Source organism: Dipodomys spectabilis, unplaced genomic scaffold, assembly GCF_019054845.1.
Source record: "Dipodomys spectabilis isolate Male_0828 unplaced genomic scaffold, ASM1905484v1 ptg000019l, whole genome shotgun sequence".
Taxonomy (NCBI): Eukaryota; Metazoa; Chordata; class Mammalia; order Rodentia; family Heteromyidae; genus Dipodomys; species Dipodomys spectabilis.
Window position 1 is genome coordinate 15,132,918 of NW_024870696.1, and position 112,050 is coordinate 15,244,967.

At 40.4% G+C, this 112,050-nt stretch overlaps 1 protein-coding gene and 1 pseudogene across 4 annotated transcripts; one reads left to right on the forward strand and one right to left on the reverse strand.

The window, feature by feature from the left end:
- Window positions 1-12,753: 12,753 nt before the first annotated feature.
- Window positions 12,754-13,340, reverse strand: LOC122103975 (annotated as a pseudogene).
- Window positions 13,341-22,979: 9,639 nt separating this feature from the next.
- Abl2 (ABL proto-oncogene 2, non-receptor tyrosine kinase) lies at window positions 22,980-99,705 on the forward strand. Of its 4 annotated transcripts, XM_042674371.1 has the most exons (13): window positions 22,980-23,394; window positions 78,218-78,280; window positions 80,254-80,424; window positions 84,354-84,649; window positions 85,857-86,129; window positions 87,488-87,572; window positions 89,187-89,364; window positions 89,861-90,045; window positions 92,339-92,491; window positions 93,330-93,419; window positions 96,686-96,859; window positions 97,344-97,577; window positions 97,863-99,705. In XM_042674371.1, exons 1-13 carry the CDS (start codon window positions 23,238-23,240, stop codon window positions 99,041-99,043), a joined length of 3,240 nt encoding a protein of 1,079 aa, XP_042530305.1. In that variant the 5' UTR covers window positions 22,980-23,237; the 3' UTR covers window positions 99,044-99,705. The 4 variants fall into 4 exon arrangements, with proteins under 4 accessions (XP_042530305.1, XP_042530303.1, XP_042530306.1 ...); XM_042674369.1 differs by having other exon boundaries at window positions 97,344-99,705; XM_042674372.1 differs by lacking the exon at window positions 78,218-78,280.
- The last annotated feature ends 12,345 nt before the right edge of the window (window positions 99,706-112,050 follow it).

A 112,050-nucleotide genomic window follows, 5' to 3' on the forward strand; every position in this document is an offset into this window, starting at 1 on the left:
CTTGCTCTGGAGCCCTTGGGCTCAGAAGGGCGGTGTCATCTAGAGGAATTGGCACCATCTTCTGCTCAACCCTCTCTGCTGTCAGTGTGTAAGGGCTTCCTTGGATGTGAATGTGTATCCAAAATCAAATTGTTACTGCAGAGATCTGGCAAGAAGCCTACTGACCTGAAGGAGCTGTGATTCCCGCTCCCTTTCCCCCTCTCCCCACCCCTCCTGCCACCCCTGAGATGCAATCTTGTCTCCAGGGGTGACTTGGAGGAGCTGCTATTGAAGGATTTATCATTGTGAAATCATTGGCATCTTCTCTTTTCTTAAATACCTTGCATAAGGGGAGACCATTTTGAAAAAGAGCCAAGAACCAGATTGCCCAGAGACTACAAATCTGCCCCTTTGACCATCTCTGCTCATGAACCTTCTCTCTAGACAAAGTGAGACAAGGGCTCCGGCCAAGGTGTAGGTGTCTTGACCTGCAGTCCACACATTTGGTTCACTCTTTTTCCTTTATTTTTGTGGTTAGAACAAGAGATTCTTATCGTTTTGTTTTTACCCAATAGGTCAGGCTTTCTAGAGTCCAGGGTCTTGGGTGATGTTGCTTAGAAAGGTCCTTCATTTTCTTTCTTTTTTTTTTTTTCCAGTCCTGGGGACTGAACTCAGGGCCTCTGCGCTGTCCCTCAGTTTCTTTTTGCTCAAGGCCAGCCACTCTACCACTTTGAGCCACAGCACCACTTCCGGCTTTTTCTGTTTATGTGGTACTGAAGAATTGAACCCAGGGCCTCATGCATGCTAGGCAAGCACTCTACCACTAAGCCCAGGCCTTTCATTTTCTCACAGAGCCTTTGGCCTTTCCTTGGTGGAACTTGAGGATGTTTCTCTGGAAAATGTGGGCAGAAGGTCTAGATCCACTTCCTGTTTAGGCCAAAGAGGAACTAGTACAAACCTTCAGACAGACAGGAGTGGCAGCTGGGCCTATGTCCTGTTCTCTGAGGGTTCCCTGGAATAATCGGAGGAAGTAGAAGCAAGAAGAGGAGGGCTTCTTTGTTTTAGTGATGACATGGCTGATTTTCTGGGCAGAATTGGAATTTTTAAGTCATCACAGATTGCTAAATGCTGCTTTGGTTTTTGTTTCTTTGTTTTGTGGTCCTGAGGATCCAACCCAGGGCTACCTAAGCACTCTACCTCTGAGCTCTATCTTTAGTCCCAAATGGACTGAAATCACTTGGGGATATTTTATCCGCAATACTAAAGAGTTTAAGTGTATTATGAAATATTTACACAGATGTATGTATTTTTGTCAGTTCCTTTTTTTAAAAAAAACTGGCCCTGAGGCTTAAATTCAGAGCCTGGGTGTTGTCCCTGAGTTTTCAGGCTCAAAGCTAGCATTCTACCACTTTGAGCCATAGCTCCACTTGGCAGTTAATTGGAGGGAAGAGTCTCATAGACTTTCCTGCCCAGGTTCGGTTCAAACTGCAATCTTCAGATCTCAGCCTCCTGAGTAGTTAGAATTATAGGTGTGAGTCACTGGCACCTGGATCAATACTATTTTGTTTTATTTTTTGTTGGTTGTAGGACTTTGAACTGAGACCCTAGGCACTGTCCCTGGGCATTTTTTGCTTAAGTCTAGTGCTCTACCAGTTTGAGCTACAGCTCCACTTCTGATTTCTGGTGGCTAATTAGAGGTTAAGAGTCTCAATGACTTTTCTACTCAGGCTGGCTTTTAACTGAAAGATCCTAGCCTCCTAAATAGTTAGGATTACAGGTATGAGATACCAAATGCCCAGCTTCAAGAGACCATCTTTACTAGGTTGACATCTCCATCCTGGATCTTGATAGAGATACTCTTTTGGCTGTTAATCTTACACAACTCAAAAATAAAAGATTATTAAAATTAGATAAATAATCAGAATATAATAGGAGATGTAACTCAAGTAATAGATCACCTGCCTAGTAACTGTGAAGCTCCAAGCACAAGTACCACCTAAAAATTAGAAAAATAAAATGCCAGTGATTGCGTGTGTGTGTGTGTGTGTGTGTGTGTGTGTGTGTGTGTGTGTGTGTGTGTGTTGGTATTGAAGCTTGAACTCAGAACTTGGGCACTTTCCCTTAGCTTTTTTGCTATGTGAGCCAGAGATCCATTTCCAGTTTTTTTTGGTGGATAATTAGAGATAAGAGTTTCCCAAAGTTTTCTGCACAGGTTGGCTTTGAACTTTGATCCTTAGATGTCAGCCTCCTGCGTAACTAGGATTTCAGGAGTTAGCCACCAGGGGCCAGCTCAGAAGGTAGAATTTTAAAGTACAAAATCTCCACTGATATGCTCAGAGTTGGAGGACCTTTGGTCCATATTTTTTGTTGTTCATCCTGGAATCAGAGCAGGGAATTGAAATCCCAGCTTGACTGACTTCTTAGATCTGATAATGCTTCGTTGTAGGTCTTCCCTGTGTATCATAGGGCATTTAGCAACATCCTTGTCCCTTATCCACTAGACATCAATAACAACCACCTCCGGTTATGACAGCCACATATGTTTCCAGACATTGTAAAGCTTGGTGGTAGGGTTGCTAAATATACAGGATATATGTAATATGTGGGAATAATTATACTAAAAATTCATCTGAAATCAATTTAATTAAACAGCTGCATTTGCTAAATCTGGCAACCCCAACTGGAAGGCAAATTTTGCCTTCAGTTTTGCTACATTAGAGCTAGGCTAGATATGAATTACTAAAACCATAGGTAAAAATAAAACCAAAGCTGAGAGAGAAGGAAGGGATGATTTGTCCAAAAAGAAATGTACTCTTTACTTGACTTATATAATGGTAATCCCTCTAAATATCACCTTTATAATAACAATTTAAAAATAATTAATTAAATAAAACCAAGCGCAATTTAATACCATCTCACTAAAGACATACCTTAGACATAGGCATTAAGGAATAACATTTGTCATATATATGCTAAAGAAACAATGAGAGGAAGTTGAACAGGTAGGATCAGAAATATGACCAGCATTTATGAAACAAAGTATAGATTCTGTCAAGGCAGGGTTTGTTTACTGATATATCCCAGCTGCCTTAAATAGAACCTGACATAGTAATTATAAAATAAATATTTGTTGAGTGAATGGGTGAAAACGTTGATGATGTTAAGTGTGGGATGAGAATGTTGATATGATTGTATACTTCTTGTAAATATTGGATAATTGGGCATGGTAGCACATACCTGCCGTCCCAGAACTTGTAAGGATGACAGAGAGAGGGATGTTGCTTAGGTTCAGGAGTTGAAGGTCAGTCTGGGCACCAGAAGGAAACCTTATCTCAGATATAAAAATAAAGAGCTTATCTCCTACCATTATATTTCAAGCAGGAGGTGTGTTTTCCTCCCCTTCTGTCCATTTCTTCTTTCTTTATCTGGTACCACTAAAGTACATCTTTTCTAAAACTTCCCCTTTGGGAGACTCTCCTTGTCATGAGTCCTCTTGAAATTTCACTGTGGATCTCAAGTTCCTGTGATTTTACGTGGAAACTGAGAAGTTAAAGGAACCCTCCTACTTTTGTTTGGTAAAAGAGGATTGCAAGTCAGATACAGACATTAAATCTCCAAAGTGTAGATTCTTCACTAAGGCATTAAACAATCAAACTCATGGACAACATCTCTAGCAAAAGTATTACTTCTAGCTGAGTACCAGTGGTTCATGCCTGAGATTATGGTTCAAAGCGAGCCCTGGGCAGGAAAGCCTGTGAGACTCTTATCTCCAATTAACTACTAAAAAAACTAGAAGTGGAGTTGTGGCTTCAATGGTACCATGCTAGCCTTGAGTACAAAAGCTCAAGGACAGTGCCCAGGCCCTGAGTTCAAGCCTCTGGTTGGGCACACACACATACACAAAGAAAGTATAACTTCTAAGTATAACAACAGAGTAGACTTTTTTTTTAAGATACCAGGACACTACATACAAAGCAGACAGAATTAAACTTTAAAAACCAAGCCCCAGGAAGTGGTGCTGTGGCTCAAGCGGTACAGCGCTTGCCTTGAATTGACGCCCAAGCCCAGAGTTCAAGCTCCATGACCGACAAAAAAATAAAGAAAGAAAAAAGAAAAAAAAACCTAGACCCCAATGGCTCAGGCTTGTAATCCTAACTATGTACGAGGCTGAAACCTAGAATTACACTTGAGGCCACCTTTGGCAGAAAAGTCCTCAAAATTCCATCTCTAGCTAACTAGCAAAAAAGCTAGCCTGGGCTGGGTGCCAGTGGCTCATGTCTATAATCATAGCTGCTCAGGAGGCTGAGATCTGAGAACTGATCAAAGTCAGCCCAAGCAAGAAAAGTCTGTGAGACTCATTACCAATTAATCACCAAAGATAGTTGTAGAACACTAGCCTTAAGAAAAAAGCTCAGGGACAGAGGCCAGGCCCTGAGTTTAAGCCTCCAGGACTGGCACATGCATAAAAAGCTGGCCTAGAGGCTCAAGTAGTAGCTATGAGCAAGAAAGCCAGCAAAAATGTGAGGCCCTGAGTTCACAATCTGGTTTAAAAAAAAAAGCCAGAATTTTATGGCCTCTGGATTCAGTGACCCAAATCTGGTAACTTATTTTAGTGAGCCAAGCCAGGATACCCTTACACAGGAGCAAGTGACTTTATAATCCACTGTTGCAGGTAAGCCTGACTGGTGGTGAAGACAGGGCCTTTTCATTTTGTTCTCTCATTCTGGGCTATTATCTTGCCAAACTCCACAACAGTGGAGATTTTTTCCCTTTCTTTTTTTAAAATTGATATTATAAAGGTGACGTACAGAGGGCGTACAGTTATGTAAGTCAAGTAATGAGTATATTTCTTTTGGGACAATGTCACTCATTCCCTCACTTTCTCCCAGTTTTCCCATCCATTTCTTTCTTTCTTTCTTTCTTTCTTTTTTGTCGCTTGTAGGGCTTGAACTCTGGGCCTGGGCGCTGTCCCTCAGCTCTTCAGCTCAAGGCAAGCACTCTACCACTTGAGCCACAGCACCACTTCCGGTTTTCTGGTGGTTTATTGGAGATCAGAGTCTCACGGACTTTTCTACCTGGGCTGGCTTTGAACCGTGATCCTCAGATCCTCAGCCTCCTCAGTAGCTAGGATTACAGGCATGAGCCACCGGTGCCCGGCTTTCCCATCCATTTCTATGCTCCCACTTGCTCTCCTAAAGACAGATAAATGAGCAAAGAAGGCAAAAAAGGAAAGAAAACAAATATAGGGACAAAGAACAGTCCTAATTTTTAGAGGAAAATTTCACAAATCCTTACCTGGACCATATACGAAGCATCATGGCCCCAGACTAGCAAAAACAGGTGACTGTCTGAAAAAAATAACTAAAGAAAAAAAAATTAAGGGTTGGTGGTGTGACTCAAGTCATTGTGATGAAACACAAGGTCCTGGGCACAAACTCCAGTGCCACCAACAAAAATAAAAGAAGGAGAGAAGGAGGAAGGGAGTAAAGGGAGGAAAGAAGAGATACTAGTCTCTTCACAAAAGACATTGATATGAAGAAGAAAAACAAAGGTGAACTATTTGGGATACATTGTCACTCTAGGGGAACTAACTTTAGCCACAGAAAAAAGAAAGGTTTTATTAAAATTAGGACCTTCCTTTCCCAAATAGTTCAAAACTTGCCTGGAAATAGCTTTGGATTCCTGACTTTGGGATGATATGTAAGTTCCCTCTTAGAGGCAAAAGATGACCTGATTGTAAACACTTGGAGGAAACTAGTAAATCACAAAAAGCCTCTCAAAACTTAAAGGTTTAGTGGTGTCTGCCTATCCCTGAGAATTCTAAATTTAGATAAGCCTTTCATGCTATATATAACTACAAGGCAGGACATGATATTAAAGGTTCTGTTCAAAGAAAATTCCTTGGCCTATGGCTTCTTTTCTTTTTTTTTTGTTTTTGGGTCTGGTCATGAGGCCTGAACTCTGGGCCTGGGCGCTGTCCCTCAGCTCTTCAGCTCAAGGCTAGCGCTCTACCACTGGAGCCACAGTGCCACTTCCGGCTTTTTTTCTGTTTATGTGGTGCTGAGGAATCGAACCCAGGGCCTCATCCTTGCAAGTCATGCAACTCTACCGCTGAGCTACCTTCCCAGCCCCTATGGCTTATTTTCAAAACTCTTAGATGCTGTCATATCCAAGAGTATGCTTCTTTGATTTACATTTCAAGAACAAAACCAATTTTTCTTTGGCTCTTTAAAGTAAAACAGAAACAGCCAAAATATTAAAGATTGAAAAATCTTGTTCTTTGATAAAAAATAAGCTGATATCTCCTTGCCTTGATCCTGAGATCAATTTAATTTCCTGCCAACTCAATTTCTCAATATCACCTCTTAATTAAGACAGGAAAATGACACTCAGGTTCCATTTCTAAAGCAGGGCTATAAACCTGTTCTTAAAACAAAGCAACCAAGGAAAACAGAACACTGGCCCTTCTATACTCAAAGAGACTAAGGTTGGGGGGGGGGGGAGAGATGAAGCAAGACAGATAAATAAGGTGACAAGGAAATTCAAAATAAAAAATATTTTTTAAAAGGAGTCAGATTGAGAAATTAAAACCAAGGAAGTAAACAAACAAACATCCCAGATCAACAAACCCCTCTCCCAATACTTCCTTTCAGCTGTTAACTTACATGAAAAAAGATGTTAAATTCAACAAAAAGGGTTGTGGGCCAACTATCTTCTCCTACATTTTAAGAAGCTCAAAGTCCTGGAATGGGGAAGGTAGAAAGCTGGACTAGGGGCATGTCTGGCATATGAATGTTGTGAAATTTCCTATTGTTCACATTGGAATTTGGTGGTGCCATACCTTCCCTTACCTGGCCGCACCTTCTCCCCACCCCTTCCCTACTTACACCCAGGCTGGACCTCAGCCCCTCCCTTTGGCCATGCATTTCTCCACCGTGCCTGGCAGGTGAGCAGTTCTCTTCCTGCCTGAAAACCAGATGGCGGTCTCTTTATCGGATACCTAATTAAAACTACCTACTTTAATTTTCTTAACAGACAACCTAAAAGAGAGAGACATAGACAGACAAACAAGTACACAGTCTCTTTTACATGAAGAATTGCTACTAGGTTGGCACTGTGGCTCAAGTGGTAGAGTGCTCACCTTGAGTTGTAAAGCTCAGGGACACCGCCCAGGCTCAGAGTTCAAGCCCCCAAACCAGCACCAAACAAACAACAAAAACCTCAAATGCTTTCTGAGAATATATAAGGACTATTCAAAATTCTGCAGTGTTGGGGTTGAGGAACAGGGGGTTGGGGGTGGGGGGTGTTCGAGCCTCAACACAAGAAAGCTGCAATGGTAAGAGCTCAATGACTTCAAGGTCATGGTAGCAACTCTTAAGACAAATATAATTTTGACAAGCAAGTCAGAACCTGAAAGAGGGCTACATGGCTACTTCATGCTTTTTATATGCTGCCAGAGCATGCATAACTGTGACACATGACTGAATTATAGCAGGACACATAAGAACAAAGGCTCTGGAAGTAGGGAAGGCCAGAATCCTTGCTCTGTTATTTACTGATTGGGTGACCTTGAATGACTTGCTTAACTGCTCCAAGGGTAAGTTTTCCTGTGTGTAAAAGGGAGATAATAACAGCTTACAGGTTGGTTATTAGGATTACATGAGACGTGTGTGAAGTACTCAGTAGTGTGTGATACACAATAATTAATATTCCATAAATAATAATTATTCTAACTTGTGGAAATATGAGGAAAGACATTAAAGTAGAATTATAACATAGCAAACTATCTTATAATGATATAAAAATCATTCCTCAAAGTCTTGTCATAACATACACACACACACACACACACACACATTGTGTCTTTGGTAACTGATCCTTTCTGGGTCTCTTCTTATTTCCTCTTATACTTCTATCTGACATTTCTCATTTGCATTCTTGTTAGATGTGGCCCATTTCGCTTTTCTATTTAACTAAGTATAATAAAGGCACAGTAATGAGCAATAAAAAGGTTGCTTTTCAAGGGACCGTAGGTGGCAGAAACAAGTCTGTGAATTCTCACACTGCTCTATTTTTTGCTCTCTCGCTTCATTTGTTGTGCTCACCTTTGCCCAGCTTGCCAAACTTGTTTATGTGTATCAAATGCTTGGAGAAGCATCTAAGTCAAGCTTATGTTCAGTTTAGAATTGTGAGACATTTATTAGACTCTTGATCTATGTTGTCTAGAGGAAAGAGTATTTTCTCTGTAGTGACTCTCAGTAGGCAGCTTTGGTAGTTACTAACTCCCTTGGACAAGATCCCTCTGTCCAAGGGAGACATCTAGAGGCTGCTGGTGAGGAGTTTTTATCCTGAAAGGCTTTTCCAAATTGTCTCCACAGATCTAATTATGAATCACAAATCACAAATCTCAATCAGAGTAAATGCTAGTGTAAATTTTTTAATATTTTATATATATATATATTTTTTTTGTTGTTGTTGTTGTTGTTGGGGCTTGAACTCTAGGCTTGGGAGCTCTCCCTGAGCTCTTTGTGTTCAAGGCTAGCACTCTACATCTTGAACCACAGTGCCACTTCTCATGAACTTTCCTGCTCGGGCTGGCTTCAAACTGCAACCCTCAGATCTCAGCCTCCTGAATAGCTAGGATTACAGACATGAGCCACCAGCACCAGAGCACCCGGCAACAGCTAATATTTAATGGAAGAAACATACCTGGAGAGATTACATTTATCTCTAAGCACAGTAGAAGTAGTTTACAAGAGAACTTTAAAATGTGATGGGTGGGGACAACAATTAGAAAGGGCATTTTGGAAGTTTAATGTTGGTCCTCCCCTTCTTCCTCCTCCTTCTCCTTGTCATAGCGTCTAACTATGTTGTTGAAAAAACCCTCTGCCTCAGCCTCCCAAGTAGCTAGGACTGCAAGTGCTCACCACCACACAAGGCCCAATGTTGCTTTTCCTTTTTAGGTGTGGTTAGGGGATTGTTCTGATCTGGAGATGCATTCTGTAGTTGTCTGCCACTTACTTTCAGCAAAAGAGACAGGATGTATGTATACCCATATGTAGAGAAATAAAGCTTGTATGGTATATTTGGCAGTTGGTAAACCTAGGTGGAGTACAATATGGTTATTCATATGTTGTTCTTACCATTTTTATATACAGATTTGGTGTGTTCTGAAGTAAAAAAAAAATTGCTAGGACTTGATGACTCACACCTGTAATTCTACCTACTCAAATCTCAGACTGAGACCTGCAGAACATGGTTTGAAGCTAGACTGGGCAGAAAAGTGTGAGATGCTTATCTCCAATTCACAAGCAAAAAGCCAGATGTGGAAGTATGGCTCAAGTGGCAGAGCATTAGCCATGAATGAAAAAGCCAAGGAAAAGCCAAGCACTGGTGACTCATGCCTATAATTCTAGCTGCTCAGGAGGCTGAGATCTGGGGATTACAGTTCAAAGCCAGCCTGGTGCTTGCCTAACAAGTGCAATATCCGGGTTCAATCCTCAGTACTAAAAAAGACAAAACAAAAAACCACACATACACAAAACAAAAACAAAGCCAGCCTGGGCAGGTATCTCCAATTAACCACCAGAAAACCAGAAGTGGTGCTGTAGCTAAAAATGATAGAGTACTAGACTTGAGCAAAATGCTCAGGGACAGCATCCAGGACTTGAGTTCAAGCCCAATGACCATAACAAACAACAACAACAAAAGCCATGAGAGGGGCTGGGAAGGTGGCTCAGTGGTAGAGCACTTGCCTTGCATGCATGAGGCCCTGGGTTCGATTCCTCAGCACCACATAAGCAGAAAAAGCTGGAAGTGGTGCTGTGGCTCAAGTGGTAGAGCACTAGCCTTGAGCTGAAGAGCTGAGGGCCAGTGCCCAGCCCAAAGTTCAGGCCCCATGACTGGCAAAAAAAAAAGCCATGGGAGAGTTATGGATTTCAAGTTCAAGCCCCAATGTGAACACACACAAAAAAATTAGAAAGTAAAAGCATGAATAAAATCACTTAAAATGTTATCTGAAGCTGGGTGCTGGTGGCTCACGCTTGTAATCCTAGCTACTCAGGAGGCTGAGATCTGAGGATTGCAGTTCAAAGCCAGCCTGGGCAGGAAAGTCCATGAGACTGTTTTCACCAAATAACTACCAAATGGTAGAGTGCTTGCCTTGAGCTGAAGAGCTGAGGGATACAGCACCCAGGCCCAGAGTTCAAACCTCACAACTGATTTTTTTTAAAAGAAGATTGTTTTGGACTGTTTTATGTCTTTAAGCCTATGATGTTATTGTTGATATAAAGGGACTGTATTGTTTGAATAGGTTTTATTTTGTTTTGCTTTGGTTTTTGCCAGTCCTGTGGCTTGAACTCAGGACCTGGGCACTGTCCCTGAACATTCTACCACTTGAGCCGCAGCACCACTTCTGATTTTTTCTGTTTATGTGGTACTGAGGAATGGAATCCAGGGCTTCATGCATGCTAGGCAAGCACTCTACCACTAAGTCACATTCCCAGCCTATTGAATAGGTTTTATGATGGTACATTTTTACCTTATCTAATTGGTATAGATACCATTAGGTAGTGTTAACATTCTTCAAAACAATGGCAAAATTCTTGCCAGGTCCTCCAGTGTTTCTGGCTTTTACCTTGTTAATGGCTGTGGAATTGAGATGCCCCTATATATAAACTCTTTTTCAGGAGGAGTGGATATTCACTTTATTCTGAGACAGTGAGGTCAATAATAGATGCTGGTAGCCAATGTTGATATTTTTGGCTTAGTCTCTAGGCAGCCATTGTAAACTCTTTCAATGAGATTAGTTATAGTTTTCTTGTTCTATAGTTATCATTTTCAGGTTTTTGTGACATTATACATACTTGGTGTGATATGGGAGTTGGAACTCAGGGCCCTATGCCCTCAATGACTTGTCCCAGCCCTAGCCTTTGTGCCCCAGCCCCTACCCCCTTCCCCCACCCCCCCAGCCGCCCCCCTGGTCCCGCTTTACCCTCCAATCCTTGTTCACTCTGACCGGAGTCATCCTGTACTGGCTTATTATTTTTGGCTGACCCCTTCCTGCTGATGACTTTGGTGTTATTCTTCACCTGGCTCCTGGAATGGGTCTTGTCCCTAATGCCCCTGAGTCCACCTTGGATAAGAAGAGATCCATGTCCTGTCTGATCAAGGTGATGCCCACCTTCTTGGTGGGCCTCTGGTCCTGCCCTTCCTCTGCCCTCCTATGGTCTGCATAGCCAATCTCTCTCTCTCTCTGTCTCTCTGTCTCTGTCTCTGTCTCTCTGTCTCTCTCTCTCTCTCTCTCTTGATGTGTTCTTTTCTGGCCCTTGTCCTGGCTTCCCTGTCCTGATCTCGTCCACTGGCTTGCTTTTTCTCATTGCAGCCCTTGCACAGTCCCTGTGGTGCCCTCCTGTGTCTTGTCCACTTAACAATAGCTTGGGCTTCTTGTCCAGGCTCACACCTGTGTCATCACTTGCCACAGGGATGTCCTGGCTCACTGTCCTGGACCCATCTGGGTCCCTCCCATAAGCTCATGAAGTATGGCCCTCTGGGCACAGCTTCCTGGCATGGCTCAGACCTATGATTCTGTGGCCCCAGTCCTGCTCTGGACTTGGCTCTTGGCCTGACCTGGGTTCCCAATGGCCCAAGTGTCCTCTCTACAGGCTTGTAGCAACCCAGCACAGTCTCCAGGAACTTTCCCAGAGGCTGTCCACTTCCCCTGATGGATGCCTTTGGTGCTATGCCCACCATAGATGGCCAGTACCCCATCCCAAAGGGTGCCCTCGGCCAGACCTCTCCAGCAGATCTTAATGGCTTGCTCGGCTCTTTTGCCTGGTCCCTTTCATCTAATCATCCTTTGCTCCATCTCCCCTCTCTCTCTATTCTCCTTGCCGTCCCCTCGTTTTGTGGCTTCTCTCCCTCTCTGTGGATGGTGTCCTTTTCGTTTCCATTTATGCCCTTTCTCTTCCCCTGCATCCTTGTCCCTTCACCCTCTCCTCTGTGCATTCTCTCCCCAACTCCTTTCCAGGGACTTTACCCTTCCTTTGTGCTTGTCCATTCCTCTCATATTTTTCTCTTTTCAATGTCCATCATTAATTTGAAGGGACATTGTAGGGGCTGGTGGCTTGAGACCCTCCCCTGTTCCCCTCTGTGGGCTGGTCATCTACAGGGCTTGAGTTAGATATTTTCTAGGTCCCTTTTTTTGTCCCTCTTCTGAGCACTCTCCCACCCACCTTCCTGGCAAGGAAAGCCATTGGAAACCTTCCTCAGTGGACTGTGTTTTATAGCCTCAAGGCTTTGAGTTGCCATAGTCCAAACGTATGCCTTGAACCTTCCGTCCTGCCTTTGGAGCTACCCCATATGATGCTACACCTCCTGTCCCATCTCTTGCTGACATTTTCCCTTCTTCTCAATACCTGGTTCCAGTCCATATTCTTGGTGACTATCCTATATTGTGCATTTTCCTCTGTTTTTTTTTCCTTGCTTTTTTTGTGGTATTTTTTCACCCTTCCCTTCAGAGTTGATGGTTTTTCAGAGTTTATGGTTTCATTTTCCCTAAAATACACCTTTGGGGACATCAAGTTCTTTCCCAGAGTCACAGCCAGACATAAGAACTTGAGCATGCCCCACCCTTCTACCACACATCTGCTCCTCCTTGGGCTTCAAAATAAAAATGGCTGCCCCACTCCGAATCTTCTAGAACATCTCTTCTCTGGGAACAGCAGATCTGATGTGAGTAACAGTAATGATCAGTGCTGGCCTCTCTGGGCTGTGTCACATGATTGCCCAGCACGAGTTTTTGTTTCCGGGCTATTTTATAGATGGCTTTAGACTGCATTCCCAGTATTTCCAATTTGAACACCGAGTCATTGAGTTTCTTTTCTTTCTCTAGTGAAGAGAGAACACAACTCCATGGTGTTGTGCAAAATGATTTTGGTCTTACCTAGTTCAGTTTGCACTTTACTCATGGAGTCAGCTTCTCGAGGGTTCTGGTAGATGATCATCCAGGGCTGTGTACTGGATTATAATAGGAGATCTTACTATCCTGTTGACCTGCTTGGACAAGTCATCTAATACTTTCTCCAGTAATGTAAAGGCCACTCTAGAGGAGTGTTCACTGTTAGCCACGACTACACCTGCAAGACTGTCATTCTCAATGTAGACACGGCACAGATACTCTTGTTCTTTGACAGCTCTGCTGTCTTTCGCTGAGCTCTCCACAATCAGTTGACTTGAGAAGGTTTTGAATTCTTGAACACTGGACCTCTGGGAGCAGCTAAAGGAGGACAACTGTAGATGGCTTTGAGCAGAGTCACCTTGGGCTGGCCTTTGTAGAAGAAGCTGAGGCTGTACAGCTTCATGGTGCCATACTCCCAGGCTGCTGGCCCCCTGGCAGAGAACAGAGGGCCATGACCCACAAAACCACAGCCACCACCAGGTGCCGGTGGCTCAGGCCTGTAATCCTAGCTACTCAAGAGGCTGAGATCTGAGCATCGTGGTTCAAAGCCAGCCCGTGCAGGAAAGTCGGTGAGATTCTTATCTCTAATAAACCACTAGAAAACCAGAAGTGGTGTTGTGGTTCAAGCAATAGAGCCCTGGCCTTGAGCTGAAGAGCACAGGGACAGCACCCAAGCCCAGAATTCAAGCCCCATAATGGACAAAAAAATAAAACAAAACAAAACAAAAACCATAGCCACCTACCGGCTGCCCACAGCTGACCCTTTTCTTTTTTTGTTTTTCCTCTATGCTGGCTTTTTTAATCCATCTCCATTGTGGTTTTTGATGCTCTAGCATGTTTTGACTTACTATATTTTGCTCTTTGTATCAGCTCTGTCCTCTTTTACATTATCCTGGGTTGGGTTTGGCTATCCTCACCAACCTCCATTTCCAGACTCTTCATGATTATTGTGTTTTGTTTCTTGGCTTTTTTTTTTTCTTTGCCAGTCATTGGGTTTGAACTCAGGACCTGGGCACTGTCCCTGAGCTTCTTCAAAGCTAGAACTCTACTACTTGAGCCACAGTGCCACTTCTGGCTTTTTCTGTGTATGTGGTACTAAGGAATTGAACTCAGGGCTCCATGCATGCTAGACAAGCACTCTACTACTGAGCCACATTCCTAGTCCTCTTGGCCTTGCTTAAGTCTTATTTTAGTTATTTTGTTTTTGTTTTTGTTGTCAATTGAGCTGATCATTGTACTTCAAGATTTCTTTTTCATACCTAGAGTGTATCATAAGTGCTTGAATGGGTATAGGATGTCCTGTACAAAAAGACTTAGGTTATAAGGGTGAAGAAAGTACATATGTAGAAATGAAGAAATATTTGTTCCTGTTTACTCCAAATATACTTTTTTTGAGAAAAAACCCATATCCATATTCATTTCCCTCTCCCATCAAGTGTGAATTATATTCATAATAAAAACTTTTGCAGCTGGGCACTGATGGCTCATGCCTGTAATCCTAGCTACTCAGGAGGCTAAGATCTGAGGATCACCGTTCAAAGCCAGCCGGGGCAGGAAAGACCGTGAGACTCTTATTTCCAATAAACCACTAGAAAACCGAAAGTGGCGCTGTGGCTCAAGCGGTAGAGTGCTCGCCTTAAGCTGAAGAGCTCAAGGACAGTGTCCAGGCCCAGAGTTTAGGCCCCACGACCGGACCCAAAAAAAAAACCAAAAAACTTTTGTAGCCTGAGAACTTATTATTTTAAATCTATTCATGGGTTGGGTCCTGATCTGAGGCTCTAAACGCTTGGCATCTTCATAGTGTGTCTTGGCTTTGGAGCAAATGGAAAGTATCAGATGGGTATTTTGAGATTGGGTGATGTTTAAGTATGTCCACCCCTCCAGAAGCGTCCAGGTTATGATGTGGACTACCATCTATGATCCAATTAACAGACAGCTGGACTAATTTTGATGTAGTTATTAGTTATTCCATTATCACTCTATTCCTTGAACAGATGGTTCAGGGTTTTTTGTTTGTTTGTTTTGTTTTTTTGCCAGTACTGGAGCTTGAATGCAGGGCCTAGCCACTGTACATGAGCTGCTTTTTTGCTCAAGGCTACCACTCTATCACTTGAGCCACAGCACCACTTCTGGCTTTTTCTGTTTATGTGGTATTGAGGAATGGAACCCAGGGCTTCATGCATGCTAGGCAAGCACTCTATCACTAGGCCACATTCCCAGCCTTGATGGCTCCGTTTTGATTAGGAATTGATAACCTTCCTATGTACAATGAGGTTCTCTTTGTTCCTGATTTTTCATTAGGAGATTATTCTTTGGGTAGATGAATGTAAGGTGGAACTGAAGGAGGAGTTTGATTTAAAAGCCTAGCAACCTTATAGAAACAAAAATAGATTAAAAAAAAAAAAACCTCAGTACCAATTGTTATCTGTTGTAGAGCTTAAACTCTGGGCCTGGGCACTGTCCCTGAGTTCTTCAGCTCAAGGCTAATGCTCTACCACTTTGAGCCACAGTGCCACTTCTGGTTTTCTGGTGGTTAGTTGGAGATAAGAGTCTCATGGAGGGGCTGGGAAGGTGGCTCAGTGGTAGAGTGCTTGCCTTGCATGCCTTTGGCCCTGGGTTCGATTCCTCAGCACCACATAAGCAAAAAGAAAAAAGTCAGAAGTGGCGCTGTGGCTCAAGTGGTAGAGCGCTAGCCTTGAGCTGAAGAGCTGAGGGACAGCACCCAGGCCCAGCGTGCAGGCCCCACTACCGGACCCCCCCCCCCAAAAAAAAAAAAGAGTCTCATGGACTTTCTTGCTTTGAACTACAATTCTCAGATCTCAGCCTTCTGAGTCAGTACCTAGTCTTTAAGACAAACTGTTAGTAATTAAGTGGACAGCCCATATTGGAAAATATCTTTCCCTTTGCTGATGATCAAAACTCAGTAGTTAATAGTTGGCAGGTTTAGCTGACCAATTAAGAAGAAATCTGGGTAGCCATAGTTTCTTTTTGGCCTGACAAAAATTGCCAGATGGTTCCTGTCTATTAATATCTATTGTGTTTTTCTTTAGTATCTGAACAAAAAACCCATCCACAAAATATTTTATCATGGGGCTGGGAAGGTGGCTCAGTGGTAGAGCACTTGCCTTTCATGCTCGAGGCCCTGGGTTCCATTCCTCAGCACCACATAAGCAAAAAGAAAAAAGCCGGAAGTAGCGCTGTGGCTCAAGTGGTAGAGCACTAGCCTTGAGCTGAAGAGTTGAGGGACAGCGCCTAGGCCCAGAATTCAGGCCCCATGACCGGACCCCCAAAAAAAAAAAAAATTTTATCATATGGCTCAAAATAGATTTTCTCAGCAAGGTCTAGTCCGACCTAATCAGTTCAGGCAGACATACTTCTGACAGTCGACTCCCCATTTATAATTGTGTTGGGTTAGACAGATTTTCTAGATATTAGATTATTCCTTTTTTTTCCCCCAGTCCTGGGGCTTGAACTCAGGGTCTGGGCACTGTCCCTGAGCTTATTTGGCTCAAGGCTAACACTCTACTACTTAATCCTCAGCACTACTTCTGGCTTTTTCTGTGTATGTGGTACTGAGGAATGGAACCTAGGGCATCATGCATGCTAGGCAAGCGCTCTATCACTAAGCCACATTAAGCCCAGATTATTCTTTTATTTAGTCCTTGCCTTCACCCAGCAGTCTTTCAGGAATGATATTGACTAGCATCTTTCTTAACTTACTGCAAAGATGCTTCTTTAAATCTTCTATTTTCCTACCTACTTGTTTATTTTTCCTTTCTTTTTCTTTTTTATTTTTTTTTGGGGGGGGTCCGGTTGTGGGGCCTGAACTCTGGGCCTGGGCACTGTCCCTCAGCTCTTCAGCTCAAGGCTAACACTCTACCACCTGAGCCACAGCGCCACTTCCAGCTTTTTTTTTTTTTTTTCTGCTCATGTGGTGCTGAGGAATCAAACCCAGGGCCTCATGCATGCAAGGCAAGCACTCTACCACTGAGCCACTTTCCCAGCCCCATTATTTTTCCTTTTCTTTTTTTTTTTGTTTTTGTTTTTTTTGTTTTGTTTTACTTTTTGTCGGTTGTGCGGCTTGAACTCTGGGCCTGAGCACTGTCCCTCAGCTCTTCAGCTCAAAGCGAGCACTCTACCACTTGAGCTACAGCGCCACTTCCTATTTTTCCTTTTCTTAAAATTTGTGTTAAGTGTCAAATTTTATAAAACTTTTGAATTTTAGATAACAAAATATTATACCCAGAAACAAAATGCATCTTAAAGTTTTTCTATGTAAGAACAATTAAACACAGTTGTTCAGGTCCATACATTGTAAATAACCAAATTTGAAGGCCTCACTGCCATTCGAGTTTAAAACAGCTCTTTTTTTTCTTCAGCTGGAGTGAGAGTTAATTCCTAAATGCCTGAACTTCTATAGACAGGATTGAGATAAGAACCACCCTTTAAAGTGATAAAAAAAACTTACTTAAACAATAGATCATTTACAAATGCAATATATACAATGAGTTGAGTTTAGATACTTAAAGCACACATAAAAAGTGAGGTCAGGGGCTGGGAAGGTGGCTCAGTGGTAGAGCGCTTGCCTTGCATGCATGAGGCCCTGGGTTCGATTCCTCAGCACCACATAAGCAAGAAGAAAAAAGCCAGAAGTGGCGCTGTGGCTCAAGTGATAGAGCGCTAGCCTTGAGCTGAAGAGCTGAGGGACAGTGCCCAGGCCCAGAGTTCAGGCCCCACGACTGGACCCCCCTCCAAAAAAAAAAGTGAGGTCAGGTGCTAGGAAGGTGGTTCAGTGGTAGAGCGCTTGCCTTGCATGCATGAGGCCTTATGTTCGATTCCTCACCACCACATAAGCAGAAAAAAAAAAAAAAGCCAGAAGTGGTGCTGTGGCTCAAGTGGTAGAGCGCTAGCCTTGAGCTGAAGAGCTGAGGGACAGCACCCAGGCCCAGAGTTCAGGCCCCACGACTGGACCCCCCCCTCCCCAAAAAAAAAGAAAAAAGAAAAAAAAAAGTGAGGTCAGGAAGTAGTGTGGTGATTCAAGTGGTAGAGCACTCACCTTGAGCTGAAGAGCTCAGGGACAGTACCCAGGCCCAGAGTTCAAGCCCCTAGCCCCACCAAAAAAAAAAAAAAAAAAAAGTGAGATCAGCCTGGTGCTGGTGACTCTTGCTTGTAATCCTAGCTTTTCAGGAGGCTGAGATCTGAGCATTGTGGTTCAAAGCCAACCCTGGTAGGAGTTTTGAGACTCTTATCTCCAAGAAACTACCAATTAAAAAAAAAAAGCTGGAAGTGGAGCTGTGGCTCAAGTGGTTAGAGTGCTAGCTAGCACTGTGCCAAAGAAGTTCAGGCCCTGAGTTCAAATCCCAGGACTAGCACACACACACAAAATAGTGAGCTCAAAGTGAAAAGAGACTTTATTGATTTAGATCACTCTCAGGTAGACCTTTTGTCAACATTCTCCCCAATAGACTATTTGAAAAATGTCGAAGAGATCCTCCTTAGCTCCACTTTAATTTTCTTCTCTGGGCTAGAATTTTTATTCCCTATTTTCAGCAGGTCCCTGTGTGTGTTTTCCTTTGCATTCATCTCCCACATTGTAGATTTCTTGTTTACCCCTTTTGTATGCAACCTTCTCTACTGGAGGTTTCTCATATAACTAGAATTCCTCCCTGTTTATAGAATCTCTGCTGTCCTTCCACAGTTGGGACACATCTCTGTCAAATACACACTTAACCCCTGAAAATATCCTATCACTAAGGCAGTATTTATAGCCCAGCTTTTCCTTACTTGACCCTTACAAGAGGTTACCTTTTGATTTCAGATCCATTGCCAGACTTGAGGGATCCTGTGTTTACACTGACTGCTGCAAAGACCCCTCTCTGGTTACTTGAAAGATTGTAGACAAGTCAACAAATTGTTAGAAATACCTTGAAATATAGTCATTACTTTATTTGTTTTAGGGTTTTGTTTGTTTGCTAGTCCTGGGGCTTGAACTCAGGGCCTGAACATATTCCCTGAGTTTCTTCTTGCTCAAGGCTAGCATGCTATCTTGAGCTACAGCACCACTTCCAGCTTTTTCTGTTTATGTGGTACTGAGGAATCAAACCCAGGGATTTGTGCACGCTAGGCAAGCACTCTACCACTTAGCCACATTCCCAGCCCTTGTCATTACTTTAACGACGATGAATTTGAAGCTGGGAAGAATGAGGAATGGTCAGTTTACAGAAAATATAGGAGATATTCCTTCAAATACTTCCCTTAAGATTAAGGGAACAAAAGTCATTTTAGGGAATGAAGCAGGATAACTTAAGGAAATGGGTCTGGTGAAGACAGCTCAGAAATATGGTATTTAGAAACATAGAAGTGTCATCCTTGTTACAAAGAGAGACAAAAGTATGTATTCCTTCCTGAGGGATATATTCTTCACCTCAAAAATGAACACTTGTCTGAGAAAAACCCCTTTCCCAAACTTAAGCCACCTCATGCGCCAAAAGAAAGATAGAAGACACCTCCCTGTCTCAAGGATAAAGATGTTTTATGGCAGGATTTATTCTTGCTTGGAAACTCAGAAAGTAACACCAGGTGTGATTAGAGTAAAGACAAAACACCTATTTCTGCATAACTATGAAGCCAGACCTCCTGTCTTTACCCTATAAATATCCCAACAGCCCAAGGAGCAGTGTTTCTCTGGGTGTCTTCCTGTGTGTGCTTGTGTCTTTGTCTCTGTCTCTTCCCATGAGAGCACCCACACTCTGCTAGAGTGAGCCCCTATCCTTTTGTGCATTTGTCTAGGTTTTTTTTTTGGCCTGTTGCTTGCCTGCTTGTTTACTTACTCAATAAAGCTCTGCCAAGTTTTCTTACCATTGTGACTTGTCCAGAAATTCTTATTCTGTAATAGAAGACAAAGACCCTAAGAGTTCCTACATTTAAAGGGAATTTTTCACTAAACCTCACCTACGTCTGGTGACATAAATGGCCAACACAAAGGGACCATAGGAGGTAGAAATTCTCTAATTGCCTTTGCGAACATACACAGGTAAGAAAATTGGCTTGAGTTATTATTTTCTTTTTTCTTCTTTTCTTTTTTTTTGGTGCGACTACTTGCCAATATTAACCCATGCAAACTCTTAAATTTGCCTTCAATTTTTGTTTCAGGATTGGTTTGGTAAAGTAATTGTAAATTTTTCTATTTTCCATATAGATACAGTTCAGATTAATATAGATTGCTTTCAATTGTGGTTTTATTTAAGTTGTAAGAAAACTGCACCTATGGCCTGGGAATGTGGCTTAGTGATAGAGTGCTTACCTAGCATGCATGAAGCCCTGGGTGTGATTCCTCAGAACCACATACACAGAAAAAGCCAGGAATGTTGCTGTGGCTCAAAGTGGTTAGAGCTCTAACCTTGAGCAAAAGAAGCTCAGGGACAGTGCCAAGGCTCTGAGTTTAAGCTCCAGGACTGACAAAACAAACAAACAAAAACACAAAAAACCCTATACCTATGTTAAAATTTTCCTTGCCTTTTTTGGGGTGGTAGGGGGGTCCGGTTGTGGGGTCTGAACTCTGGGCCTGGGCGCTGTCCCTCAGCTCTTCAGCTCAAGGCTAGCACTCTACCATTTGAGCCACAGTGCCACTTCCGGCTTTTTTCTTTTTGCTTATGTGGTGCTGAGGAATCGAACCCAGGGTCTCATGCATGCAAGGCAAGCATTCTACCACTGAGCCACCTTCCCAGCCCCTATACTGTCCAATTTTTTATGCGCTAAAGGCTTGATATATGACTGCTTTTACATAGAAGTTGTTTTCTCTTGAACTTAACTTGGTGAAAGTTAAAAAGTGATATGTAAAGTGCTGTGGTTTCAAAATTGATGAAAAACAAATTAAGGCCACATGCCCGCAAGGCCACACGCCCGCATGAAAAAGGAAGGGGAAAGGAGTTTGGAATTTGGTAGAGACCGTAAGATTGATCGTTAGCAAATTTGGAGTCCTGTATAAATAATCCTGTTAAACAATCCTCTTGATGTAAAATGGGGTTGCTAGATCCTTTGTTAAAATAAACATACTGGGTCTAACTGTCGCCATCTTGGGCACTAGATAATAGGGAATTGTCTAACAGGTGCCTTCCTTACAATGTGACACATCATAGGGAATTTCCAAAAACTCTTGGAGGTGGATTCCCACCCGTCAGGTAGTGGACATGCCTAAATTCCTAGAGGCAGGGGTGGGGACTTGGACAGTAGGTTACAGGACTTGCCAGGCCTATACCCTGAGATCAGGCGACTCTTTAGACTTGAGTTCCCTGTGACTCTGCCCCTGACCATGACCTTTTTTAGACCCAAAGTAGCTCAGCTGCCCCTTTGCACATCGCCTCAAGTTTCCTGACTGTCCTCAGGTCCCCATGGCATCCCACTTCAGCTTCCCATTAGAGTTGATCTGACTTGTTAAGATAGTTTTTCTATTCTCATAGCTTAGTTGCCTAATAGTATCAAGTGTATTTGAGAAAAGTATTCAAATTAAGTAAAGTGTCTTGCTCACAAAGATGCCTGGTTAAACATATTCTGTTCCTGGCTATACTTGGTTACGTGTGAGAGATTCTGTTTGTTGGCAAAAGTGATGGTTTAAATTTTTTTTTTTTCAAACTGACCATGTGGTTCCATCATGTTGGGCAAAAGAATGTCATTTTGCTGTTGAAATTTTAAAAAACTTTGATGTCCAATCTTCACATTTTTCAAAAATCTAAGTGCACCTTACAACTTTTGTGTATAAGTGTGTATGTGTTTGTGTGATCGTGTGTGTCTGTGTAAACTTAAGGCAATCTGGTATTTTAATGCATGCAGCTGTTAGTAAAGTGAGGAAACTGAGTCTAAATAATGTCACAGCCTTTCCAGTGCCTGAACAGGTGTTGGGCTGTCCATCCAGCTCCAACACCTAGAGGGGAGACAAGTCATCTTCGAATTGCAGATATCAGGTTCAATGGGTACAGCCAGGCAGGCCTTGCTTTGGGGAACACGCAGGTACATTGTGTTGTTTAGCCCAGGGGAACCTTGCTCCTTAAGCTGTGTTTATTTATACTTAGCTGAGGCTTGATCCACACCCAGACACGTGGCTGTTGTCCTTAAAAACTTGGTGTTAGTTCCCTTGCAAGTCTTTGTAAAAATTGTCTGCATGCAATACTGCTAGGGACTCCAAAATTTGACCTCTCAAAATGTGAGTTTTCTATTTTCTTGTGACTGGATTTATATGTGATTTAAGATACAACATCAATATTAATACTGTAACTAAGAGTCATCTGGCTTAGCAAAAGTGTAAACCTTTTGAGGACTTAGGATCTATTTCCCTCCACTGTTAAATCTGGGCTAAGTGTCATAAATTTAAATATAAAAGTTGTTTTTTTCCTATCACCATCAACGACATTGTCCGTCTAAACCTGCTTTTGTTTCTCTCTTATTCGGGAATCAAAAACTGTTCCTGGAGATGCCCCGAAAAGGCTTGATTCATCTTAGGAGGAAACCAAGGAGAAAGCTTGGTTTGCTTCAGTTCCTGGGGACGCCTAAGGAAAAATATTGCCCTGTCTGGGAGCTGGGGACGCCGTCTGGCTGGGTTGTGGCAGTGCTGTGTGTGGGAGCAAGGGGCCTCCCACGCGTGGGAGAAGGGGGCACCCTCTCGCCAGGACGGGTGCCTATGCCCAACCCAAGGTGTTTCTATTTCTTTCTTGCTTTTTTCTCTTAAAAAGGATGGGCCACTGTTGCCTAGCTATCTTCGCCGGGGAACTGGCAGAGAAGGCACAGTTCATCAATCCCTAGGACCAGCATGAAGGCGTGGTCCATTCAGTCGATGGGTGGCTTTGCCCATTCCAAAGCCGTTTGTCTTCTTTCTTTCTTTCTTTTTTTCTCTTCTAGACACAGAAAACCTGCCGGTGTGCGTTCTCGGGTGGGCGGGGCGACGGGGCGTGTCCACACACAGGCCACGCCCCCCGCGTCGCGACTGGGCGGGCGGGGAGCGGGGGACGCTCTGCCCCACGGTGTCTCGTTGCTCGGCGGTTTAAAGATGGCGGCGGCGGTGGAGGCAGCGGCGGCGGCGGTGAGGGCGCGGAGCGGCCGGAGGCGAAGGGAAAAGGAAAGTGTGTGAATCGCCGAGAGGTAGCGCGGTGGTTGCTGTGAGGATTCCGGGTGCTGAGCCGCCAGAAACCCTGTCCTAGGGGCTTGGGCAGGGAAGGAGAGGCCGAAGCCGGGCGGGGAGCCTGAGGCCGGAGCCCAGGAGGAATGTGACCGGGGGTCGGCGGTGGCGCGGCGGAACGCGAGCGCCAGGATGGGGCAGCAGGTGGGCCGCGTCGGGGAGGCTCCCGGGCTCCTCCAGCCTCAGGCGCGTGGGATCCGCGGCAGCAGTGCGGCTAGGCCCTCGGGCCGCCGGCGGGACCCTGCGGGGCGGACCGCGGAGACCGGCTTCAATATCTTCACCCAGCACGGTAAGTGTGTCCCGGAGCCCGCGGGACGGCGCGTGGGATACCAGGGGTGGAGTTGGGGCGGGGTTCGAAGCCCGGGGCGGACGGGCAGCCTCGGGGGGCCGAGGCGTGGAGGGTTGTCGGCGCGTGGGGGCGGAATCTGCTGCCATCTGGGCCAGTCACGGGAGGCGGAGTGCCACCCCTCCCCCGCCCGGCTCCCGGCTGCGGCTCGGCTGGCAGCGACGGGGGCGGAGGCGGGAGCGGTGGTCTTCTTGACGTGGTGAGCTTGGGTGGGAGGCTGGCCTCCACGCTGGGACGCGACTCTGCGCATCTGTAAGACCTGGGATGGTCTCCGCTGAGAGGGAACGATGAAGGGAAGCGTGGGGCCGGATCCACGAGGTGGGAGCATTAACTGGTTGTTAGCGAAGAGAATTTGAGTTTTGCCCCCCCCCCCCCCCCTCAAGGAATAGGAAAATCAGAACTGAATCTAGGGAGCGTGTGGCGTATATGTAAGTCAGGCGATGCCATGCAGTGCCAGAATGCCCGCACCTAGCCTTCTATTGGAAAGGTAAGGGCAGAATCTCATCATTTTGGATACTTTGCCCCTGAACTAGAAATAGGGGCTTTGCCCCTCCAGCGTATTTGGGCTTTGGATTAGGGCATAGGATTCTCGTATGGTTGTCAGGGGTTAGAGGTTGGTTGGTATAGGTAGGTTGTTGGTGTGGATATAGAGAGGAGTTTTTCCTTTGTATCACTTTCGTGTGTGTGTAAGCACACACACATATGCGTACATCCTTGGATATATATCTATATAGTTTGGCCTCCATTTGGCCTCATATTTTAGAGTTGTCATACACTTATGAAAAATTTCAGCATATACTCTAATAATTTATATATTTATTTTGTGTTATACTGAGGTACTATGTAATTTATAAATACAAACCATAGGGACTGGGTGAGTACATCATCGTTATGGGTTGACCTCATGTTTATAGTTTGGTAGCACTAGAAATTTAAATACCCAGCACCCATCTTACTTCACACACACACACAAAAAAAAGAAAAAATACAATAAGGGTGGTCTGATTTTCCTTTACCACAGCCCTGTGGATTCTTTTGCATTTCTTCAGCAAGGAATTGTATTACTTTTTTTTTTTAGACCAGTATTTTCAAAGAATGAAAAGTAGAAAGGGAGAAAAAAAGAAAATAAAACTTCATGGGATTGATAATTTTAAGACTTAGAAAATACTGAAGAGCTAAATGCTAGTTTTAAACCTGTAAATTTAGGAGGTTGAAATATGTAGAATCTCAGTTCAAAGCCAACATTGCAGAAAATTTATTTACATTCCATCTCTAAAATAACCAGGAGCAAAAAGCTAGGTTACAGGCCTGGTTCTAGTGGTAGAACAGTAACTAAGGAAGTAAACAAGTCTAGCACAGGTAAGATCCTGAGTTCAAGTTTTGGTATCAGAAAAAAAGACTGACACATTCCACCTCTAAAATAACCAGGAGCAAAAAAACTAGGTTTACAGGCCTGGCTCCAGTGGTAGAACAGTAACTAAGGAAGTAAACATAGTCTAGCACAGGTAAGATCCTGAGTTCAAGTTTTGGTATCAGAAAAAAATACTGAAATTGGATAAGAAATATTGGACTTTTCATTTCATTGAAAATTGGTATAGAAAAGAATGAAGTGTAAAGGCTGGTGGGTTTTCTATACAATTTGGTTAAAGAGAAAAAGCAAAAGATATGGAAACTATTAATGAGAAATGGAATTTTGGAGGACATAATGGTAGATGTAAGTGAAATGAATTAAGGATGTGACTGTGAGGTGCGTTCTGTGCTTGGACTTGTGAGTAAAATGATCTTTTCCCCCAGTTTTTCTTGTTTGCTGTCCCTAGGATTTGAACTCGGTGTTTCATGCTTGCTAGGCAGGCATTCTACTGCTTGAGGTGTGTCACCAACCTTTTTGCTTTAGGGTATGTATGTGTGTGTGTTTGTGAGTGTGCTGGTCCTGAACTCAGACTTTACACTCTGCTTCTTGAGCCACAGCTGCACTTCTGGCTTTAGGGTGTTTAATTGGAAAACCTTTCCTGCACCATCTGCCTTCAAGTGGTAATCCTTGAGCATCTTGTGTAGCAAGGACTATAGGCATGAGCCACCCTTTCACATCACTCTGTGGTTAATTTTGATATATTGCCTCATCTATTTGTCAGGTCTGGCCAGGCCTGTGGTCTTCCCATCATAGGTGAGATGACAATATGTATGCTTCATTTTTTTTTTGAGATGAGGCCTTGAAAGCTTTTTGTTTTTTTTTTTTAGGAGATGTTATGGAATTATCTTCCTGATCTTAGTTGTCCACGTAGCTGGGATGACAGCTGAACACTGCTTCTAGCTATTGAGATGGGATCTCTTGAACTTTTTGCCTAGGCTGTCCTCAAACAGCAGTCATTCTGTAGTAGCTTTAGATTAGATTACAGGTATGAACCAGGTGCTGGTGGCTCACATTGTATTCCTAGCTACTCAGGAGGCTGAGATCTGAGGATCTTGGTTCAAAGCCAGTGAGGTTCAAAGCTAGCCCAGGCAGGAAATTCCGAGATTCTTATCTCTAGTTAACCACCAGAAAACCAGAGTGTCACTGTGGCTCAAGGGGTAGAGCGCTAGCCTTGAGCTGAAGAGCTCAGAGATAATGCGTATTCCCAGAGTTCAAGCCCCATGACTGACCCAAAAAAGAAAAAAAAAAGATTACAGGTATGAAACACCTACAATGGTAATTGTTTCTTAATGGAGAAGACCCAGGTGATTTGGGCCATCCTGGCTTTCCATTTCTGCTATTAGAAATGTGTTTGGGAATGTCTTCCAGGTATATGACTATTTTCTGCAAATGAGACATGAGTTCATTTTTTATTGAAATCACTTCCTAAAACAGGAAAGAATGGATGAATGGTTTTTAGGAAAGAAATAATCTAAATAGCTTTACTTTATGTGAAATGTTAATATACATTAAGCTTAGTCCATGTATCAATAATGACTGTCTTCCTCTGGTATTTTATTCAAGACATAAGATTTTATAGACAAGAAGAAAGTTATTAAAGTGGGATAGGAAGAGATTTTGGTGGACGGACAATATTTGGATCTGTGGGATAGAAAAAGAAAAAGCTTGTTAGGAGAAAGTTTGAGCAGGTAGAATGGGAATAAATGTGGTTGTTGATGGCATAGTGAGGAAGTATCTATTAGTGAAGTAGCATTATGATTTGGGAAAATAAATTTACAGTAAAAATTGTTGGGAGAGTCAAGTTCTGATCTAGACTCGTGTTCATCTTTGAGTTGCCTGCTGTCTTTTTTCCCTTGCATCTCTTTTCATTCGATTTTTCTCCTTATGTAGTCTAGGTTTGTGCAAAGTAGAAACCCTCCTACTTTAGACTCCCACAAGGTGGAATTATGGACATACATACCTGGCTACCGTGTTTTGGTTTCTTTATCTTTAAATGACAGATACCTTATTACAATTTTGTAGTCGCTGAGAAGTTTTGGGAAGAAAAATGAAAAGATTGGATCAAACTGGGATTTAAGAAACTTGTGGCAGAGTTTTTTAATCAGTTTAGTTGATTAGCTAGTTTGCAGGACCTGTATGAGATACTGAAAGATTGCCCTTGCCCTCAAAGGCAGTGGATTTGGAGACAGTAAGAATTTGAGGGATAAGTTTAGGGGCATTTTGTTTATTCAGCAAACTTTTCTTTTTGAATACTATTGTCCTGGGTTCTGATAATGCATACAGTTAGCAAATAATAAAGAAACAAACATGACAAAAATCTTAAAAAAATACAGATTGATATTGAATAGTTCTGTACTTCAAAGTGTCTTAGCCTAGGCAGGATTGACATTTTAGGTTGTATAATTCTTGATGTGGGGACCTGTATGTGGAGGATGTTTAGTAGCATCTCTGGCCTTTACCCATTAGATGCCAGTAGAATTCACATTTGTCTCCTCAGGTACAATGAAAGCTTTTTTTCCAGATTTGTAAACACCTTGAAGGGGAAGGGTGGGCAAAATTACTCTTAGTTAATAATTACAGTTTAAAAAAAAAAAAAAATAATTACAGTTTAGAAATATAAGATAGATTCTGAATTAAAAGATGAGTAAATTAAATTTGAGTGCTTTTTCTTGGACATCTCATTAGACATATGTGAAAAATAATCATGATTCTAGAAGCATTGTAAATCAGTGCCTTCAGTTAATAATATTGAGGTTTTTAGTATGGAATTGCATATATGCAATTTAGGTCTGACAGGTTCTTGAGTTTACATGTAGGTTTAAATGGTATATTATTAGAGTCAATGATTTGTTTTCTCTTTAATCAAAATGATATTTTTTCTTTGTTAATACTATGTGAGTAGTTTTCCCTGCCAAAGTATTTTAGTGAATGTAATGGAGGAAGGCTAAGTTGGTTTTTGTTGTAAAAGGAGTTCTGTCTGACTTCAGTGAACTTTGTAATAGATGGTTTTTGTGAGTTGATGTTTTGTCACTATTAATCTAGGATTGAATACATGCTTTTTCTTTTTTAAGTATCTGGCATACTTTTCACAGCTAAATGATTTTAATTTTATTATTCATTTCCTGAAAATTCTATTAAAAATTAACCATATGAGTTAGAAATCAGTGGCTCATGCCTATAATCCTGTCTACTACTCAGGAGGTTGAGACCTGAGGATCACATTTTGAAGTCAACCTGGACAAGAAATTCCTTGACTGTACAACTCTTGTATAGTAACAAAAAATTAAAAAAAATTCCTTGAGACGCTTACCTCCATTTACCCACCAGAAAGCTAGCAGTGGAGGGTGTGGCTCAGTCTTGGAGTGCTAGCCTACCGGTAGAGTGCTAGCAAAAATGCTAAGGAACATCTACCCATACACCCTCAAATACACAAATATACAATAGGATGATTTAACTAATATAAAATTTCCCTTTAGCTCATTTATTTTATTTTAATTTTTGCAAGTTCTGGGCTTGAACTCAGGGGCTGGGCTCTGCCCCTGAGCTTCTTTACAATGCCACCTCTGGCTTTTTTTGTGTGTGTGGTACTGAGGAATTGAATCCAGGACTTCATGCATGCTAGGCAAGCACTCTACCATTATGCCACATTCCCATCCCAAGCTCATTTATTGTTTTCTTTTTAATGATGTCTTTATACATACACACCCGCCTCCCCACCACCGCCTGTCCCACCCTACATGTGTGTGTGCGTATGTCTCAGTTCTGGAGCTTAAACTTGGGGCCTCACACTCTTGTATGCCTATTTTGTTCAAGGCTGCTGCTCTACTTCTTGAGCTACATCTCCACTTCCAAACTCAACATTTTAAATCATCTGACTTTTTTTCCCCTAACCTTTGGATCTTTAGCTCATGTTATGAACATAGTGAAGGATAAGGTCTTTTATAAGTTGAAAATAATACTCTAAAAAGATACAGGGACCTAATACAATGTCAGATACTTATTACTGAGTATCTTTTGTTTCTGTTTTAATGGGATTGAAGTTTGTAGGGCCTCACATTTGTTAGGCAGGCTGCCTCCTACTTAGCTTGTGTTTTGTTTCTGTTTTTGTTTTTTGGTCGGTCATGTGGCTTGAACTCCGGGCATGGGGTGCTGTGCCTGAGCTCTTCAGCTCAAGGCAAGTGCTCTGCCACTTAAGCCACAACACCACTTATTGTGGTTAATTGGCCATAAAAGTCTCATGGACTTTCCTGCCTGGGCTGGCTTTGAACAGCGATCCTCAGATCTCAGCCTCCTGAGTAGCTAGGATTTTAGGCATGAGCCACTGGCACCCATCTAGCTTGCATTATTTTTGCGTGAGGGTCTCTCTTTATGCTGATACTTGCTTGGTTGTTACCTTACTTGTGCTTATCCACCTTACTTGTGCTTACTCACATATCTTAGGATGATGGATACATCAAGCTATTGATGTGTGAAGGCCAAGCCATTGATTGATAAAGTGGTCTTTAGGAACTTTCATGTCCAGGCTGGTCTGGACTCATGATACTTCTCAATCTCTGCCTCCCAAGTTGCTAGGACTAGAAGCCTGAGCTACTGCACCAAGCTGGGTTTTTTTGTTGCTGTTCCTGGGGCTTGAACTCAGGTCTAGGGCACAGTCCCTAAGCTTTTCTGCACCAGGATAGCGCCATACCACTTGAAGCACAGTTCTGCTTTTGGCCTTTTTTTTTTTTTTTGGCTCTTGTCGTGGTGCCTGAACTCTGGGCCTGGGCGCTGTCCCTTAGCTCTTCAGCTCAAGGCTAGCGCTCTACCACTTGAGCCACAGCGCCACTTCTGGCTTTTTTCTTTTTGCTTATGTGGTGCTGAGGAATTGAACCCAGGGCCTCATGCATGCAAGGTGAGTGCTCTACCACTGAGCCACCTTCCCAGCCCCTCTGGCCTTTTTTTTTGTAGTAAGAAATAACTGTCTCAGACTTTATTGGCTAGGTCTTGCTTTGAATGTTGATCCTCAGATTATCATTCTCCTACATAACTAGTATTACAAGCATAAGCCATTGATTGGTACATGCTCAAAATCATCCTTTATATAGTATCTGCTACATAGTAGTAGGTATTCTTGCATAATTATGGAACAGTTGTCTTTCTTAATCTACATAATACTTTTATATATTTAATAGTTGATGTCACTTAATATTTTATTTGATAGTATACCTGATTAGTAACAGTTTTACTCAGTAAGACTTTGTGAGTAACCTTTTCTTTTTGTTCTGTCAGTCGTGGGGCTTGAACTCTGGGCCCTGGGCACTGTCCCTCTGCTGGGCAGCTCAAGGCTAGCACTCTACCACTTGAGCCAAAGTACCACTTCCAGCTTTTTCTGCTTATGTAGTGGTGAGGAATCGAACTTAGGGCCTCATGCGTGCAAGGCAAGTACTCTACCACTGAGCCACCTTCCCAGCTCAGTATTAGGGCCTTTTTCTGTTTGTGTGTTTGTTTTTGTTTTTGGGTCTGGTCATGGGGCCTGAACTCTGGGCCTGGGCGCTGTCCCTCAGCTCTTCAGCTCAAGGCTAGCACTCTACCACTTGAGCCACAGCACCACTTTTTTCTTTTTGCTTATGTGGTGCTGAGGAATTGAACCTAGGGCCTCATGCATGCAAGGCAAGCGCTCTACCACTCAGCCACCTTCCCAGCCCTAAGATTACTTTTTAAAAACTCTGTTTTTCTTACAGATTTTTTCTTTTCTTTGGCAATGCTGGGGAATTACCCAGGCTTCATATAATATTATACACGTTTTATCACTGGGCTACGTATACCCTTTCCATGGTCTTTTCTTTGTGTTTCTCATTTGAATTGATACAAAATTTATATTTTTGAGGCTGGAATTACTTTAATGTGTTTTGCCTTATACTATGACTAGAATAGGCCATTAATTCCTTACTTATTGTGCATATCCTGGAGCTTGATGTTAGGGCCTAGTTGCTGTCCATGAGTTTTTTTGCTCAATGCTAGCACTTTACCACATGAGAGTTCCAGCTCCGCTTTAGGCTTTTTATTGGTTAATTTTAGATAAGGATCGCACAAACTTTTCTACCTGGGCTAGTTTTGAATTAGAATCCTTGGATTTTAGCCTCCTGAGTAGGTAGGATTATAGGAGTGAGCCACCAGTATTTAGCTCTTACTGTGTTATCACTAAGAAAATGACGACCCTTTATTAGTCCAGGCAAATTTCAGTAAAAGACTTCGCTTTTCTTAGTAATTGTTTTTGCACTTATTTGGTCTACTTATTTTTGCCATGTCTTCTAGTCCTTGTAGTTATTTTAAGTATTTTTTTTGCATTGACTTTCCTAATTGGTTACTGCTAGTATATGGCAGACTTCTTCCTCCCTTTTGCCCATAGCCCTTCCGCGCCCCCCACCCCACTCCAATTTAAACACAGGGCCTTCAGTTATCTTGGCTTGTTTGGTCAGCTGGTGCTTTACCACTTGAGTCCAGTTTGTAGTTTTGGGCTGGTAATTTTGGAGATGTAATTTCAAGGATTTTTTTTTTTTGCCTGTGTTGGCCTTGAAACATCTTGCAGATGTTTCTGTGTGTTTGGCTTAGACTGGTGATTTTTCTGTCTTGATCTTGGGTCTTGTTGCCTTACTGTACTTACTATATTAATTTTTCACTTAATTCTCTTTCTAGGTAGGCAGTATATTGTCTGTCATAGTAACTTTTTGCCAGTATTTTTATTTTTTTAAAACTTTTTCTTTGACGATTATTCTATAAAAGTTTTTAAGCTGTTACTATTATATCTTATTCACTTTACTATGAAACAGTATAGGTCATCTGGCTGAGAGGAGACATGGTGGGTTACAGAGAGAGATCATCTGTATTTTCTCATGAATACATGCTTTGTCCCCTAGCTTTCCATAAAATAAAGTACATGTAATAAATGTAATTGTAGGTATACATATATGTATATGTTATATATAAAATTGTCCTTATATGTATGTAATAAATCTTTTTAGAGAACTTCTAATATTTTAATGGGAAATGAGAAATTATGGGTATTTATATTAATTTGCATACATTAATGTCATTACTGGTGGTTGGCATCTACAAGAAAGTAAGTGATTACTGATTAGTTTGTGCTTTAAGGGAATGTTTTGTTTGGCAAATATATTCCTCATGTTGGTGAGTTGCTATATCAGTAGCTGCATCATTGCTCTATAAACGACATCATTAAGATAGATTTTTATGGTTATCAGTCTCTCACATCTGTAATCTTAGTTACTCAGGGCATTAAGAGCTAAGGACTGCCATTCAAAGTCAGCCTGGGCAGAAAAGTCTTGGATCTAAACATAGAAGAACAACAATGAAAAATATATCCAAGTGTGCACATTTGACCAAGATCTCCAGAAGACAGGGATGAGGTAAAAATTAACCTTTAAGGAAGTTCAGGAAAGATAGCTTCCATGGGGCTGGGAAGGTGGTTCAGTGGTAGAGCGCTTGCCTTGCATGCCTGAGGCCCTGGGTTCAATTCCTCAGCACCACATAAGCAAAAAGAAAAAAGCCGGAAGTGGTGCTGTGGCTCAAGTGGTAGAGCGCTAGCCTTGAGCTGAAGAGCTGAGGGACAGTGCCCAGGCCCAGAGTTCAGGCCCCACGACCGGACCCCCCCCCCCCCAAAAAAAAAAAAAAAAAAAAGAAAGATAGCTTCTAATCAGAAAGCTTTTTTTTTTTTGGTCAGTTGTGGTGCTTGAATTCAGGGCCCTGGGCACTGTCCCTGAGCCTCTTTGTACTCAAGACTAGTGCTCTACCACTTGAACCATAGCACCACTTCTGGCTTTTGAGTGGTTAATTGGAGATAAGAGATTCAAGGGAATTTTCACATGTATTAACTGGACTATGTTATTCAAGGGAGACTTCAAGTAGTGTAATCCTTTATAAAGGCAGAGTCAAAATTTAACAAAATAAATACCAGGAAGGTGGGTACTTATAAGGGAGGGAATGAAGTCAGGGGAAAAGGAGGTAGATAAAGGAAGTCAGGAAGATGAGGAGAATGCAGTAAAGCATTCAATGTATATCCTAAAAAATTTATGAAGAGTGTGGGGAAGAGGTTGAGTTGGAGAGGGATGTGGTAAGAATGTTGAAAAGAGTGGCTTTTAGCAATACACATTGTATTCATAAACTGAATTGTTAAATGGAAACTCCTTTGTACTTAGAGATTATTATTTAAAGATAATTTTTTTTTTTTGGGTCTGGTCTTGGAGCCTGAACTCTGGGCCTGGGTGCTGTCCCTCAGCTCTTCAGCTCAAGGCTAGCGCTCTACCACTTGAGCCACAGCGCCACTTATGGCTTTTTTTCTTTTTGCTTATGTGGTGCTAGGGAATCGAACCCAGGGCCTCATGCATGCAAGGCAAGCGCTCTACCACTGAGCCACCTTCCCAGCCCTTTAAAGATAAATTTTAAAGGAAAAAAAATGCTCATATAAACAACCCCCTAAGTCTATGCTTTATGTGGAGAATCATTTAAAGTGTTTTTGTTTTTTGTTGGTTGTGGGGCTTGAACTCTGAGATAGCTCTTCAGCTTAAGGCTAGCACTCTACCACTTGAGCCACAGCCCCACTTCTGGCTTTTTCCGAGTAGTTTATTGGAGATAGTAGTCTCACAGACTTAACTGCCTGGGTTGGCTTTGAACCACTATCCTTAGATCTCAGCCTCCTGAGTAGCTAGGATTACAAGTGTGAGCCACTGGTGCCAGCCATCATTTAAAAGTTTTTTTTTAGGGGCTAGGAAGTTGGCTCAGTGGTAGAGCGCTTGCCTTGCATGCCTGAGGCCCTGGGTTCGATTCCTCAGCACCACATAAGCAAAAAGAAAAAAGCTGGAAGCGGCGCTGTGGCTCAAGTGGTAGAGTGCTAGCCTTGAGCTGAAGAGCTGAGGACCAGCGCCCAGGCCCAGAGTTCAGGCCCCATGACTGGACCCTCCCCCGGCCCCCCCCCCCCCCAAAAAAAAGAGTTTTTTTTAGGCTGGGCGCTGGTGGCTCACGCCTGTAATCCTAGCTACTCAGGAGGCTGAGATCTGAGGATTGCAGTTCAAAGCCAGCCTGGGTAGGAAAGACCGTGAGACTTTTTTTTTTTTTGGATCCGGTCGTGGGGCCTTGAACTCTGGGCCTGGGCGCTCTCCCTCAGCTCTTCAGCTCAAGGCTAGCGCTCTACCACTTGAGTCACAGCACCACTTCTGGCTTTTTTCTTTTTGCTTGTGTGGTGCTGAGGAATCGAACCCAGGGCCTCATGCATGCAAGGCAAGCGCTCTACCACTGAGCTGAAGAGCTCAAGGACAGCTCCCAGGCCCAGAGTTCAAGCCCCACAACCAACAACAACTAGGTACTGAGTTTTACAATTTTCAGGTGGTTAACTGGAGATAAGAGGAGTATCATGGACTTTACTGCCCATGCTGGCTTCAAACTGCAATCCTCAACACTCTGCCACTTGAACCACAGCACCACTTCTGGCCTTTTCTGTTTATGTGGTACTGAGGAATCAAACCCAGGGTTTCATGCATACTAGGCAAGCACGCTACCCTACCAGCACACTCAAAAATCTTGCCACCAGGTGCTGGTGGCTCACACCTGTAATCCTAGCTACTTAGGAGGCTGAGATCTGATGATTGCCTTGAGCTGAACAGCTCAGGGACGGCATACAAGCCCAGAGTTCAGTCCCCATGACTGACAAAAAAAAACTCCAAACCAAAAAAAACCTCTTTTTCAAATAAAAGTAACCATGCCAGTGCACATGAGATGGTGTTTTAGTCTGGTTTCCATGTACATGATTTCCAAGCATTGATTAGTGATATTGAGCATTGTTTTTTTTTTTTTTTTTTTAATTTTGTTTTGTTTTGTTTTTGGTTGTGGGGCTTGAACTCTGGTCCTGGGTGCTGCCCCTCAGTTCTTCAGCTCAAGGCAAGCGCTCTACCACTTGAACCACAGTTCCACTTCTGGTTTTCTGGTGGTTAATTGGAGATAAGGATCTCACAGGCTTTCCTGCTGGCTTTGCACTGTGATTCTTAGATCTCAGCCTTGTGAGTAGCTAGAATTATAGGCGTAAGCATCTTTTAATGTTCTTGTTGACCATTTGCAATCTTTCTAGGGAGAATTTCTGTTTTTGAATCATGTAGTTTGCATTTGTTACTGAATTACTGATCTTATTTGATTGTGTCATTTTGTTTTTTTCATTTATTTTTATTATCTTTCTTGTAGCATATTGAACACAATGAGATAAATTTGTTGTTGGGAAGCCAGTTACTCCCATTTTTTTTTTTTTTTTTCCAATTCTGGGGCAAACCCTGAGCTCAACCCTGAGCTTCTTTTGCCCAAGGCTGTAGTACTCTACCACTTGAGCCACAGCACCACTTTTGGCTTTTTCTGTGTATGTGGTACCGAGGGATTGAACCCTGGGCTCTGGGCACTGTCCCTGAGCTTTTTGCTCAAGGCTAGCACTATACCACAGCACGACTTCTGGCTTTTTCTGTGTATGTGGTGCTGAGGAATTGAATCCAGGGCTAGGCAAGTACTCAACCATTAAACCACATTCCCAGCTCTATTGTTCAGTTCCATTCCTTTCCTTTTCCTTCCTTCCTTCCTTCCTTCCTTCCTTCCTTCCTTCCTTCCTTCCTTCCTTCCTTCCTTCCTTCCTTCCTTCCTTCCTTCCTTCCTTCCTTCCTTCCCTCCCTCCCTCCTTCCCTTCCCTTCCCTTCCCTTCCCTTCCCTTCCCTTCCCTTCCCTTCCCTTCCCTTCCCTCCCCTCCCCTCCCCTCCCCTCCCCTCCCCTCCCCTCCCCTCCCCTCCCCTCCCCTCCCTTCCCTTCCCTCCCTTCCCTTTCCTCCCTCCCTCCCTCCCTTCCTTCCTTCCTTCCTTCCTTTTTCATCGCACATGATCTTTGGGTCTAAAAATTTGAGAATAACTTAGCCTTATAATTTAGTGTCTCAGATGTTCCAGGTAAGCTGTTAGTTGAACCCTATTCACTGAAGTGTTGTCTGGGACTGGAAGATCTAATCCAAGATGATTGGCTCACTGTGTGGAGTCCCATCTCCTCTTTCATGGGCCTCTTTTTAGGGTTTCCTGAGCATCTTCACAACATGGTTGCTATTTTCCCCCGAAGTAAATGATCTTAGAGAGGCAGAATAAAATTTCATGTCTTTTATAACCTTTTCCACAGAGGTGTACAACTTTCCTGCCATTTAGTTATTGTTAAGGGTGACTTAATAATTCTGCTCAAGAGAGTGGAGAATTAGGGCTGGGAATGTGTCTTAGTGGTAGAGTGCTTGCCTCACATGCATGAAGCCCTGGATTCGATTCCTCAGCACCACATAGAAAAAGCCAGAATTGGTGCTGTGGTAGAGTACTAACCTTGAGTAAAAAGAAGCTCAGGGACAGTGCCAAGGCCCAGAGTTCAAGCCCCTAGACTGGCAAAGAAAAAAAAAAGAAAGAAAGCGAGAGTAGAGAATTAAACTCACTCTCTTGAATAGAGAATTATCAAAAAAATTGACAGGAATGCCTAAGAACAACTCTTGAACTTTATTAATACTGATTTTTGTTTGTTTGCTTAAAAACCTGGCAGAAGGCACGAAGCTTAGAGGGAGAATTTTGCCTTGCTTACATGAGTCTCTGGGTTTGATTGCTACACTATCACAATACAAAACAATGTAGAGGTTGATAGTCAAATTGTTCTTTTACAAAATGAAACCAAATTTGAAGAGTAATTTAAGTGAAGGAAGCATGCTTTATCATCTGACATGTTTTGGTTGGTCTGATATAAATAATAATAATAACATGGTATATGGCTTTTTTGTAGATGACTTATACATATTTCACTTATTCCTCCTAACAGCTATGTAAAATAATAGAACTCCTTATATAGCCTGATCATAACATTATTAGCAATTATGTAAGTAAATCAAGCCAAGGTAGGATACATAACACTTTGTGAGGTATTAATAGTGGAGTTCTGTTTTACTTGTTTTACTAAGTGAGGTTTATTTAGTTCAGTTTATAGTGGAAAAATAGATAAAAATTAGGTCAAAGGATAGGGATAGAGAGAATGTTTTAGTAGAAGGAATAGATTGTGTAAGACCCTGTAGCTGAGGACTCATGGTTGTATTATTTTCAGTGAATACTACCATGAATGTAAATCCCTTGTATTCTTGGTATTCTAAAGTAGATTTTCCTTATATCCAAAAGTATGAAGTATTTATTGTTTTGTGTATAGTGTCAATGTCTTAAGAATGTTTTATAGCCAGGCACAGGTGGCTCATGCCTATAATACTAGCTCTTCAGAAGGCTGTGATATCTGGATTGCAGTTCTAAGCCAGGTCTGGCAGGAAAGACCATGAGACTCTTTAACACCAATTATCCACCAAAAAGCCAGAAATTCAGCTTTGGCTTAAATGATGGAGTACTAGTTTTGAAGAAAGAAGCTCAAGGACATCTCTCAGACCCTGAGTTCAAACCCCAGTACTGGCATCATAAATTAATTAATTAAATAAGTATGTTTTTAGTTAAATCTTAATTCACATATTAGTAGAAGTTATACAACATGTAAAATTAAAAGAATGAGTTTCTTTCTCAAAGTATTCTGCTTAATACTCATCTCTTGATTGTTGTCATTCAGATCAGTGAAGTAGTTTAATTTCTTTTAAGTATTTTGCTTCACATTGTTACTATGAAAAAAAGTAGATTGATTTAAAATTTCTAAATTCATGCTTTCAGGTAATTCCTGGAAGAGTTTATTAGAAGCATTGAAAACATTATCTTTGGAAAAACAAGTGTACTTATACTGCATAGGCACTACAGTAAATTAAAAATAACATTTAGAAAAACCAGTTAATACTTCTGAATTCCACCCCCTCCATCCCCAACCCAACCCTCTCCACTCCTTCCCCCCCACCCTCCCAACTGGTCTAGGGGCTAGAACTCAGGGCCTGGGCACTATTCCTGTTACTCTAGCATTTGAGCTACAGATACACTTTTGGCTTTTTTAGTAGTTTATTGGAAATAGACTTTCATTTATTTTCCTGCCTGCATTTGGCCTTCAAACCTTGATTCTTATATGTCAGCCTTCTGAGTAACTAGGTTTGAACTCAGGGCCTAGGAGATGTCCTTGAGCTTTTTTCTTCAAGACTAGTACTCTATCATTTGAGCCAAAGCTGCACTAATGGCTTTTTGGTAGATAATTGGAGATTATCTTGGTCTTTCCTGCCTGACCTCGCTCAGAACCGCAATCTGCTTATCACAGCACCCAGCTGAACACTTCTTCATCCTGAGATAAAGATGCTTTTGAGTTGGGATTGTGAGTAAATTTATGATGATGAAAATAACTGTTCCTTGCCAGTCCACTAGGGGATACTGCAGTACTTAGAAAACTTGTTTATTGCAATAGCCTAAGATTTATCTCCCATTCAATATAAGAATCACTTTCCCTCTTACCTTTGTTTATGTGAAGAAATATTGTTTGGAGCATGATTAGAAAATTTATTTGAGAAGTATCAACCTTTATGGAGGTTTTGCTTTGATTTAAAAATTTTGGAATTCCTAGTATGATTTGTTTGCTTTGTTTTCTTTTGTTTCTGGTGGTGTTACTTCTAAATGAATTCCCTGAGCATGTAGAAAAACTGATAATTATGCTATTTACAAAATAATATAATTTTGTTTTTTAAGTTATGTTTTTTGTCTTGAAAGGTCAACAAGTCCGATACTCAGTTTATGTCTGTTAATTCCTGTGATACATGTATTTTTACAATACTCCTCTTTGATCAAAATGAACTAAGCAACTCAATGGCACTGATGGGAGGGAAGAACAAGTGGGAAAGAGGGAACAGCTGATGCTATGCAAAACAAAAGAAATGTACGTATCATCCCATGTGGAAGAAATAACTGTATTGCAAAGCTTATAGAACTCATAAATGTTATAGACCATGATAGACAATTTGCCCCATGAAAGTTAGAATGTTTGTGACTTTAATTAAGCATCACTATCCCACAATACTGTGAAATTTGGGAAATTATGTAATCACTTAATCACAATAAAGAATTTGAAAAAAAATTCCTCCTAATGAAGTATGAAATACATAACCTTAGAAACATACAACACAGAAGATAATTTATGTATGCTGGGTGCATTTCCAGCACTTGGGACAATGAAACAGGAAGATCGTATGTTCAAGTCCAGCCTGGGCTGGAAAACTCCATTAAATAATGGTTTCCAGCAGTTTATTTTATTTTTATTTTTTTGGTGCCATTGCTAGGGTTTGATCTCAGAGTGTGGGTGCTGTCCCTTAGCCTTTTTGCTCAAAGCTCTACCACTTGAGCTCTGTTTTCAACCATTTTGATAACTGAGCTCTATTTTCAACCATTTTGATAACTAATTGTAGATAAAGAGTATCATGAACTTTTTGTCCTGGGCTGGCTTCAAACTGCAATCCTTAGATCTCCATTTCTGAGTTACTAGGATTATAGTTATGGGCTACTGCTGCCCAGCTCCAACAGTTTAATTTTGATTTCTTCCTAGTAATGTAAGTAAATATAATGCAACATGATTAATCCTTTAAATAAAAATGTGTAGAATATTGAGTTGTATATTTAAAACACTGAAATATTTTGTGGGAACTCTTAATTTTTCTGAATGTGTTATGTTAAAAATCATATAGTATCCTTTCAGGGATTTAAAACATCATTTAAAAAAATAGAGTTCAGGGCTGGGAAGGTGGCTCAGTGGTAGAGTGCTTGCCTTGCATCATGAGGCCCTGGGTTCAATTCCTCAGCACCACATAAGCAGAAAAAAAAAGCCAGAAGTGGTGCTGTGGCTCAAGTGGTAGAGTGCTAGCCTTGAGCTGAAGAGCTGAGGGACAGTGCCCAGGCCCAGAGTTCAGGCCCAGCGGACCGGACCCCCCCCCCCCCCCCCAAATAGAGTTCATCGGGACAACAAAAAACAAACAAAAATATACTGAACATTTAAATCTATAAAAGTAAAACACATCTCACCAAAGAAGCCCTAGTTTATAGATGATAATTAGGAGAACAGGTAAGGAAGAACAGGCAAAGCTTGTGCTTGTAGCTGTCATCTTAAATGTGGAGTAGTTCTCTGAGATTAGGTCTGTGGGATTTCTAGGTAGTGTTAGAATGGAGTTGAACTCTAGGAAGGACTAGTTCTTCAGTGCTATTCCTCCAGTGTGGACTTGGTTGGTTGGTAGGAAAATACCCATCATAACTATGACCAAAGGATTGTGTTGACTATGTGTGTGCAAAGATTCTTTGGGGTATTATTGTCTTTTTCCCCCTTCTACTTGCAGTTTGATGACTGTCTTACCCCAGGTAATTGAACTAACAGGTGTAGCTAAAGATTTCCTAGTGACAAGATGGGTGGTGATTAAGATAGAATACGATACAAGTGTAAGGAGCATTTGAGAAGGAAAGCATTTAATTTAACCTCTTAGGCTTTGGAAAATTCAAGAATCTCATTAAATGAGCTAAATACAACATAAAAAAAGTGTTTTATTTTTGACAGTAATTTTCTACATCTCAAGAATGCAGAATTTAACTGGAAAGATAATACAATTTAAGCATATTGCTATTAAGTTAAAATCATACATTTTATTAATTTGAAAAGTTAACACATATAGTTCAAGATTTAAGAAGTATATATTTAATCTGTCATTCTTTTTAGCTATTAAGTATTTTTCTCTAGGAGGCAATCTATATCCCTGATTAAATTTTGTTGTTGTTGTTGGTCATGCAGCTTGAACTCTGGGCCTGGGTGCTGTCCCTGAGCTCTTCAGCTCAAGGTGAGTGCTCTACCACTTGAGCCACTTCTGGTTTTCTGGTGGTTAATTGGAGATAAGAGTTTCACGGACTTTCCTGCCTGGACTGGCTTTGAACCATGATTCTCAGATCTCAGCCTCCTGAGTAGCTAGCTAGGATTACAGGCGTGAGTGGTGGGTGCCCAGCTAAATTTTTATATTTGATTTCTTATTGTCATTATAAAGGTGATGTGCAAACAGGTTACAATTACATAAGTAAGGTAAAGAATACATTTCTTTTTGGAAAATGTTACTACTTCCCTCACTCCTAGTTTTTTCACTCCCACCCCCACCCATAAGTTGGATAGTTCATTTTCAGCATAGAATCTAGACACAGAAAACGTTCCCAGTGCCAGGTCCCCAACCAGCACAGATATCAGCGTAGATTGGCAACATGAGACCGCAGTATCCAGAGGCAGAAAACTTTCACAAAGCTGCTGGTCAGCTCCGAACCAACCTCAGGAGCTCAATAGACACCCGAGACCATTACTAGTTGGGTACTAAGGACCCTACATCCTCTTCAGCCTTGGCTGCTGGCAGAAAAACCTGATCTGCCAGGGTGGATGTCCGAGGGACGATGTCCTGGCACCTGGTGGGAGCTTGCCTCTTCTGAAGCTAATGCCTACCCTGGAGGCCTGGATCTAGCCCATCCAGTCCCCATCCCAGATCAGACTGAGTGTCACTAGTGTCACTAGTCTGCCAAGAGTACACCAGCCTGAGGCCAAGCACATATAAGCACACCAGGCACTGCCCTTCACACTGTGAGAAGTAGACACTAGTCTGGGACCAAGAAAGTGCCAGCCTGCGATTTGCGTGGGGACAATTTCCTGCACAGCCCTGTGAGAGTTTGCACCCTCCAGGGCCCATGCCTGTCCCAATTCAGGACACTGTCAGGATCAACCTTCTATAAAAGCAGTGGGAACCTGCTCCCTTTCTCCTGTTTCCCCCCCTCCCCGCCCTTAGGGCTCAAATGAGAATCTAGTGTTGGAATGCTGCTCCCAGCCCCTCTGGAAATAGGTGCCAGTCCAGGACTTCTACCAGAACTTCTGTGACTAGTGGGAATCCGTCTACCCTAGACATAGAATGGGGCCAAGACACAAGACTGCTGTGAACCATATAATGGGAACACGCCACAAGTCCTAAACCTAGGCCAGAACACCGGACACACCACAGAGCCCCAATAACTGACCAGGACACATTACACTATCTGCACCACCCAGAGTTGAAGGTTGCCAGACACCAAATCTGACAGATCTATCTGGCAAATCACACTCCACCACCACACTGTTCACCACAACCTGAACCCAAATGCACAAACCACAACGAAATATTACAAAATTCATGAACAGTCATAACAAAAAAAAAATTGAAAAGTCAACAACAGTCTAGGGAAGGACCCTTGTGAGAGTGAAGGAGAAGAGATGGAAGACAAAAGAAACCATTAAAGAATTGATGAGAGAATTGGCTGATGAAATGGAAGGGTCCAAAAATAAATTGAAGAATGCAAGGAACAAATGACAAAGAACAAAAGTCGCCCAAAAACATGGAGAGAAAAATAGAAAGTCTACACACCTTGTTAAAAGGTGAAACTCACCTCAATAAAGAGCTTGGAAGCATTCTAGGTTCAGCTTCCCTATCGCAAACCACAATTGAATGCCAACAGAATAAGTGAAATGGAAAACAAGAGTATCGGGATTTGAAGATAAAACAGAGGAATTAGAACAAAAAATGAAAGGCATGGGAAAAACACTTAGAACATAGCAAAGGGAAATCCAAGAATTGGCAGATGCAGTCAAAAGATCAAATTCACACATAGGATTGATGTGGGAGATGAATTCAAAACTAAAGGCGTTGAAAACCTATTCAATAAAATAATAGAAAACTTCCCTAATCCTGAGAGAAAAATCTCACCTACCAGACAGAGGCATAAAGAACTCAGAGTAGACAGGATCTAAGAAGAAACACTGGACATTAGCCAGGCGTCGGTAGCTCATGCCTGTAATCCTAGCTACTCAGGAGGATGAGATCTCAGGATCGTGGTTCAAAGACAGCCTGGGCAGGAAAGTCTGTGAGACTCTTTTTTTTTTTTTTTTTGGGTCCGGTCCGTGGGGCCTGAACTCTGGGCCTGGGCGCTGTCCCTCAGCTCTTCAGCTCAAGGCTAGAGCTCTACCACTTGGGCCACAGCACCGCTTCTGGCTTTTTTTTCTTTTTGCTTATGTGGTGCTGAGGAATCGAACCCAGGGCCTCATGCATGCAAGGCAAGCACTCTACCACTGAGCCACCTTCCCAGCCCCTGTGAGACTCTTTTCTCCAATAAACCACCAGAAACCTGGAAGTATCACGGTGACTCAAGTGGTAGAGCGCTTGCCTTGAGCTGAAGAGCTGAGAGACAGTGCCCAGACCCAGAGTTCAAGCCCTATGACCGACAAAAAAAAAAAGAAAAAAACCCAAAGAATTACTTTTAAATGCAGCAAAATCAAAGAAGGAAGGAGGTAGATTACAATGGAAAGAAGATCAGAATCACTGCACCCTAACTCAATGCAAGGAGAGCCTGGAATGGTATAATTCAAGGCCTGAAGTCAACAACTACCAGCCCAAACTGGTGTACCCAGCCAAGCTTTCATTTACAATTGACAGTGAAAACAAAACCTTCCGTGACAAACAAAAAGGAATTCATGAACACTAAAGGAGCATTACAAAGAATAATAAATGGAAACATACAATCTGAAGAAAAAAAAGTCAAGGAAACACATTAGATAAAAATCACTAGAAGACTAATTTTGTAAGCACAGGAAGCAATAGGAAATCAGGAAATCAAGAAAATGGCAGGAAACATGACACATTTCTCTATAACATTATACATTAATGGACTCAATTCCCCAATTAAGAGGAGAGTAGCAGATTGATCATAAACCAAGATCTATCCATTTGTTGTCTCCAAGAGATCCATCTAAGCAAATTCCTAGTGATGGGATGGAAAAAGATCTTTCATGCAAGTGCATCCTGCAAGATGGCAGGAGCAGCCATATTGGTATCTAATAAGACAAGATCATTACACATTAGTAAAGGGAATGGTCCATGAAGAGCCAAATCACAGTTGCACCAAACAATGGAGCACCTAAATACATGAAACCAACACATGAAACCAACACTTTTGGACTTACAGAATATGATAACCCCTAGCACAATCACAGGGAGAGATTTTAGTAGTCTCACCAAAAGAACAGGTCAAACAAACAAAAGTTAAGTAAAGAAGTCTCTGAATAAAATGATACCATAACCCAAAAGGACTTAACAGATGCCTGCAGAGTATTCCACCCAACAATGACCCAATTCACATTCTTCTCTGTAGCTCATGGAACTTTCTCCAACATTGATCATATCATAGGACAAACAAAGAACCTAAGCAAATAACAAGAGGATTGAGGTGACTCCTTGCATCCTGTCTGACCACAATGGAATCAAGTTCTCAACAATGAAACATATTGCAGAAATCACTCAAACACATGGGGACTGAAGAACACTACTGAATAACACCTGGGTCACAGAAGCAATTAAGGAAGGAATTAGAAAGTTCTTACAATTCAATGAAAATAAAACACTTCACAGTGGAACCTCTGGGATACATCAAAAGCAGTTCTGAGGGGAAAATTTATAGCTCTAAGCATACACTTGAAGCAAACAGAAACAGCTCAAGTAAATACCTAATGATGCAACTAAAATGGCCACAAGCAAGAACAAATCCAATCCCAAACTAATAGATGGAGAGAGAGAGCAAAGATTAGGGGAGAAATGAATGAAATAGAAATTAAAAATACAATGAAACAAAAAGCAATTAAAAATAATAAAATTGACAGATTAGTGAGATGATGAAGACAGGAAATTCAATACAGTAAAATTAGAGATGCCACAGTACAGGCATCCAAGAAATTCAAATGATTATAAAGGACTACTTTCAAAACCTGTTAGAAAAAAGGAAATCCTAGCAAAAATGGTTGATTTTTTTTTTTTTTTTTTTTTTTTTTAGAGACATACAAACTGCCTAAACTGAACCAAGAAGATATAAACCAGCTAAACAAGCCAGTAACAGTCAACAAGATTGAGGAAGAAATCAGAAGTCTTCCAGCTAGGAAAAACTTAGGCCTATATGGATTCACCGCTGAATTCTATAAGACTTTTAGAACTAACGCCAATACTTCTCAAGCTTTTCTGTAAAATAGAAACACAGAGAACAATTCTGAACTCTCTCTATGAAGCCAGTATCATACTCATCCCCATACCAGATAAGGATCCAACAAAAACAGTAAACTGCAGACCAATTTCTATGATGAATACAGACACAAAGCTCTTCAATAAAATACTAACAGAATCCAAAAACAAAAATTCATACATTATGACCAAGTAGGCTTCATTCCACAGATGCAGAGCTGGTTTAACATACACAAATCAATAAATTTAATTTACCATGTCAGCAGAGCCAAATACAAGACCACAGGATCATCTCAATAGATGCAGAAAAATCCTTCAACAAAATACAACATCCATTCGTGTTAAAGGCTTTTGAGAAGCTAGGAATAGAAGGAACATTCCTTAAAATATTAAAGGCTACGTATGACAGACTAGGGACCAACATCATTACTGAGTAGGAAAAAACTAAAAGCATTTCCCCTAAAATCAGGAACAAGGCAAGGATATTCACTTCCCTTCAGTGTAGTTATAGGATTCCTTACCGGAGCAATAAGGCAAGATCTTTACCAGCAATACATCAGACAAAAGCCTAACAATCAATATATACAAGGAGCTCAAGAAACCCCTCTCAAACCTAATAAACCAATCACTAAATGGGCAAGAGAGTTAAGGAGAGGCTTCTCAGGAAAAGAGGTAAGAATGGCAAAGAAACATGAGGAAATGCTCATCATCCCAGGCCATAAAGGAAATGCAAATCAAGGACAACTCTGTGATTCCATCTCACCCCAGTAAAATTGGCCAATTTTTTGAATTCAGACAAAAACAAATATGGGCGGGGATTCGGGAAAAAGGAGCCCTACTGCATTGTTGTTGGGAATGCAAACGAGTATAACCACTCTGGACAGCAGTTTGGAGCTTCCTCAAAAAACTAAACGTAGGCCTTCCCTATACCCAGCCATACCACTTTTGGGCATCTACCCTGAACATCATGATAAAGACACCTGCACATCCCTGTTCATTGCTGCTTTATTCATAATAGCCAATGTATGAAAACAGCCCAGATGTCTCACAATAAATGGGTGGATCCAGAAACTGTGGTACCTATATACACAATGCAATTTTATATAGCCATTAGAAAGAATTAAATAAATAAAACTAGAACAACTCATGTTAAGTGAAGTAAGCAAACATCAGAGAGACAAATGTCATATGTTCTAATATGCAGAAATCAGATCTAAAATGCCCTGAGATATGATAAATCATACAGGATTCTAGATACAGTGAGACCAAAGAGGATACTATTAGGAGAGAAACACAAAGGCATAATGTCTAAGTACCTCTTCATATTTATATAAAATAAAATCCATACTGAAGCAAACTCCCAGATAACAGAAATGGGATCTACTTAAAAAAATTTTTTTTAACTTTTTAAATTTTTTTTGATGACTCTGTCTTTATGTATGGTATAGTTGGGAGTATATCTCGTGAAAGGTCCAGGGAAGGGTCCAGAACTTGGGAAAATGGTAAAAAAGTGCAGCAGGGAAGCTCACTGGACACTGATGAAAGTGAATTATTATACAACTCATGTAGATGGGAGGGAGGCACTGGGAGAGAATGAGGGAATGGAAGACGTACTATGAAAGGAAATATAGTCATTACCTGACTCATGTAATTGCAGCGCTTCTGTGTAATACCTCTGTAATAACAATAAAGTAAGTTAATTTAAAAAAATCTATTGAGCACCACTGCTGCATTTGGTCACCCTTTGTCCCACTAAATACGTTTTTTTTTTTTTGGGTGGGGGGAGAGGCTAGCCTAGGGCTTGAACTCAGGATCTGGGCACTATCCTTGAGCTTCTTCTGCTCAAGGCTAGCACTTTTACCACCACTTGAGTCACAATGCCAGCCACTTCTGGCTTTTTCTGTTTATGTGGTGCTGAGGAATCAAACCCAGGGCTTCATGCATGCTAGGCAAACACTCTACCACTAAGCCACAGTCCCATGCTAAATATGCTTGTCGTGCATAAATAGTAATAGTTGACAACATAGATTCTAAAGTCAGACATTTAAACTTTTCCTTTACTCAGCAATTATTGAGCCTCTATCAGGCACTTTTAAGACATTGAGAATACAGCACTGAACAAGTCATAGTCCTTGTCTTTCTGGATGTTACATTGACTTGGGTGGAGACCGGCATTAAATAAATATTCCTTTATTATAGTATGTGGTGATAAGTTCTTTAGATGAAAATAAAGCAATAAAATGAAGTTAGGGGCTGGGAAGGTGGCTCAGTGTTAGAGTGCTTGCCTCGCATGCATGAAGCCCTGGGTTTGATTCCTCAGCACCACATAAGCAGAAAAAGCTGGAAGTGGTGCTGTGGCTCAAGAGTGCTAGCCTTGAGCTGAAGATCTGGGGGACAGCGCCCAAGCCCAGCGTTCAGGCCCCATGACTGACAAAATAAAAATAAATAAAATGAAGTTATTCTAGATAGTGTGTTTGAAACACAGCCTCAGATCTTGTGACATTTCTACTCGAAGATGTCAGACTCGTGACTTTCCAGAGAAAAACATGGGAAAAACATGAAGGGAAAATTCTATTGAGGCTGAGTAAAAGCGTATGTGTATTTATGTATTTCCATAATTGTAAGAAGCAGCTAGGTTTCTGGGAAGGACTGACTTCAGTTTTGGATGGAGAAGACTTCACGTAAAAGGAGATAGAGGATAAATGATAGAGGATAAAAGGTAAAAGGAGATAGAGGATAAAAGGTAAAAGGAGATAGAGGATAAATGATAGAGGATAAAAGGTAAAAGGAGATAGAGGATAAATGAGTTGAATGGAATTGCTGATGGCCATTTAAATAGGGTTGTATACCGTCAGAAGGAATTTGGATTTTGTTCTGAGTAGGATAGCAATCCACTGGAGGATTTAGATTGGAAAAGGTTCAGTCTGGCTGTTATGTGGAGAATAAATTCTTGGGATAATTGAAGGAAAAATTCCATGTAATATTAGATACAACATTGTGCTAAATACAGTGTGAGCTTTATCACATTTATTTAGGGTATGTTTTCTCCCTAGATTTGTGTTCTACTTTTGAAGATTGTGGTACAAAATAAAACATACACTCAAATAATATTTATAAATGGCAGCTTTAGGACTTACAGTTAAATTCTGTTATTTAAAGTTGCATAGATTTCCCCAGGTATCTTGTAGAGAAATATGGTAAGATTTGGAGGGGTGGGGGGAGAAACATTTTTTATAGGCCATAAAAAATCAGAGGACTGTGTTGTATTCATTTCTACTACATTTTTATGACATTTGTAATTTGAAACTATTTTTTTAAACTCCAGTGTGTATAAAAATTAAAAAAAAAATCTAAAAGGCCAAATTAAGCAGTTTGTTAGTGATAAAAGTAAATGGAAAATAAAAAAGGTCAGCGTGTAAAGTTTAAGCTTCAGAATGTCTGAATAATATATTTGAATTTTCTGACAAGCCTGTTATATGTGATATTATGAGAAAGGGAGTTTAACATAGAAAATAAACCTGGATCTGAAGCCTCTTAATATTTAACTGGGTGAAAAGGAGTACTTTACATTAGTAACATCATGAGTAAAGGAGACAGAAGACAGATATGATAACAAATAAATAGGGTATAGAAATGCAAAGTTGCCATTGTGAAGCATGTTAAAATATAGTTTTGGAGAGAGAAAATAAGTAGAAAGTTGAAGTTAAAGGCAAAGTCCATTGTATGTAGAATTCAAGAAAACTCAAGGACTTACTGGATATAGTCAACTTTGGGAAAGTCATTGAAATTGTTACCATGCTGTACCTATATGTGCCAAAACAACCCTGAAAATAAATTCTAACACTATAATATGTATTATATTTATTCATGAAGGTTATCACTAATTTTGTCTGCTCTTGATTCTCTTAATTTGGTTTGCTTACCTTGGCTTTACAAAAATAGGTTTTTGAAGTTGAGAATATAGAAGATGATATAAGAAAACTTTTTAAAGATGTTTACATCAGGATATCAGTGGTTCACACCTGTAATCCTAGCTCTTAAGGAAACTGAAATTCAAGGATCTTGTTTCAAAGCCAATCTGTGTAGGTCAATGTAGTGACCCTCTTAGCTCCAGTTAACAACCAAAAAGCCAAAGGTGGAGCTGTGGCTTAAGTGGTAGAGCAGTAGTCATGATAATAAAAACTCAGGAGTAGTGTCCAGGCCAAGTTCTAGTTATATTATATATTACCTGCACCTGCAGGGGGCGGGTGTGTGTGTGTGGACATTTACAGAATGAACTTTATCGAAATAGAACAGTGTTTCTAAGTAATAATTTTTTTTGTTGTTGTTGGTCGTGGGGCTTGAACTCTGGGCTTGGGCGCTGTCCCTGCGCTCTTCAGTTCAAGGCAAGCGCTCTACCACTTGAGCCACAGCGTCACTTGCAGTTTTCTAGTGGTTTATTGGAGATTAGAGTCTCTCAGACTTTCCCGCCCGGACTGCCTTTGAACCGCTGATCCTCAGATCTCAGCCTCCTGAGTAGCTAGGATTACAGACATGAGCCACTGGCGCCCGGCAGTAATACTTTTTTTTTTTTAAATTGTATTCATGGATATTTATTTTTCCATGATCCTTATGTACAAATGCCTGTTTCAATGAAATATAGTATAATGCCATCTTTTATTTCTGTATAAAATAGAAAATAAGTCCATTCAGTTCAAGCATTGGTTTTCTGGTTAATTGGAGGTCAGAATCTGAAGGATTTATTTTGCTTCAAACTGGCTTCAAACTGTGGTCCTCAGATCTCAGCTTCTGGAGCACCTAGGATTCTAGACATGAGACATTGTTACTAAAGGTCTTTCTTTACCTTTTAGGTGGGACTGGAGTTTGAACTCTGGGTTTTATTCTTAGAAGGCAGACATTTTACCACTGTTGCACACTTGCAGCTCCATTCTTTTTTTTTTTTTTTTGGTCAGTCGTGGGGCTTGAACTCTGGGCTTGGGTGCTCCTCAGCTCAAGGCGAGCACTCTACTGCTTGAGCCACAGTGCCACTTCCGGTTTTCTAGTGGTTTTATTGGAGATAAGAGTCTCACGGAGTTTCCTGCCAACCTGGCTTTGAACCGCAATCCTCAGATCTCAGCCTCCTGGGTAGCTAGGATTACAGGCATGAGCCACGGGCGCCCGGCTCCATTCTTTTTTTAAAAAATACATATATTTTTTTTGTAAAGGTACTGTACAGAGGGGTTACAGTTACATGAGCAAGTTAATGAGTTCCTCTCAAGCATTGTTATCCTCTTTTGTTTTCCCTTACCATCCCTTTCTTCCCAACTCCCTGCACCAAAAAAAAAGTTGTGAAGTTTGTTTTCAACATAGTGTCTTGTACATCTCATTGCTACAATGACACTTATTGAACTAAAGGTATCTTGAGAGTGATCTCCACTCTCAATTTTACACAAAGGGAAATGGAAGGAAACACATCGGTAAATTGCTTTGTGTAGTTATGGTGGAGAAAACACTAGAACTTGTCATTCTTCCTGTTCAGTGTTCTGTAACAATTTGCCTTAGGTTTTGTTTTGAATTGTAATTTTTTTTTGTTTGAATTTTTAGGCAAGTCTTTATAAATAGCTCAAGTGAAATTCAGCATGTAATTTCTTAGAATATATTATAAATGTAAACCTTTTTAACGTTTTCAGCGTTATGGTTTGTTTATGGGTTATTTGATTGATTTGAATTAAAATTTTATGTATCTAAATTTGTCTAGGAATTTTAAGGATGTAAAATGTAACTAAAACCCTTACTCTTTTTTTTTTTTTTTGTCGGTCGTGGGGCTTCAACTCTGGGCCGGGGCGCTGTCCCTCAGCTCTTCAGCTCAAGGCGAGCGCTCTACCACTTGAGCTACAGTGCCACTTCCGGTTTTTCTGGTGGTTTATTGGAGATAGGAGTCTCACGGTCTCTCCTGCCCGGGCTGGCTTTGAACCGCGATTCTCAGATCTCAGCCTCCTGAGTAGCTAGGATTACAGGCGTGAGCCACCAGTGCCCGGCTAAAACCCTTACTCTTAAGCTTTTATAGAACCTTATTAAATTTAATAAGAATCAGTTTGGTTGAGATGTCTGATTTATGCAGTAGTTAAGAATAGTTATCACTTTTTAAAAATTTATTGTTATTATAGAGGTGATGTACAGATGGATTACAATTACATGAGTCAAACATGAGTACATTTCCTTTTGTACAGTGTCTTCTTTATAGTATTCTTATTCTGTTACATTCTGTTATAAGTATTTAGGTATTTTAAGTATTTATGTTTAAGTATTTTTAAGTATTAAGTATTCTTTTAAAATATATTCTATATAGGTATAATATATCCTTTATAAGTAGAATCACAGTAGGAGATGCGGGGGAGAAGGATCAGAGGGTTTGAATTTAAGTCAGGCATGCTATTTTACAAAGAGAAAATGTCCAAGTTAAAGAGGAACATATGATACAGAATGATGGATCATGATGTTTAGGGTAGAAAGGAGAGAAAAGTTGAACACTTTTGAAGTAAGGGATAGTTAGAAGTTAAGTTAGTGAAACAAGTGTGAACAAACACAACAGTCATACTATACAGGTGCTATGTGGAAAATGAACTGGATATCTTGTGGGTAGGGAAGAGGGAAAATCTGGAGAAAGTGAAGGAAGGGGAGACAGGGTTCAAAAAGAATTGTACTCATTACTCATTACCTGCTTCATACAACTATAATCCTCTGTATATCAACTCTGCAATAACAATTTTTAAAAAAGAGAACACTTAATAAAATTATTAAGACTTTAGGAAGGTGATTTGTCTTTCAAAATTTAAAATAAATATTAACCAACTTTTATTCCAAAAGAAAGATATATTAGTAGATTAATTACTCAGTTACAAGTCAAATGATCCTTACATCATAAGAAATAAAAGGACAGTATTCAAAAGGATTGCAAGACATAGAGGTTATTGCGCGAATATATTTTATGTATGCGGAAGTGTAGTGTTCTATACAGTTCTTTGAGTTTCATTGCATCCCCAATATATTGATGGTCTAAGCATTATTATTTGTTTTATAGATGAAAATCTGAAGCTAAGATCATTTGATGGATTTCGAAGACAGAGCTATTAAATTGGCTATTAAGACTACTGGTACTCTTTCCACTATAATGCATTAACTTTCTTGCCTTTATGCCAATCTCAAATGAAGATTCTTTCCTTACACCTCCCACCCCCTGGGACTCCAACACTAGAGATTGAATAGTTGTGTGCTCTGCTCCAGCCCAAAGCATTTTAGAAATTAGTTTTAACAAAATCATTTTCCTGTTCAGGATATTTCAGACTCTAGGGGTGATGTTAGAGGAATTTACTGCTCCTATTACTACCTGCCTTGATATTACTGAAAACACTCCTCACCCAGAGGTTAAAATACTACTACAGTTTTGTTTAAATTCCCTTTTTTCACCAAGGAGCTTAATAATGTGGGAGGAGGTCAGATTTGCAAGCAATGTTAGCAGCTTGCCTGAGCAGACAGCTGTGCAGTTAAAATGTCTTCAAGGTTCGTATACATTCTTTTTGGTGGTAATTTGTACTATTATTACAAGTTTCAACAATAGTGAGTTATAACTGAATGTTGCCTATTTGAAAATTTTCTCCTTTTTTTTCTATAGAAATGTTTTTTTGTGGGTTGTGGGACTTGAACTCAGGTCCTGGATGCTGTCCTTGGGCCTCTTTGTGCTCAAGGCTAGTGCTCTACCACTTGAGCCACAGTGCCATTTCCGGTTTTTGAGTGGTTAATTGGAGATAAGAGGGTCACAGGGACTTTTCTGCCTGGGCTAGCTTTGAGTGGAGATCCTAAGATCTCATCTTTCTGAGTAGCTAGGATTATAGGCGTGAGTCACTGGCGTTTGGTATGTTGTGCTTTTTCTTTGTGGTTTTGCACGTTTATCTTTGTGATGGAGTCAAGGCCTTTAAACAGTTCTTTAAATGTGAAGAATGAGGGGATTATTAAATACAATATGAAATAACATTTTCCATTTTAAATGTTTTCCAAAGTGGAAAAATAAAATGCCTATGGTTCAGATAATTATTTGCTTAAATTTTTTTAAATTTTATATTGTGACAATTCTCATAACATAAAAGTTACCATCTTGTCTTGGGTTTTAGTATGTTTTGTATAATATCCTGTTTAAAATATGAATAGTTTCCTGGACCAGGCCCTTGTCTACTTTGGTCAAAGGAAATTTCTGTTATCCTGTTTGTTTACTCCTGCTACTATACTGACACATTTGACTCCATTATAATAGAGAGCCCAGTGATGATACAATGGGGTTAGAGGTGGTAGATTTTAGAAAGAGATCCTTAATAATACAGAATCTGTAAACAGAATATAGGAGCCTCACCCTTTTTCCTTCCCTCTCTTTCTTCCTCTTTCCCTGAAGTCTTTCTTGGAGCTTCTGAAAGGTTGTATGGGAAAGCATGAGTCATGGTGTATAAAATTTTGGTTTTGTTACTTGTTTACCATCTTTCACTGATTCCTTGACATCTTTAGGAAACAGTCCAAATTCATTAGGAAAACATCAAAGGCTTTCACAGTTTGGTGCAGGGCTAGTTCCATACACGCTCCCTAGGTTCTCCTATAAAACATACATGAACCTGCCACACAACAGGTGGCCTGTAAGTATTTCTCAAATGAATAAGTGACAACACACAGAAGACATTTCAGTTGTATTGTTTTACATGTTAACTTATGTTTAGTCACTAACTCTTAACATAGGCCAAGAATACCTTTTAAAAAGGCCTCTCTTTTTGTCTGTATTAGTAGACACTCTTGCCCTTAAAATCAAGTTAAATTTTCAAAGGTGAATATTACAGTAACTGTCTGGAAGAACACAATGTAAGTTATAAAATGTGCTTTCAAAAGTTTCGGGGCTGGGAATGAAGCTCTGGATTCAATTCTTCACTACCACATAAACAGAAAAATCTGGAAGTGGTGCTGTGGCTCAAGTGGTAGAAGCTCAGGGACAGTGCCCAGGCTCTGGGTTCAAGCCCCAGGACTGGCAAAAAAAAAAAAAAGTTTTAGGTGTGAAGCTGTACCATCTACCCTCCCAAAAGAATTTCCCACAACCACTTTCATGACTATGGTGAATGCTTTTCAACAGTGGTATTTCAATATGCTTTAAGATTTGCTTCTCATTAACCTACATCACTGGCTAGGAATGAATTATTGTACTTATCCCTTAGAAAAAATTAAAATGTTTTCTTCCAACAACAGCCTAATGATTTTTACTTCATTCAAAAAAACTCAGAAGCCAGCACTGGTGGCTCACACCGGTAATCCTAGCTACTCAGGAGGCTGAAATCTGAGGATCACTGTTCAAAGTCAGCCAAGGCAGAACTGTCCCCATGAGACACTCATCTCCAATTAACCACTCAAAAACCACAAGTGGAGCTGTGGCTCAAAGTGGTAGAGAGATACCCCAAAACATTCAGGTTACCTCTCTCTTTTCTTTTCTTTTCTTTTTTTTTTTTTGTTGGTCGTGGGGCTTGAACTTTGGGCCTGGGCACTGTCCCTCAGCTCTTCAGCTCAAGGCGAGCGCTCTACCACTTGAGCTACAGCGCCACTTCCGGTTTTCTGGTGGTTTATTGGAGATAGGAGTCTCACGGTCTCTCCTGCCCGAGCTGGCTTTGAACCTCGATTCTCAGATCTCAGCCTCCTGAGTAGCTAGGATTACAGGTGTGAGCCACCAGCGCCCGGCACCTCTCTCTTTTCTTAAAATGAGTGACTTACATTTTTGTTTCTCTCATTTTTATGTAAGTGCCAGAGACCATAGACACTTCCTGCCCCATAGACACTTTGGATTACAAAGAAAATTAGATAATAATAATAATAATAAACCTGTAAGATAGCTGTTTCTCTTGTTCCCGAATAATCACAGTAATGTCACAAGTTTAAAAGCCCTGGATTTTTCTTTTTCTTTTCCCATGCCTACAGTATGCTCAACAGGAGTCTACCCCTGAGCTCCCATTCTATTCCTTTTTAAGGTGAAAAATGCCTTGGCACTTGACTTGTACAATAATAAGCATTCCAATGAATATATATATCTTGGTTTTAATTAGTAATATGTGATTGCCTATTACAGTAGTGGTGGTTTGGGCAGAATTACATTGTTCCCCTTCATTTTTAGGAATTATCTAAGCACATTAAATAATGAGGCTAGATTATATAAGCCCTTACCCTTTTAGATAAAATACACCTCAGTTGCACATGTTTTGAACTGGTGAGTCATTAAATCAATTTCTGTTTAATATGTAACTATTGTTAATACAATTTTATTTCTGAATCTCATACTGCCTTTATCAGTGCTGCTTTTCTTTTATACTCTGATGTCAAAGGTTGTGTAACCTGGATCCTTAGAATTCATGACTTAGTTGGTGATGTTTTTTGCCCACAAGAAATCTTTTAAGTGTTCTGTCGTTTTTAAAAGAACTTTAATGAACTTTTATCCTTTTACTGTAAAACTTTTTGTGTGTGTGAAATAGTAATTGGGCTTGAACTCGGGGCCTGGGTAGTGTCCCTTAGGTTTTTTATTCAAGGCTAGTGCTCTAACACCTAAGTCACAGGTCCAGCATGAGAGTAGTAAAACACTAGTTAATGAAACTGGTGTTTTTCTTTTTTTATGCTGGTCTTGGAGCTTTAATTCAAGGCCTAGGTGCTGTTTTTGAGCTGTTTTGCGCAAGGCTAGTGCTCTACTACTTGGTTCTCCTTCCTGCTTTTTTGTGGTTAATTGGAGGTAAGAGTCTTACTGACTTTACTGCCCTGGCTGGTTTGGAACTAAGATCCTTAGATCTCAGCCTCCTAAGTATGTAGGCCAAAGATCAATTTTTTAAGAAGTTGTGAGCCATGGCACCTAGCAGATTGAACTTTTAAATTAAAAATTGTCTTGGATATTTTTTGTTTGCCTGAATCTAAGTACAATTCAAAGTTACTGTATATGATTGAAGATGCAGTCAGCTCATTCTTAGGGTTCTTGTCTAGTATGGATAAGGCCGTAGGTTCTATTCCCAGCACTGAAAATTTTTTTAAAAAAGGAAAAAAAGTTTTGTATGTTCAGTTGTATGAAATTCCAACTTTATTTAGATAATTTTAATAGTCAATATAGTTTATATATAAAACAACAGTATCTGTTGAAACTTTTAAAGAATGTGTGGGTAGTGGGATGGGGGAGACAGAGAGAGTATATACATGAATACATTTTATACACATTCTGCACATGTATAGAAATGTCACAGTTTAACCTACTTGGAAAAACTAATATATGCCTACTAAAAAAGAAAAGGTGGGGGGAGAAAGAAGGAAAACTGAATCCGAATGTGAATAGGATAAGACCTTATTTTTAATTTCAAATCAACTACAAACTATGAACTATGAAATGAAGGGGTTTTGGGGATAGAGAGAGAGAATGATGGAAAACAAATAATATTGGTATACATGTGTCCATATGCAGATGATAGAATATTATTGAATAATAAAGGGTTAAGGAGGATAAGGAAAAAAGGGACAATAATAGATGTTAATCTGCCTAAATTTTTTTTATTTTTGGTCGGTGTGGGGCCTGAACTCTGGGCATGGACACTGTCCCTCAGCTCTTCAGCTCAAAGCTAGCTAGCACTCTACCACTTGAGCCACAGCGCCACTTCCAGCTTTTTCTGCTTATGTGGTGCTGAGGAATGGAAACCAGGGCCTCATGCATGCAAGGCAAGCACTCTACCACTGAGCCACCTTCCCAGCCCCAATCTGACTAAATTATTACATATGCACATGTGAACTACCAGAGTAAAAGAGCTTTTATCCAATTACACATAAAAAAGAATGTCAAGAGTTGGATGCTGGTGGCTCATGCCTTCCTTTACTTAGCTATTAAGCAGATTGAGATCTGAGGATCGCAGTTTGAAGCCTGCCTATGTAGAGAAGTCTGTGAGACTGTTACCTCTAGTTAACCACCAAAAAATGCAGAATTGGAGCTGTGGCTCAAGTAGTAAAGTGATACCGTTGAGGAAAAAAAAGCCTGTGCCCAGAGTTCAAGGCCCAGGACTGGCACCAAAAAAAAAAAAAAAAAAGGGAAAAAGAAAAAAAAAGAAGGAATTGCAAGAAAATAAAATAGGTTATGTTGGAGGATGGGTATTAATGGAAAAATGCATGGCCAAAGGAAAGAGCAAATATGATCCTCATAGTTTGTGTGTATGTGCTTTATATAGAGCAGTGAAACAGATATGGTTTGATTAGTGTGTAATATAAACTATTCATATCAATGGGAATGCCATAATAAGTCTACTTCCAAATATACAGCTCATAAATCCTAATGAAAGAATTTTCTAAAAAGTTATCTGCAGTTTCAAAGACATTAGTTTTCATGGCCTAAGAGGCCTTTTGCTGTCTTTTTTGTGGTATTAGGGCTTGCATCTAGGCTCTTAGCTTGCTAGGCTGGCTGCTCTACTGCTGAGTCATACCTCCAGCTTTTTATTTTTATTTTGGTTTTTTGTACAGGTCCTGGTGCTTGAACTCAGGGCCTGTGTGCTGTCCCTCAGCTATTTTGCTCAAGGATAGTTCTCTACCACTTGATCCACAGCTCTGTGCTGTGTGCTGTGTGTGTGTGTGTGTATGTGTGTGTGTGTTGGAGATAAGAGTCTCAAGGACTTTACTGCTTGGACTGTCTTTGACTCTTTGACTTGAGATCCTCAGATCTCAGCCCCCTCCCCCCCCCCCCCCCATTACAGTGTGCACCAACAGCACCCTGCAAGGAGGGTGGTTTTTTGTTGTTGTTGTTGTTGTTTTGGTCAGTCATAGAGCTTGAACTCTGGGCCTGGGCACTGTCCCTCAGCTCTTTCAACTCAAGGCTAATGCCCTACCACTTGAACCACAGCTCCACTTCCAGTTTTCTGGTGGTTTATTGGAGATAGAGTCTCGTGGACTTTCCTGCCTAGGGTGGCTTTGAACTGTGATTCTCAGATCTCAGCCTCCTAAGTAGCTAGGATTACAGGCATGAGCCACTGGTGCCTGGCTGCATTTTTTTTTTTTTTTTAATAGGAATTTTAAATGTAATGTGGATGACTGGCTTCCACAGCTCTATTTGGGAGACCTAGTGACATTTGGGACATCTGTCCTCTACTTCTTCATTCTGTAAGACTTCATTTATGTGACCCTAAAGAATGATAAATATTTGAGAAGATGTATGTGTTTGATTTTTGTTTGTTTGATTGATTTTTGCTGGTCTTGGGGCTTGAACTCGGGTACTTGGTGCTGTCCCTGAGCTTCTTTTGCTCAAGGCTAGTGCACTACCACTTGATACAGTACCATGTCCAGCCTTTTTTGAATAGTTTATTGGAAATAAGTCTCTTGGACTTTGCTACTTGGGCTGGCTTTCAACTGCCATCCTTAGATCTCAGCCTCTTCTTTAGCTAGGATTACAGGCATGAGCCACCAGCACCTAGCATGTTTGATAATTTTTACAATTAAATTGTGGGATTAATAACATCACGTGATCTCCCTGATAAGTGGATGTTAAATCCAAAATGTAAGGTGATAAGACAAAATTAACAAGACTTAAGAAACAAAGGAGTGGGCTGGGAAGTTGGCTAAGTGATAGAGCCCTTGCCTTGCATGCCTGAGGCCCTGGGTTTGATTCCTCAGCACCACATAAGCAAAAAGAAAAAAGCCAGAAGAGGCGCTGTGGCTCAAGTGGTAGAGCGCTAGCCTTGAGCTGAAGAGCTGAGGGACAGCGCCCAGGCCCAGAGTTCAGACCCCATGACTGGATCCCAAAAAGAAACAAAGGAGCTCCACTCATCTGGTCAAATCACTACTATATAACCCCATGCCGCTGATCACATATATGGTCTATATGTGCACACCAGAGGGAAACCAGGAGGACAACACAGAACTAGTGGGAATCAGGAAAAAACATACAACAGCAGGACCCATCAGCTGCACTGGACATGGATCAAAATGAACTAAGCAACTCAATGGCAGTAATGGGAGGGAGGGAACAAATGGGAAAGAGGGAACAGCTGATGCTATGCATAACAAAAGAAATGTACATATCACCCAGTGTGGAAGAAGTAACTGTATTGCAAAGGTCATAGAACTCATAAATGTTACAGATCATAACAGACAATTTGCCCCATGAAAGTTAGAATGTGTTTGTGACTTTTAAGCATCACTATCCCACAATACTGTGAAATTTGGGAAATTATATAATCACTTACAATAACGAATTTGAAAAAAAAAATCATGTGAATACTGGGTGCTGTGGAGGAGCTGAGGATCACTGTTGGAAGTCTAGTGATGCTCTTATCTCCAATTGACCACCAGAAAACCAGAAGTGGGTGGGCTGGGAATGTGGCTTAGTGGTAGAGTGCTTGCCTAGCATGCATGAAACCCTGGGTTTGATTCCTTAGTACCACACAAACAGATAAAGCCAGAAGTGGTGCTGTGATTCAAGTGGCAGAGTGCTAGCCTTGAACACATGAAGCTCAAAGACAATGCTCAGGACCTGAGTTCAAGTCCCAGAACTGGCAAAACAAACAGAAACCCAGAAGTGGCACTGTGTTTCAAAGTGGTAGAGTGCTAGCCCTGAGCAAAAAAGCTCAGGGATAGTGCCTAGGCCCTGAACTAAGCCCCATGACGGGGTGGGAGTCGGGGGAGTGGCTTCATGTGATCACTTTTTGTGGTGCAGGACAGCTTTTCCATGACAGAGATAGTTGCTTATAGATCAGCCTCTATAAGATTCTCTCTCGAAAACACTCAACATTATTACAAAATGTGTACAAAATAAAACCTTTTATTTTTCCTATTTTGGGTAAAATTTCACAATGTTGTTCCAGCACTACTGCTATTTATTAGCCAACTTGGAAGCTCTCACTAGTAAGCAGTGATTTTACTCACTTTCCTGTTACCTCCAGACTGTTTTCTATCATGTGAATTTGCCAGTTGTAAGCAAAAAAAGAAAACCAAAACCTAAGCTGTTGGTCAAGATCAAACCTCAGTACTAGAAGAAAAAAACAAAAATCAAAAAACAAAAATCCTTGCAAATTTTAAATCTGAAACAATACTTCTTGTAACAAAAAATAGAAAACTCGTAACAAAAATTAGAAAACTTGCATAAGAAAAATTGGCATAAAAAAAGAAAAATTGGCATAAGAATAAGAACTTAAGTCACTATACAGTTTGATTTTGTTGAGTCCCATTTCTGGGATATTGAACTCAGAGCTTCTCACTCTTACTTGTTTCTTTGTTCAAGATTTGTACTCTGCTAGTTGAGCCATATCTCTGCTTTTGACTTTTGGGTAATGAATTCAAGATAAGGGTGTCACGGAGTTTTTTCTCGTGGCTGACTTGAAACCTCTTCAAATCTCAGCCTCCTGAGTCCATAGTGTTACAGGTGTGAGCCACCACTGCCCTGCTTACTATAAATTTTAATGTTTTTAAAATTTTTTTTTTAATTTTTAATTTTTTAATTTAATTTTTTTTTTTTTGCCAGTCGTAGGGCCTGAACTTTGGTCCTGGGCACTGTCCCTCAACTCTTCAGCTCAAGGCTAGTGCTCTACCACTTGAGCCATAGCACCACTTCAAGCTTTTTTGCTTATGTGGTGCTGAGGAATGGAACCCAGGGCCTCATGCATGCAAGGCTAGCACTCTACCACTGAGCCACCTTCCCAGCTCCTTTTAATGGTTTTGTTAGTAGAGTTAGGACATGTTGGAATATTGTTATTGCTTAACTTTTATATTCCATTCAGTGTAATTATATCTCTGAAGATATAGCAGTTTATTTGCAAAGCATAATGAACATGCAAATCAGAGTTGTGGATCTGCATTATGACTATTCTGTTAGACTGTTAGAACGGTTGGCGAATCCAAGCCAGGTGCTGGTGGCTCATGCCTGTAACCCTAGATACTCAGGATGCTGAGATCTGAGGATCATGGTTCCAAGCCAGTCCAGGCAGGAAAGTCTATGAAACTCTTATCTCCAATTAACCATCAGAAAACACGAAGTGGCAGGAACGAAGTGGCAGGAACGATAAGGGGAAACTAAGGAGGAGGCAACAATGCATGATAAGAAATGTACTCATTACCTTGTTCATGTAATTGTAACCCCTCTGTTCGGTATTTTCACAGTAATAAAAGCATATTAATATAAAAAAAACTCAACAACAACAAAAAAGAAACCACAAAGTGGCACTGTACCTCAAGTGGTAAGAGTGCTTGCCTTGAGCTGAAGAGCTGGGCCTGGGCCCAGAGTTCAAGCCCCACAACTGACAAAACAACAGCAACAACAACAAAACTCAGAATGGTTGGCCAATCCAGTATACCTAAAAATGCTAAATAATACGGGTTTGAAGGCCTTTCGCTTGCTGAGGCACTCTGCCACTTGAGCTATACTCCACAGCCCATTTGGCTTTAGTTATTTTAGGTAGGGTTTGGTGTTTTTACACAAGGCTGGCCCTTAGCCTTGAATGCTCACCTGTGGCCTTCTGCATTGCTGAGATCATAGGTATGCATCACTGTATCTAGCTTAAAGATTTCAGTGTGGTCTTACTTAACTTTTTGTTCTGCCTAGCATCAAATCTTCCTGAATAGCTGGGATTTTTAATAGAAAAAATTCCCCTGACTACTGATGACTAGATAGGGAGAAAACTATGAATAGTCCTTACAAAATGTGTTAAGATCCAAAAGCCACTTTACAGATGGTTACATAATCTGTTAATAGTCTACTTTAAGTTTGCAGGGAATAAATAGGCTGACCACCTTTAATGTGTGTTTTAAAAGTTGATTTTAGTGCTTTTGGTTTGCCAGAGAATGGTTTGAGAGATCACATTTACAAAAGAGATAGCCATTGGATAATGTAGGAAGCAGCAGTAACAACGGACAGCCCTTCTTTTTCTTTTTTCTTTTTTTTGTTGGTTGTGGAGGTTGAGCTCTGATGATGGGACAAGGACCTGTGGCAGGAGGGTTCTCCCTATCAGCTAATCCCAATCAACAGCCTGCTGCTTGCCTTTGACAGGACCTTATCCCTTCCCACTCCACTTCTGTAAGTTTTCTCCAGGCCAGCCAGCTTTGATTAGCCCAGTGATGCTCCCACTGGATCATTGCTACTGTGGCTCTTGGTGCTATGGGAACCATTTACCAACATGGCTATTGTTTTGCTGCTAGGGAAGTTTCTTCTCTTCCTCTGATGTTACTTTTGCCATAATTGCTTCTGTTCCTTTTCTTTGTGTTACCAGCTCAATAACATAGGCACAAGCCCACTTGGAAGAAAGTCTTTATTGGGACCTAATGTTCTAACACTGGGGGAAGATAGTGCACTGGAGGTGTCTCTCAGCTGATTACATAGCTATGTGAGCAGCCTGCTTATGTAACCAGAAGCAGGCATGTGACAAGGTGTCACATGGCAGGACCTTCAGGCAAATGAAGGATTGCTCTTTCACTAATCTTTGTAGTTATGCAATTAAAGGCCAATAATCATTGATCTCTTGTTGGGCTAAGTGCTCCCCCACGGACTGTGTGGGAGTGTCTCTTGTGGTGGTAAAAGTTTGCTGCAAGCATTTTGCTGAGACAGCTTTCCAGAACTGTAGGCCAGTTTTGGGTGCCTACATGAAAGCAGTCCATCCTGCTGCCTGGTTGGTAATTCTTGGTCCTAGGCAGCCCAGAGGGAAGGGTCTTAGCAGCTGTCTTTTAGGGAGTTAAGTCTCTCCAGCCCCCATTTTAGTTGCATTCAAAGGAAAAATAAACTTTCAGAGGGTTGCCTAAAACAATAGCTTATCAGGAACAGTAGAAGTGTTGTTAAAATGCTTTATTCCTTTGGGGTTGGTAGATCTCTACCATAATTCAGGAATAGTAGTCTAACCAATTTTGGTCTTCTTCCAGTGCTGAATATGGTCCATTTTCATGAGTTGTTGTTGGTTTTTTTTTAATGCCCATAGATAGTATTTACTAGGATGAGACACTAAAATAGACAGATCTTACAGGTAAAGTAGGAATAGAGACAGTAGTCTGATAATATCTTTTTTTGGGGGGGAGAGGTCCGGTCGTGGGGCCTGAACTCTGGGCCTGGGCACTGTCCCTCAGCTCTTCAGCTCAAGGCTAACGCTCTACCACTGAGCTACCTTCCCAGGCCATAGTCTTATAATATCTTGAGATGCTGCACCACTTGCCTAAATAAAGTAAGTTTAGTATATCTAACACATAGGTTAAACTGTTAGTTCTTTTTTTTTTTTTTTTTTTTGGGTCTGGTCGTGGGACCTGAACTCTGGGCCTGGGCGCTGTCCCTCAGCTCTTCAGCTCAAGGCTAGCGCTCTACCACTTGAGCCACAGCACCACTTCTGGCTTTTTTCTTTTTGCTTATGTGGTGCTGAGGAATCGAACCCAGGGCCTCATGCATTGCAAGGCAAGCACTCTACCACTGAGCCACCTTCCCAGCCCCTAAACTGTTAGTTCTTTATCAAAAAGAAAATGGGCAAGAGATTAATGGTGGAAGTCCCTGTTTTATGTCATGTGTGAAAATTGAGACTTACTTGAATATTGTGGTGGGAAAAATCATTGAAAAATCAATTGAAAAATTGTAAATAGCTTGCTAGCGTCTAGACAAAAAAAAAAAAAATCATCTTTACCTGTCTTTGCATATTGGCTTGGTATTAGATAAGACCAGTGAGTGAGAAACTGGTAGGCAGACCATTATAAAAACTCGGATGAGGAAGAAATAACCCTAAACTGAAGTTATGGCATTAGAGCCAGAGAAAAATAATTTGGACTATTTTCAACATTATTAGTCCCATTCTCTTATATATAATTTGAATATTGGAACCACATATCTAGTTCACATATACTCTCAACATTTAAGTGTGTAAATGTTAGTATTAACATTTAGTTAATTAAATGTATTAACATTAGTTTTAAAATTATTTGTAAAGAATGTTTACTGAAAATGCAGATTTATTATACAGGATGTTCACTTTTAATGCTTACTGAATAAATATTTTCTTGAGTCTAGTGAATTACTATTTAGCTTTATATGAATTGTGTGAAAATGTTCATCTACTCCCATTACCACAGCAGGTAAAAATACTGAGTTGAAAAACTCTCTGAATGTTCATTGCACTTTAATGTCTTCAGTTGCCCATAAGAAAAATACGAAATTCTTCTTCCTCACTAAAACCACCCCTGTGTCCTTGAAAAAGTTTTATGATATCTTTTCCAGATTTCCCTTTAATAAATATGAAACATAAAAAAAGAAAAATAGGAAATTCTTGTTGTGGTGTTCAAGGCATCTAGAACTCTTCTGTTTTCACTTTCTTAGCACTTTATTCTGTCACATATTCTGCACCCAAAACAAACAGAAATCCTAAGGCCATAATGTATTTTTTCTTCCGTTTCTAAAATGTATTAAGATGTTAATGTTGTCATTGCCACTCTTGACCTGGAGTGTCTTCTTCCTCTTCCCTTTACTTTAGATGATTGATACAAAAATGACTTTTTAGTATATTAGATTGGAGGTGATACATGGGAGCACAGATCTCATATTTTCATTTTACTGATATATCTGTCTCTGGTCTTATTATGGTACTTGGCATAAAGTAGATATTTAGTAAGTAGTTTTAAATTAATACATTGGAGTATTATTGATACTTTTTTGTGTGTTCACAGATACATTCCATTCATATGTGTATGTGAAAGCAGTTGTTGCATGCTTCCGTAGTCCTGGTGAAACAGCTGACTGCTTAGATTACAAAAGATTGTTTATAGATTCTTAGGAATGATGGAGATTTATTTGAGAGTCCCTCCCTAGGAATGTGCATTGAAGTCATTGTACCAGGTGGTAGCTGCATTGACTGAGAATTCTAGGAGGGACACTGTATTAGCACATTCCTTTTATTCCCTAGGTATTTCATTGTCTTTGGATTAACATAGGCAATGATGTGTTTCTAATAAGAGGAAAAGATCTTAGATTGCTGAATTGTATGTATTTTATATGTTTAGGAAAGACCTTTTATTTAAACCTGTATCACAATTATGAACAGAAGGTACTAGAAATTCAAATATTTAAATTCAGGGTAGGTTGTAAATTCTTATAATGATTGCTGATATTTATAGCTCTTTGATGTGTCCTTTATATTATGACATTTGTATGAAAATACGCTTTAATACATTCATTACTTTTTCCCTCTCATTTAAAAATCATTGTCCAATTGAGATTTTGTTAGTCCTGGGGCTTGAACTCTGGGCTTGGGCGCTGTCCCTGTGCTCTTCAGCTCAAGGCGAACGCTCTACCGCTTGAGCCACAGTGCCACTTCCAGTTTTCTAGTGGTTTATGGAAATAAGAGTCTCACAGACTTTCTTTCCCAGACTGGCTTTGCACTAGGATCCTCAGATCTCAGCCTCTTGAGTAGCTAGGATTACAGGAGTGAGCCACCGGCGCCTGGCCAATTGAGCAGCATTAGTAGCTCACACATGGAATTGTAACTGCTTAGGAGGCAGATATCTAAGAATCCTAGTTTGAAGCCAACCTGGGCAGGAAAAGACCACGAGACCTTTATCTCCAATTTTCTAGCAAAAAAGCCAAAGTGGAAGTGTAGCTCAGGTGGTAGAGTACTATCCTTGATCAGAAAAAGTGGTGTCCAGGCTCTGAGTCTAAGCTCCAGTACTGGCACACATGTATGTACAGAGGCACACGCATACACACATACATACACAACCCTTCTCTTTTTTTTTTCTGGTTTGTTGTATATTTCTCTTTGTTTTGTGTTTATGAGAGTGTCTCACTGTATACTGCAGATTGTCCTTCAACTCTTTAATCCTCCTGCCTTGGCCTCCTAAGTGCTAGAATTGCAAGCATGTAGGACCATGCCAGTTTATTTGTAAATTCATGTGACCTTACTATCAGCAGCATAATTACATCGACCTAAGGCATGATTTCATTACATGGGTTCCCCAAGTATATTTCAAAATCCCTCTGTAGTAACCTTTTCTCCTAGCCTTGCCTCCTCACAACCATTATTTCTTTCTACATCAGTGTAGTTCTAGCTTCTCAGCTGTCACAAATGGAGTCATATAACATAATCTTTTGAAAATTGTTTCTTAGGAAGATGCACCATATTGCCATTGATATTCATCCAACTTGTATGTATCAAATTTTTTCTTTTTGTTACTCATAGTATTATATGGATATACTTTATCCTCTGGTCCATCATTTAGATTGCTTTTAATTTGAGGGGAATGATATAAACATATCTGTGCAGGTTTCTGTGTGAATGTAAGTTTACACTTCCTGCGTAGGTAGGTACTCAGGAATGGATAGCCTATTTATAGTGCTTGTGGAAGTGCTCATTATCCTCAGTAATGTATGACTAGTGTTCCAATTTGTTCATGTCTTCATCAGCACTTGACACTGTTGTTGTTTTTTCATAGTAGCCATTATAATAGTCTCATTGTACCTCATACTTATGTTTGGTTTTCATAAAAGAGAGATACTACTTTTTTTTTTTTTTGCTAGTCTTGGGGCTTGAACTCAGGGCCTGGGCACTGTACCTGAGCTTTTTGCTCAAGGCTAGTGCTCTACCACTTGAGCCACAGCGCCACCTCTGGCTTTTTTTCTGTTTATGTGGTACTGAGGAATCAAACCCAGGGCTTCATGCATACTAGATAAGCATTCTACCACTAAGCCACTTTTCCAGCCCCAGTATCACTAAATATTGTTAAACATAACAGCAAAATATCATCTTTTAAAAAACTACTGGGCTGGGAAGTTGGCTCAGTGGTAGAGCACTTGCCTTGCATGCCTGAGGCCCTGGGTTGGATTCCTCAGTACCACATAAGCAAAAAAAGGAAAAAAGCCGGAAGTGGTGCTGTGGCTCAAGTGGTAGAGCGCTAGCCTTGAGCTGAAGAGCTGAGGGACAGCGCCCAGGCCCAGAGTTCAGGCCCCACGACTGGACCCCCCCCCCCCCCCAAAAAAAAATAAATAAAAAACTAGAGTTGCAATACATATTTAAATCAAGAGGGCTGGGAAGGTGACTCAGTGGTAGAGTGCTTGCCTTGCATGCATGAAGCCCTGGGTTCAATTCCTCAGCACCACATAAACAGAAAAGGCTAGAAGTAGAGCTATGGCTCAAGTGGTAGAGCACTAGCCTTGAGCTGAAGAGCTGAGGGACAGCGCCCAGGCCCAGAGTTCAGGCCTTACAACCCCCCCCCCCCCAAAAAAAAAAAATCAAGATTGCTTGCTTTTAAATTATGTGTTCTGATATAAAAAGGGTTAAGAATTACATTGAAAAAAGGTTATTTTGAGATGATCATTTTTGTTCTTATTCTATCCATGTGGTGTATTACTTTATAAAAAATTTCATCACTAGTATTATATGGATATACTTTATCCTCTGGTCCATCATTTAGATTGCTTTTAATTTGAGGGGAATGATATAAACATATCTTAAACTCAGGGCATGGGTGATGTCCCTTAGCTTTTTCACCCAAGACTGGTGCTTGTGGCTTTTTGGTGGTTAGAGATTTGAGTCTCATGGACTTTCCTTCCTGGACTTTACTGTCCCAGTTGGCTTCAAATCCTGATTTTTGAAATCAGCTTCTGAGTAGCTAGAATTACAAATGTGAGCTACCAGTACCCTCCTGCCTCTTTAAATAAATACCAACAAAAGTAGGTGGTTCCCTTTATTCCCTTCCCTCTACTTTTCCCTCCCCCCTCCTCTCTTTTTCTCCCTTTCTCTGTTTTTCCCTTCCTTTCTTTTTTCTGATTCCTATAGTGAGTTTGACATTCATTTTCATATGTTCAACTGGCCTTGCATTCACTCCATACAGTGTGTAATTCTTTTAATAATGTGCCTAGATTAGTTTGCTAGTAACTTTTGAACCAGTTTTTGAACTAGTACTGCTGATATTGGTCTATAGTCTTCCTTCCTTCCTTCCTTCCTTCCTTCCTTCCTTCCTTCCTTCCTTCCTTCCTTCCTTCCTTCCTTCCTTCCTTCCTTCCTTCCTTCCTTCCTTCCTTCCTTCCTTCCTTCCTTCCTTCCTTCCTTCCTTCCTTCCTTCCTTCCTTCCTTCCTTCCTTCCTTCCTTCCTTTTTTTCCTGTCATTTGTGGGGCTTGAACTCTGGGCCTGGGTGTTGCTCTTCAGCTCAAGGCTAGCACTCTATCACTTGAGCCACAGCACCACTTCTGGTTTTCTGGTGGTTAATTGGAGATAAGAGTCTCACAGACTTTCTTTCCTGGGCAGGCTTTGAACTGCGATCCTCAAGTCTCAGCCTCCTGAGTAGCTAGGATTACAGGCATGAGCCACTGGCCCAGCTATAGTTTCCTTTTTCTTGATAACTATGTTTCAGTTTACTCAAAGTCCATTGTCCACCATTCACTCACTCATCATAGTGAAGGTTTTGTGTGTGTGTGTGTTTGTGTGTGTGTGTGTGAGTGTTTTGGTACCAGGGATTGACCTCAGGGCATCATGTTCACACTCAGCTTTCTGATGATGGATGCTGCTCTACCACATGAGCCACAGCTCCATTTTGGCCTATTTGGTCTCGTGAACGTTTCTATCCCCGCTTGTTTCAAACTCAGATCCTCAGGTATCAGGCTCCTAATTAGCCAAGATTATATGATGTATATATTATATGATGTATATGATGTATGAACCATTGGTGCCTTTCTGAAAAGGCCCTGTTTTAGCTTTGCATTTCTAGCTTTTAGGTCACAGGTCAATTTTAGTATCTTGAGTGTAAAAAGCTAAATGTGCAGCTGGTTGTGGGGCCCTTGGTGTATAGAAGCTGATTCCTGTCAGAAAAAAAATATTTAATAAGGCATATACACTTCTGCATTACTATGTTACTAATTCTCTTAAGACTTAAAGACTTGTAAGTGCTACAGACTGAATTTCAATTTCTACTCCAAATTCTCTGTATTGTATTATATTACTATAGTTTTGACCTTGAATGTCACAGTGGCTCATGTATTTAAAGGCTTGTTTAGTTTCCTGTTGCCAATGTTAGGAAATGGTGACACTTGAAGGAAGTGTAGGGCCTAGTGCGGGGAAATTGGTACACAGGGAGTATACTCTTGGAGGAGACATTGAGACCCTAGTCCTCTCCTCTCCTCTTGGATTAATAACTGCCTGAATTCAACAGACCTGCTTTATCACACAAACTTGTATTGTGATACACTGTTGGCATTGCCCAGACTGGAGGATCAAGCAAAAATATCCACTGAACCTCTGAACTGTGATTCCCAAATAAACTTTCCCTCTTTAAGTCTGATTTTTTGTCACAGTGCCATAAAGCTGAATAATACATAGTTTGTTCTAAGAAATAGAGAATAGTGCTGGGTGCCAGTGGCTCCCACCTATAATCCTAACTACTCAGGAAGCTGAGATCTGAGGATCGAGGCTCAAAGCCAGCCCAGGCAGGAACATCTGTGAGACTCTTATCTTCAATTAACCACCAGAAAACCAGAAGTAGTTCTGTGGCTTAAGTGGTACAGTGCTCGCCTTGAGCTGAAGAGCTCAAGGACAGCACCTAGGCTCAGAGTCAAGCCCCGTGATTGACAAAAAGAAAAAGGTTTTCTTTTCTTGAGCTGTGGCTCAAGTGGTAGAGTGATAGTCTTGAGCACAAAAACTCAGGGACAGAACACAGGCCCAGAGTTCAAGCTCTAGGACTGGAACCGAAAAAGGAAACTCACTGGATGCTTTTGAAAAATAGAGGAATGAAGCTTGGAAAATGACAGCAATAAATGAAATTACTCTTAACTCAATCCGTTGATTGAGACAATGTCCTTTTTATAATTAATATATACTGACAAAGAAGAATGACAGTAAAACAACCTATGTCACAGTGGTGGTACCAGCAGGAAGGCTGTAGAACTAATATATGCTAATCTTTTTTTTTAAGTTTTAATATTACTGCTTTTCAGGACATTCCTAGATAGCACATTCTTGAAATCACAGTACTTGGTAGGTTGAAACGAAGATTACAAGTTTGAGGCCAGTTCAGTCTCAAAAAACCCTCACCCCCAAGTTGTTGTTATTTTCAAGCATTATTGTGCATCTTTTTAACCTGTATTAACTACATAGACAAAAAGTTTATGAAGACTTCTGACTGTGCTTATGAATCACATTAAACTATTTCTATGACTTTAGATTCATGGGTTCTTTAACTTGATTGCTGTAAAGGATAAGTCTTTATGTTTTATTTTTTCTCCCCTATTTATTTTTTAAAATGTTCTCAATGTTTTGTTGTGTACAGGTTTTCTCCAGGGAAACGTTCTGGTACAATCTTACCTCATTTCCTTAAGATAAAAGCCTTTGTATGTACTAATCCTTAGTTTATTACGAAGCTATTTATTTCTCTTGAGTATGGTGAGTACATATATGTATAAAATATTCCCAGAGCTCCTGAAATAGTTCTCTTTCTGACTCAGTCTTTTGGTGTTTACTATGTTTTCCATTCAGTTACTCCACCCCATGGGTTGTGAATGCTTGTATTTCATTGGTTCCCTTTGGCTCCTGCACATACACATGGTGTGGTTTGTCAGACAGTGGAATTCAAAGACTTTCTCTTTACTTGGGACACTAACTTTTTTGCGTCTGGTCAGAGTTATGATTCTGGGGACAGTTCTGCTTCCATCTCGTGGTTATAACAGACATCAAAACACTGCACTTTGTTTCCATGAGGTTCCAGAATCTCCTCTATCCGACTTGACAGATACAGGTATGCATACTTTAGAATTGGTAGCTTGGAGGAACCATAGACTGCTACAATAATCAAGTGTCAGTGGAGATATTAAAATAATTTACTACCACTTCATTCTTGGTCAGCAAAGTTTTATCTGCTTTTTCTGGTATTTTTTAGTAGAATTATAATAAAAAATAGAATATAAGTAAAATGTGTTACTTTATGATGTTAATATATGCATGTCTTGATTGAAGAATTTAAGATATAGTGAAAACTAATTATTAAGAACAAACACAACTTTAAAAACAAGTGTTTAAAACATACTAGTTTCTTAGAAAATATGCAAAGTTGAATTCAGGCAAGATAAATGTTTATAAGATACTAAAATTTGATACTTTAATTTCTCCAATGATTGTATGACTGATTATTAATTAAACTAATTGGTAAAATGGTTACAATAAAGCTAAAACATTAAGTTCCAAATTAGGTCTGAATTTGTGCGTCACTTTTATATTTAATTTTAATTTGATACATTACGATAGTTTTACTTTGTACAAACTCTTTCTGATATTTTGCTTTATTTTTCTTTTGTCCTTCAGGTGTATAAATAAAAAAAGATAACATAATTGCCAAAGTTCTTTACACATATTAAAGTCAGGGTCTTGCATTCTTAAATCCATGATCTACCTCAGTAGAAGTGATTCAGTAGAAGTTAAGTTGGTATGTAAGTTAACCTAATACACAGTAGTCATTTATATTGTTCAAAAATAAAACATTCCCAGCCTACACACTTAAATTATTGTGGTTCAGTACATCTGAGTCATCTAGATACCACTCTCTTAAATGAAGAAAGTGGTTAAAGACTAGACTCCAGTACCTCTCTGTAAAACACTTTGACATTTGCTTGTTCTTCCCACAGCTTTTGTTTCATTTTGGTTTAGCCTTTATTTCTGAGCTTGTTCTCTTCTATTTAGTTCTTTAATTCTTCCTGATTCAGTACATGTTCTTTCTTGGCCTCAGAAAGTTTAGGATTTTTTTTCCCACTGAAAGTGATTTTCTTTTTGTTTGGTTTTAATAAGGGAGGATATCCTTCTGGTTGATATCCTGTACAGATGGGTTGGACAGGAAAATGACCCTTAGTTCTATGAGAACATAAGAGTGAGTAGTGAGAAAGAAGAGCTTTGCACTCAACTAAAAGGACCCAGATATGGGAAGAAGACAAATAGGGACTGAAAAATATTGTTTTCTAAGTTATAGTTTGTGTTCTTTTGCTTCAAATATAACCTTTATCTTATATTTATTACTTCATATGTTTAAAGAATATTTGGTATTGTTTGAGTTGGATATGACCCTTAATTGACACAAAATTGTTGTATGAGTCTGTTTGGTTCTTGTGTCAAATAATAGGATTCTTAAGAAGCTGATTTTGGAAACTTCCTTTTTTTGCGCTTAGAATTCCTCCCCTGCAGCCCATGTTCTAGATATCCTTTCACATTAACAATCATCAGTACCAACAAATCGTTTAAATAGGGATACAGGTGGACCCATTGCAACAATGAGATGTACAAGTCATTATGTTGAAAACGAACTTTGGTGGGGTGGGGGGGGCCTGGGGTTGGGAAGGGGGAAACAAAAGGAGGAGGCTACAATGCTTGATAAGAAATGTACTCATTATCTTGCCCATGTAATTGTAATGCCTCTGTACAGTATTTTCACACAAAAAAAAAACAAACCTAAAAAACCTTAAAAAAAAAATCATCAGTACCGAATTTGTGCTCCTCTCACTTAGATGGTTATCCAATTTAAGGTTTTACATTCTGTTCTCTCACAGCATCCTCTATGAGTATGGCAGTCTATATGATTTATTCATTCCGTAAAGCTTTTTAAAAAGTCTATTCTGTTAACAAAATAGAAAATTTTTCTGTTCTTATATTGGCGTAGTTAGGTTATACCAATTAATATAATAAGTAAATAGTTGGCAGGAATAGATGCTATGGTAATAAAGTAAGTGAGGAAAGGGAATTTGGGGTTGTGGGAGTCTCACTGGGAACAGTGTACTTTTAAACACTCTAGTTAAAAAGTGTCACACTGATAGGATAATACTTCAGTGAAATGTCCTGAGGACCAGGCTTTTAAGCAGAATGTAAAGCTATTAAGTAAAGCCATTACAAAGATCTTGAAGCAAGAGTATGCCTTCACATTCCAACTACATAAACAGCATAAACAGCAAAGCTAGTGCTTAGCATGAGGTAGTCCATTGAGCTGAACTGGGAAAAGAAAATGTGAATACCTTTTAAGCTTTTATGACTTTGGCCTTTTACTATAAAATTGGGGGACTAATTGTTTTTTTTTTTTTTCCTTTTTATTTATTTTTTATGCTGGTACTAGACTTAAAGTCAGGACCTGGATGCTGTCCTGAGCTTTTGCACTCTGGGCTGTCACTTTACTACTTGAGCTACAGCTCCAATTCTGCCATTGCATGGTAAATTGGAGATATGCATATCTAGGGTTTTTCTGCTTGGGCTGGCTTTGAACTTTGGTCTTCAGACCTCTAGACTTTTGAGTAGCTTGGATCACAGCCATGAGCCTCCTGAGCCTTACTTGTTTTCCTTATTTTTAAAAGATTAAAAAAATTAGCATACAAGAGGTGCTCATTTTGACATTTCCATAGTTGGATATAATGTAACCATTAACATTGCCACCTCTTATTAGTCTCTATTATCTCCCCTCCTCCCATCTTAAAACAATTTCAACTGTTTTTATTGTTTCATTTCAGAGTTTTAAGCAGAATAACACAATCTGACGTATGCATTATAAGATGGTCAAGCCCAGCACCTGTGGCTCACTCTGTAATCCTTGCTACTCAGGAGGCTGAGATCTGAGGATTGCAGTTCAAAGCCAGCCCAGGCAGGAAAGTCTGTGAGACACTTATTTCCCTCCAATAAAGCACAAGAAAACCTGAAGTGGTGCTGTGGCTCAAGTGGTAGAGCACTAGCCTTGAACTGAAAAGCTGAGGGATAGCACCCAGGCCCAGAGTTCAAGCCCCATGACCGACCCCCCCCCCCGAAAAAAAAGATGTCAATTAAGAATTTATAATTCTGTAAGTCAGTCTTGGTCTCCCCATTTTCCATCTCCCATTTCTAACCCCAAGTTATGCAATTTAATTTTTATAATGTGCATTGGCAGTAATTACTATATTTTCTCACCTTTCCTCCCTCCATTCCTGTGGCCCCATTTGTCCTTTTCCCCCAAATAGTTCCACTTCAGTTTGTGTTTATATGCATATAGCCCCATATGTGCTGTTATGCATGTTTGTATGTTAGATCTTGCTTCCACATATGAGAGAAATCATGGTGTTTGTGTCTCTGAGCCTGGCTTTTACTTAACATGTTTTTTTTTTCTTTCTGGGTCCATCCATTTCCCTGAAAATGACATATGTTTTCCTACTGCATGATAAAATTCCATTGCATATATGTATCACATTTTCTTGATCCACTCACTTGTTTCAGGGCAACCGTGTTCTTTTCATAATCTGGCTATTTGTGAATACAACAGAAATAAACAGAGATGTGCAAGTGTCTGTCCTGTCTTCCAACTGGTAATGCTCTAGGTAGATTCCCAGGTGTGGTATTGCTGGATCATAGGGTGGTTCTATGTTTAGTTTTTTGAGTAATCTCCAAACCACTTTCCAGAATGGTTATACTAGCTTATATTTCCACCAATAGGATGATAGGGTCCCCACGCCAATCCTTGTCAGCATTTATTATTGTTCAATTCTTGATGCTTGCCAATCTTATTGGGGTGAGATTGAATCTTAATGTTGTTTTGATTTGTATTTATTTCCTTTATAACCAGTGATGTTGAGAATTCCTCGTGTGTTAATTGGCTGTTCTTCTGAAGCCTCTAGCTCCTTTGCCCATTTAGTGACCAGGTTACTCATTGGAAGCAGGAAGAGGGCTTTAGTTTCTTGAGCCTCTTTTATATTCTGGATATTAAGCTTTGTCAGGTGTATATTTGGTAAATACCACCTCCCAATCTTTTTTTTTTTTTTTTTTTTTTTGGGTCCGGTCGTGGGCCTGAACTCAGGGCCTGGGCGCTGTCCCTCAGCTCTTCAGCTCAAGGCTAGCGCTCTACCACTTGAGCCACAGTGCCACTTCCGGCTTTTTTCTTTGTGTTTATGTGGTGCTGAGGAATTGAACCCAGGGCCTCATGCATGCAAGGCAAGCACTCTACCACTGAGCCACCTTCCCAGCCCCACGTCCTCTCAATCTATTGACTGTCTTTTTTTGTCCTTTGCTGTGCAGAAACTTTATAGTTGGGTGTAGTCCCATTTCTCAAGTTTCTCTTATTTGCTGAGCCATTTTGCCAGTGTAAAAGATAGCCAACTTTAAAAATAAGCAGTAGAGATCAAGTATATAGAACCATGGAAAACAGTTGCTTTTTGACAAAATGTATGTGACAGATGAAGGTGATGATAGGATGTTGGTAGTGGAGAATGAATGTCTGTGAGGCTTGGGGTGCTTCTTTTTTGATGCTGATCCTAGGGCTTGAACTCAGGGCCTATGTGATATCCTAGAGCTTCCTTCCACCCTCTACCTGCATGTGCCCCTGATCACCACCCCAAAGCTAGTGCTCTAACACTTGAGCCAAAGCTCTATTTCACCTTTTGGGGGGTATGCATAATTGCAGATTAGAGTCTCTTGGACTTTCCTGCCAAAGCTGGCTATGGACTGCATTCTTCAGATTTCAGCCTCTTGAGTAGCTAGGATTAGAGGTGTAAGTCACCCCAACCTAGGTTGGAGTGCACTTTTTTAAGGCAGCGAGTACACTGGATATAATATGTGATGTAATAAAGGAGTCATGAGTTATTACCAAAGTTTTGGCCTCAGCACTTAAACCAATGGAATTACCATTAGCTAAGATGGGGAATTCTGTGGGAGAAACGTTTTTGTGATTGTGGTGGAAGTGAATATGGTATGATTTACAAAGTGGCATTAAAAAAATTTTTTTTTCCTATTAGGACTAAAGTTGGCTTCAGTAACTGCTTATGGTTTCCTTATTTGGGTTATTAGTAATGCAAAACTTCTGAATTCAGGTTTTCTTCTTTTAATTTCAAACAAGGGGGACGTTGTACTATGAAAAAACAATGGATTGTAATTACAAAATTAGATACAGTAATAATTTAAAAAACCTGTAACATACTACATAGTACAGTGTTTGGTCCTGGTCATGGAGTTCTTTATGGATAGTAATATATGTGAATGTGGTCTTCTTTTTGGCAAATAATTTTATTTCAATAAAGGACAATCCTATATAGTCCAGTAGAAATTCTGGTGAAGTAAATCATCTTTGGAATAAAGAAAAACAGTACATATGAGCAGTTTAAAACATTATTTCTTAAAGTGTGATTTTTTTTGTTAATTGTAAATTAATTATCTTGTGTGTGTGTATACAATATATACACATATATATACACACACACACACACACTTTATCTGTTCCATTCACTATAACTTTGTAACTGTTTTAAACACAAGAAGACACATGCATTCAATTTACTTTTCAAAAATAAAAACATGTATTTAAGTTTAGCAACCTTTATGGCAATACTGGAGTTTTAACTTAGGACCTTGTGCTTGGCAAGCAGGCACTCTTGTCATTTGTTTCATACCCCCTAACCCTATGTGTGCCCTTTACAAACTGGTTTTTGGGTGTTTTTGTTATTGTTAAGTAATTGTGCAAAGGGGTTACAATTCCCTAAATTAGATTGAGTACAATGCTTTTTGGTCAGTATAGCCTCTTCCTTTGTTCTCCTAAATTGTCTCTCTCCTATACCCATAAGTTACAGAGTCTCTCTCTCTCTCCCTCTCTCTCCCTCTCTCTCCCTCTCTCCTGCTCTCCTTCCTTCCTTCCTTCCTTCCTTCCTTCCTTCCTTCCTTCCTTCCTTCCTTCCTTCCTTCCTTCCTTCCTTCCTTCCTTCCTTCCCTCCTTCCTTCCTCTCCTCTCTCTCCCTTCCTCCCTCCCTCCCTCCCTCTTTTCCCCTTCTCCCCCTCTCCCCCTCTCTTCCCTCCCCCTCTCTTTCTCTCTCTCTTTCTTTTTTCTTTTCTTCTCTTTTTCTTTTTCTTTTTTATCTTTTTCTTTTTCTTTCTTGTGCCCTGTCCTGGCACTTGAACTCAGGGACTGGGTGCTGTCTCTGAACTTTTTTCACTCAAGACTAGTGGTATACCACTTGAGCCACAGTTCCACTTCCAGCTCTTTTTGGTGGCTAATTGTGGAGATGAGTCTCATGGACTTTCCTTTTCTTGGCTGACTTCTAGCTGAGATTCTCAGACCTCACCCTCTCCAGTAGTGAGTTTTATAGGCATGAGCCACTGGCACTTTGAATATAATCTATTTTCTCACCTTTTCTCTTTCCATTTCTGTACATTCCCTTTGCCCATTTCTGCATTCATTTTGATAAAGTCATTTAGTTGCTCAAACTGCTCTTTTTTTCTTTTTTTTGCCAGCCTTGGGCTTGAACTCAGGGCCTGAGTGTAGTCCCTGAGCCTCTTTGTGCTCAAGGCTAGTGATCTACCCCTTGAGCCACAGCCCCACTTCCTGCTTCTTCTGAGTAGCTTATTGGAGATAAGAGCCTCACAGACTTTCCTTTTTAGGGTCGCTTTAAATGGTGATCCTCAGATATCAGCTTCCTGAGTAGCTAAGATTACAGGGGTGAGCCACATGTGCCTGGCTCCAAACAATTCTTAATGTAAAACAAAACTTAATTACCTCTAGAATTTTAAACATGCATTCCTTTTCAGAGAAGGAAGAATGTGATAGAGTGAAAAAAATAAAAAACTTTGAAACTAAGAGTTACAGATCTACCTTGCAGTGGGAAATTCTGTCTGTATCATGTAGATAGTTGTGAAACTAATTTTTAATCATTGGGTAATGTGATGTAGAGATTAAGATACATCTCATTGTTTTCTGTCATTTATGTTTTTATATAAGTTGGGAATTCAAGCAGCTGTTACTTAACACATATTTTCAGAATTCTTGACAGAAAAATATAGCTTTTAAGACTAAGCAATATATTGAACCTCAGGAAACTAACATGCAACATGTCAGGTTTTAAAAACAGGAAAGAGACATGTGAACTCTTTTGAGGGAAAGTACAGGGAGCTGAATGTTGTTAAGTAATCAATTAGAAGAAAAGTAGGGGGACTTGGAAGGTGACTCAGTGGTAGAGCGCTTGCCTTGCATGCCTGAGGCCCTGGGTTCGATTCCTCAGCACCACATAAGCAAAAAGAAAAAAGCCGGAAGTGGCGCTGTGGCTCAAGTGGTAGAGCGCTAGCCTTGAGCTGAAGAGCTGAGGGACAGCGCCCAGGCCCAGAGTTCAGGCCCCATGACCGGACCCCAAAAAAAAAAAAGAAGAGTAGGATAAGAATCCATTTTAGGTGTCACGGACTGCAGGAATAAAGGTCAAAATGTGGGAAAGCACAATTTTAGGTGGGGAGATATGAAACTAGAGATGTAGGTTTCCACCTGCTGCTCATGAATGATCTTGAAGGCAATTATAAAGGAGTCTTCAGATTGATGTGAACCATTAAGAGGCCTAACAAGAGTGATATGGTTAAATTTTTTTCTTAAATAGATCACTTTGCCAGCTGTGTGGAGGATGGATTTGAGGGAGACAAGACTGGAGGCGGTAGTCCAGGTGAGATCCATTGGTAACCTGCACTAAGGCTTTGGAACTAGAAGTGAAGGAGAGGGAATGGTCTTGAAACAAACCCACAGATTCAAGGGGGTTCCCTCCTTTCAAATATTTTTTTTTAAGTTTTAAATTAATGAGGTAAGGGAACAAGCATAATAAAAAAAAATTATAGCTGGCTCGACAGCCATAAGAACAGTCTCTGGTATCTAAAATTCCATAACTGGAACTACAGAGAGAGAGTGTGTGTGTAAAAATCTACCTGGGCTATGGGAAGGAGATGATATCTAACTAAGGTAGTATAGTACAAGGATCAACTGTCTCTGTATATGGCAGATTTTGAAACTGTAAAGCCTTGAGGAAGAAAGTATTACAAGGCTTCAGCTACTGCATATAGTAGAAACTCAAATATCCATCCAGTGGTGCTGATATTTTCTATAACTTTTACAGGAAAAGCAACTCAATTTTTGCTATTTTGGGTTTTTTTGTTTTGTTTTTTGTTGGTCATGGGGCTTGAACTCTGGGCTTAGGCTCTGTCCCTGTGCTCTTCAGCTCAAGGCGAGTGCCCTACGGTTTGAGCCACAGTGCCACTTCCGGTTTTCTAGTGGTTTATTGGAGATAAGAGTCTCACGGACTTTCCTGCCCTGGCTGGCTTTGAACTGTGATCCTCAGATCTCAGCCTCCTGATTAGCTAGGATTACAGGTGAGAGCCACCAGCACCCAGCTTGGGTTGGTTTTTGTAGTGGGACTTGAACTCAGGGCCTTAGCTTTTTTACTCAAGGTTAGTGCTCTAACCCTGGAGTCACAGCTCCTCTTGTAGGTTTTGTTGTTGTTGTTGTTTTGCATAGTTAATTGGTGATAAGAGTCTCAGAGTTTTTTTGTTTGTTTGTTTTTTGCTTTGGTCTGGGCTAGCTTTGAAATTTCATCCTTAGATCTTAGCCTTCTGAGTAAGGAGGATACATGTGTGAATCCCTAGTGCCCAGAGGCAGCTAGATTTTTAAAAATTAACGAAACAATGAACAGTTGTAAATTCTTGTAATGTGAAAAGGTATTTTAGAATGTCTACAGAAAATGTTTTAATACTAAAACATTTTGGAATCCTTTTATGAAAGCAAAGCATGTTTCTTATGCTAAGCAGATAATTTTAAGATCATTTTGAAAGACACACTTTCTATAACTATATGAAACAGGATTTATATATTTTTGGGAAAAACCCACCTTTTTCTATAATTTCTATGGCAAGTGTAAGGATAAGAAAAAGATAGTTTGGAAGGACTTATTTATATATAACCATTCCTTTAAAATTTAAAATAATCATAATATAAAATAATCATATTTAAACAGTTTAAATATAAAATAATTTAATGTAATTTAAAATAATCATAAGATATCCTATATACATCTCTTTTTGCATTTCTGTTTTTCATTTTAAGAAAACTGTACTTTGGGGCTGGGAAGGTGGCTCAGTGGTAGAGCGCTTGCCTTGCATGCCTGAGACCCTGGGTTCGATTCCTCAGCACCACATAAGCAAAAAGAAAAAAAAGCCGGAAGTGGCGCTGTGGCTCAAGTGGTAGAGCGCTAGCCTTGAGCTGAAGAGCTGAGGGACAGCGCCCAGGCCCAGAGTTCAAGCCCCACAACCGGACCCAAAAAAAAAATTAAAAAGAAAAGAAAAGAAAACTGTACTTTTACTATTCATTTCAGCCTGATTTTAGTGAATGCATGTAAGTCAGCTAAAGTGTCATTTTGTGGTCTTTCCTCTGGCTGCCTTTTTATATTTTCTGGTAGTAAATTGCTACTTCATAGTCAGGGAACACTATGTATTTGCTCATTATGATTCTGTAAACTGTACAGTTCTGTCCCCACTTTGGAATCTTAGGGCCCAGCATCTGAAATAGTATGTATATGCTGAATTTAAATGAATGTTCAGCTGTTGAACTAATTGTGATTTTTTTTTTTTGTGGCCGTTTCATGTTTTTTAGAAGCTTTGCACCGCCCCTATGGTTGTGATGTTGAATCCCAGGCCCTGAATGAAGCCATCAGATGGAGCTCCAAGGAAAACTTACTTGGAGCTACTGAGAGTGACCCTAATCTTTTTGTTGCACTTTATGATTTTGTAGCCAGTGGTGATAACACACTGAGCATTACTAAAGGTAAGCCTTCTGTGTAGTAGCATCCTTTCACTTTCCAGTTTTCATTAGTAGTTAAGAAGTAATAAGGGGGATGGGGGGTGGGGGTGGGGTGGCGTGGGGTGGGGTGGGAGGATGGGAAGGGATGGGAAGGGGAAACAAAGGAGAGGCTACAATGCTTGATAAGAAATGTACTCATTATCTTGCCCATGTAATTGTAACCCCTCTGTACAGTATTTTCACAATAAAAATAAATAATTAATTAAAAAAAAGAAGTAATAAGCCTTTTACTAGCTTCTGATTAAAATTAGCCATGTTGATTTGGTACTTTATATATGTATGTGTATATATGTGTGTATACACACACACACACACATATATATGTATATACACACATTCATTCCCCTCTATCATTTTCACTTCCCAGAACTGGGCGGGGAGGGGGGGTATTGTTTTTGTTTTGTTTTCCCTTTTGAGGTGCTTGGACTTACACATCTTAGGTTAAGCCATGTCCTGAGCATCAAATTTTAACATTCAGTCAGATTTACCAATAGCAAAAATTTGTAAAACGATGTTTCTCAGATTGAGGCACAGGTATCTGTTAAAGTGGGTATGATTGCATACATGTCAGGAGTTTTCAAAGACATAGGCAAAATAGTATGTGTCCTCTCCTGTGTCACAATCTTTGGGGCAGTATTGGAGATAAGATAGTGGTAATAAATGTATTAGTGGGGCAGATTATTGGACTTATGCAATTGAAGGAAAATTTTGCATAATGATAATGGATGCAATATATGAATTCAAAGACAATTTCCTTGGATTACAGTGCATTCTATTTTAATTTCCTTTAGTGCAGAGGAGAAATTTGCAAAGCAATGACTCATGTTTTTCTAGGTATAATATTCTTGTTAGTGTTTTCTAAGATGATTTAGTTACCAAGAAGATGCTGATAAAGTCTAGTAATTTCTTGGTCACCAGTTAAAGCAACAACTGGTCTTTTGCTCAAGGACTTAAGTTCAAGGATTTAAGATTCCTTTTATCTCCTAGCCAACAATAGTTTATTTTTAAACATCCTTAAATACCAGGTTTTTCTATTAGGTTGTTATTATTATAAGTGATGTCTAATAAAGATAGTTTATTTTAAAAGATTAAGGAAATATATTTTAGAGAGAATATAAAATTTTAGTTCCTTCTCAAATTTTAGTCCCATTTCGACATGCTAATATTATGATACATTGTTTAAATTCAGAACTGTTTAGCAGAAGGCAGTGCTGCATTTATGCCTGTAGTTCTAGCCACTAGTGAAACTGAGCAAGAGGATGGTTTGAGCCTAGCAGTTTAAGATCTGTCCTTACAAACAACCTCATCTGAGAATGGGGGGTGAGGGAGGGGTTGTTAGGAAGGAAGCAGGGGTGGGAAGGTCAAGAAAAAAGAGGGGAGAAAAAAAAATTTCTTTCTGGAAGCTCAGTATTGATACCCCTAATAGTTTTTCCTGGTTATGAAGACTTTCAGAGTAGAAAATTCTCCTGCTAAAAAGAAGAAAATAAAAAAAACAAGTATATTTGACTCTATTCTAATTACAATGGCCTGTAATTAATTACTAGTTCTCTTTAAGGAAGCAATAGTATAAAATTCCACATACAACTTTGTCTTTAGTTTTTATAGATTTAGTTAAAGAGCAACAACTATTCTTTAGGCTTTCTAGCTGTATACAATATATGTTATATACACATTTGTAGGGGTTGTGTTTGATTTTGTGCTGATACTGGGGCTTGAACTCAAGGTTTGTTTCTTTCAGGCTGTGCCTTTCCATTTGAGCCACAGCTCCACATCTGCCTTTTTTTGTTGTTGTTGTTGTTTTGTTTGTGTTTTAAACTGGTTAATTGGAGATAAGTCTTAGGGATGGTCCTGCCCAGGCTTGCTTTGAATCACTGTTGTCAGATCTGAGCCTTCTAAGCAGGCAGGATTGCAGGAGTGAGACTGGTGCCCTGCTATGTGTTTTTCTCATATTCATGTATCTCAAATGAAATGGTTGAGGCAAAGAGAAAGTTCCCATGATAGAAACATTTCTTTAGGCCATTGAAAAAGATAAATGGGAATCTATCTGGGAATATGGCTTAGTGGTAGAGTGCTTGACTAGTATGCATGAAGCCATGGATTTGATTCCTTAGAACCATATAAACAGAAAAGGCTGGAAGTGGCACTGTGGCTCAAGTGGTAGAATGCTAGCCTTGAGCAAAAGAAGCTCAGGACAGTGGCTATGCCCTGAGTTCAAGCCCCAGGACTGGCAAACACACACACAAACACACACACACACTTCCAAAAATAGATGATTATTAGAATAATTATTTTGAATTGTTCCTTTAGTCTTCACCGACCTGGCAACGTTTGAGCATTATGTTTTAGATTGATTTGGCTTTCTTCTGCTTTCTGATATGAGGGAGGAGGTTTCAAATACCTCTGAAGGCATATGTATTAAAAGATAAGACCCTAAGGCACTGCAAATATTCTTTAGATTAACATTCATATATTGTTAATGATAGATAACTTTCACTTTCCTTCTGTGTTTTGCCAAAAAAATTCTATCTATGCCACAAGTTTAGACTACTGGAGTCTAAACTTGATGCTAACAACTTTAATGGGGAAATTAAGGACATTGAAGTTGCTAGCAAAGATACAGTTAAGTGAGTAGGGTTGTGGTTCCAACTGAAGAGTCTGCTTCCGTTTCCATGTGCTAATTTTAGAGAAATAGATAACAGTGAGTCATTCTTTGTGGGGAGTAGCAGGGAAACTGGGAAACAATTACAATTTTAAATCTTGATTCCTGGAAACATGTCCTTTGGGAGTCCTTACTACATACTTGCATGCTTCCAGCTCTACCTAGCAGTTTTCTTGGTGTAAATTATTTGTTTGTTTACTTATATCAGTGGTTTGTTGCCTTGGTGCCAAGTGAAAATTAGAAGTAACTTTGTATTTCACATTTCTTATTTCTAATCTTATTGCCATTAATACTGGAAGCATTTATCTATAGGATTATTGGTTTGTTTTTGGCTGGTACTAGGGATTGAACCCTGCCTGTGCTTGCTAAGGCATCCTACCACTGGAGCCATAACCCAGTGAAAATCAGTGTATTTTTTAAGTTAATGAATTTTTCTTTTGAAGACTGAGCACTATTTGTTTCTTGCTATTTTGTATTCTTTTTATCTCTGTATGCCATCTTATGATAATACATAATTTGATCAGGACTTTTTTTTTTTTTTTTGGGTCCGGTCATGGGCCTGAACTCTGGGCCTGGGCACTGTCCCTCAGCTCTTCAGCTCAAGGCTAGCGCTCTACCACTTGAGCCACAGTGCCACTTCCGGCTTTTTTCTTTTTTCTTATGTGGTGCTGAGGAATCGAACCCAGGGCCTCAAGGATGCAAGGCAAGCGCTCTACCACTGAGCCACCTTCCCAGCCCTTGATCAGGACTTTTTTTTAAAGGTTGTATATAATTATTTAAAAACCTATAGCCAATATTAGATAAGCCATTTCTTACTTTATTTCTGTGGTTGTAGCTACAAACTAAAACAGCAGTCAGGATGTGAATAGCTATCATCTTTGTTTTTCAATTTTTTTGGGTGTGTGTGGAGGGGGGGGTGGTCATGGGGCTTGAACTCTAGGCCTGGGCACTGTCCTTGAGCTCTTCAGCTCAAGATGAGTGCTCTACCACTTGCCACAGCAGCACTTCAGGTTTTCTGGTGGTTAATTGGAGATGAGTCCATAATCCTCAGGTCTCAGCCTCCAGAGTTGGTAGAATTATAGATGTGACGACTGGCACCCAGCTTGTTTTCAATTTTTTTTTCTTGATGACATTGTCATAAACGTTTGTGATTCATTTCTCAATGAATTTAAACATTTCTTCAATTTGAAACATAGTCTTAACATCTTTCATTCTGTGATAAATTGATGGCCAGGTGAGAAGCTACGAGTCCTTGGTTACAACCAGAATGGCGAGTGGAGTGAAGTTCGCTCTAAGAATGGACAGGGTTGGGTGCCAAGCAACTATATTACCCCAGTGAACAGCCTAGAAAAACATTCCTGGTACCATGGACCTGTGTCACGCAGCGCAGCAGAGTATCTTCTCAGCAGCCTCATCAATGGCAGTTTCCTGGTGCGAGAAAGTGAGAGCAGCCCTGGGCAGCTGTCCATCTCGCTCAGGTATGAGGGGCGTGTGTATCACTACAGGATCAACACCACCACAGATGGCAAGGTAAGAGCTGCCAGTAACGACCTCTAGATGTGGCCTGGCTCCTTTGTAGAACAAATACTCAGAATAACTAAAGGGGGAAGCACTTTTTATGTCTGACATGAAATAATTTGCTAATTTTGTGAGTTAGAGCTTATACTTCTCAAAACAGTTTATTAATGCTAATTAGAAGTACTCATTAATAATTAGTATATTAAGAGTATGTGGATAAGATAGATTTGAAGGTGAAAATTGAAGTCTGTTAGTTTTCCCTATCATGAACATACAAATGTATACTCAGTACTTTGATGTAAGGCTGGAGGCATGGCTAAGTTGAGTTGTTCAAGATCTAGCTAGGAAGCAAAAGTGTCAGCTACCAAGTTTGAGTCTTGGTCTCTAACCAAAATAGAAAAATAACCAATACATTAATGTAAAATTTATAAAAGGTACTTTTAAGAATTAGAATCACCTCTACTAGAAGGTCCACAGAGAAAGAATTTAGACTTCTGAGACTGGTGTGCATTGCTAATCTCTGTCAGTATAAATAGATAATTCTGTTATCTAGCAGTGTGCATATTAGGAAGACCAAGCATGTGAGATGGATTTTTGGAATAAACTGCTGTGTTTTATAAATTATAAAGCCTGAGCTTAAGTGAGGTCTTCTATTTAGGTTGAATCCTTTTTTAAAAAAAATCTTTCTATTTTTTTCTTCTTTATATGATATGCATAGTAGGGGGAGGGCCTGGGTTTTAAAGCCAGCAAACCCAGTTTGCTTTTTAAGTACACAATTAAATTAAATTTCTGGCCTTCCGTAAACCTCAATTTTCCTGTCTGTTATTAAATCCTACCTTAAAAGATTGTTGTTGGGATTAAATGAATAATTTTGTAAAATGTAGCTTCTATGAAGTAGGTGACAATGAGTGACAAAGACACACCTAGCTACTCAGGAGGCTGAAATCTGTGGATTGGTGTTTTAATCCAGCCCTGCCAGAAAAGTCCATAAGACTCTTAATCTCCAATTATCCATCAAAAAATAAAAAAGCCAGAAGTAGTGCTGTGGCTCAAGTGGTAGAGCACTAGCTTTGAGCAAAAAAGCTGAGAAACATTGCCCAGGCCTGAGTTCAAGCCTCAGGACCTGTACTTCTCCTCCCAACCCCCCCCCCCCCCCCCAAAAAAAAAATACTAAAATACTAGTCTCTTTTTAAATTATTTGTTGTTGTTTTTTCCTCAGGTATATGTGACTGCTGAGAGCCGCTTTAGCACCCTGGCAGAGCTTGTTCATCACCATTCCACAGTGGCTGATGGGCTAGTGACAACATTACACTATCCAGCCCCCAAGTGTAATAAGCCAACAGTCTATGGCGTGTCCCCCATCCATGACAAATGGGAAATGGAACGGACAGATATTACTATGAAGCACAAACTTGGAGGTGGTCAGTATGGAGAGGTTTACGTTGGTGTCTGGAAGAAATATAGTCTGACAGTTGCTGTGAAAACATTAAAGGTGGGTTGCTAAAAATTAGTTTTCAGGCATCTTTTTTTGTGTGTGCTGAATCACTTGGAAATAACAGCATGCCCTTCTTTAACTTTGGAACTCTTCCACCCACTGGTGCCAAACACTTCTACAAATTGTGGTGATTAACTGTAGCACCATTGCTGACAATACAGGGGCAGATTATTCACTGCAGTGCAGTGAGACCCACATGTGGGAGAGATTGGTTTTTAGAAGCTGTTGATGTGCATTTTAGTAGGAGTTTAGAAGAAAATTGTAAGTTATTAAAGCAAATCAGGCTATTTCGAGAAGGACCCCTGCTAGTCAGAATTCTTCATGCATTATCTAAGACTCATGAAGTTCCTTATTCTATTCTTTATTTCCCTTATATGCAATTAGATCCCACACACACACCCTCCTTTTTGGGAGGAGTTTTGGTGGTTTTTGGAAACATTATACTAAGAATCCCAGACTAGACTTGAATTCCTAACTTATATGCTTTGTCCTCCAGAATTTCTAGATCACTTCTGTTCTAAAATCCACAGAAATCTTTTTCCAGGTATTATCCTTTCTCCTCTTTAAATATTACAGTATAAAATTGCAGGGTTATGTAGCATTTGTCGTTTCTGAAGCCCTGCATATCCCTCACACGGGCTATTCTTCAGTTTTGAGTAGTGGTCAGTTCTGTTTATTAAATATACCCTACATTTCAAGCAATGTGTGATGCTTGCAACCATGCATTGCTCCATAAGAAATGTGTGGTAAAACAGGAAGATAAAACTATAAACAGCTGGGCTGGGAAGGTGGCTCAGTGGTAGAGCACTTGCCTTACATGCCTGAGGCCCTGGGTTCTATTCCTCAGCACCACATAAGCAAAAAGAAAAAAGCGGGAAGTGGCGCTGTGGCTCAAGAGGTAGAGCACTAGCCTTGAGCTGAAGAGCTGAGGGACAGCGCCCAGGCCCAGAGTTCAGGCCCCATGACCCGACCCCCCCCCCCCCAAAAAAAAAAAAAACCAGAACAAAAAAACTATAAACAGCTAATTACATTGTCTCTTTATTCAAGTATTAAAGTATTTACAGAAGTCAACTGTCAGAAAACTGAATTATCCAATTAAAGTTTCCCATGCTTCAGTTGATTGCAGGACATAATTGTAAAGTTTTCTAGCTCTACTAATTTTTACTTACATTGTATAAGTTTAAGTACATTATTCTTACTTGAGTTTCTATAAAACATATTAGATTGTAATAAGCTTTCTTAAATTAATATCTTCAAAAGCTATTCCTTTTATCTTTGAAACTGAAGATGTGTGAGTTGACTCAATTTAGATGGAAATTTGTCTCCTCTTTTTTTCCCCATTCCCCCCTTTTTAGGAAGACACCATGGAAGTCGAAGAGTTCCTAAAAGAAGCTGCAGTGATGAAGGAAATCAAGCATCCTAATCTGGTACAACTATTAGGTGAGAAAGCCTAAACCATAGTTCCTTCCTCAGATATTTGCTATGTCCCCCATCCCCTTCAGTTGCTTTTTCTATTGAGAGAGAGAGAGAGAAAGAAAAAGAACCCAAGCAATAAAGAAAACAAACTTTAATTATTTTGGGCATTACTAGGATTTGAGATCTAGGGATATGCTCTAACACTTGAACCATGATCCCAGTCCTTCAAATCTTTTTTTAAATCACTATGTTGAAAGCTCCAAGTGTGAATTTACTTTTATAAATTATTATAATAAGCTGGAGATACAGATCTATAGATTAGTGGTAACGTATTTGTTATCATTTATGAGTCCTTATGTTCATCTCTTAGCACCACACATAAAAAACCCCATACAATCAAAGCCATTGTTTTCATCAGTAGGTTCTGTGTTTAAAACAAAATAATAGGGGCTGAAGGTGGCTCAGTGTAGAGCGCTTGCCTTGCATGCCTGAGGCCCTGGGTTTGATTCCTCAGCACCACATAAGCAAAAAGAAAAAAGCTGGAAGTGGCGCTGTGGCTCAAGTGGTAGAGCGCTAGCCTTGAGCTGAAGAGGTGAGGTACGTCGCCCAGGCCCAGAGTTCAAGCCCCTCGACTGGACCCCCCAAAAAAACAAAACAAACAAAATAATAATGGCTTGAATTGATTTCAATATGTATAAAGCTGTGCACCTTACGGCTATCAGATTCTGAATTCAGAACAATTTAACAAGTTATTACTGTAGTAATAACTGTCAAGTACTTTAACAAAATAGAAGCATTAAATAAAAAGCTATTGAAAAGAAGCAGATTAAACATTGGGATCACATATATCAGCTTATCTAAAGAAACTTTTGAATAAATCTTTTTCATTTTTCAAGTTGGGGAATTATCTTGGTTCAAACTGAGCTATTTACCCAAAGGAAATTAGTTCTTGTTTTTCTTAATAAGGAGTCTGCCTTTATCAGATCATTTCACTGATTACAATATTTTTATAAAAGATTAGAACACAGTGCTTATACAGAACTCTTGAAATTTGGCCCTCTTAGCCCATTTGAATTATGAATTTCTTAACAGACTTCTTTTTTTATTTTGCTATGTTAATTACAGAAAATGTGGTGATAATAATAGGAAAGATTACTGCCAAAGTGGACCAAAATATTTTTGAATGACTGTTGGCCTGAGTGGCTGAATATATTTTTTCCTTTCCTTTTTTAAGAAAAGTCAGCCGGGTGCTGGTGGTTCATGCCTAAAATCCTAGCTACTCAGGAGGCTTCGATCTGAGGATCCAGTTAAAAGCCAGGCTGGGCAGGAAAAGCTGTGAAACTCGAATAAACCACCAGAAAACTGGAAGTGGCACTGTGGCTCAAGTGGTAGAGCGCTAGCCTTGAGCTGAAGAGCTGAGGGACAGCACCCAGGCCCAGAGTTCAGGCCTCATGATTGACTCCACCCCCCCCCCCCCAAAAAAAAAAAAATTTCTACTAGTCAGTTTATTTTTGTTTATGTGGGACTAAGGAATTGAACCTAAGCCCTCATGTATGCTAGGCAAGAACTCTACCACTAAGCCATATTCCCAGCCCTGAGTATATTTCTCATAAACGAGTTCTATCCTTCATCTGTCAGGTGTGTGCACTTTGGAGCCACCATTTTACATAGTGACTGAATACATGCCATATGGAAATCTGCTTGATTATCTTCGAGAATGCAACCGAGAAGAAGTGACTGCAGTTGTACTTCTTTACATGGCTACTCAGATTTCTTCTGCAATGGAGTATTTAGAGAAGAAGAATTTCATCCATAGGTAGGTAAAACCTGGCTATTGCCTGAGATTAATCAGGACAGCATTTTTGCTTGGTACGATGATTAAAGTAAAAGTTGCAGATGGTTCGATTTGTTCTTTCTTTCACAGAACCTGTTATGTCATTTCCAACTTCTAAACCTTAAATTGTCAAAACAGGCTTTGTTCAGCACTATATCCATGATCCAATTGCTCCATCTAGTGGCTGTTTTTTAAAAACATCAACTGTCTTAGAAGAGTAAAGTTTATAGAGGAAAAAAATCTGTAGTCTACTATAACCTATCTTGATATGCTTATAAAGACAAATTCATCTGGTCTTCGAACTCCTTTTTGGTAAATACCATACAAGTGATATAAATTAGGCTTTCTATCATGTTAGTGAACATCATAAAATACTTAGTCCTCTCTTACCAACTCTGATTATAGCATAAAGAACCAATAACAAAGCAAGCATTCATGGTCATTTTTCTCATATCTGAATGGGTCCTGTTTCTCACAGAGATCTTGCAGCACGTAACTGCTTAGTGGGAGAAAACCATGTGGTTAAAGTAGCTGACTTTGGCTTAAGTAGACTGATGACTGGAGATACCTATACTGCTCATGCCGGAGCCAAATTTCCAATTAAGTGGACAGCACCAGAGAGTCTTGCCTATAATACCTTCTCAATTAAATCAGATGTCTGGGGTAAGGTTGGCATGTTTTTCTTGATATGTTATTTTATTTTCCTCACAACTAATCTCAGTTCTTTAGAGAGCCTGCCTGTCTCCCTCTCTCTCTTTCTCCCTTTCTCCTTTCTTCCTTCCCTCTCTTTCCCTTCCTCCCTCTGTCTCCCTCCCTGTTATTTCTCTCCTCTCCTCTTGTGTTACCTGTACCATGTCTTGATTGCAGGGTCAGGCCCTCGTGGACTTGCTTGTTCACAGCTGATGTTCTACCACTTGAGCCATGTCTTCAGTCTGACATTTTGCTGGTTAATTGTACACAAAATCTCTTGGACTTTTCTGCCCAGGCTGGCTTTGAACCTTAATCCTTTGATCTCAGCCTCCGGTGTTGCTAGGCTTACTCACATGAGCCATCTTTTATATGATACTGAAAACAGAAGTTCTTTCCCTCTTCCCCCCTCAAAAAAATAATGCTGGGCATGACTGCATTCCTATAACTCTAGCATTTTGCAGGCTGAGGAAGGAGAATCTCAAGTTTGCAGGCAGCCTACGCTACATAGCAAAATACTATCTCAAAAAAATCAAGCTGTGCAGTTCAGCAATAGCATACTTGCCTAGCATACAAAATGACCTAGATTAAATCCAGAAAAAGGAGAAAGTACTAGAACTAGATGCAGTATTACATGTCTATACTTCTATTTTATAAGCTGAACTGGGAAGATTGCTTAAACCCAGGAGTTTGAAACCCACTAGGGCAACATTGTGAGAGCCTCCCCTCCCTTTCTCCCTATCAAAAAAAGAAAAAGAAAAATAATGCCTTCAAAGGCATTATAATGTATTTCTCACCTTGCTTTGCAGTTTTAATAGTGCTTTGTCAAAAGCCATGATAAAGTTGTTTTTTTTTTCTAGAATTTTGCCTTGTTTCTACTCCGTGAGGAATAGAATGACTTGGTAAGGGCCTAATAGTTTGAACAAGCTGATATTTGGATTATGAGCCATAGAAATAGTTAAAGGATTCTAAGTCAACTTATGTGAGAGTGTGTGTGTGTGTGTGTGTGTGTGTGTGTGTGTGTGTGTGTGTGTGTGTTTATGTGTATGTTGGTCCTTTGAGTAGAACTCAGGCCTGGGCACTGTCCCTGAGCTTTTTTTGCTCAAGGCTCTATCACTTGAGCCATAGATCGACCTCCAACTTGTTTTTGGTGGTTACGGTTAATTGGAGATAATAGTCTCAAGGTCTTTCCTTGCTGAGCTAGCTTAAAGCCATGATTCTAAGATATCAGCCTCCTGAATAGCTATGATTATAAGTAGGAGCCACCACCTAGCCTGTCATTTTTTTTGGTGGGGGGCTCCAGTCATGGGGCCTGAACTCTGGGCCTGGGCGCTGTCCTTCAGCTCAAGGCTAGTGCTCTACCACTTGAGCCACAGCGCCACTTCCGGCTTTTTTCTTTTTGCTTATGTGTTGCTGAGGAATCGAACCCAGGGCCTCAGGCATGCAAGGCAAGCGCTCTACCACTGAGCCACCTTCCCAGCCCCTAGCCTGTCATTTTTTAATTAAAAATCTTGTAAGAAATTTTGTCACAATCAAGCTGTAAGAAAATAAGGTCCTTCCCCCTTCTCTCCCTTCTCATTCCCCTTCCTCTTCTCCTTTCCCCCCTTCCTTGTCTCTTCTCTCTCCCTCCCCTCCCCTCCCCTCTTCTCTCCTCTCCTCTCCTCTCCTCTCCTCTTTCCTTTTCTCTCTCCTCTCTTCTCTCTTTTCTTCTTTTCTCTTTTGCATGCTACTAGAGTTGGAACTCTTAAGAGTTAGAACTCTTAGCTTGCTTGTTCAGCTGGAGCTCTACCACTTGAGCTACAACTCAGTTTTTGCTGAGTATTTTGGAGATGAAAGTCTAATGGACTTCTCTGCTTAGGCTGCCCTTCAACTTAGATCCTTTAGCTTTCAGACTCAAGTAGGATTATAGGCAAGAGCCATTGGTAATAGCTATGATTGCTTTTCTCTACTGTATTTTTTAATTGCTTTCAAATGAATCGTATGAGGCTTTGATAAAAAAGACTGTTCTATGAATAGTTGAATTATGCCACATACTTTTTATATTGGTCATAATTTATTATTCTACATTGTAGTAAGGAAAAGCTAAATAAAAGTGGGAAGTTTATAATTTTTTCTTCAGTATTCCTTACCAGTCCATATTGTAAGAACTGATACCGTATTCACTACTGTTGTAACAATTTATGACTATGACTCAGAATTTTAAAGAGTGGTTACTTAATAGATAATACATCAGATGAAAAAATAAACTTTTTTTCATTCCTTCTTGTAGCTTTTGGTGTTTTGTTGTGGGAAATAGCTACCTATGGGATGTCACCATATCCAGGAATTGACCTATCTCAGGTTTATGATCTACTAGAAAAAGGATATCGAATGGAACAACCTGAGGGATGCCCTCCTAAGGTTTATGAACTTATGAGAGCATGTGAGTATTTTTGCGTGGTTTAATTTTGAAACAGTAATTCAGTATGGTTACCAAAATCAGAAACAGTTTGCTAGGTTTGAATCTAGACTCATATTTAAAGAGCTTGCACAACATTTGATACACCATTGAGTCTAATTGGAATCCTAAGAATAATTGTCTGTGGTCCAAAATAATTGCCCAGTTATTTTTAAAATTGTATCTTTAGTAAGCAATTGGGTGTACAAATTAAGTTAGGGAAGGAATGCTTTCAGCTACATGAAATATTTGCTGAAGAGTATAGATAATGTATAAAAGTAACCTCAGTGATGAGTAAATAAAAAGATGTGCCTGACTATAGCTCAAGTGGTAGAGAACTTGCTGAAGAGCTGAAGGACAGCGCCCAGGCCCACAGTTCAAGCCCCATGACCGACCAAAAAAAAAAAAGGAAAAAGAAAGATGTGCCTGAAGATTATAAATAAGACAGCAAATAGTAAATTGCAACTGTTTGAACATAAACCTTTATATATAATTTTTCATTAAGTATTGACAAATATGTACTTTTCTCATTTCCTATTAAATTTGTACTTGATTCTGTGTTACATTAAATTTGAAGACAGGATTCATTTGCTTCATCTTTCTACTTCTTAAGAAAATGTCATTTTTTTTCTCACTAATTTCCATTGGTCTCTGTGTAGCATTGGGGAGTGGGCTCTTAAACCTCTATGTCTGGACTGAGAAGCAACTTCATTAGTACCATAGCGAATATGCATTAACTTCATGATGAGTTGACTTCATTTTCTTGGCTGCCATGGATATGTAGACTGATACAGTATTGATATTGTGGTATTGTGACATACAGGCTGGAAGTGGAGCCCTGCTGACAGACCTTCTTTTGCTGAAACTCACCATGCTTTTGAAACCATGTTCCATGACTCCAGCATTTCTGAAGGTGAGAATCTAATAGATTTATCATTGACTGCTAGGTGGATGTTAATAGATGATGTCAAATACTTTTTTGCAAAAATAGTTCTTATACTTTCTGTTTGAAGATCATGAGTTAACTATTTTTGCAGTGAGTTTATTGCCCTTTATTGTGTTGTTGCTTCTTTTGCATTTTTCAATTATATCTCAATTTTTCAATTATATCTTATTGAAAGGGTTTTTTTTTGGGTCCAGTCGTGGGGCCTGAACTCTGGGCCTGGGCACTGTCCCTTAGCTCTTCAGCTCAAGGCTAGCACTCTACCACTTGAGCCACAGTGCCACTTCCGGCTTTTTTCTTTTTGCTTATGTGGTGCTGAGGAATCAAACCCAGGGCCTCGTCGAGCATGCAAGGCAAGCGCTCTACCACTGAACCACCTTCCCAGCCCCTTGAAAGTATATTTTAACTTGAAATTAGTTCACTCTCTCCCTAAGGAAAATGAATACATTTACTAGTTCACTACCTTTTAACACTACAGTACAGAGAAAAGGGAAAAATAAAGATCAAAAATAGTCCAACTCTCCATTTTGCAACTGAGTTACCTCTCAAATACTCCAACTTTTGGCTGGGTGTTTGTAATTCCATATACTTGGGTAGTTATAGTAGAAATATCTCAATACAAGGCCAGTCATTGGCAAAAACGAGATCCTATCTGAAAAATAACTTAAAAACAAAAATATTGTTGGGGGCATGGCTCAAGTTGTAGACTACCTGCATATCAAGAGTGAGATCCTAAACCTATACTTACGTACTCCCCCAAAATAGCTTTCTGTTTTTCTTTCCTTCTTCCTTTTTTTTTTTTTTTTCTTCTTTTTCTAGTCCTCAGGCTTGAACTCAGAGGTTGGGCATTGTCTCTGAGCTTCTTTTGCTCAAGGCTAGCACTTTACCACTTGAACCACAGCGCCACTTTTGGCCTTTTCTATTTATGTGGTACTGAGGAATTGAACCCAGGCCTTCAAGTACTCTACCACTAAGCCACATTCCTAGCCATAAAAGTCAGCTTTCTAAACTACAGATACCAAAGCAGAGCATAGTCATAAAAGCAGTATCTGGGAATCCCATTTCTAGAAATATATCTGAAGAAAGTCAGATTAAAAATAAGATTTAGCAACAAGAGCATAATTTCTTATATTGAAAAATAAGGGTTTGGAGCTGGGAATAAGCTGTAGCTCAAGTGGTAGAGTGCTAGTCTTGAGCAAAAGAAGCTCAGGGACAGTGCCCTAGGCCCTGAATTCAAGCCCCAGGACTGACCAAAAAAAAAAAAGAGAGAGAGAAAGGAAGGAAGAGAGAGAGAGAGGAAAGAAAGAAAAGAAAAAAAGAAAGAAAAAGGAAGAAAAGGGTTTGATTTGGTGATATATGACTGAAATCCTAGCTTGGAGGTAGAGACAGGAAGTTTTGTTGTTGTTGTTGTTATTGTTATTGTCCTATGGTTGAACTCAGGGAATGAATGACTACTGTCCCTGAGCTTTTTTGCTCAAGGGTAATGTTCTACTACTTGAGCCCAAGCTCCACTTCTGCCTTTTTTCTGGTCAATTGAAGATAAGAGTCTCACAGACTTTCATGCACAGGCTGGCCTTGAACCATAACCCAAAAGAACATCCCAGTTGCCTATAATAGATGAATGGATCCAAAATATGTGATGCCTATGCTATAAGAAACAGAGAAGCTTAAAAGGCCAAATTATGAGACTTTATTGGAGAATACTCTTGTCTCAAAGACAAACACCGAAGTGCAATACCTATGTGCATCTGATTATATAACATAATGTGAACTTCAGGAAATGGATATAAGAGCTTTTTGTTGTTGGTTTGTTTTCCTTTTTTTTTTTCTTCTTTTCTTGTTATCTGTCTTTGGGAGGATGAGGGCACAGAAATGGAGGTACCAAGGGTGAACAATGCATCAGTAGACACTATGTAGAAAATGAAATATTCAACTTGTGGGTAGGGATGGGAGGGAACAACTGGGAGAAAGCGAGGGAAGGGGTGACGTTGTCCAGAAAGAAGTGCGCTCTTTACCTGATTTATTGAACTCTAACCACTCTGCACATCACCTTTATAATAACAACTATTATTATTAATTTTTTTTGTTGGTTGTTGGGCTTGACCTTGAGGCCTGGGTGCTGTCTCTTAGCTCTTTTTGCTTAAACCTAGTGCTCTACCTCTTGAGCATCACTTCATTTTCTCTTGGTTAATTAGAGATAAGAGTCTCACAGACTTTCCTGCCTGGGCTGGCTTCAAACCGTGATCCTCATATCTCAGCTTCCTGAGTAGCTAGGATTACAGGCGTGAACCACCAGAACCCAGCTATAATAACAATTTTAAAAAGGAAGAAAAAAAAAAAAGACCTGGGAACTTGCCCCAAAAGGAAGAATGCTTGCTTGCCCAGTATGCGTGAAGCCTTGGGTTTAGTTGCCAGTACAAAAAACAAAAAGATAACCAAATGACCAATATGCATTTGAAACCATGTTTAACATTATTCCCCACAGGAAGTATAAAGTGAACCACCATCTACCACAGTGTGCCTATAAGAAATTAAGATCACACAAAAAACATTAGCAGCATCTAATTTGGCAAACAATGCAGAGTAACCAACATTTTTTTGTATATTGCTAGTGTGAGTCCAGGTTATAATAGCTATTTTTGGACAATTCGGCAGGACTACATAAAGTTGTATTACACGTACCCTATGAGACCTCCTGAGATTCCCGTGCTTATGCTTCACAGATAATATGCAGAAAGCTCTGAACCATAAAACAAATGGCAGCTTCTTCCTAGCAGCATGTTCTTACTTGCTAAAAGTTGGAAATAGCCTGAATATCTTACCAAGAGGAATTCAGATGAATTTAGCTATGTTTACATATAGGAATACTATCCATTCATGAGAAAGAAACCTCATCTTATGTGACAATTTGTGAATTTATAGACATATCTTGAGCAAAGTAAGCCAGAATCTATACTCTAGGATTCCATTTATACATTTCATTTTATTTATTTTTGTTTACTTTTGAGATGGTGTCTCACTGGCTTTCCAAGTTGGTCTCAAATTTACTCAACTCAAAGGATTCTGTAGCCTGTCTCCTGTCTAGCTGGGACTCTATGCGTGTTCCACTGTACCTGGCTGCTTTTATATACTTCTCTACTCCCCATTGTTCTTCAGTTGTATATCTTCTATGTAGAAAAAAATTCTCTTTCTCTGCCATAGAATTGTCTTTATTGATCCTTTTGTGGTTTTCTCAGAGGTAGCCGAGGAGCTGGGGAGAGCTGCCTCCTCGTCATCTGTTGTTCCATACTTGCCCAGATTACCAATACTTCCTTCTAAGACAAGAACACTGAAGAAACAGCTGGAGGACAAGGAGAACATTGAAGGACCCCAAGATGCTACAGAAGATCCTGCTTCCAGTTCAGCACCAGGTAGAATCAAAACAGAAACTTCCTTAAAGAGCCTCATGGCTTGATGCTGTTGTTCCTGTTTTCATACACTTTTTGTCTAAGGACAGCAAGACACTCTGGTCTTTGGCCCTTTATTGCTAGTGCTGGCAGTCCTTTCTAAGGCCTGATTATAATTTTGTCATCCACTCCATTAAGCTCCTGGCTCCCACATAGATCCCATGCTTCCAATTTGCAAGGGAGATGGTGGTGGGGAGGAAGGAGTCTTTTACTGAGCCTTCTAGATAATGCCACTTTAAGAAAAAGGATGAATATTGAGGTGATAACCAACAGGTACATCACATTTGGAACATTAATCACTGTGAAATGATAGTCTGTTACTTAATTTCTTCTGAGTAATGGCAGCACCTGGCAATAAATACTGACAGATCTTTTATAAGGGAGCCTTAGTCACTGTAATAGTTTCACTTCTTGTCTTTCACATTGTTGATTGTCTGTTTCTCATCAGGGTTCATTAGAAGTGCACAGGCCTCCTCTGGGTCCCCAGCACTGCCTCGAAAGCAAAGAGACAAATCACCTAGTAGCCTCTTGGAAGATGCCAAAGAGACTTGCTTCACCAGAGATAGGAAGGGGGGTTTCTTCAGCTCCTTCATGAAGAAGAGAAATGCTCCCACACCCCCTAAACGCAGCAGTTCCTTTCGAGAAATGGAGAATCAGCCCCACAAGAAATACGAACTCACGGGTAACTTCTCATCTGTTGCTTCTCTACAGCATGCTGATGGGTTCTCTTTCACTCCTGCCCAGCAAGAGGCGAATCTAGTGCCATCCAAATGCTATGGGGGGAGCTTTGCACAGAGGAACCTCAGTAATGATGACAGTGGAGGGGGTGGGTGGTCTGGCATCACAGGCTTCTTTACACCTCGCTTAATCAAAAAGACACTTGGCTTACGAGCAGGTAAACCCTCAGCCAGTGATGACACTTCCAAGCCTTTTCCAAGGTCAAACTCTACATCTTCCATGTCCTCAGGGCTTCCAGAGCAGGACAGGATGGCAATGACCCTTCCCAGGAACTGCCAGAGGTCTAAACTCCAGCTTGAAAGGACAGTGTCCACCTCCTCTCAGCCAGAAGAGAATGTGGACAGGGCCAGTGACATGCTTCCAAAAAAATCAGAGGACAGTGCTGCTCCAACCAGGGAGAGACCAAAAGCCAAACTATTGCCCAGAGGAGCCACAGCCCTTCCTCTGAGAGCTCCCTCTGGGGATCCAGCCATTACAGAGAAGGACTCTTCAGGGGTGGGGGTGCCTGGAATAGCAGCTGCCCCCAAGAGTAAGGAGAAGAATGGTGGTACACGACTTGGGGCGGCTGGAGTCGCAGAGGATGCAGAGCAGCCGGGTTGGTCTTCTCCAGCTAAGGCTGCAACTATCCTCCCAACCACTCACAACCACAAAGTGCCAGTCCTGATTTCACCCACTCTGAAACACACTCCAGCTGACGTGCAGCTCATTGGCACAGACTCTCAGGGGAATAAATTCAAGCTCTTGTCTGAGCATCAGGTCGCATCCTCTGGAGACAAGGACCGACCCCGACGGGTAAAACCAAAGTGTGCCCCACCTCCACCACCGGTGATGAGACTACTGCAGCATCCATCCGCATGCTCAGACCCTGCAGAAGAGCCAACTGCCCCGACTGTAGGACAGCCCACTTCAGAAACCCAGGAAGGAGGGAAAAAGGCAGCTACTGGAGCTGTGCCTAGCAGTGGGAAACCTGTGAGGCCAGCGATGCCTCCACCTCAAGTGCCTCTGCCCACACCTTCCATCTCGCCAGCCAAAATAGCCAACGGCACAGCAGGTACTAAAGTGGCTCTGAGAAAAACCAAACAGACTTCTGAGAAAATCTCCGCAGACAAAATCAGCAAAGAGGCCCTGCTAGAATGTGCTGACCTACTGTCCAGTGCGATTACGGAACCTGTACCCAATAGCCAACTGGTAGACACTGGACACCAGCTGCTCGACTACTGCTCAGGCTACGTGGACTGCATTCCCCAGACTCGCAATAAATTTGCCTTCCGAGAGGCTGTGAGCAAACTGGAACTCAGTCTGCAGGAGCTGCAGGTTTCTTCAGCAGTTGCTGGTGTACCTGGGGCAAACCCTGTCCTTAATAACTTATTGTCATGTGTACAGGAAATTAGTGATGTGGTGCAAAGGTAGCCACTGTTAGCCTAACAGGAGATGCACACATTTCTGAGGGAGAAGGACTTTATTTCCCTTTGATCTTATTTTCAAAAAAATGAGACTGATACTTGAGTGTGTTTATGTGAAGTACCTCAGATCCCTGGGTTCTCACGTTTACAGGTTCATCTCAAAAAAATCACAAAAGGCAAGCCACATACGTATGAGATTGGTAAATTCAGTGAAGGCAAGACAGTGGTGGAAAGCGTTGGAAAATGCACTGGAAAATCAGGGAACTTGTGTCTGTCATAGAAATAAGAAACATAGCCCTTTCCTGCCTGGAAGAGCAAACATGCTAGTCTGGCTGCACTCACTTGGGTATTGGTCTGGGCTCTGGTAGTATAATTGTGCTCCAAATCTCTTTAACGGTTTAGGAGAACAGAAGAAAAGTACCATGAAAAGTTCTATTCAAGATTGTTGGAGGTGGCTTTTGGCCTTGCTTCCACAGGTCAATGCTGCTGTAGTAAGAACTGCAAATCAGATTACAAGAGTATAAAACAAGGAAATATGGCCCTGTCTTTCTGTTCCTATCCTGATTTCCATTGTTGCATTAGTTGGTACAGGAACAAAGAATGCTGAAAAATTTACTGAGGGAGGTTAAAATCTCCTCCAAAAATCTTACATTAAAAGCAGTCATTTCCCCCAGTCTCTAGTATATTGTTTACTATGGACCAGGATCGACTTTCTGCTTTGTTGGTGACTATCGGTAAACCTTACATATAACTGTCTATTAATGGTTCTTCTCTGTCCCTTGCCAGGCAAGCTGTCTTCCTTTATTTCTAGTAGCATTCAGGGCATTAACCAGCATTAATTTTGAAAATAGTGGCCACTACAGGTTTTCACAGGGAAGCCTTTTCTTACATAGTACCCTTGCACACTGATAAATTGGCCAAGGACATGAGCCGTTGAGTATTTAGCGAAGATCCAGCTAAGCCAAGAAACTTGCGACTGAATGGAGAAACTAGGTTGATCAATATGGCTTTTTCCTCTGTACCTTTATTTTCCTTTCTCACCTTAAACCCAATCTGAGTGGACCTAGGGAAAGGTATTCTCTCAGTTACATATTTTCACATGCTCTTCTCTGACCACCTACTTGTCCCACCCCCATGATTATACTTGTTTGTGTCATTCATAATGGGAATATTATTTTGTAATTCACCTCAATTTAATTACAGAGTACAGATTTGGAGGAATTTGTGGGTTTTGGAGTATCAGTTAGTCCCTGGGAAGCCAATAACATACTCATCAAATGTGTTTGCCCTAAAAAAAATAGTCATTTCTCTTCACTACAGTTAAAATTATGGACACTAAGGAGGATGGTGTAGAACTGAATTTAATGGGTTAGACATTAATAATGCTCTTTTACCAGGTTTTGCTCCAGTTTCTGCTTTTTTTTTTTTTTTTTTTTTAAATGAACACTGTATTCCCCAAGGAGAACCCAATGCAAAATATTTTTATTTTTTTCTTCCAAATAATTTCAGATGTAAGATAGGAATTCAACATTGAACAGCATGTTTTCTTCCTGGCTTTTTTATTGTTCTGCTGCCAAACCACAGTCCCATCTTTTAATCTATTAAATGAAGGTAGTAATACATGTTCTCAAGGGTGTTTTGCAAATAATTATTTAGCTACCCCATGGAGAGCATCTCTGAAAATCTCTATAGTTCAGTGCTGTTATAGTGGATTGTTTTTTATTTTCTTGGCCGAGCAGCAGGTACTAATGGAATTTAGACCTGTTGAGCTTATATTGAGAATAGAATACTAAGGGTAAAACTATCTTGGATAGAGTTGGGCAACTTTGTCCAGGGAAGAAATTTTCATTTTCATTAGAAAGATTCTTTTTGCTGCTCCAGAAGAGGCTCCAATAACAGAAGAACTGGGGAGAAAGAGGCAGGACTGGTCATCTCGATAGATTTCAGATGATCTCTGTGGGTTTATTACCTACAGCAGCTAGTGTGTAGCTTAGTTTCCTTACAGTAGTTGGGAAAGACCTAGAATTTAAAAATCCAACTCTTAACCTTTTTCCTTGGCATCCTCATCCCCATCTGTGTCCTTAAACTTGAATTTATTTTAGCAGTTTTCAACCTTCTAATAGTGGGCAGGAGGAATTTCAAATTTTACAATATTATTATGCTGCTTTTTACATTTATCCCTGTCATTATGGGATGTGAGTTAAAGGATTATAATTATTTTCAGGGGATTTTTTTTTTTTTTTTTAACAAGGGCTCTGTTTTTTCCTTAGGAGTTCTGAAAATAAGCCTTGGAGAAATACTGCTTACTATATTTGAGCTTACATATTCTCTGCTTTTCTCACCACAGCTGAGAAACAGCCAGGGCTGTTTCTTACTCAGGGCAGCACCTAATTGTTCTTGCTTCTAGTCGGTGCTCAGTAAATTCATAAATTTAATTTTTAGTTTAACTATAAGTCTGCCATGATTGCCATCAACTATTCTAGCACTCCCCATTCATGAAATGCTTGAACTTTTTAACTTCAGGGGTTGAGGGTTTGGGATTCAGGTTAAAGAGACACTGTCAACTTGTTATAGAAGTATCATTTAGGTGGCTCGTTTTCCTACGTTCAGAGCCTCAGCTCAAAGAAAAAAGCCTCGTGTAAATTAAAAGGTTTGAATTCAAGCCAGAGAAAACTGCTTTTAGAAACTGAACTTTTAGTTAATTTTATCTATCTAAAAGCAATACAGAGAATAAGAGAAAAGTTTCTTGTACAACATATCAGCTAATTTCTAATTGGTTATATGCATATCCGCATTTTGGATGCTACAGCTTGATTCCTTTCATCTACTCTTAATAGGATTTCAGTTTAGATCTTCTGCCTTAAAACCCAGTGTTTTATCTTGAGTACTTCTTGGTTGTGCTTTACATAAATTACTCTTTTGGAAGGCTTTGTGTAAAATTACAATTTCATATTAACTGAAGCCTCCCATCATTATTTCTAGAGATAGAGTCATAAATTTTTTTGCTCTCAGCCAGGAGTGGGTGGCACATGCCTGTAATCCTAGTTATTAAAGAGGTTGAGAGAGATCTGTGGATCAAAGACAGCCCAGGTTGAAAGTGTGAGATTAACTAGAAAAAGTTGGAAGTGATGGTAAGGCTCAAGTGGTAGAATGCCAGTATAGGAGAGAGGTAGGAAAAGCTGAATGAGAGCACAAGCCCTGAGTTTAGTTCACACACACACACACACACACACACACACACACACACACACACACACGTGTACGTGCACACACACACATTTGCTGTCTCATAAACAGTTTATTTTGCACATGTTCTTATAGTGAATTGAACATGGTACCAAGTTGTGAGCTCTATTATGCAAGAAATGCATTCTGTCTTTTCTAATGACTTCTGCAGAGAGGTTATTCTAGTTTGTACTGGCCCTTTCCTACTCTCATTTCTAGGTTTAAAATAGAAATTTTCTTACACTTTTAAAAGTTTGGTTAGTAAAACAGTTCATAGTTAATACAACATGCTGCTTTTGGTAAGGCCCAGTTCATAATTATTTAACTAAAATCACAGAGATTTTGTGTCTAAAGATGCAGTATAGACAATGGTTTAGAATTTGAGCTTTGAAGCCAGTCTAGAAGGCACATCATAATAACCTTCCTGAGCCTCAGTTTCCTCAGTGCAAAACAGGGATAATAATTGTAACTACCTCAGGGTTGTTGTAAGGGTTAAATGGTGTAGTGTGTTTAATACGCTTAGCTCAAGTGCCTGGCAAACACTGAGCACTCCATAAATGTTAACTACTGTTATTAACACATAATCCACGACTGCAACAGCATCATTCCTTAGGGTTTTGTTTTTGTTTTGTTTAGAAGAAAAACAGATAAATTAGCCCCACTCCACATCAGAATTCCCAGTGGAGTGAAGTCTCAGTCATTGTGTTGTCCAAGAATCTCTTGGTAAGTTTCAGACTCCATCACTGAGAATCGTCAATGCCCTTTGCTTTATATATAGTCCAAGGAACTAGAGAAGAGGATAGTTAAGTTACTTGTCCATGGTCTCAAAATAGTAGCAGACAAGGTTTGTATTAAGTCTCCTGATTTTGGGTTACAAGATCTTTCTACCATATCTTCTACCTTGTGAGACACTGCTAAGAAGTGACTCTTGTTAAATAGACAATCAGCCCTCAGTGGTGCACACTATCTAAAGCACATAGGCTCCCTGGCATGCTCTGACCCTAGGGGCTTAAATGTTGATTGAGTAATGGTAACATTAACAATGCAAACATCCAGCAAACACAGTCATTGAAAGATCATCTGAGCTTTTTCTCTTAGCCCTCCTCAGCAACAGCAATCTGCATGGTGGTGGTAAAGATTATCAACTACCAGCCTAGTTTTAAAATTATAGTTCTACATTCCTTTTTCATAAATGAAAAAGTTCGGTATCTTAATGACTATTAATATATATGAAAGCACTTTGAGAAAGTATCAAATGTAATATAACTATAAAATTGTATTATGAATATCTGGGTAGAAGATAAAACATTTGATTAGATGCTGATTGACTTAAAGGCTTTCATGTGTTGGGGACATACAGAATATATAAAGAATCACCTCTATAATTTATTTGTAAATAGGAAAGTGCTATGAATATGTGCAAGTATAGCAAATGTTTTACTGAAGTTACAGCTCCGAGCTGAATAACTTGGAAAAATTTGGAATGAATATGTTGGTTTAATTCTTTAAAAGTAGTATAAATGATGTCACACACCTGTAATCACAGCACTTGGGAGGTTGAGGCAAGTGGATCATAAATTTGAGGCCAGCATGTACTACATAGACCATGTATTACAAAAAAAAAAAAAAAAAGGAAATAAAGTATACTGGTAAAATACAGAGGGTCCAGGGTTCTAAGAAATGAGGTCCTTAGAAGGAGTTTTTCTTAATCCTGAATATTTTCACACTTCATGTTCCGCTATTAATTAGCATCTTCCGTGTGGTAGGAGCACATTCATTACCTATCACGTTGACAGTCATTTTTAACCTATGTCCTGCATGGTCTTGTGGGTTTGGTTTTCTTTTGTGGTGGTGGGGAGCGGGATGGCCATAGAACCAGTGCCCTTGAGGAATCACTTAGTTTCCTACTAGTTATAAGTGACACATTTGTCATCTTTTTTTCTATGAGGAATAGCTGAACTTAATTTACTTATTCCATTGGTAAAAGTGTCACTGAAAATTCCAGTAATGGCTATTTTTGAGTTTTAGCTACACTTTTCCCCGACCTCTCCCTCCTTCCCACTTCTGCTGTTGATATTGTTATTATTAGGCTCTTCCTACCTCCCACTTCCAGGAGTTCAGATCGGGCTGTTTTGTCCTTGATGATTTTAAGGTTTCATTATCTTGCTTGCATTGATTTGCTGTCTCTATTTGGTGTCAGTTTCTGTGCACTATGCACTGTTCATGGCCAGTCCTTTATATGTAAAAAGTCTCCTGCCCTTGAGTTTATTCTCATGTATTGATAGACACCAGCGGCTGATAGCTTTAACCTTTTCTTTCTTCACTCCAGTAGCCTGGATACTTCGAAAATTTTAACTTCCATTGGGGAATGGTGAACATTTAATTAAGAGAGCTAGAAAAAAGTAGCTTTAAAGGAGCTCATCATACCTTGCTGATACAGGTTGACCAAAGGTGCCAGTACCTTCCTTCATGTGACAAGCTAGGAAACTGCTGCTAGCCATAGGCCCACCAGTCAGAGAGCTAGGTCTTGGGCTGCTTTTAAAACTTGGCCCACTCCTAACAGGGTATCTGTACTTTATGAGTAGTTCCATTTTTCCAACTGCTAGACTTCGAAAAATGAATTCAAAGCTGGCTTTCTGGCCACAAGTCAGGACTGCTTGTAGCAGCTACTGTTACTGAGAAAGCGTGGGTAGGCTTCAGTGCCGAGGATTGGGCTGCTCCCTGTTCTAGAGCAGCCTGTGGGTGACATCATCAGCTCTACTTTGTCCTTTGTAAGGTTCATTATGATACCTGTCCAGGCGAGTTTCTACTTGGGCCTGTTGTTTTCCATGCCTCCCTCCTGAATGGCATGGTCTATCTTGGATGTGAGAAAATAATTCCTTCCTTCTGACTTCTAAGCCTAGATCTAGAAGTTAGGAAATTAGGACAGGATAAATACCATGTTCCTTCTGAGGAAGGAGGCCTGTAACAAGTTGTCATGATTCTAAGCAGATTTGGAGTGCTGAGGTCAGCAGTAGACATTGGGGCCATCAAATACAGGTTCATGAGCCTTGCAGAGGAAAAGAATGCTGTATTGATTTTTCAGGGAAACATGAGCTTCATTAGAAGTTAAAAGTCCAGTCTAAGAGGCTCCCTCACTTGTGGTGTTCCCCATAGAATACCAGCTGGCCAGTGGCTACATTGTTCTCCATTCCACTTAGCTGAGGGAAGGAGGCTCTCTTTTGATTGGTCAGTCCTTCCTTTCCTTCCTTCCCTCCCTCCCGCCCCTCCCTCTTCTCCTCCCCTTTCTTACTCCTTATTGTTCTCCCTTCCTTCCTCATGAACGTACTTCCATGCACCTATGTATTATTAACTTCTAGAAGAATTGTACCTTTTAATGGGCCATGTTAGCTCAGCCAGAGGTATGTGCCGTCTCGAAACCTGCTGATCAACTAATAGGAAAGCATATCTAAGTTGAAAGGCTAGGAACAATCAGACCATACACACCACCTTTGGGGCGGAACTGTGATGCGTGTCCTCTGTTTTGTGGAATTCTTTGTCGGAAGTTCTTGTCACTTCAAGCTATTCAGTTGTATACAGCACCTAGTATCTTTGAGCATGCTACTTAATCCTAAGATCATGGTGGAGGCAAACTGTCGAATGCTAACAAGCTTCATGAAAGGCAATGCAGGGAATTGGGTAGTTGGAGTTCGTTGGATTTGCTTTTCATATATTTAGGCACTATTTGCTTGAGGAATAGAACTTTTGGCTAATAAAACTTAACATGGGTACCTGATTTTCAGCATTTACAACAAAATAGAATATTTTGCAGAATTTTGCAGTATTTTAGGATCATCATTAGTATATTTGAATTAGTATCTTAAGTATCATATTGTGTATTGGAAGTGGCAAGAAGGCCAAGCATCAGCTGCTTCTGAGAGATGGAGGCCAAATGAGCCAGCTTGCTTCCATTTTGACATCTAGTTTTCACTGTGCACTCCACTATATAGAAAGAATTTTCTGAGACCTTGAGAATTCTCCTGTGTAGACTAATTGTCTAATTAGACAGTCTCCTTGATTAGAAAGATTGTCCTTCAGGAAAATTAGTATTCAGAAATCTGGAAAGAACAGTGAGAAGCCTCATTGCATAAAATCATTAGGGTGTGTGTTGGAAAGCCCTCATTTCTCAGATCTGTGTAGAGGCTACAAGTTGATGGGCATGCATACTCATGCCTATTAAAGAGGAGGAGTTGTTAAAAGAGGAGTTACCTATTTGCTTGTGGACAGAAGCAGTGGCTTGTTTACTGTTCTGCATGACAGGCTGCTGAGTTCTTCATACACAAAAACTCATCCCCCTGCAGATCCTGTACTTACCCTTCTTTCTAATCCTCCTTCTCTACTGACTGTCATTGCAGAAACCCCAATTTAATGCTTGCTTGGTTTTAAAAAAATTATAATTTTGATCATTTCATAGTGGTTGAAAGAACTTTGTCCTCAAATACGCTAATTGAGACTTGAAAAATCTAAAGTGTATACCAAAGGTTCCAGTCTGCAGGTGTATGTGGGGCACAGAAGGCGAAGTCTGGAGCAGGCATTGTGTGCATTGCTAAGGGGACACAGAACACCGTGAGACAACATGGGATTTAACTGAAAACACGTCAGTCATGGGTCACACTATCAGTGTTGTCAGTGTTTGTTCTTAGTTGTTATTGTATTTTCAGTTGTTTTGTCTTTCTAATTTGGCTCTCTGTTGTCTGACTGTGAACTGCTAGCAGTGTTAAGCTTGATGTAAATAAATTATGCCCTTAAAAGGACTGCTCTTGTCTCACAAGGTTTGCAAGTTGTGTTTTGTTTATCAAATAAAGTTTCCAATATTTCATTGGCAAAGTAGGTTTGAAATTGGAATGTTTTCTTCCATGTCTTTACACAAGGGTATCTAAACAGAATCTATATAAAATAGATAAAATAGATAACTTTAAGATAAAAAAGATGACTTAAAAAATTACGTTCTTTCAAGTATGGAGGTACGAGCACTGATGGATTACATTTACATTTACACAAGACTTTGACTGGAATCCATACTGGTGTTCACAAGGTAGGTTTTGTTACATTGTTGTTCTTTTAAGTGTTTTAGTAAAGCATCAGTCTCCCCATTGTTTATTGCTTTATGATGGAAACATTCAAAATCCTGTCTTCTAGCATGTGTAAATACAAACTACATTATTGTCTATAGTCATCTTATTGTGCCGTAGCACACTAGAGGTTCTCACTGGTAATTACCATGGTAGACTCAATTTCTACTAGATCTAAATTCTTTTTTATTTATTTTTGGTCCTGGGGCTTGAACTCTGGGCCTGGGCGCTGCCCCTCAGCTCTTCAGCTCAAGGCTAGCGCTCTACTATTTGAGCTACAGTGCCACTTCTGGCTCTTTCTGCTTATGTGGTGCTAAGGAATCAAACCCAGGGCCTCATGCATGCAAGGCAAGCGCTCTACCACTGAGCCACCTTCCCAGCCCTAGATCTAAATTCTATTAGACCAACTTTTGTAGATTCCACATAGGAGTGAGACTGTGCAGTACTCTTTCTTGCCTGATACAAAATAACTGTGATCTTTATTCCCATACCTGTTGTCATAAATGATTTATTATTTATCTCATTTATTTGAGCCAGTCTTGATGTGGTTTTGCATTGTGCTTCTCTTATACGTTTTTCATATGCTTGCTGGCCATTTGTATACTTGGGAAAAACAGCTGTATCATGCTTTTGGCTGGAGTGGTACTGGGGATTGAAAATAGTGCCTCACATTTGTTACACAGGTATCCTACCACTTGAGGCACACCTCCAGCTTTTTTGCTTTGGTTATTTTCAAGGTAGGGTCTTGCTTTTATGTCAGGCTGGCCTGGGCTGCAGTCTTCCCCTGCAGCTGGGTTAGGGGCACACTACCATGTCCAACTATTGAGTGAGAATGAATCTTGAGAATTTTTATGTGTGGACTGGCTTTGAACCTCAATTATGAGATCTTTGCCGTTCAAGTAGCTAGTACGACAGGCTTGAGCCACTGCACCCAGCTTCTGTTGCTCACTTTTTAATAGGGTTATTTGGGGTTTTGTTAATACGTTTTACAAATTCTTCATATTTTCTGGATTCCATATTATTTGCACACAGTTTCTATTCTGTGGGATATTTTTAATTCCATATGATCTTACTGATACTTTTGTTTCCTGTGTTTTGGGGGTCTTGTCCAATTGTTTCCTGTGTTTTTGGGGTCTTGTCCAAGAAGTACTTATATATTCTAATGTCTTTAAGCATTTCCTATTTTTTTTAGTAGCTTCAAGTCTTGCCTTTATGTATTTAACTCATTTCCAGTTATTTTCTATGATTGGTGAGAATTTTTAATGTTTATTTTAATGTTGTGTTTTGTTTTGCAGTATTGGGGATCAAACTCAAGGCCTTGCACATGGCTGTTAAAGCTTTCTACCAATGACCTCCATCTCTAGCCCTTGGTTCTTCCCATTTAGCTCAGGCTGGCCTCAAACTGGCCTCAAAGATCCCTAAGCTGCTGCCTCCCAAGGGTTTGGTTTCAGGTAGGTACCACCACACCTATGTATTCCTAATTTTGTGAGGAATATCCCTGCTGTTTTCATTGTGGCTGTGCCCATTTATATTCCTGATGTGTAGGAGTTTTCTCCACATCTACACCTGGATTCTGATTTTTTTTGTTTTTCGGTTTTATAAGAACTACTGTAATTGAGGTAAGGTAATATATCACTTTTGGGTTTGATTTGTATATATCTTTGTTGGGTATTTTCAGAAATTTTTCTAGGACTACTGGCTTTTTGGGGGGGTGGGGGTGGGGAGGGGTTGGTGGTACTGGTTCTTCAACTGAGGGCCCAATGGCTTGCTAGGCAGGCATTCTACGACTAGAGCCATGCTAAGCTAACTGCAACCTGAGGCAGTAAGAAAAGCACATGGGGGCCTGAGGCTCGCCAGCCCTTGAACCCCAGGGAAGGTTACCATGGGTACATGCAAAAAACAAAGCATCTGTACTGTTATTACAATCAGACAGCACAGAGCTTGTGTAAATAACTGACTCCCTTATTGTTTTGAGATGAAGACTGCAACCCAGGCAAAAATCAAACATATATTCCACTTTCTCTAGCTTTCAAGGTCCAGCTCTCAACCCTTCAGCACTAAGGAAGGAGGTGGCATTCCAGCCTCTTACCCCTCTCCAGAGCTGTTTTAAACTTCCATGGCCAGTTCTCAGTGTTCTGAGTACTCCTGAGGTGGCATTCCAACATCTCAGACCTGTTCCGGGTTTCATAGCTCAGCTTCAGAGTTCCCTACATGCCTCTACCTTTTTTATACTGCAAGTTTTTGCTTTGTTTTGTAATAGAGTCGCACATTTTGGCCCAACCTCAGTCCATGATCCTCCTGCCCATTCCTCCAGGTAGCTGGGATTACAGATAAGTACCAATCATGCTTTTGGTTGAAGTGGGGGTCTTGATTGTTAGGAAAATGGAGGAGAATGGAAAAGGAATAGGCTGGACTCAATCTTATCAACAGGGGAGGACTGTTTATTGAGGAACAGCGAGGGGCACAGACCTTCCCGCGGGTTTGGAGGTTGTGCCCGAGAGCTGGGACAGCTGGGGTTTTATAGGAGGTCCAAGCAAGGAGGCAGAGGTTCATGAAAAAGCCACTAAGTCGAGGAAGGTGGGGGCCTTTCAGTTGGGCCCACAATGGGATGTTTACAGCTGGGCTTAGGTGGATTGCCCTGCCTGCACTTCAAACAAGTTCACACACACCTGGGATTGTGCCTGGCGTCTGTATGGGCCTGGGACAATAGGGTGGGGGTCAATCCTTCATATTCCATCTTTAGAGACATAAAATGATTGCGCCAAGAGGGAAGAGGCAAGTCCTTCATATACATAAAAAGATACATAAAAAGAATTGGGCTGAGAGGGGAATAACACGGAGTTATGAGAACAAAGCAGATTCCCATCATTGATAACCTTTGCCAGGGTGGTCTCCAACTGCAATCCTCCTGAGTAGCTAGGATCTGGAGGATTCACCACTATGTCTACCCCTTTTGCCCACTTCCAGGTTCTTTTTAATTTTTTAGTTAATTTTTTGGTGGTACTAGGGGTTGAGCTCAGAGCTTTGTACTCAATAGGAAGGCGCTCTACCTCTTTCGTCATACCACCAGCCCTTTTTGCTCTAGTTAGTTTTGAAATGAAGTTTTGAAATGAAGTCTTGCTTTTTGCCTGGGCTGGCCTGGAAGTTGATCGTCTTAAACATCTGGTATTACAGGCATAAGTCATTGACACTTGGCTTTCCTTTTTTTGTTTTTTTTTTTTGTTTTTGTGGTCAATTGTGGGGCCTGAACTCCTGGCCTGGGCGCTGTCCCTCAGCTCTTCAGCTCAAGGCTAGCGCTCTACCACTTGAGCCACAGCAGCACTTCCAGCTTTTTTCTTTTTGCTTATGTGGTGCTGAGGAATTGAACCCAGGGCCTCATGTATGCAAGGCAAGTGCTCTACCACTGAGCCACCTTCCCAGCCCTCCAGTGCCTTTTTTCTCGCATCTCTTCCATCTGGCTGTTTCTGAATTGTATTCTTTGTGATTACCTGGCAACAGTCATTTTTTTCCCAAGTTCTGTGCAAATTACCCTGAGGTAGGAGTATTGGGAACTCTAGTTTTTTAGCCAAAATGAACAAAAATGTGGTCAACCTAAGGATCCAATACTTGCCATTGGCATCAGCACTAACTCCAGGTAAATATCAGAATTCAGTTGCAGGACACCTAGTTGATATCCACAACGACATGGGAAAGTGCTTGAAAACCTTACACATTTATAGTGTGTAGAGGAAAAAACATTTCTATAATGCCATGTGTCCTGAATGTTTCTAGAATTAAATGTCTGTGCTGCTCTCCAAGAGCATAGGAGTGCTGGGCACTGGTGGCTCATGTCTGTAATCCTAGCTACTCAGGAGGCTGAGATCTGAGGATCCTGGTTTGAATCCAGCCTGAGCAAGAAAGTTTGTGAGACTGCTATCTCCAAATAACCACTAAAATGTTGGAAGTGGAGCTGTGGCTAAGGTGTTAGAGCACCAGGCTTGAGTGAAATAGCTAATGAACTGTGCCCAGGCTCTGAGTTCAAGCACCAGTACTGGCACATTTAGGGGGGGAAAAGCAATAAAGAAAATGAGTAGAACTGGGAAGAAGAAATCAGGCTTACTTAAAACCACCCTCAAGAATATAGAGGGGTTTCTTTTTTGCCTCACATCTTTTAGGACACTTAGGAGCATAATGGCTCTTGTAAGTCGAGCAGGAAGGTACAGAGACATTGTCTTGCCTAGAACACTGGAACAGCATGTGCATTTTCTTTATAGACAGACATTACTTTTCTGCAAGGCATTTACATGAGCTGCAGGAAGGAGTGGGAGTATCAGGTGAAATGTACAAATGCTAGGAGCAGGAGAAAGTGTGTTATAGCTTCTGAAGGGAGCTGTTGTCGTATAGATACACAATGGACTGTATGGCTGGAACTATTGTTCTACTTGTCAAACTTTCTCAAGGTGTGAGATTCAGATCCTGTATTAAGGGCTGGCCTGTGCCAGAAGAATATTGGCTGTTTAATGCCTCTGCAACTCAGCTATCATGCACCTTCTATATTGGGTTTGTAGTATTTATAGGCGGTATGTATCATGTTCCTCCAGAACAGCAGCGAGCCAGCAGCTAACATTAGTCCCCTGAATGTGCAGTTAGGCTGGTGTGTGATGTGATACCAAGTTCCTTTAGCTTTTTTGAATGTTTA

Excerpts from the sequence above, each read along its gene's own strand:
- Abl2 (XM_042674369.1), top strand. The coding sequence starts at position 23,238 with ATGGGGCAGCAGGTGGGCCGCGTCGGGGAGGCTCCCGGGCTCCTCCAG. Across the intron at positions 23,395-78,217 it reads CAATATCTTCACCCAGCACG|ATCACTTTGCCAGCTGTGTG; the intron begins GTAAGTGTGTCC and ends TTTCTTAAATAG. Across the intron at positions 90,046-92,338 it reads AATTAAATCAGATGTCTGGG|CTTTTGGTGTTTTGTTGTGG; the intron begins GTAAGGTTGGCA and ends TCCTTCTTGTAG.